Consider the following 144,179-nt stretch of genomic DNA (forward strand, 5'->3'; position numbering starts at 1 on the left):
GGAGGCTATCTTAGAAGGTAGCTATGTGAACAGTGGAGCTCACAAACAGGTTTACAATGTGAATACTGAACACAAGAGCTTTTTGAATGCTTCCATATGATATGGGGTTCCCCTCAAGTTGTATAGGACATCTTGATTTAAGCCAAAACATAGGATGTTCCAGGTAATACAGGGCAGTTGAAAAATAAAAATACAGCTAAAGCTGGCCTTCCATTCTGACCAGATGAAAATTGGCCAAAACCCCCCATGAAACCAGACAACTAAACATGCCGGAAGACCAGTTAAGACTAGCTTAGACTGGTTTTAGCTATTAAAAAAAAAATATATATATGCTTTTTTTCTCCCCAATTTGGCATGCCCAATTCCCACTTCTTAATATTTCCTCGTTTGCACGGTTACTCACCTCAATGGAGGTGGACAAGTCTCAGTTGCCTACGCTTCTGAGATAGTCAATCCGTGCATCTTATCACGTGGCTTGCTGTGCATGACACCACGAAGACTCACAGCATGTGGAGGCTCATGCTATTCTCCACGATCCATGCACAACTTACCACATGCCCCATTGAGAGCAAGAATCACTAATCAAATCAAATCAAATCAAATCACTTTATTGTCACACTACCATGTACACAAGTGCAAGAGTAGGTGAAATTCTTGTGTGCAGTTCCGAGCAACATAGCAGTCATGACAGTGACGAGACATATACCAATTACAATAAACAACATACTTAGACAACACAATTTACATATCAAATGTACACATACTTACACAACACGATAATTATATACAATACACACAATATAGAATACACAATATACAATATAAGGAGTATATGAAATATATATATATATATATATGTATATGAAGTAGTATATTGAGGAGAATATGTTGACAGTCCAGTGTGAGATTATAGATTAATAAAGTGCAGTGCTAATTATTGATCCTGATAGATCAAGTGTTCAACAGTCTGATTGCTTGGGGAAAGAAGCTGTCATGTAGTCGGTTGGTGCGGGTCCTGATGCTGCGATACCGCCTGCCTGATGGTAGCAGTGAGAACAGACCATGACTCGGGTGGCTGGAGTCTCTGATGATCCTCCAAGCTTTTTTCACACACCGCCTGGTATATATGTCCTGGAGGGAGGGAAGCTCACCTCCGATGATGTTCCTGGCAGTTCGCACCACCCTTTGCAGGGCTTTGCAGATGTGCGCGGTGCTATTGCCGTACCAGGCGGTGATGCAGCCAGTCAGGATGCTCTCTACAGTGCTGGTGTAGAACCGTGTGAGGATGTGGTGGTTCATTCCAAACTTCCTCAGCCGTCTCAAGAAGAAGAGGCACTGGTGAGCCTTCTTCACAACGGCCTCAGTGTGGACGGACCATGTGAGTTCCTCAGTAATGTGGACACCGAGGAACTTGAAGCTGCTGACTCTCTCCACCGGTGCTCCATTGATGGTGATGGGGCAGTGTTCTCCGTCTTTCTTCCTGAAGTCCACAACAAGCTCCTTGATTTTACTGACGTTGAGGGAGAGGTTGTGCTCTTGATACCAGCGTGTCAGAGTGTGCACCTCCTCTCTGTAGGCTCTTTCATCATTGTCAGTGATCAGACCTACCACCGTCGTATCGTCAGCAAACTTAATGATGGCATTGGAGCTATGTGATGCCACACAGTCATGTGTGTACAGGGAATACAGGAGTGGGCTGAGAACACAGCCCTGCGGGGCTCCAGTGTTGAGGGTCAGTGATGAGGAGGTGTTGCTGCCCATTCTAACCACCTGACGTCTGCCTGACAGGAAATACAGGATCCAGCTGCACAGCGAGCTGTTTAAGCCCAGAGCCCGGAGTTTCTAATCAAGCTTGGAGGGCACTATGGTGTTGAATGCTGCGCTGTAGTCAACAAACAGCATTCTCACATATGTGTAATCACGACCACGAGGAGGTTACCCCATGTGACTCTAACCTCCCTAGCAACCGGGCCAATTTGGTTGCTTAGGAGACCTGACTGGAGTCACTCAGCACACCCTGGATTCAAACTTGGGTGGTAGTCAGCGTCAATATTTGCTGAGCTACCTAGGCCCACAGTTTTAGCTATTTTCTTTTTAAGAATGGTAGGTTTTGGAAAATAGTTATTGTCATGTACATTCCTCTCACACAATTTATTATTTCAACTACATAAAATATACAGAAAAATAAATGAAAAATGTTAGGGCTTTTACGCTGAAAAGGCTTATTAAGTAGAGTGATCAAATCTCTTGTGTCTGAACACAACTGGGCTAAGAAAAGTGAGCATTCGAGCGTGTTTGCAGGGCAGTTTGTTTCTGACCATTCTGTCTCCGTGAAGCCTGTGAATCCATTTCCCAGAACCGTGAACAGACTTTTACTGAGAGATTTAAGTATGCATGGTCTAGCATCTTCTCTTATGGCTGATTTTATACACCACATTTTATTCAGGTTAATATTGCACACTGCAACACCAATGAAAACCAACAACCTTCAGCTTTCTCTCTCTCTCTCTCTCTGTCTCCTACCCCCCTTTCCATTAGGCCTCTGTTTTCTTATTTAAAACTGTAAGTGTAAAAGCATGACAGTTTTACACCTAAAATGTGTTTTATGAGAATGAATAGTGCATCTATTGATGTCAACTGCTCTGTCACATTATCTATTTAAGAAAATGCCTCAGATTTTGATGCTACTTTCATCATAAAGCACCAACAATTTTTTGCAACTCCACATGTGAAATGCTCCTAAAAGGGTAAAAATGGACAGAAGGATAGAATTCTAAATTCATTATAAAGAAGCTGTTATTCACAAAAGAATCCCCTCCACTGTAGCACTGAAATCTAATTTGCAAAGGGAGTGGTGGTGGCATAGTGGGCTAAGCGCATAACTTGTAATCAGAAGGTCGCTGGTTCGATCCCCACAGCCACCACCATTGTGTCCTTGAGCAAGGCACTTAACTCCAGGTTGCTCCGGGGGGATTGTCCCTGTAATAAGGGCTCTGTAAGTCGCTTTGGATAAAAGCATCTGCCAAATGCATAAATTTAAATGCAATCCATATTTGCTTTACATATTCAAACTTGGTATGACCTGATTGATTACGACATACTGTATGAGACAAACAATGGCATTTTATTTTAATAATAATAATAATTTTGGGGTGAACTGTTCTTTTAATAAATGATCTAGTCAAACTCCAATATGTGCAAAAATTTGATGGAGGAAGAGTGTTTTTTTATTTATTTTTTAAATGTGCCAATTGCAAACAACAGAAATGTGTTTACTTGTATAGGCAACTGAACTTCCCAAGGTTGAACACTATTGCGATACACTCGTCAGTGACCAGGGCTGTTTAAACCAAACATGAATTTAACTATTTTTTCTTATTATTGCACCCATTTTGGTACTGATTTTATGTTTAGAGAGAACATCAATGGATCAATGGATCAAAACATCAATCTTCCAAATAACATCTTTATATATCTTTATATTATCTACTCAGTATTGTGCAGGATAGATTCTAAACTGTCCAATTTCTTACATGAATAAAAGTCTGCCAGCATGAAAACTTCAAATGACTCTTACCATAAGTGTTTATAGTCAACTGACCTGTCTTGGCCCAGACAGTTAACTGTGTTCTATAGTTATGCAGGTATGTAATAATGCATACCTAAACTGGTTCTGCTCTAGTGATGACATGTAATTTTTATAATATCCACACATTTACACATGACTGAATTTCACCCAGTCTGTAAACAGCAGCAACTGACGCCTTATTGCTTTAGGTGGTCTGGTCAATAAATGTCAGGTGGGAGATGACTTAAAATGTTAAATGGCTGGTTAAATGGCTGGAGGTAAAATATCGACTTAATTCTGTCCTGAAATGGCATTTTGATGGCTCGCAGCCTTGTAATGGTCCCAACCTGAGGAATGGTGGGACACACACACACAAAGCATGCATACATCCAGACATACCTAATGAGACAATCGCACACACCCGTTTTTGGATCCCATTTGAAGCAGGAAGGTTCTCGGCTGGTAATCCCAATAGTCAGTTGTCAGTAGCTTATTAAAAATGGGTGACCAGCCCTAGGGGCATGAGAATATATAAATACATTTATTACACCTGTGAGAGGCATTCATACAGTCAACTGATACAGTCTATTGATGTTATCAGAGGTGGAAGAAAAATAACAGAAACCAGCCAGGTAAAAATGTGTACTTCATGCCACCGCAAGGATTAGTGGAGGCAATATTCGTGCTACAACATGATGATATGCACAAATCGCTTTTGGGTGTCTCTGTGGACATTTTACCCCGGAGCTCACATGTGCCCATACATTCAAAATCACTTCTCGCTTTAGCCAATAGGGGCAGTTGTTTGCATTTCGGTAAGCACAGACTGAGTTTAGCTGAAGAAATGTTCACCTCCTGTTGCTGAATTCACAGTAAGACCAGTTTCCGTGCTATTTAGGGTTGGGCGCAACAAAAAAAAAAAAAAAATAGAGTGAGTGAGTGAGTGAGTGAGTGAGATTTTCTGATTATTGAGATCTTGATTTAAACGACCCTGATATCGATTCTTAAAATCACAAGATCGATCTTTATTCTAGACCAGGGTTGGTCATAGCATCCAAACATCTTGATGATCCAAAATAAAAAATAAAAATTTGTTTTTTTCCCTCATTTAAGTTCCATTGCACTGATTAGTTAGTATTTTGTTATGGTATTGAAATTGGTATTGAAAACCATCAAATTGTTTTCATTTGGATGCAAAATGGACCTAGTGCAATGGACATAAATGATACCCATAATTGTGTAGTTTGATGAGGATTGATGCTATTACTTTTCTAAGCAATCAAACATAAAAGGGTGAAAAGATCCCAGACTTAAATTAAAGGAGAGAAATTAATTATATACAAGAGACTTGTTGATGAGATCTTTTATTTTGGCCATTGAGCAATTACTCAGAACAGCCTGGAAACCATCTATAAACACCCCATTAAAGCACACAGAACACCTTAGAAACTACACAGCAACAACCTAGAAACCATTCAGAACACCTTAGCAATCACAACAACCACCCACATCACCCACAGCACCACTCACATTTTCTTATGAAAAATCTAGTAGTAAAAATCTAGTTATCTTATTCAAATTGAAATACCTTGTTAGTAGTCATAGTAATACTGATAGTGTAATAATCATTATGGAAAGAGAGAATAGTGGAAAACTAGAAAAAAATGGATATTGCACTAATGGAATTGCAGGGTTTCCTTATACCATCACACACGACACACATCTACTTAAATGCATCAGCATCACATAATGTGCTTAAAAGAGTGTCCAAAACCTATGAATATTTTTACCATTAAACCCTCAGCCTTACACGCAAATTAATACACACAAACACACACTAATCAGTGTTTACTCTCAGGCCAGCAAGTGAGCAGATCCACTCAATAGGATTTTGCTGGGCTCCAGGCATAAAATTTCATAAAACCCATCAGATGCCAAATTAGACTCATCCATTTGTCTGTGTAAGAGAGGACTTATTGCAGGGACACAAGTCAGTTGTCCCTCACACACACAAAAAATGTTTGTGCTCTCTGCATTATTGATGGACGTCAGTCAGTGTGTCTGACCACATTTAAGTGTTTCTACGGGGGGTCCAAAAGCAATCAAAACACACACATGCTTCTGCTGTTAGGGACAGATTATTATGGTGCCTCGTATCTATAATCTTTGTAGACTGTCTTCGTTTCACGTTATTTCTAAAGACAGTAATTACATTTACTAAAGAACTGCCTAGCGTAAAATCTCATTATCTAGCAATACAGAATGTCAAGGTTAAGGAAAGATTAGAATTGTTTTTGATGATCAAATTTAGCATGTCCATGAATACTGTATTTTACGAACTCATTTTGTTTCCAAGCAACCAATGTCATGGTGTACACGACATCCACAACAGTCGCTGTGACAAGCTACTTTGCACTACTCAAAGATTCAACTACATGAATATGAAGAATAGCTTTTTATTTATTTTATTTATTAATTTTTTCATTTACTGGTTTACACATAATCCACAACAATTGCTTTGCCAAGCTACTTTGCACTAAACGAATGAAGACGTAGATGTCGTACCAATGTTTACTCTAGATTTTTGCCTTTGCCGGTCTTTGTCTTCTTGATTCTGACCTTTTTACATTTTTCGACAGTACAGCTACCGAATCTCCTAGTATGTTCCATTGTGTTATTTTTGATCTTCGCATCAGCAAACAACACTGTCTGTTACGTAAGCATATCCAAGAGTAACTACATAGATGTCAGCCAATGAGCGCAAGGATTCTCTTCTTTGAATCCTTGAAACACAGTGGGTCATGTGATTTCAACATGTCGAAACACACTTGACCTGCACCATGTATAATAAAACACTTTTTATAGAAAACTGTTTTGAGTACAGTCTTCATCTCATGTGATTGCACACTATTCATATCACTCTTCACAAAAACACAATTCATTTGATAATGTGTAAAACTTCTTAAATTAGCTCCAAACTACTGGATGCACCTTTAATGCTGTAAGTTTAAAGATGTGTCCCAAATCGTACTATTCTATGCCATTTTGAAGAGTAAGTAGTGGAAGTAGTATGTTAACACTAAAAATGCAGCAAAAAGAATACTTTAAGTACCCTGATAATGCACTTTTTCAACCGGAGTGTGGAATGTTGGACACTACATGCATTCAGAGCATGCGGCTTGCTGTACATAGCAGAAGGGGCAGAGCTACCTGGTTGCGCTTTTGGTCTGACAAAACCATTGTATATAATGAAGAATGTAGCAGCTAGCAAAACATCAGTGGATACAACACCTTACAAATGTAAATTTAATGCTTTACCATCATCCCAAGCTATGTTAATATGTAATATGTTTAAGATACAAGTGTTTAACTGAGGTTAGCTAACACGTTAAAGTTAACGGCAACACGTCACATGTGCTTGAAACATCACTTCCGTCAGCTGTTAAATGGCAAACACTTCTGTGAGGTAAAACAAAAAGTTAAGTGTTCCATTTCAGATGATACTATACTTTGAAAATACATACACAAAATGGCTGAGTATATTTGGCATAGTATATTTTGTTAGTGCATAGTGTATAGTGTGTTGTTTGGACACTATGGCTATGTTCGGAATGGAATACTAGCATACTGCTTTCTGCATACAGTGCAGTATATACTAAATACTGCCTGATATTTGTTTTTTAAATAGTATGTGAAAGAGTACAAAACATGCAGCAATTCAAATGTTTCATAGTGTAGTAAGCTACATTGTGGTCACATGACATCATCACGTTGCATGTTTAATTAATTGGGTCATTCTGAGGACACATGAAAAAATTGCATACCTATGCCTCTTGGTGGATCTATAACTGTCAGGAATTATTATAATAACTATTAAAAGAGTTCTCATCAAAAAAATCTTCCACGTACAACAATGAAAGCTTTGCATATTTTTGGCATTCTAGCTGTCAGTTTGTCCAGATCCTCAGGTGACATTTCACCTCACACTTCCTGTAGCACTTGCCATAGATGTGGCTGTCTTGTCGGGCACTTCTCACACACCTTACAGTCTAGCTGATCCCATAAAAGCTCAATGGGGTTAAGATCCATAACACTCTAGTCTTTGCCCACTCTAACCTTTCTTTTGGTTTTTCTGTTTCAAAAGTGGCTTTTTCTTTGCTATTCTTCCTATAAGCCCTGCACCCCTGAGTCTTCTCTTTCCTGTTATACATGAAACTGGTGATGAGCGGGTAGAATTCAATGAAGCTGTCAGCTGAGGACATGTGAGACATCTATTTCTCAAACTAGAGAGTCTGATGTACAGTACTTATCCTCTTGTTTAGTTGTACATCTGGACCTCTACATCTCTTTCTGCCCTTGTTAGAGCCAGTTGCCCTTTGTCTTTGAAGACTATAGTGTACACCTTTGTGTGAAATCTTCACAAACAAATCGTCGTTTTTTGGCATTGTCAAGCCCTTCAGTCCTCAAAACAATGATTGACTGATGAGTGTCTAGAGAAATCTGTTTGGTCTTTTTTTGTAATTTTTGACCTAATATTGACCTTAAGGCATGCCAGTCTATTGCATACTGTGGCAACTAAAAAACAAGCTTTGCGTGTCTAGAAAGCCCAGGTGTCTGCACCCATCCAAATCTCAAAAACAACAGCCGTCGTACCCACAACAGCCCATGGCGGCTGTAACGTCAGCAAGTCATCGGTTATAAGTAAGGTAGCAATTATTGTATGTCTTACAGTGCCCAGAGCCTTACTGCGGCAGCTTAAACATTTCTTCTGTAGGTGCCTTGGCTTTGTGCCCTGCTCTCACCTGTAAACTGCCTAATCAGGTTCATCATTTATCGGTATGGGCCTTGCCAACAGAATGAGGCTTTGGATGCAGGCCAGTAATGTTGGAATGGGGTAAACAAGCATAATGGAATATGCTCTTGAGAATGAAGACAGTAGATCAGTTCCAAAAGTAAGTTGCCTAATGAGGCAGCTGTTTAAAAGAATCCCAGGTTCAATACAAGTTAGGTTTAATCGACAGCTTTTGTTGCATTACTGCAAAAAAATATATAATTACTGAGTATTTTTGAGAAAATTACTGAATATTTAAAGTGAATTAAGCCAATTTTTGGATGGCTAAAAGCTGAAATTTGAATTTCATATATATTTTATAAAAAATATTTACATACATTTCTGTTAAACTAGAGTATTATTCGAACTGTAAATTAATCATTTGCTTTTTAAGGTCGTACAACATTATATTGTCATGGCAAAAAAGTTGTAAAACTGGATATAACTTACACAGAAAAGGTTAGCAAGCAATTTTATAACACTATTATCATGTTAATACCAATAATATTTGCATCTTTTGTGTAAACTTATGAAACTGTTAGCAACATTTACGGATTGATTCCATTCACTTCCATTATAAATGCCTGATTGTAACCCAGATATTTGCTCAACATAGGAGCCAAAAGGTAGGCAGGATAATCATTGCAGACATAGATTATTAGTATACTTCAATATTGAAAAGTACTCGTAAAAATAGTTCAGCCAAAATAATAATAGACTATTTTATCCAAAATGTGTGTGTGCAGTGTATTTTTATGCTTATAAGGGCATTGGGCTCATTCCAGAAAGGATGCCAACCTTTTGGCACATGAATATGAGACACTTGAGCATTTTGAGAGCATCAGAATTGGACGTATCACTGTCCAACCAGGGGATGTTTTTGCCACTGCAATTTTGTTGTCCGATGGGAGGTGGGTGGCTGATCCCTCCATCATCTCACCACTACAATATGGTACAAGGTACCATTGGGTACCACATAATGGTGTCACATAGGGAAGGGTGCCAAAATATGGGAGTTTGCAAACCTACAAACAGAGAAATCATTAGCTTATCTACATGCTAATGACTCAATTAGAAAATTGTCAAGTCTCCCATGCGGAGTGTTGCTTGTGTGGAGCACAAAGTTGCTGTCTATGTAGAGCACACCAGATCAGTCACTCATGAGGTTCCCTCTCTGTTAGGATTCTGCCTTAGATGGCAGCTGCCTATTTCGGCAGTAGGCAGCAAGACAGCTCACTAGGTTTTGAAACAGATCCTTTACCACTGTTTTTGCAATGGCACAATGCTTGTGGTAAGCAATTATCTAGTCTCAGACATACCAGTGTTGCCTGTTATGTTGATGAAAGGGAAACAATTATAGCACGATGCAGCCTTGAGCAAAACATGGTGGGCTAGAACATGTCTTGCCCTGTGTTTTGTTAGGTCCAGGTTCATTCCCTTATGACGTCATTTACTAACAGAGTATGTCAATTAACAAACTGCGTGGCAAGCTCTAGCAAGCATGATTTGACTTCAATCTTCAAAATGCTTCCAACTCATAATTACTGCAACAATAAGCGTCAAAGTGTTACAGGGATACAATTACAATTGTCATTGATGAGAACAAACAACATGGAAAGTCATGAAAATGTGTGGGCCACAGACTCCTGGTTGTTTACAGTAGAGCATAAGTCTTTTGTCGCTGTCTCCGTTCCCTAGTATGCTGTGATCCTGGGAGAAAGGGAAAGCCACCCAAGGCTCGGTTTTGCTCTATTCCAGCCGAGGATCTCTAAGATCGGGTAACACCTCAGCCCCACAAGGAGTCCCCCAGGGAAAAAGAAAACTCTAAAGCACAGTCTTTGGTGATAGACTACATGAGATTTTTGGTTTGGATTTAACAATCTTTTATGCCGCTATGAATTTAGTGAAATTTATTTAGTTGATTTTGGACAGACTTCCTCTGATGTGGTGGTCTGATTCATGAGTGTTCGGCTTGAATAAACAGCCATAAATGTAATCTGATGTGGGTGGTTAAAATGTATCTGTAGATCACATTATTTCAAATCATAAAAAATCTAAATAACTTGCATTATGCTCTTTAATGAAATATTCCCCAACAACATCAGTAGAATTGGAGGGGTTACAATAATAATATTGTTTACATTTTATTGTATTTTTTTATTATTTTCTTATATTTTAAATAAATCTTTCTAAAAATAATAATAATAATAATAATAAATAAATAAAATGTGATTAATTAAAATGATGCTTTATACTTCGGTAGTAAACAAAATACTTGGGAAGTTGATATGTCCTGCATTGTGACATGGTATACGAAACTATTTTAAACAGCATTTTGGTAATTCTTTAATAATTATTGCATGCTTGCTTTTTATGAGCTCATATTAATTACAATACATAGAATATTTGTACATTTATACATTGTACATTTAATGCATTTATTTAGATCTTTTAATTAACTTTTAATCGTTGTGATTGAGCTGATACCTGTTTTTATGTCTGATTGTAGAGTATGCACAGACAACCGTCACATTGAGTTAACCAACAAAAAAGTTTTTAAAATATTGAAAGCAAAATGTTACATTTTGTAACTTTCAAAGGAAATGGTGACCAGTCTCAGGACCTAAGATATAGCTACACTTTCCCTTATACATTCATTTAAAATCTTGATGTTGATCAAAAATAAATCACATTGTGCATCAACTCTGCATTTACAAAAACACAGAATTATACAGAAATACCTTCTGTGACCTTCCAGTGATCCAGTTACCTGATACCTACATTTTTGTATTACTATATTCCATTATTCATACTTTTGAACTTTACAATTTGTTGCATACACTTTACCAGGGCAAACGTTTTGAGCAAAAAATAAAAAACATTGTTTGGGGCAACCTGCATAAACAGCAAACCAGAAAAAGAACGCTTGTACATCGTTGGGTGACCCATATAGGTCTCTGGCTTTAGTGCCTGTGGCAGATACTGCTCTGCCATCCTTTCTAACCCAGGTGAACTCACCTATCCCTGGAGACTACACTGCTCGAAAAAGAAGAACTGCAGTCTTTGTATGATACCCTGGTGGCTCTGACCTGCAGTAAACAAACATGTGAATCTTACCACAGGTAAATGGACAGAGAACTCCTTTAATTAGAGGGTTAGTGGGTTGGCTACATTAATGAGTCCATCCAGTGACTTCCTTCACAATATTTGAAGTGATATAGAGAAGTATGTTTTTTTCTGAGGAGCTGAACTAGATGAGCTAGCAGCCCAAATCCTTGTCTGATCCATGCAGTAACTACAAAGCCTATAGAGACAATGGCCAATAGGCTGCTACAGCTCAGAAAAAACAACTTATCTGAGCCTCTTGTGCTCATTATGAATAGTGATTGGCTCTGTGAATCATTGCAATTGCCTTAATCATCACATATGCATATTTACTAAAGGTAATACATTATAAGGAGCACAGCATCTAGAGAAACTGTGCTTTAAAATACTAAATACTACATTGTGGAAACCTACCTTTTATAACTAATATCTTTAAAGGTGCTGTGTGTAATTTCGGAGCCACTGTATCACCGAAGGGAAATCCTGAAGGATATGCAGGTCTAACAGAAAAGGTCAGAGAGATGCATCAATGTAAGGATAAGGGATTTTTGGCCACTACTAAGGTCAGATACAGGAAAACCAAAAGTCAGATCAGTTAGAAAAGACATAGCTCAGTAAGTTAGAACAGTCTGAAGAAGCGATGTATGATATATTTGTGGCTGATTTATTATTGGCAGATAACCAGGAAGATCAAAATATTATTATTGTGCCGATAATGTAATTGCTGCCAATATTTTCAGCAATAATTGTAATGGTATATTTACTTGCAGCTGCCACTGCCTGTGGCATCTTTCCTTCAGGCAGAGACTTGGGCAGTCTCAAGCTGACAGTGCTCGTGTGCATACATGTCGTGTTTGTGTGAGTGAGTGCCAAGTTTATCAGAATCAGAATGAGCTTTATTGCCAAGTATGTTTACACATACAAGGAATTTGTCTTGGTGACAGAAGCTTCCAGTGCACAAACAAAACAACAACAAGACAGAGACAATAAAAAAATGGTTCTGGTGCTCAGTGCTCTGTAGTGCTGGCCAGAAGGCAACAGTTTTAAAAGCTAGTGGGCTGGGTGAGTGGGGTCCAGAGTGATTTTTCCAGCCCTTTTCCTCATTATGGAAGTGTACAGTTCTTGAAGGGAGGGCAGGGGGCAAACAATAATCTGCTCTGCAGTCCGAACTGTTCTTTGTATTCATAGTCTTTGTGACTGACAGTTATTGAAGTGCAGAGGACAGACTCAATGACTGATGAGTAGAACTGTATCAGCTGCGCCTGTGGAATGTTGAACTTCCTCAACTGGCAAAGGAAGGACAACCTCTTCTGAGCCTTTTTCACAATGGAGTCAATATGTGTCTCCCACTTCAGGTCATGTTAGATGGTAGAGCCCAGGGACATGAATGACTCCACTGCTGCCACAGTGCTGTTCAGAATGGTTAGCAGGAACAATGTCGGGGTGTTCCTCCTGAAGTCCACACTCATCTCCACTTTTTTGAGCATGTTCAGCTCTAGGTTGTTTTGATTGCACCAGACAGCCAGCTGTTCAACCTCCCTTCTGTATGCAGACTCATCATCATCTTGGATATGCCATCTGCAAACTCTATGAGCTTGACATAGTGGTCCTTGGTGATGCAGTCATTTGTGTACAGGGAGAAGAGTATTAGGGACAGCACTCATCCCTGGTGGGGGTAGCACTGACAGATAGAGGTGGGAACAGAGAGTTGGTTTAATTTAGTCCAGAGACAAGCAAATTGAAGGGAATTTAGAAAGGGTCCAGTGATGTCCTTCAGGTGGGCCAACCTCAGTTTCTCAAATGACTTCACAACCACAGACGTCAGAGCTACGGGTCTCTAGTCATTAAGTCTTGTAATTTTAGGTTTCATTGGGACAGGGATGATGGTGGATCATTTGAAGCAGCAGGGAAATTCACACTGCCCCAGTGATGTGTTGAAGATCTGTGTAAAGATGGGTGGCAGCTGGTCAGCACAAGATTTTAGACCAGTGGGTGAAACATTGCCTGGGCCCTATGCTTTCCTTGTCTTTTGTTTCCGGAAGACCCAGCACACATCCTCTTCACAGATCTTAAATGCAGGTTGAGTAGCAGGAGGTGCAGGTGGGGGGTGGCAGGGGGTGTTGATGTTTGTGTGAAGTGAAGGTCAGAGCGGGTGTGGGCTGTGAGAATTGGCTTATCAAATCTACAGTATAACACATGCAGCTCATCAACCAGTTGTTGATTCCCTACAGTGTTGGGGGAGGGTGTCTTGTAGTTAGTAATGTCTTTCAGGCCTCTCCACACTGATGCAGGGTTGTTAGCTGAAAACTTGTTTTTCAGCTTCTCAGAGTAGCTTCCTTTAGCCTCTCTAATCTCTTTTGTCAGTGTGTTTCTGGCCTGATTGTACAAGATTTTATCCCCACTTCTGTAAGCATCCTCTTTTGCATGACAGCTGTATGCGTATTGCTGTAAACCTTGGTTTGTGCTTATGTTGCTTATGTTCTTATGTTGCTCTGTGAGGATTATTTCAACATCTCGGCACCTTGTCATGTTGTTTTGGGGCTGTAATTTGTCATTTGCTGTAACAACGGCATTTCACATTTTCTGTTTGTTTCATGAGGCAATAAACGAAACGCGTATGTATGTTACATGGGGGATATCGTTTTTGCTTATTATATTATGAAACAGACAGAATTTCTAAACAGAATGTGGAAAATAGCACATTGTTACTTACATTGCAGCACTGTTATTAAAACAAGTCCAAGCACAACCTAAAATGGCACATTTAGTTATACATAAGTTATACAGTGGAACTGTCACAGATAAGCGCTGTAGCAAGCGTCTGTGAATGAGACACGCTTAAGCACATATGCACACCCATTCATAACACACAAAACCACCACTGCACTCACAGTCCGGCTGCCGACATTAATAATATGCCATGTATACAGAGATTAGGGTTTGTTTTTTGCGTTTTGCTGTTTAATATTCTTTACATGCAGTTTATCACCTTATTTTGGTTTAATGCATTATTACAGCTGTTAGGAGTTCATTATTCTCTTTCTGTGAGTGAGTCAGCAGGATTACATGAACACTTATATTAATGGGCATACATCTGTAATATAGTCACATTTATGGTTCATGTTACTTCCATCAAATCTTAAATAGCAGTCCAAATTCCAAGCTTTTAAATGACAACTATTTTAAAATGAGATGCTTTTAATAAATTAGCAAGCAGTCCCAGGTTGAAGGATGACATTTATTTATTTATTTTTTTAAATATCAGTTATCGGCATCATCCACAATGAGCTGTGATTTATCGTATCGGCCCAGAAATTTAAAATCAGTGCATCCCTAGTCTGAAGGTCTTTAGCAGACGGAGCTCTCGGTGGAGTTACAATTGTAGATTTTGGCATTTGATTAGGGTTTTTGGTAAAAATCGGTGTTGCATGTATGGTTAGAAACACATTTGTCCTGGTGTTCCATCACTGGAGTCCAATTCCAAGTAAACTTCCTGTCACCTTTGAAGGAATGTAATGTTTATGTTGTACAAAGTAAAATTTATCTCTAACAACACTATCAAAGTGACTATCAGGCACAACAGCACTGCCATAACATGGGCTGTCATCTTGATTGTTTTGGTTGACTGGATCACATGACAGCATCACATGACAACAAATACATCATCATTTTCAGATATATCTGTTTTCCCAGTCCACTCTATAACGTGAAGACGTTAGTATGGATGGAAGGTCAATACGTATAGAAAAAGGTGTGTATTCAAACGAAAACACATTAATGTGGATGTGGCCTTGGTTTCACCACAGAGCCACATGTTTTACACTTTTTGGAGTAATCAGCCTACGAATGGCTCACTTCAAGTTGCATAAAAAGTTAACATTGAAATAAAAATTATAAACACAAATCACTTTTAAAGCATTAATGTAAGATTGTTTTTTTGGTTAACAATGAGCAAATTGCCATTATTGATTGAGAACATAAAAAAAATAAATCAATGTTCAAAACAATGTCTTTACCCCGATTCACAAAGGTACGCTTAAAATAATTATTTGTATTTTGAGCTGTCGGGTACGATTTGGCATGAAATAACTGACTTATGATGTACATCCTTGTGTTATTACATCATGTTCATGAACATAGGAAAGAAGAGCCAGCTGTCTCTTTCCCATGTAAACAGTAGATGACCGTAATGCACAGTTTTAGTTTGAGAGTAGCCCTTAAAATGAAGAAAGAAGTTAAGTTCAGTTACACAATTCTGGACCGCATCGCAACAATCTGGATGAATGTTTATCTATTACCCCTTTGGCAAAGTTGTTTACCTGCTTTAATGCTTGGATATGTTGTCTGGAAGGGTTGTTGAAGCTTATTTTGCTTGTCACACTTGTATAAATCGAACAAAACTTGTGTAATAACCGAACGCGTTGTATCTATGTTGTCGGGGGTAGTTACTGTGACATGTTTACTTATGACATCTGAAATTGACTGTTAACTGTTATATTGTATTTTAAGCATATTATTTTCATGTTTAATAAAGTATATTTTATCCCCATCATTATTCTATCCTCATTTTATGTTTTTAGTTTACTGTGTTATTGTTTGCATTCATAGACATATTATTTTAGTATTACTGTTCACTTGCATTATAAACTGAGACTGTACAATATAACATAAAAATAATAAAGTCTTCCATTGAACTTGTATCAGCCATATCATGCGTATCAAACATTATCATTATGTTTTATCTACTATTAATTACATTATATACAGGTAGAGATTGAGGTGATTGAGTCCTCTGTTCTTTATGTAAAAGTGCTTTTAGTGTAGTGTCAGAAAAGCGCTATAAGTGTAAAATTAATTCAGTCAAAATATGTGAATACGAGTGTTGTTTATCTTCATCAAAGCAAGTAATATTTCAGTTTTAAAGGTTTAATGGTTGAACATTATATCAAAATGGAAACAGCATGTTATGACTCTGAATATCTCCAGTCATGCAAGCACACACAGGCAATAAGCCCAAGTACTTTTCAATAACCTCAAATCATGAGATTCATCCGCCAGAGGAGCAGTGCCGAAACACGACTCACGTTTAGTGTTCTTCCACAAATTGCTTGCAATTTTAAGTTTCAACCACAGATGTTGCAAGAAAGCACAAAGTTATGTAGTGCAGCTTTATTAAATATTATTTCTCCAAAACAGTCTTATATAGCCTTTTATTATTATTCTATCAAGTCTTTCACGTCTACAATTTGTGATTGGTATGATTCGAGTAAAGACAGAATAAGTTAATTTCGTAAAATATATATTTTATTTTATTCATCATACAAAGCAAAAGTATGAATGTTATATATTTAATTATCTAGAAACGTCTGTTCCATTTAGCTCATTCAGGGTGTAAAATTAATCATTTTTGAAACCACAGAATACTTGGTTTACATGCATTCCTCATCATTTGTACATAAAGATCATTTCTAGTCTATTTATTGTGTTATACTTGGAGTAAGACAAATATTTATAACATCTGAATATCTCTTTGAGGTTGAATAAAACTCAACCATTAGACAGATGCATCAGCACACACTGCCTTACCTTGAGCAAAAATTAGAAACTTTGCACAGACCAAAGTTTGATGTATCAGAATCTATTTGCAGTTCACATATAATCAGAGGGGGTTGAAGGTTACGCATTTTACCCAAAAAATACCTGAGCAATAATGCTCCACTTTGAGTTATCATGGAATAGATGTTTCTGTTATATTGTACTCGTAAAATCTAAGGAGGCCCTATGGGCTAGCATTTGTTGAAAATTTGCTAGACCCTGTTTCACTGCCATGATCCAACTGATTTGCTTGCTTAAATGCAATTTGAATGCAAGAACAAAAAATTATGAGTTGATTACTGTTGGAGGAGAAAGTTCAAATTGTTTTTGTTTGTTTGTTTTTTTGGCCTCCCTGTAACATCTGATCATTTGATGAATTGAATAAAGAAGGAAAAATGCCCTGGGAAATTTCCCCCCACTTAGTTCAGACTTGAAGGCCAGCAAGATTAGTATGGCTGTCCTCACAGCTGATAAATATTATAATCTCCTCTCCAAATGAAAGAAAGTTGGCTTAGCATAGCACAGGACTGGTTTGAGGCACAGCATGTTCTAAAACAAAACAAAAACTAATGAGCTGATTCAGACCGCTATTCTGTTTTAGTTGGGTTTTTTTTTCTTTGTTTGCTTCCATCCAAAGCCATACAAACAGACAATCAATCCCCCCTCTGCATTTCATTTTCAGTATATTAAATAGGGGTGAGAGAAAGTGAAGCTTCAGTACTTTCGTAATGGTTCTTGTAAATCTCTCTGTGACATTACCCCTTTGAACTCTGGTCCAGGATCAGTTTCTCTCAGCCCAATGTTAAAGCTAAGCTGTAAATAGTGGCTCCTTTCACCCTTTACGGTATAGTTCACATCAAAACGATAAATTCTGTCATAATTTACTTACATCATTTACATCATGTTGCTTCCAAACCCATACAACTTTCTCTCTTTGGAACACAAAAGGAGATGCTAGACAGAATGTTTCTTAGTGAATGATGATTGAGTCTAACAATCTGGCTAACATCTTTTTTTTGTGTTTAATGGAAGAAAGCCATGTGATTTTGGAACAACATAAATTATTAAATAATTTTTATTTTATTTATTTTTGGTTAACTTTCCCTTTAAAGCCTCACACCTTATCCCAATACTGATCTATTTAGAGCTGATCCTGAATCAGGTGATCTGAGTGAACAGTAACCAGAGCTACACTAAGCCTGGTCATTTATCTTGCTTTTGAGACAGCAACCATATCAGCCATGTCATGGGATGAATATCACAGATTAAGAGCAACTGACTGTTTCTCCTTCTTGCATTATACATATTCAAGTAGAAAATCAAACAAAAGCACAAAGAGACTACATGGGGTAAAAAATATAACAATGAGCTTCTTAATGGAGGCTCGTAAGCTTGTTCAAATTTGGCAAGAATAGGAGAACTGAGATTTAATGAAAGATGTGTTTTGATCTGATGGAAAGGAAACAAGCACGTCAGGGTGTATTTACTAATATATGTCAGTAATGGCACAAGCACAGGGTTAAGCTTTTGATACTCTTCTTTGTAGAGATACAGTAGGAGTGAGATCTACCCACAATCTCTAGAGTGTTTCACATGCCATTTCCAACAAAAGGCTAATTCACACTGTCCCAAAAAAACAAAAACCAACACCAACTAAAAATTTATAGTTGGCTGTTGTATTTTAAGGATTAAAGGGCCGTTCAGCACAGAACACTTCCTTGTGTTAAAAAAAAAAGAGGCTAGATTGGGCAACCTAATGATCACTTTCATAAAGGCCCAACAAACACCAACATTTCATATACTGTATTCTAAAGTTGACTTTTGGATTTAGAGGATTTAAGGACCGTTCGCACAAAATGCATACTTTTTTGGGGCAGTGTGAATAAGTCTAAACTTTGTCGCTTTTAGCCAACCCAGTTCCTTTTTTTGAAAAGTTATTAAGACTACAACTTTGAACCTTTTAGACAGGGAAGTAGCTGAGCTTGTTGGCCATATCTTCCTCTAAAAGGGCGTTGAGGCTCGAGAAACCTAATCGATTTGTTCAGATGAGTTATGCGATTAGCATAATGTCGACATGCCCATTCATTACAGGAATCTGCAAGTGAAGGCCAGCAGTCAACTCTAAACATGAGTGACACTATAAGTAGCAATTAGGGCTATTGATCCACATGTTACTGAATAAAAGGGGGCACAGGATCAACTCTCTTGCTTATCAGTTGAACGTAGTTGGACTCGGGCCAATATGGAGTGTAATGAAACATGAAATGTTATCAAGAGAATACCTTTAGAGTGAAATATAGTCCATTATGCTCTGTCACAAAGATACATTTCTCTAAACATTCAGTATTGAAAAATTGAAAGAATTGCAAATGTCTGTCGCTATTAGTTTGTAAATGCACTATACCCGTAAAAGTGTTTGTGTTTTTTGTTTGTCAAACCATTTTCGAGTTCAGTATTTGTAATTGAAAGAATTTGGAAGCACCAATAATTCAACATGTTTAGAAATAACCATGGCAAATCAATGTGGAATGTTGGTGGCGAGACTACAATTGGGCCAGATGTTATGGACAATATGGTTAGGCAGCTTAGTGAATTAATTGCTTAGAAATTAAAAATAAATTATTATAAAATAGATTTCTGTACATTTCACATATATATAGCAATCATATCAATGTATTTTTGCCATAGCAAATACACAGAAAAAAGTGTCCTCCATTCACAGTTAATCCCAACCAAAATTATGCCCAGTCATCTGGTAGAACTTCATGTTGAACGGTCTGTAGAAGTCTCTAAGTCTCTGCACTATCTCAGGGTTAATGTTTGGGTGGGTCCTCCCTTTGGTTTTGCCCAGGCAATGGGGCTTGCTGCTACCCTCAGCCTTCTTGAGACAAGGGAAGCCCTTGGTCTGGTTGAAGTAGAAGTGTTTGTCTGTGATGATCCTCTTGAGCCCTAAGAAGTCCTGTACACGGCCCAGTTCTCCGGCCGGGTCGCTGATCAAACGTTCTCCACTCACAAATAGAATCTGACCCATGGGGAAGAACTGCAGCCAGTTGTCCAGGTGCTTGGCATAAATGCCGATCTGAACGGCGCTCCACGAGGTGTCTATCAACCCTGTAGTCCTGTTTTTGAATGTCAGGCTCTCAAAAGTGGGAATGTCAGGCTTCTTGGACAATGTTTGTGTATAATCAGAGATGGCTCGGGTGACGGGGTCCCGGACCACCACGATCAACTTGGTGTCACGAGACATGGCATAGATCCGAGCTGGAGCCTCACGGGTCACAAAGTAGCTTGGCGTTTTCTCCATTGTGATCTGACCCTCCAGGGTCTTAGGCATCAGGTCTCTGAGGAGGAAGCGAAAAGGGAAAATCGGGGTTAAAATGGAGGTCTAATGAAAACAAAACATTGCATAATGCAATCAAAGAGATGGAGCATGTGGTGCTGCTCAATCAATGATCCAATTCAAGACCATGATTTTGGGTCAAATACAATTGGCATTGGATGCCAAACAACGCATGCATTCAATTATCAGAGATGTACAAGCCACACTAAACGGCAGGTTTGATACTTGTAGTGATAGTTTTCTTATAAAATACAAAGTCCAGAAAGTAGACAACATGTTAAACACATCCAATATATCCATTAAATCTGTATTTTCTGTAAACAGCTTTCTAATAACCCTGTTAACTGTTAAGGCAATCGAGAGTTTGTAAGTTATTGTAAAATATCTACTCCCCATTTTAATTTTTTTTTTTTACTTTTACTTCTAGAAAGACACTGTTGTGCTCTATGTGGCTGAAAATTTAAATGAAGATAAATCTGGCAAACAAATGCATTAAGCTGCTTCCAAAGGCAACATGTTTGTGCTGTTGTATCATTAAACTGAGTGAACATAACTAAAGACCTCTACATGTGGATTTCAGTGTTTAATGAGTATGAAGTCACACTAAGATCTCAACAGGCCCAGAATGACCCTCCTTTGGGTATTAGTATATGCACAGATAAGGCCCTTGTTGGTCTGTTGTCTCTGTGGTATCGAGCTCTGTTGTTAGCACCTGGGCTAATTTACTGCTACAAAGTAAACTGCGATGTCAGCGTCTAGTGTAATTCTGCTTTGCATGTTTACACCCTGTTGAAATGGGACTACACTCGATTCAAGTGGCTGCAAACAATATGTTGGGAGATATCGTTTTCCCACACTTCAGAAGATCACAGTTTATTTTCTCTCCAAGGAGTCTTGGGTAAAAACTTCTCTATTTTTACAACTGGTGACAAGCCACTGTTCCCTAGTTAGAGGTAAGAACCACATAACCCCGGAGCAGAAAGAGATGTTATGATAAACAAAGCCTACAGACAGCGTTTCAGAATCAAAATCTCCAATTATGTGACCGTATTTACCAGGTGCAGCTCTTGACACAGATTGCACTGCTTTTTGCTGCATTCTGCAAAGTACCAGTACAAAACTCAATAAAGTATTTTCCTAGATCACATAGATGGAACAGCTAACTGTACCTCGCTATAGTGAAAAATTCCAATGTTGTAAGTGAAAATATTTACACACTATTGATCCAAAATGAAAAAACAGCCTGAAGCTGCAGGAGGCAATGTGTTGATATATTTGATGGGAAACTGTTGGCAGATTAGTGTTGTTAGATGACTTCTCTAAAGAGCTGGCCACAGATCCAATTATGATAATATCAGTTTGATTACTGCTCTGTCAGAACACTAGAGTGAGAGTTTGAGCGAAAGAACACAGACAAAAAACCTCATTAATCTCTGTGAAATGAAAACAGATTATGTTTGTGCCTTTTTTGCAATGACATACTCTAACAGTGTTTCTCAACCACTGTGCCATGGCACAATAGTGTGCCGTGAAAGATTGTCAGGTGTGCCATGGAAAATTATCAAATTCCACAAAATATAATAAATGCATGAAAAAATTTCAGGGATCCAAACTCCTCACCTTTCGGAGAAATTTGCCATTTTGAAACTATAATCGGTCACTTTTGTTATTGTGAAGAGCAATGATTAATGTGCAAAAGTGAGTGATATTTATAAGCATTAAGGGTCTTTCACATGACTCGCGTCAGCGCTGCAGAATACATTGAAGTCTATGACGTGACACCACTTCACACATGTTTTTGCTTCACCATTAATGTCTTTGAGAGTACTAAGCAACAAGAAACATTTAAAAACTGTCCAAATTTGCGAAGAGAAATTGAATGTTTTAATTAAATATTATCTTATCATTTACAAATATCAGCGACCCCAGTTATTGAACTAATTTAAATTCACCAAGAAAACAATTATACCTACATATAAACTAGTCATTTTATTACTTTCTGCTATCAAAGCAACTGCAAGTTTTTTTCCTCTCTTCCAAATACATGTTTTCAATGTTTATTGTGCACACCTCCCACTTTTTTACATGGCAAACTCGTAAAATCACCCCTCTGTGATGCTTTCTGCAACTCTTGTCATCTGGAGGGCGATGCGTTACTTGACGCTGAAGTTGAACGCAACGCTCCGTTGGCGCCTCAACTCAACTCATGTGAAATGCGCTTTACAATGATGAAAGAACATTATTGAAACTCAAAATGATTATTATTTGTCTATTATTGTGGTCTTTTCTGATAAAAGCCATGCTCAGCAGTTTAAATAGGCTACTGTAGGAAAATGATACCATAGATCTGCTTTGAGTTTATAATTCTTATACTGAAGTCAGTAGATTTGTAGCTATGAAAGTTTTAATAAAGGAGAAGGTAAGGATGTTATTGAAACTCACTACTGTTATACTATTGTTGTTGTTTTGAATGAAAAATAATGCTCAGACTGAAGGAAGACTGTAGATCTGCTTTGATGTTTTATGCTTAAACACTATAAAGTTTCTTGGTAGAGTTCTGTCATGAACTACTCAAAATGATTCACTGACTCACTCATAGCACATTAGACTCTCATTTGTCGCCACCTAGTGACATTTCCAGAAGGGGTCACTGAACGAATCAGTTCAAAACAAATTTGTGAAACAGAAGCAAGCCTCACCAACATACTCTTTATTTTGGAGCTAATTCTGCACAATTGTAAACTTGAATAAACTTGAATCACTAAAAAAAGCTGGAATTGGTGCTTTTAGCTAATTCTTTAAAAACAAATATCCTCAGAAAAAAATTTGTGGACCAGTGATTGTCTTTCCTTTTTCGCCCCTCATGAGTTTGCATCCCTGTAATTTGTTGTGGCATTGCGAGAACAAATCTACAAATTTGAAAAGAAGCAAATTTGTTGTTTTTTCATTATCCATTTAGCACTCTTGCCACCTGTAAACTCACACAGCGTAGCCTACCTATGTGACTTGATTTTTATTTTTTTTTGCATAGTTGAATTTCACACATTACAAGTAAACACGCTACTAAGACAGACAGAAAACATGAACAAGTTATTGAAAAGGAAAAATATTGACGATGGTTAGCCTATGTGGGATAGTGGTGTGCCATAGAATTGTTAAGCAGAAAAAAGTGTGCCGTGGCAGAAAAAGTTTGGGAAACACTGCTCTAACACACTCTACATGGTATAAGTGTGTTATTATTGTGGAGGAAATAAATGTGTTAATGCTTAGCATGTCCGCTTGTTTGCCGTTTATTCCACATGAGCAAACCAGCTATATGTGTCTGTGGTGCTAATGAAGTGAGAGAGAACACAGGAATGTAACTGTTAAATGAACCACCCACACCCACTGTGCCGGGGGAAAAATATAAATAAATGAAATAAAACATGTAAAAAATATGTTCCAATAAATATATTTTATACACTATTTAATTCTAATTTTAATCAGACACACATGAGTGGATTTTTGAGTGGTTTGAGTTATGGTAGTAAAAGCAAAGTGTCAAAAACCTGAATAAAAGAGTGAAACTTGCAGTCCATACAGTGGTGAACAACTGCAGTTAATGATGCAAACATACCACAGTTTGCTGGGGCAGAGTGGCAGAGGAGGTGGAATCGAACTTAAGTTTATATCAAGCAATCGAATCAAGGGTGAAAACAACCTTAATATTGTTTCTGGGGATATGGGGGAGGAAAGCAGAAAGTGGGGAAAATGAAATGTTCAAAAGGAACATACTAAAGACAAAAAAAAGCCTCCAACTATCTGATCACCTCTCTTATTTTAGGGAAAAAAGAAAGGGAGGGCAAAATGGGGTTGAGGAAGACAAGTAGGCAAGCTCTCAGAAGAACAATAGCCTTTCTTGGCTGTTTTGATTTATGAGGTGCTTCTTTTTAGAGATTCTGTCAGCAAACAGGCAATGCTTTGACACCCTTTTTCCCCTCTTTTCTTTGAAAACAGAGCATTGTCCTCCAATGATCTGAAAGAGCAAGGGCTGTGGAGAGGCCAGAGAGGATGGGGGAGGGTGACTCATTGTAAGCTGAGTGGAGAGCACTTCTCGATCTCTCTCCGGCACTCTCAGGGTCGGGTGAGAGGCAGTTGTGGAGAGCTCTCAAGTCCAACGTGTGCCTGAAGTGCTTTGCAGTCACATGGCACATGCTGCCACTAGAGAAGGTAAAGCTACGCTGTGTATTAATTATTAAAACACTGATTAGAAAGTGGATATGAGTTCTCTAAATCAGTGTTTCTCAACCAGGGGGCCGGGACCCACTAGGGGGCCTCACCACACTGCCAAGGGGGCCTCAAGTTGACTTAAAATGTATTTAAATTAATAAATATAAAAATCATTAAAATAATTCAACTTAATTAAAATGCTAAAAAAATACTTTAAGATGTATGGCTACAAATTATAAACAGACTCTCTGAAACTTCAAGAATAAAAAAATGATCCGTGATTAATTCTTTTAATCAGACACATCTAGTTTCGGGAGAGGGGGCCTTCAAATATTGTCTTGGACAGTGGGGGGGCCTTGGAGTCAAAAAGGTTGAGAACCACTGCACTAAACTATTCTTCTGATAAAAAGGGTAAATTATCTGAAGTGATGAGGTAAGGCCAGAGCGCTTCTGCCTTTTGGTTGAGGTTTTTTGCCTATGACTATCAGCAGATCAGGCGTCACGCAGAATTCTTATAGATATAAATATTAGATCTGCTGATAGTCATCTGCATTTTCAATGTATACATTTTGGCAGTGCATTGTCAAAGTCTTTTTCAAGCTGGAAGAGATGACAAAGAGGTGAGAATAAGACAAAAAGCAGGTTTTCTTTTACTAAAAATCAGCATCAATAAACTCCTGAGGGCCATGATGTAAGTTTTTTTTCTTCTTCTTCCTAACAGAGATAAATCAGCATGGGAAAGATAGAAGGGGAAACAAGAGACAAAGAGAAGAAAAGAGACACAGAAGGGAGTTTTTATAAATATGTTTTGTTCTTGTCACAGTAGCCCCCTAAAAAGCCCCTAAGAATTCTTTATCTATGATCTCTTATCTTTCAAGTGACAAGGGTTGTAGCGTATCTGTCTTTCAACTCTGTTATTGTTATGGTTATTTTTTGGTCTGCGTTTTTGTTCTTTTTCAGTTCGTTTTTTAACTTATGGGTATACAAACTGATATAGAGAAAAACATGTTTCAGATCTATACCTTTCAAGTTGGAAGGATCTGAGATGCACGGACATACCAGCAGCTTGGTTCTGAAGTGCAAGTCAAAACAGACAACCTCTGAACACCTGTGTGTGTGTGTGTGTGTGTGTGTGTGTGTGTGTGTGTGTGTGTGTGTGTGTGTGTGTGTGTGTGTGTGTGTGTGTTTGAAAGACATCTCTTAAAGATGAGTTTATCTATCAGTTTTTAGGGTGAACTATCCCTTGTGTGTAAGAACTTGCCACTGTTGTACAGAGCAAAAGCAGTGGCAGTAAGTGGAAGCTGCTCAAACAAGCTGCAGTGTAATAAAGTCTCAGCAGTCAAATAAACTCAAATTAATTGCCAATGAGTTTAACAGCTCAGCTGCTTGCACTTTGAAAGCCAGAAAGATAGTCGCGAGCCACTAAACACTTACGCTGATCTAAAATGGCAATCACCACACCAAAGTGGCAGTGTGAGAGAGTGTGCCTACCCAGAGAAAAATATTATTACTATCTATCTGTCAGTCTGTTTGCATGTCTGCCCATCTGTCTGTCTATATATCTATACAAATCTTTTTGAGACATTGCCAAGATCTGTACTGTTCTATACTGATTGTGGCTAGTTGACACTGTTACATTTTCTTTTTCCATAGTGGTGCTAAAAAACGTAGAACTGCAATGGTATGAATGAGCAAGTGACCGAGCACAAGTCCCTACGTCACTAAAGCCGTTCCATCAGAACGGTTCTCTATCCTGAGATGATAGTCTAGCTATGCTGAGAATCCTGGTCCTGCTCAATCATGCTCAAGTGGAAATGCTACTGAAACCATTACTCTCCATGCTCAGAACCATTCCGCCCAATAGTGGGAAAGTGCCCTATGAGAAACAAATGCTATATTAAAGAGATCTAATTTGTGTTTTTTCCACATACAGATCACAGTCTTAAAAAAAGTTCTCTGCATCTGCAGCTAGTGGTTCAAAAATGTCAGCCTCTACTTCATAATCAGTCTATTGATTACAGTGATCTAAACCCAAACTACTAGGGTCATGGAGATCTAAGCATTTAAGAGTGACACTTCAACCGATCAAAGACTCTTGCCCTGCCACTCTCACCCTTTGCACTTTAATCTATCAGAAGTGGAGGATGTAAAAAAAAAAACAGTTGTGAAATTCATGTATGAGCAGATGATTCCTATACTAGAATACTAGAACAAGTAAAAAAGGGCTTATTCAAGTGGGATGGCACTTACGCTTTATGAATCAATAATTCTCATGCAGCACAGTTTTATCACTCAATTGTGTTTTTGAACTTCTCAACGTGTGAGAAACTTGTTGGAAGTTTAAAGCAGCTACTTATGACATCAAGTAACCACCAGAACATAATTCTTTAAGATCAGGTTCACTTCTTTACCATGTCTGGAGAGCAACCAGGAAAAATGTATTCTGTTTATGAAGGAGGCCATATGGCTACATCTTGTAATCCAGGCACCTCCTAGCCTGCTCCATACAAACAATATTTTCTAGGTTTGTCGTCATAGAGACATGAGTGAGGCTGTAGTTTGAAAATACACCCCGCAGAGTCTGGAGCCTTGACATTATATTTAACCGCAGAGCAAAACTGCAGTAGTAAATCTATAGAGCAAAGCTGGGTTTTATAGCACAAAAACCAGGAGAACAATAACCGGGTGAAAGACAGAAATATAGTGTAGTACAGAGCCAGGGTGAGCATGTATGTAGCAGCACTTAGCTACCACTGTATTTTGAGATGTACGCAGCCACTTAGCCGGCCTATCCCGCCTGCTGACAGTTCATTTCCTGAGTGAGAATTGCCAGAGATCTCCTCTTAACCTGATGAAGCCAAGGAGCATTGATAGCACATGTGAGTGTGTTTTATGAATATTCCAGCTTCTGCATTTATAATGGCTAACATTAACTTTTCCTCAACTAACCCCCTCATTCTCTGTCTAACTCTTTCTCAGGTTTCTCCTCAGCCTCTGATCTATGCCATGTAACCCTGACATAAACATAAAGAGGTGTAAACGTCAGTCTTAGCCAGCCCCGTCTAAGGTGATGGTGTGTCTTAGCTTCAGCTTGACATCCTCGCTGACAGATCACGTCACTGGATCTGTATTAGAAAGACGGAGAAAGCCTCTCACGTGTAGTGACTGCTCTCGCAAATAAATAATGAAGGAACGGGGAACATTGCAGACACTTCTGACCCACCTCTTTCTGAGAATAGACACACTCTTCCTTTAGAGTCGTCTCTAAAGAGTGTTATACCTTAATGCTGAACTAGTTTCTCATTAAATTATTATATCTGTGCCAGCAGCTGGGCAGACTTTCTGAAAACTACTTTATTGTTGCTTTGCGGTAATAACATCAGCATAAAACAGACCTTGCTGAACCCAAATGGCCCCCCAACACTAAAAAAGAAATGAGTGCTGTTTAATCTAAATGTTTTCCTTCTTAGAGTACGGGGGATTTGGATTTTGGGCTGAGGACTGATCTACTTTAGAGTGTCAAGGGCAGAAAAATATATTAAAACCTCCCAGTAGTGCTGTATAAAGACATTTTCCAAAATGCGTGTATCGTGAGAGAGGGTATCTGCTCTTGAATCATATTGAAGTCTATGCTCTACTTTGCCAACCAAAATTCCGGCCCCATTCTCTTTTCTTTCTTTCTTTCTGTTACTCTCTCTCTCTCGCTCTCAAACACATTCTAAACCACAACAGCCTCCGAGAAGGGCAGAACACGCATAAATCACTGAGAGCTCAGGCTCTGTAAGTTGCAGTGTGCCCAGACTCAGTTTCAGCTTTATTTGCTGCCAATCAACACCTACCAAAATCTCTTTAAAACAAGAGTCGGGTGTGTTTCTGCTGTACAGGGCTGAACATTGAGTTACAGCTCTACAGTCATGCCAGCTGAGTGGAATTGCTGTGTATGAAGAGGCTGCCATCAGCTCTGAATAAAATATGGAGGCATGAGAGGAGGTAATAAAGTGCACTTCTCTTTTTCTCACTCAGCCATGCATTTTACAGAGCTATAGACTGAAGAGTGGAGCTGTTTGTAGGGCGTTGAACAGGGCAGGCCTCTTTTAACCATATTGGACAGGTGTTTCTGTAATTTTAGGGTCATACCTAAAAATGTCTGCGATATTAGGGCCATTACTAAAAACTTTTTTAGGAGGAACTGGTTTAGTATGTGTAGATCAATGTCTCTGCTGACTTGGCTAAAATAGTTTAACATGCAGTTAAAGTAAAATAACTACATAGTTTTACATTTTCTGAAGAAAACTTATGTGGTGCTCACCTATGGAAAACTTGTTAAGCGGTTGATAAGGTGTTCTGGATGGTTTATAAGTGGTTCCTTACTGGCCCAAGTCTAAAAAGCCCACCTTGATAAAAGAGCCCATATATGATTTTCTGTTCCCAAGATATTCCTCAGATACTTCCTTCAATGTAAGTTTATTTGATTTTTGGTCAAATTTATTGTCTGCAATGAAAAATAATAATAAAAGCAAATATAAAAAGCTCTTATCAACAAGGTTATATGATTTAGGGATCAACCATGTCCTTAGCACAAATATTTGATGAGTTACACACTGAATTTTTGCTCTATTTATTGCCCAGTTACTGACAAAATGAAAACAATCAGCATATTTTAATGCATGAAAACAGCTATTTGAAAACCGATGGATTTTTGTAATTATGCTTTTTTCTGTGTAATATAAAGGAATACCTAGAGCAAAATTTATTAAAAATCCAAAAAGCATGTTAAATTCATAGGCATATTATGACTTTGTAGTGTTTTTTTATAATATGTCACATTTTCTAAGATAATAGTTCTATTGTTTAGAAATGCTAAAGTGCAAAAAAGTACAAAATAACCTTTTTTTTGCCACATCAATTGTCATATCAGATTTTTATGTTTTTAATATTTTACTTATCTTTCATTGTGGCTCTCTTTAAATTTTGGCTAGCCAAATGATCAACAGATCCAATTTATGTTCAATGGAAATTTTTTAGAACCATAAAATAGCTTTTGTAAATGTTTTAAGCGTTATTGGCAAAATATCAGTATTGGCCAAAAGGTTTGTTAAAATCCATATCGGTGCATTCCTACTTGTTAAACGAAGTATGAACAATAGTAACAATAATGCATCAATAATTAATTTAATCATGGTTAAGGAAATATAGCATAAAATCTTTTAAATTTGGAAACTAGAAATCCTCAAAAAACAACACCACCACCTCTGCTAGCAAGACATAGTTTGATAAAAAAAAAGGCAGACCCAATTAACTGAACAACATCATTTAAATACAGACTGAATTTAAAAGACTTAATAAATAAATAAATCGACCGATTTTCAGAATTTTTTAATTATTGAATCGGCTGATATATTTTCCCATTTGGCCGATTTGTTTCTTGAGGGCGCTGAGAATTGCCTGCTTGCATATGAAGCGAGTCATGTATACGACCAGTCACGGTTCATTTTGTTGTTACGTGCCATCGTGTTACACAGTGTCATTTAAATGGTCCACATATCAGAGCCACAGCAGACAAGTTTGAGGGCATAAAGTTAAAGTGCTCGCCTGTTTCATTCTCCCTCTCTCTCCTCAACAGTTCCCTGTAACTTTTAACTGTCTTGTCAAATTATAAAAAGGCAAATATCAATAAAAATAATATCATATACCATATGCAAATATCTCGTTTAAACGGATGTAATAAACCAACCTCACACAACTTCAGCAGATCCAGCATCCTGTGGAATGCACATAAATCTTCCTCTGAAGCACGTATTCTAACAGTCTCTGCACACCAATGTTTATCTTGCTCTTGCTAATCCTTAGTGATAAGCTTGTTTACTTAGAGTGTTAGTAGAGGGTGTTAACAGACTCAGTCTCACACTTCATTTACATTCCCACTGAGTGGCACAAGTCTCTAGTCTATTGGCAGTGTTTGGTGTAACTAGTGGTGATGGGGTAGTAGCTTGTTTGCTAAAAATTAGCATTTGCACAGAGCTACATCGACAGTTGACAGATTTGCTTTGAAATTGTGAACACAGGATATAAATCCATTATGTTTTGTGACAGCTACATAACATTGTATTTAATAAGAATCTATAATGTGTCATACTTTATCTCTGTCATTTGTGTTAAATAACTTGCAGAAAAAAGACCTGTTAGCATGCCAAATAGTCTCAGTAGAAAATAAAATATCTCACTGAATTGTTGTAAAATTGGCACATAGACTTTCAAAGGCTTTTGTTTTTTTCAGGCTTAGACACAAGCACACACATGAATGCATCTATTACATCCTGTTTTTCTTGGCACATATCTACTCCAGCTATAGAGCTTTTGAAGACAGGTGAGCTTTAAAGTGCCGGGAATTTCCTCAAAATCTGTCAGCCAGTTACATCAGAGGCAGCACAGCTGCATTACTTTGATGCTGCAGTAATGGTTTACAAATTCCTCAAGACCAGTATTCTTCATCTCTAACCCGTAATTTGCCAAACTTTGTGGTAATAGCACCAGTGCATCCAATTAAAGTTCACGCATAAAACAAAAAGTCAAACAGGAGCATTCGTTTCTCTCCTAAGGCAACTCTAAAAATTTATTTTGGATGAAAGCCTAGTTATTGTCAGCTTTAGTATCTCAGCGGCCACTGAAGACAAGATTGCTGTGAAACACAGAGAGATCACTGTCAACTGTTTCTGCTGAAAGTAATCGGCCGTGCGGATGTCACAGGTGGAATTTGATTTCAGGGTTAGGCAGGGATGATGTTTTTCGTGAACGATGACAAATATTTTTGCTTTCCTTTCTCTCTGTTCCAGAAGCCCTTAATGGTTCCACAGGAAACACGATCTGGGCTCCCCAAAATAGGACCAAGCTGTTCAAAACCACATAATGCAGGTTTGAATAGAGAAATGGGCTTTGAAACAGAATAAAAAATAAAAAAATAAAAAATTATATCTGGCTCATTTTGGTTTGTATTGAATGATGAATAAATCGAAATTATGAATTGGTGTCTTGATTGGATGGGAATGAATCATTGTTGTAGCGCATGTTCGTTTCACCAGGAAACTGTCGTGATATGTGCAATGAGCCATTTAAAACAAAAATGTATGGTAACTCTTGTGACGAGGAGCAGGGTGGGGCCGGGCCGTGACTGCACACGGCTGGCCTCCAATCAGGCTAATCAGCTTAGGAGAGAGTTAAGGCCAAGCTGGTTGAGAGGGAGCTACACACAGCTGCCGTGTGTGTTTATGTTTGTGTCTTTTTAAGTTTTCATTAAACATGATTTTGATAGTTCGTCCGGTTCCTGCCTCCTCCTTGCCCATTTTAAACCCTGCTACATTGGTCCCGAAACCCTGGATGGAGGAGGGATGTGCTGACGTGGAGTCCTTGCCACTGCCGCCCGCCCAAAGGAGCAGCTGTGGCCGTCCGCCGGAGGACAGAGGAGTCTTTTCAAGTTTTCATTAAATGGTGGTTCCCGCCGCCTCATTACCCATTTTAAACCCTGGTTACCACGTTATTCAATGGGACCAGTTTTTTTCCTGTTAGTTTCCTATCAGTCTATATGAAATAAGCAGAAAATGACTTTGCACTCAGCACTGACAATGTGGAAGTAAAAAAACATGACACACAGAATTTGTGAGTTTATTTTCTAAGAGCTGGTTTTTTTCCTTGGAAAGAGAAAGAGAGAAAGAAAACTGTGAGAGGCTAAAGTAGAAAGTGTGATGGCAAAAGTGGTGACAGTTCCTGGGCTACAGGGAGACACAGGCTTTGTTGCCCTGGAGCTCAGTTCATGCTGTGCTCCTGTGGGCATATCAGCAGTGTGTGTTCCTTTAATTGTCTGCTCTTTTCTCGTCGAGGTTAATGGAAACCTCAGGTGGTCTCTACTTCCTGATTCTCTGCTTTTCACTTTCTTCATAGAGAGACAGACAGACACAAACAAGCACAGCACCTTTCAAAATCATCTACAGTACAGACACCATTTTCTATTAAATCACTTTGACAATTTGAGCCAAATTCCTTTTCTACACTAACCTCTTTCTCACATGTCACTTCTACTGCTAATAATCCTCCTTGGAGTATCAAACTTTTGAAAATGAGTTCTTATGATCACACACTTTGGAGGAGGCGAACCTGCTTGGAGACATAAGCCAACAATTACCAGACCATGCTGCGAACTGTACACGAAATGTATCAGTTGAGTGAGGTATTTAGTTCACTGCAGCTTAGAGGAGACAGGAGTATGACAAAAAATAAGGAAAGGAAGGAAGGGGTCATTTCCTCATGTTGTTGCAGACCCATATGACTATCTTTATTCCTTAGAACACGAGACATTTTGAAGAACATAGACGTGCTCTTCTTTTCCGTACAATGAAAGTGAATGGTAACTGATGCTATCAGTCCCTAAAATTCCGCCCAACTTCTCCTTTTGTGATCCATTGAAGAGAGACAATCATATGAGAAGAAAAAGTCATGTGGGATTAGAATGACATGAGGGTTAGTAAATTGTTACAAACATTTTCAATTTTGGGTGAAGTAACCCTTTAAAGAAGCTTGAGAGATGGGTTCCTGGGTAGAAGGATTGAAAGAGGAGCCAAGGCTAAACATGAAAGTAGAGTAATCCTTTGGTCTAAAGTATGCTGAGCAGTTTAGCCAACACTGAGGCATCTTTGGAGGCACACCTTTGAACGTCCTAAGTCAGCGCTGTTCTGGCTCTCAATGAGGATGTCAAACTGCTGAATGGATGACTGGTCAAGCTTCAGATCATCTGAGTGGAGGAAGTCTATTCTACCATGAGAGCTGCTCCTCAATCTTGAACTGGAAACAGTTTCTAGTTTGAATTTAGCATCCATCCATACAGCACATGAGTATGAGTGCCAAAATGGTCTCATGAGTCATAATGTTAGTACATGATGGCAAAATCAGAAGAAATCATAGAAGTTGGCTTGTATAAAAACATCTAACCTTTACTCCCATAGAGAAAACTAAATAAATCAACGGACAATGTTATCAGTATTTTTTCCCATGTTTAAGGCCTACCCCAAACCTTAATCTAACCATAAAGTCTAAGCCCTTACCCAAACCTGAAACCTAACCATGACTTTAATAAGAAAATAACTTTTGTGTACCATGCAAGAAAGAAAACATCACAGTTTTGAATGAGACGAGGGAAGCATATTAGATTAGATTATTGACATACATTAGTCATTAGCATTGCATAAATAAATATGGAATTAGCAAATTTGTTCACAGACATTTCCTTTCTTAATATAGTGTTGGATAGAGGGCTAGCTATAATTTGATGCTTGTATTGTATAAATTAGAAATAATTTTTTTGGGTTGGTCTCTATGTGACTAAATGTTGTTCCTTTTCATACGAGCCAAGTTGTACGATAACTTACAGTTTTTCCATCTCATAAAAATTCATATGACTTATCATGTGATTTTTTTGTTGTGTATTCAGGCAAATTCGGGGTTGATCGCGTCTCACCTGCAGTGCAGATGGTCTTTACAGAGGCAATGTTGCTCAACAGATTCTTAGATAACCCGAGCCACAAAGACCTTTAACCCAACATCAAACACAGTACCCAGCACAGCATAACCTAATCAATATATCTACTCCCACAGGGTCGGACTCAGCAATGGCGTGAGTCATTACTTTGTGCTTATCTGCGTGCATGTGAGTGTGTATGTTTCATCTTCTACAGCAGTCACCAACCATTGCTTCTGCTCTCTTATTGCAACAACAAAAATGTTGACTGCACGGTCCTCTAATTCACAACTACAAATTACTGTGTAATAACACACCCAGTATGCACAACCAAACTTTTGCTTGATCTCACCCGGTGCCACTTAGACAATACCACCCCTGCTTTGTAGAGGCAGGAAGAAGGGGGTCACTGGCCACAGCGTCTGTATGGGTCACCTACATAACGGTGTTAACACCCCTGGTGTGTGGGCACAAAAGCTGGGGCATCCATCCAGAACTGGCCATTCCACGGATGGAGTTCCTCAACTAGACATGGTGGCAGGGGGTCGTAGCACTCCATAGATAAGAACTTTCAAGTGACAGACTTCCGAGGCCATTCTGAGTCCGAAAACAGAATGGGATTTTCAGCAAAGCTATTCCCACTAGTGGAACAATGCTCCACTTGTCCCCTTTGTTAGACGACGGTAACGGACTATGTCTTTAAAGGGCTGCTATTCAGAAAACACACCCTTAATCACAGGATGGAAACAAAAGGATTGCACACTAAAGAGTTTGCACTAAAGAGTGAAGGCCAAGGAATAGCATTGTTCCCCAAGATATATATTTGTAGCAGAGGTAGGAAACCTGACCTTCAAAAACACACTATACAAGTTGCATAGATTAACTGGAAGGGTTGCTGTACTTTTAGCTGTGGTAATGGTTTTGTATAAAACTGCATGAAAAGTGAAGGTTTCTTGCATGTTGACTTCCCATTATTGGCAAGGAGGAGACGTTTGACTGCAAAAAAACTGCATTTGTAGATTTGTAAATTATGCAACACAATGTCATCCACAGCACCAGGGCCTCCACAAAATGTGTCAATCCAGCTGAGACTGTCTGCCTGGGTGGGTGGGATTTTTGAGAAGCCAACTAAACTGCATATTAAATCATTAGACCCTCCAGAAAAGAGAAGAAAATATATATATATAATAATGTGAAAGCAGCATAACCACCAGAGATTTTGCAAGACCTTACCAATCAAAAAGTAGTTGAAACTGCAAATCGTGAAAACAGAACTGCCTCAAATTTATTACACAACAATTCAAGCCACTCTGATTTGAGTTATTCACTGTAATATCTCTTACAAATAAACTGACAGTTGACATAACCTTGACACTGACCAGACATTTCTGGGAGAAACTCATAAAAAAATAAAATAAAAAAAAAACACAGATGAAATGTGATGTGACTGATGATAATTCTTGTTACTATACTGTAGATCTCCATGAGTCATACACAACAATTCTAAGATAAACAAAGGCAACAAGTGCACAGCTACCTTATTAAAGATGCGAGTTCGTGGCATGCTTTCCATGCACTTGGATTTCTTTAAAATACATAATTTCTGCACCATAAAACTCTTTTTAACTTCTCTTTTTGCACCATAAAACTTTTCCTTTACAGAGCAAATCTAAGCATTCACTATGCATGGGAATGCATTCCTGTTTCCTCAACACACGATTGATGTTTAGTCATGTGATATTAACACTACTAAGGAAGAAACCCTTTCTCCATTGCCACTCATCCTGCAACTCAATTTTAGACAGAGAAAACAAGTCTGCATTTGTTTGTGTGCTGTATCCTCAGCCCAAACTGCAGTGCCCAGATATAGAATTGCAATGTGGCATTGCATGTCCAACTTAAACCAGCTGCAATGGCATGCAAATCCAGTAATTTTGAGACAGAAAATCATTATATAAATAAAAATATGTGTGTGTGAAAATCAACCATTTTTTCATGTTTTGGACTTTTATATGCAATTAATCTGTTGTTTTACCCAAAAGATGCTTTTGAAAAGTTATTTCCAATTAACTTTGTAATTTGGTGAAGGCCCCACCACTGAATTTAGGGAATTTCTTAAAGACCTCAGAAGCATAAAAACGATTTTTTGAGGAAGAGCCTGTCAATTGACTGAGCGGTACATTTACTTTTCACATTTGGAGATTTAAAAAGGAATGTATCAAGGGTAAAAGTCTATGCCCTGGTGTTACTTGTTTTATTTTTTGCAGAAAAACTACATTTGCGACCCTATGACTGATTGTATATAGGTTCCTTAAATATTTCTGTATTTTAACTGAGCCTACTTTTTTGGTTTATTTATTTCTTCTTAGGTTGCACTTAACACTTTTGACCACTTTCCAGTCCTTTAATTTATCTGTAAACTTTGGGTTTTAAATGTTAATAGCATAATCTATGCAATCACTTAATCAAATTCAAAAAATCAAGGGCAGGTTCAGAGAATCTGAACATTTTCGGGACCCTCTTTAGTTATTGATTCTGCTGAAGCAGCTTGACAACAAATGTTTGGGATTCATTTGTATTAGACTGAAGTGAGGCCCCGAACATAAATAATTAATTAAATAAATCTTTTTTCCTCCTAAACATGCATCAATATAATTCCCTATTCATCGAAGATGGACTTCCAAGCATTCACTGCAACGCCCATTCTTTCATCCGTCCTGTTTTTTGTTACAGGGGCCCTGAAACGTCGCATATATTTAAAAGCACTGGGCTTTCACGTCCACATACACTCCACTACCAATCCCCAAACTTTTTGCAAATCCGTTTAGAGAGACAGGCATGCAGTTCAGGACTGTTTTATCAACTTTTCAAATGTGTTTCTTTTCCTTTGGGGTCCGGAGTATAAGCAGAGACAGACTCTGGGGCAAAACTCTTTCTCTCTACAGTTTAAATTGTATGCGATCTTTCTATTAATACCATTAGATTTTACTATAGAGCATTACATATTTTATCATTAGTGTGTGAATGTTAACATATCAAAATGTCATCACGTTTTAATAACTGCAGCATAAAAGTAACAGAAAATAAAACGATAAATTATGCACATTTTTTTTACCCTAAAGTTTATATATAAAAATATATATCAAAAAGGAATTTATGAGCTCTCCTAGTGTCTCTTGAAACTTTAGTCACTAAAATTAAATGGGCCGATTAATAATATCCCATAAATGCCCAATCAAGTAGACAGTACACGCCTAAACATACATTTATAAAAACAACACGAATTAATTAACATAACACAGCATTATAGAGTTTGTAAAACTGTGCGCAAAGAAAAACAGTTGCATTAAGATAAACTTCCATTCAAGACAGTGAATGGAAGTTCATAAACAATAGGCTACTACATAATTCATAAGGTATACATTTTATTGATACCGCCAATGTGACTATGCTTTTTTTTTTTTTGTTACTTTTTCCCCCCATATATTTCTATCAATTCAGGTTGCCATGAAAAATAATAATAAAAATAAAAAATTAAATAAAAAAACATTTCGCACACAAAAAATAAAGGCTTGTCCATTGCATTGAATCGAATCTCTCTAATTATGTTGCACCGGTATTTCGGAAATGGTAGCGTATGGTCAACTAGTCCGTTTCAAAAAATACAAAAGAAGATTTGAGAAGTTGTAAAAGTGAAAGGAAAAGTAGACGTCCGTTCACCTGCAATGATCCAGTGTGCCCAACAGAGACCACTGCGCAACATCTGCGGTCATTTACGCTTCGTCTCTCAATGTATTACAACCACTAAATCTGCAAGTACCGACCGTTCAAGAACTATTATGTTTTTTAAAATAATATCAGATTGAATTAATGTGCATTTAAAGGACCGTGTTCAACATTTCTGAGTTCAGTTCTCTAAAGTCACTGTGCAAAGCCGAATAGTTTGACAGAACAGAGTAAACGTTTAAATTATAATCTGAAAGCTACTGTCTGAAAAGCTTTGAGATCAAGTCACATGTAAACGGACTTTAAAAGTTTATTTTCAAATACAGGCAAAAAGGAAAACATACATTTCATCGAATATCATTACATTTGATATGAAATATGTATCCTATATAACAAAGGTATAACATGCAGTATAGCATAAATGTTGAATTTAGGTTCGAAGTTTACAATTAAAGCAGGATTAAAAAAATAAATATATATAAATAAATAATAGTCTAAAAATAATAGGATATTAATTCTATTTGATTCGATTCATGTTGTTAATTTCTAATAAAATAAATAAGTCAGCTTCACATGACCACAAGATAAACCTGAATTAAAAAAATCGAATGCTCTCGAATATCCAAATCTAACTGATGTTTTGCTGAACTCCTGTGTGTGTGTGTGTGTGTGTGTGTGTGTGTGTGTGTCTACTTGTGAGACATTTTCGAAAAATGTCGTTATCAAAGAAAAAGAAAAAATAACTGTAAAGAGAGTAACACAATACCAAATAATGCCTTATTTAAAAATGTATTAACTTAAATATGCCACAAGCTGCCTTGAAGAGTGTAGTGATTAGGCTATAATATGATTCACTGATGAATATTAGTCCTAGTCCTAAAAGTAAAGGTTTAAGTTTTCATATGTGCTTATAATTCATCTTACCTGTACCAGTCCAGTCCGTTGTCATAGTTACGGTCGAAGAAGTGAGGCTCCGCTCCGACCGCGCGAATATCGGGATGCACGCGCAGAAACTCCAGCAGCGCGCGCGTTCCGCCCTTCTTCACGCCGATGATGATCGCCTGAGGCAGCTTCTTACTGCCCGAGCCGTTGGAGAAACTTGACAGCGGAGAGATTCTCTGCTCTCCTCCTCGCCCGCCGTCCCAGTCCTCAGCTCTGTCCGCATCCACTTCATTTTTAGAGAAGCCTCGGGGAGCCCTCCTGACAGTAGGTTTATCATAATCTGATTCCAAGCCCGTCCAAGAGCTCTGCGGTCTGGTTAAGAGCTTGGACATCACGAGGTCCGCTCGGCCACTTTTCGCCTCAGCGTATTTCCCGAGGAAATCCGTGTCTCCATTATAATTACTATTGTCCACGACTAAACTTGGCGGCATGGTGGCACAGTAGCCCACGCAGGAGTAGAGCATGTAGACCCAAAGGAGCAGCATGATGAAGAGGAGCCCGAGTTTCTTCTTTACAGGACTGATGGAGACCGCGTAGAGATGGTGACAGAGCAGGCTATATTCCATAAGCCCTGTGCATGAAGACCATCACACTCCAGCTGGACATATTGACGGGTAGGTACAATTCTGTCCAGGTCCAGCCTCAGGAATACCTGTTGTCTTTACAAGCCATTAGTGCACAATAAAATCAACACCAGTCATTAAATAAATTACCCAAAAGTGGACGGAACATCTAGAAACGCGCTTTAAGTCAACTGTTGAGAAAACTGAAGCGAATGGCCGGTGCATTTGATTCCCTGCCCGAAACCCAGCTGTGCAACCTACTCCCGGTCGCATCCCCGTCCCGTCCTGCACTGTGGGAGTCTCTGAGCACATACGAGAAGCTGAGCGAAGTACTAGACCTTATTGAGCGCAGATGCGTGTGATTGACAGCACAGTCAGCCTACCAGTACGCAGCGATTTGAATAATGTTAGAGTTGTTGAAAGAAGATTGCCAATCAGAGAGGGGCATAGGCGGGGATTTGAGACAAGACGCTTGGTCGCTTAGCCGAATAAACGCATTTATTGGATAGAGAAACATTAGAACTGAAGCCTTTTATTCCAGCTATTTAGAGTTTGCAAAGTGCTATAGATGTTAAGCATCTGAACGGGTTAGAAAGGAAACCGGATTTTGTGACTTTTTTTTTTTTTTGTCTTTTGACTAAAATTAAATGAATTAGGCTACGCAACTGACAAAAAAATAAAAAATAAAAATACAAACAGGCTTGGATAAAAAAATAATAATAAAAAGGACACACAAAGGTTATTTTTAAGTTGTAACTAGTGTTTTTGCTTGCTTTTCAAAGTGTGTTCAGTTATTCTGACATCTTTGAGGCCAAACCACGGAGAGACAATTATTCAGATAGCTTGTACATTTACAACAAATTAATAAAAAAAAAAAAAAAAAAAATCTGTTCTTCATTTAATAGCCTACATTTAAATGTGAATTTGAGTCAGTCGATACATCTTCATCGGTGTAAAAATGAAAGTCACAAATTGCCAATTTTCCAAATTTCTTATATTTAAAGAATAATTAAGAATAATTGTATTCAATTTATCTTATTTAAAATAAGAATAATTTAAATTCCCCAAACAATCGATCCATGTTGCATTTGCGATAAAGTATCACAATTATGATTTAAAATCAGATAAAGTAAAACACAACTAAAATAAAAAAGGCCTAAAACGATAGTATGAAATAAAAACAAATATATATATATATATATATAGTACCCTAATTAAGCAGTTGAATACAACTTTAAATCCACATTTTACTAATTTTGGTAATTCGACTGTGTTAAAGGGCTTCTACAATATATACGCTATTGTGTTGTTTTTATCTAATTTGACGTTTTCTTTACAATAATCTCAGTAAAAACGTGTCACGAGCTGTATATGAGCTACAGCAGAGAGGACGACCTGTTGATGGATCTGACCATTTATGGTGGTTTTATTATCGTAAATCACGACTTTGAGCAAAATAAAGAGTGGCGCAATACTGTAGGTATCCTATGTCGTCATGAACCAAATTTGTAAACAAATGCATTTGTTCTTCAAGTTCGTTGTTAACTCCGTCAAACGTAAAGAAGGTCAGATATTGGACTTAAATTAAAAACTTTACACTTTAGATTAATTAAAATGCGAATTCAACTAAATATCATTTACCAGAACTCACCTATTGTGAAGTAATTATGATGTAAATAACAAATATTTTATAATCCTTAACATACATTCAAAATGAATATATATGCACATTTATTAATCAACGTTATTATAATAATAATAACAACTAAATAAAAAAACCTACCAATTTAAATTTATAAAAGTACAAAGTTCTCTAATGAATTAGGCCCTGTGTGTCTGTTTTATTAATAAAACATCAAATAAAAATTGCCACATCAGATTAAAGCTGAGGGCAATGGGTCAAGAAAATGAAATGTACCCTATCATTTTCATAGTTGTGAATCAGCACAAATGTTGTTTTAAATTTATATCAGATGGAACAATGAAAAAAAAAAGTGTAAGTGAAAACCAACATCTTAAAATCAGTGCAGCAAATTCGGTTTACTAATGTTTACTCTGGCAGAGACCTTAAACTCTTCTGTCGCATTTCACGACAATAATGTATGAACTAGACCACATTGCTAAGATTGATGTCACTATGCGGGTTACAGAACGAGTGACTCCCTTAAGATAAATATATCTTTGTGAGCTTTAAAGAAGTTTAGGGAATATTTTGCTCAAGAAACATTAGTCCACCCCATGACTAATTTCAAGCAAGTGGCGAGTAGGAATAAATCAATTACAAAAGCCTTTCGCTATACTGTTTTCCTTGCAAACTTTGTGCCAGGAATACTTTGCACTACAACCCAAAGTCTGCCAACAATGTTTGTCATCCTGCCTAACATGCTTAAAAGGCAGTTAAAGAGAATTTGAGAAAAAGGCAGTTTATAGATGTCACTTACAGTTTAAAGTTCAGAAAGACAAGTATTTTTAAGAATGGCAAGTAATTAATATTTCTAAACAAAGTAACATTTCTTTATTTATTCAACAAATTTAACTTAATTATGCATTTCAGTCTAAGATTTCAAAGCATTTCATTGCCTGTAAATGAAAAGAGAGGAAAAATCCACCTGTTACGTTCTAACAAATGAAGGTCTGGGAGGATGTTAAAACGGTAATGAGAATCCAAGCTGGACAAGAAAAACCACAGAGAGCGAAAGATCATTATGTGAAATGTGCTCACCTCCTCAGGGTTCATAGAGCTCATAATGAATGAATGCACTGTGAGAAACTCTCTCTATGACATATTCAGTCAACAATATTTTTCTTGAAAAGTGGATTATTCCAGTTATAATGCATTATATAGGTGATACAAATGATACCTATTCTGCATCCCAGTAAAAATGTGCAGGGCTTCTATTATGACGCTTTGGGTACTGGAAAGTCTAAGCTTCGTCCCACACAGGGTGTCCAACACGACAACCCTATAGAGCGGAAACTATACAATTATGGTGGGAGAGTCCACAGAGGGCTGAAACTACTATTTAATCTATTGACATGTTGAGAACAGCTGTTTCTCACTCAAACCCTCCCCCCAATCCCTTCTTTGCCTCTGATGTACAGTGGAATAGTGCTGGCTGCATCCAGACTGGACATTTACGAGGGGAAATTCCTCACCTCCCATCCTGATTAAATCTTTCTAGTTTGGAAGAGAGATGGGGAGCAGCATACAGTATGCAGACATATCATAGGGTGGTGATAGAAGTGGAACCATAGAAGACAACTGGGAAAGAAAAAGCAGAGGAGTATCAAGTGTTGCAGTCAGACAGGTGCAGAGGTTGATACTTAGGAGATTATATGGGCTGATATCTTAGCCAAATGTGTCCAGAGCAGCCAATCATTGTTTCCAGGCCTGTCTGGAGATACAGTGAGATACTTCTCTAATTCAGCCATGCATCCCATAGCATTGTTAACTGCAGTCAACAGACAACATGCCATGAATGCAAAATTAAATGTTTTGTTAATTGTAATAAGACAGCAGCCTTGCTGAATTACTGCAATCATTAAAGTCAAATATTTAAAGAATAATTAGGAAATGAAGACAGAAACAGTGCTTATATTGGCGTATGGATGTATGGATGTACAATGTGAACTCTAGGTCGTATGTCAGAGATTTCAGATTAAAACTCAAACACAAGACTGATTGCAAGACATTTATTAAAAAACAACTCTCGTTCTTGTGTGTCTTACAGAGGTCATTGATAAGGTGAGGTTGGATGATGGTAAACAGTGAAGGTGCTGAACAGTTATTCAAATTTGTGTGATTCTGGAAATGACTAAGCTGAGTGAGTTTATTTGTACTAAAAAACTTCAGTATTTTTGATGGACCAGACTCTTTAAATCTATCACTCAGCATTTATTTTCAAAGGGACGGAGTTTTAAATGAGGATGCAGAATAAAGCCGTCTGGGCTAACAGTGAAACAGTGTTTTCTTTACTAAATCAATCAAACAGACTTGGGAAACCAAGTATTTGTTTGAGAATAAACAAGAATGTATTGCCGATTACGCTATAAATTCCAAGGTGCGTTAAGTCTTTCTCCTTTTAGGCCATTAAAGCATAAAGACAAATATCCACAGTAATGACAGTAATGATATTAGACCCAAATACAGTATGACAATATTATTTGCACATTTTACACAAAATGCGGGTGATTCTCACAAAAAATTTCGAGAAAATGTCCTGGTTTTACTGTCAAGTAAAAATAAATAAGAAATTCAATTTTGCATATATATCAATTAAGGTTTCAGCTGAGGAAATGTGAGGCATCTATTTCTCAAACTAGTAACTCTGATGTACTATTCCTCTTGTTCAGTTGATCATTTGGCCTTCCACATCTTTTTCTGTCCTTGCTAGAGCCAGTTGTCCTTTGTCTTTGAAGACTGAAGTGTACACATTTGTATGAAATTTCAAGCATTGTTTAGCCTTCATTCCTCAAAACAACTATTGACTAATGAGTTTCTAGAGAAAGCGGTTTCTTTTTTGCCATTTGTGAGCTAATATTGACCGCCAATGTACTAATATATATATATATATATATATATATATATATATATATATATATATATATATATATATGGCATCTTCCTTGCTGAGCAGCCTTTCAGGTTATGTTGATATAGGACTCGTTTTACTGTGGATATAGATACTTGTCTACCCATTTCCTCCAGCTTTTTCACAAGGTCCTTTGCTGTTGCACTTTTCGCACCAAACGGCATTCATGTCTAGGGAATGGGTCTCCTTCCTGAGCGGTATGATGGCTGCGTGTTCACATTGTGTTTATACTTGCATACTATTGTTTGTACAGATGAATATGGTACCTTCAGGCATTTGGAAATTGCTCCAAGGATGAACCAGACTTGTGGACGTCCCACAATTTGGAAAATAAAAACATTTTTATTATATATAATAAAAATAAGCCTATATTTAAGGCAATTTATATTTTTCAGTTATGCACATTTTAACCCCCAATTCTCATTACTGTATTGCCAAAAATATAGTTATGATATTCTTATTACTGCAATGAGGAAAAAATTAATAGAAATTGTAAAGTATTTATACGCCTTATTTGCACTCATTTGGTAATGCTTTTAATTTAAATATTTTAATTTAACATAATTGTACACCATCATTTTACTGTAACAGTAAATAAAAAGACAGTTACAGTATTGAGAATCATCACTGAAAACAATCTGAATTGTAAAAGTAAAACATCCTAATGCATTGCATTAAGGATAATGGGGGGTGGGTTAGAAGTGGATAGAAAAGGGGGGTAAAAATGTGCTCAAGTCTCCTGACTTAATGTCACAATGCAAAAAAACTTAATGCCCACTAAATGTAGCCTTCATTTTTACATTGTGCATAAAAAAACTTTTGGCATTGGCAATTTTCTTGATAAGTTTAGTGAGAATCACCGATGTTGCATTATAGCTGTATATAGATATTCCATAAATTGTTAGGGGTCATTCTTTTTGTTTATTAATCAATACAATCACAGACATTGTGCTGATAGACATCAAAGGGGCAGTATCAAATAAATATATCATATATTTACACACACACAGCATTGGTTTGTGTATAAGCTACCTGAGTGAATTTAGGGATTTTTAAATATTTGTTGTGCAGTAGCACATGTATGTATTGACAATGTCATAATTTCTCTCTGACGAAAACCTCAACATAAATAAAGAGGTTATGGTTATCACAGTCAGGCATGTTCTCTATTTTGTCTCACTCTTTCAAAGGTGCATAATCTTTTCAACTCCAAGATGTTATTCACTTTGGGGCCAACAGCAATTAATTGCAGACAGCAAGTCAGGATATGAAAAACAATGGCAATGGCCAGAAGGGGATTGTGTTGACCCTACAGAGCCAGAGATGCCGTACTAGGGGCAACGGCTGCCTCGTCCTGTGTCACACGCCTCTTTTTGCAGGTGAGTGCTAGCAGCAGCAGCATTGGCAGATGCCAGAGACTACAGAAGAACAGCTTTCGGGCGTTCTGCCTGTCACCATGGCGATAGAACCTGAAGGCCAGGTAGCTGATGTAAAGGTTAATCGGCAGAGAGACTAGGGGAAAGGTCCAGGTCGTGACATCCAGCGCAGGGCCCAAGGCAGAGAGGCCAATCAGGCCTACACTGTGGCGGAGGGCCACACGCTTACAAAGGGCTGGATGAGTGACAGACATCATTCGGTACCCGCCACGGGAGTAGTCCTCTCTCAGGTTCCAGCTCAATGCATTAAAGTGAGGAAACTGCCAGGAGAACAGGAAACCTCCCAGCAAGAGTGCTCCTGGAGAAAGAGAGTGCAGAAGGAGTGAATAAACAAACAATGTCTCCAAAACGTTTTATCAGTCGAGGAAGTGTGTGTGCTGCACTTTCGCACTCTCATGTATTGCTTGAACACATGCACAGAGTAACTAAACAAAACACAAGTCAAAAGGAAAACGAGAGAACCAGTACATTTTAAATACTCCGTCCCATCACAGGAAAGATGCTTGTGGTCTTACACATTCTACTGGGGAGGAAATAAACAAACTTCACCTGAGATCAGACCCTAAAGGCAGAGAGGAAAGTTGACACCGCACAAACAGTGGCCCGTGCAAGTGCAGCAGAGCATGACGTGTAGAGCTCCCTTTGAGTGCATGATCTTGTAGCAAAATCCTCTGGGAAACAGGGCAGCATGACGGAGACCTGAAACACTTTTGTCATCTTTCCTGCCACTAAGACACTTGGCAATTAGCACTAGTGGACTGCTTTTATCCTCAAGTCAATGATGTCTTCTACACTGCAAGTGCACAATGTTGCGATGCTCGCAGTTTAGACACAAAAGTGCAACTTTTAGCATGCTATAACCATCTGATCTGTGAAAGATGACCATGACCCTTAACTGATACAGTGTTTCCTTTAGACCAACTGGTCAAAGAACCCACAAATTGTACATTTTGAAACCTATGTAGACTTACAAATACACACAGGCATGAAAAAGAGTACTGGATCTGTACTAATACATCAGACACATGTTTTCAGAGTACAGCGGAAAATTAAGTAAATATGTGCATACAAACTTAAGCCGTTTGTGCCTCAGAGAAAACAGATCTGACAGTTGCCACAACAACACAATTTTACAGTTTGCAAAATAGCACAGAGACCCCCTGCTGACTACCACAAACACTTGATTTTAGGCGAAAGGCATCCTCAAACAACACAGGATGCTGGGATGTGTGTAACTATAACACTCATAAGTGGACGTTGACCTCAGGTCAGGGACTGGAGTCAGAAAAAGTCAGAACTCCCATATGGGACATATACATCTTTTATACAGACTGTGTATAACAAAGGCTCACATCTGTGGAACTGCTACACAACCCTTAACTATGGGAGAAAGTGTGATAAAACTGTGCACAAGGAGGCCTTTTATGACCAAGGACACATTTTATTGTAAGCCAGATATGAAGTTCCTGTTGAAAACTATAACATTTTGTTTGGTGGCAACAGTGAAGATATTATATGATATTCATGCCCATAGTGCCATATACGGTGCTAAATGGCCCTACAAGAGGAACACTACAGCTTTAGAGTCTGGACCTTAAAGGGATAGTTCACCCAAATATGAACATTTTCTCATAATATACTCCAATTTATGCCATCTCAGATGTGTATGACTTTTATTCCTTTGCTGAACAAACACAATGATTTTTAGAAGAATATTTAAGCTCTGTTGGTCCTCACAATGCAATTTAATGGTGACCGGAACTCAGCAGGTCCACAAATGACAAAGTCAGCATTAAAGTAATCCATATCTTCAGAAGCGATATGATAGAAGTGGGAGAGAAACAGAGTCCTTAAATCAGAATCTATAAATCTACACTTTAACTTTAATTTCAACATTCTGGTTTAAAAGTGAAATGATCATACCAGGCTTCTACAATAAACACTTTTCAGGAAGTTTAAAGGTTTCCCAGTTAGGGTCATTAAAATATTTTGTTTGAACTTACTACCAAGTATATTAGATTTTCACAAACTATATATTCCGCTCTGTTGTCTGTCTGTAAAATAATCTGTACTGATTTACTTTATATTACTATATTTTTGTGTATTGTACTGTATATATACTGTGAGATACAGCTGTTTGCAGGCTGATACTAGAATTTAGTTTTTTCCATGCCAGTCTACTTTTGTGTTAAACTATTTATGATAAACCCACACCTAAAAGTAACATAAAAAAATAAATAAAATTCATCAGAGGGTCTCTTGTAGCCCTTTCCACCGAAATTGCGATGTTCTCGTGCCGTGCTTGTGCTCCGCTGGTTCACAGCCGGTGCTTTTCTACTAACCTGAGAGCTGAGTGGTGACGTAACAGGTTACTCTCTACGTGGTAGTTTCACATGACTACCACAAACATGGTGCATCACAGTGTGTTTGTACACAGCTTTTACTCTTGTTTTTGAGGACACATTTAAAACATACGGATTAATGCAATACATCGTCATTACTTTGCTCATCAAGATTGTCAGAGACGACATCTACGCTAAACACGACAGGTAATGTAATTCCATTATATTGTATTGTATGAACTATGGCTGAATTTGCTAAGTTCTTCATTTTTAACAATGGTGTAGCAGATGGTTGTATTTTGATTTTTGCCATAATATTATTGATTAAGAATCCCACAGTTTTACTTAACAGACAGCCACTATCTTCCAATCTTATTGCGTAGCTGGTCAAAAATCCTCTTACAGAACAAAACAATGCACAAAATAAGATGACAACAGTGTAAGAAAAGCTAACAAAGCCGGCAAATATAACAACTTACTGAGATCAGCTGCAGAGAACACTGGCGATTCACTGTTTATCAAAAGCATTAATGGCTGAATTCAATACCCCAGTTAGTTAGCATGCTGGTCGGTGTCCGAGTCCAAAACATCATTGCTCCATATGTCATTCTTATGGTCCCTGTACTCCCTTAAGTGTTTTTCAATTTGTTTATGATTTAGTCAGTTGTCCGTTTGAAGGCAGCGTGCATCAATTCGTGCTGCACCTTCATTCTTGTAGAGAATGTTTTTTTTTCTTTGCGATCTCTCTAGTTTATCTCGGAACGTTATAAATACCATATCGCAAGTAGAGCAATTGTTTCGTCATGTTATCTGAACGCTTTTGATGTCTGATCATTTTGTGGGTTTTTTTATTATCGTATATAGAATATAAGAAGTACTCCTTGCTGTAGACTCCTTACTGTTGTTGTTGTTTGCGAAAACGTTACCATGGTGACTAAAAATTATCCCGCCCGCCATCCCCTGATGTAATCAGTTCCTGCGTACAGACCAGCAAGCTTTTGGGCCTGGTGCGGAACCAGGCTTTCAAACCAGAATGGCCTTTTCTGCGGTGGAAATTAGTAGTTAGAAAATTCACACCGTCCCAGGAACCTGCACCCGAACCATGTTAGTGGAAAAGGCTATTGGAGTCTAAGTGGGCTGTTCTTGGCAAGAATAATCTGCAAAGTGGACCATACTTCAGAAGTCTGAAAATCAAAATCGAGACAACTGGAGAACAAGTCACTACTGCACTACTGATTCAAAGCACTGGAATTTCATAACCAATTAACATTTGTAGGATTTGACAGTATAATGTACAGTCCACAGACTTTGGTGTAGCAGCACACAAAGAGCACCGAAGATCTTGTTTGTGTGTAAGAGGATCTTGTACCTGGATCGAGAAAGCCAGTGGCTGCAGTCCAGCCCATAACAGGGGGGATGGCACCCACCACCGCGCCCACCCAGGTGTTGGTGATGCTGAGGCGTTTCAGAGGAGTGTAACAGCACGTGTACAGAAAGATGGTCAGGGCGCCCAGAAAGCCCGTCAGGGGATTCACGCCCAGGGTCAGCAGGGTTAAACCTGGGATCCCACATGCCAGCGCGAATGACACAGCATGGAGCGGGCTGAAAGAAACAGATAGTGTGTTTGAGGATAAAGGGAAGTTACATGGATGTGGAAATATTAAAACATAAATGTTTAAAGGTGAAGTGTAATTTCTGCACCACTAGGATCGCCAAAGTAATAGCATAAATAATGACACACCCCAATCTTCCAAAGGTCAAACAGAATGTCACGCCTTATACTCATGCCATTGGTTGTTTTGCTGTGCTCAAACAGAGCAATGTTTTGATAGCGCCATAGAGTTTTTTGTGGAATTAACCCATGAATGACTTACAGGAGAATGCATTTTAACATTGCAAAAATACACAATTTACCTTTAGAAAAAGAATGGACAACAATGAAAACGTAAATAGATACTCCAATGCACAGTTTGAAAGAAACTACAGCAAACATTGGCCCAAAACATGCAAAAGACATGTTGGATTTTAGATCTGAAACAAGAGCAAAAGAGGAGCACCATTTTAATGGAACCAAGATATTCTGTGCAACACTGTACTACACATAAAGAAACAATGTAGAAAGATACAGACCAGAAATGAATCATATGTAAAACCAGCTTTTAAACTACGCTTTCGTGTGGTTGTGTGTCACATCAAAACAAGGGGTTCTGACTCTCTGCTACAGATTAAACCTCTCTTGGCCACAGATGCTATTCTCTCTGCTTCCATCGGACAACCACTTCCTCTGACGTTTATTAAAAGCAGTCAATCCGATCCTACAGAGGTGCCTGGTTCAAATTCACAGCTAACTACTCTATAAATTAAAGGGGCATTGAGAGAGAGACCAAAGCAGAGGGCAAAAAATAGGGCAATTTTTCCACCCAACAGTGGGAGAGTCCATTTTAATGTTATTATCATTGTTTTTACTATTTTATGTGGTGGAGGGGTTTTAAGAATGTCCGATAACTTAAGGGGTAAGATCAGTTTGTTTGAGAGTTAAGGCTGTTAATGCTTGGAGCAAAGCCACTGGCATTCCATGAACTACAAGAATAAATGGGCTAATCAAACTTTGCCACAAACTAATAATTAAGTTATTGTTCATTCACACATTTAATTTATTTAGTGTTATAAAGGTTTTTGTTCATCTGATAAGCCTGTGCCACTCAAAACAAGCATGTGAATCTGTCTGCCTAGGTTGGAAACAGCTGTAAGGCCTTGATACTTCACTTTAGAAAAGCAGTCTAAAAAATGCAACGAATAAGACGTCATGGTCTCATTTGGCAGGTTTTCTCTCACTGAAAACCCTAATAAGTTGACTTTACTCAATTGATTGAGAAAACGTGTTTCCTCAATTTAATTGAGTAATGGTGTTTCAGAAACCTGTGTAACTGAGGTCACTTGACTTGGTGTTCATTAGCATGGACTTAACTATTTAAGTTCAGGTAACTAGATGCAAGTAGGCTTGTCTCAGTATTTCTCAGAACAATATGTAAATATTTTTGTTTCTAGTTTTTGACTTATCCATACAATAACACAGCTCAAATAAAGAATATTATAATTGATTCTAGGTCAATCATTGACCAAAACGTAATTATCCACAGAAATGCATAGACACCTGTATTTCAGTTGCACATGCACAAGCAGAACTGAGATTGTGTTAACAGACAATTATTTGACATTTCATTAAGTCAACTTGATTTTTCCAGAGATTACACCATTAGGGTTTATAGTGCAGGATGAGTCAAAACAGAGTTCTAGACTAGCCCTAAATCATCATGTCAATGGTGACTCTCAGTGAAATAAATAAATACAAATCTTTAACACTTTTTAGTCTAGTACTGAGCTTACAGAATGAGTTCATGATTTTATGCCATCATTTATTCAAACTCATGTTGTTCGAACCGGTTTTACCTTTTTTTTACCCATTATCATGAGAGGAAAAATTGGAAATTAGAGTTGAGCTATTCAATGACAATGGACAGTCATTCACACTGTCAAGCTCTAAAAAGGATAAAAAAAATTTTTTTGGGCATTAAATAACCATAAAGTGGCAAATTGTAATTAGTTATTCACTGAAAGTCTCCCCCTCAGCAAGGTCTCAAATTTTAAAATCTAGTTAAGCTTATAAACAAGCTAAAGTTAACTTAATGTTATGATGTGAAAGTGTAGAAGAAAATATAAAAAATAATTTCATACATACATGTATATATATTTTTTTTTATTTTTTATTTTCCATCTAGAGAATAAATGTTCTTCTGTCCCACATTATCAGTAGGTCCTGCTGCTTAAACACATCTGGAATTTGGTCAAGAGGATCTTCAAAGTTTATACTTCTCATTATTTAATATTACTTAATTTTTGCTTTTGACTAAGGTAGAAGACATCCTAAGCTTTCTTCAAATGAATAATGTTAGGTTGTGTCATTTGTATCACAATTCTGTGTCAAGAAAAGACACATTTCCAAAAGTGTCCCACTTTTCCCATATTCACCCTAGTATAACAAAAACTAAATCTAAAATGAATTTGAGATGATCTGTATTTTATTTTAGTTAGTTTTGGGGATATGAAAATGCATTTTAGTTTAGTTTCAGTTTTTTCCAATAATTTCAGTTTTTATAATTATTTTATTTCATATCATATGTGACCAAATTTTGTACAAAAATATGTATTTTATTAGCCACTAGCCAAAAATATTAAAATTTTACTTGCCAGAGCTTGAGTTGTGTAGTGACGAAGAAGAACTTGAGTGTTGCGATCCTTTTACTAAATAAGAAGCGGGATTCAGCCTCATCTTTTACAGCATGCATGTATGTATGTATGTATGTATGTATGTATGTATGTATGTATGTATATATATATATATATATATATATATATATATATATATATATATATAAACATAAACTCAGCAAAAAAGAAACGTCCTCTCAATTGCAACTGCTTTTATTCTCAGCAAACCTAACATGTGGAAATATTTGTATGAACAAAAAAAGATTCAACAACTAAGACATAAACTGAACAAGTTTCACAGACATGTGACTACCATAAATGGAATAATTTGTCTCTGAAAAAAATCAAAAGTAACCGTCAGTATCTGGTGTGGCCACCAGCTGCATTAAGTACTGCAGTGCATCTCCTCCTCATGGACTGCACCAGGTTTGCCAGTTCTTGCTGTGAGACGTTACCCCACTCTTCCACCAAGTTGTGTACTTGCAAGTTCCCGGACATTTCTGGGGGGAATGGCCCTAGCCCTCACCCTCCGATCCAACAGCCCCAGACGTGCTCAATGGGACTGAGATCCGGGCTCTTCAATGGCCATGGCAGAGCACTGACATTCCTGTCTTGCAGGAAATCACGCACAGAACAAGCAGTGCGGCTGGTGGCATTGTCATGCTGGAGGGCCATGTCAGGATGAGCCTGCAGGAAGGGTACCACATGAGGGAGGAGAATGTCTTCCCTGTAATGTACAGCATTGAGATTGCCTGCAATGACAACAAGCTTAGTCTGATGATGCTGTGAGACACCATCTCCAGCTCCAGATTACAGGCCTCTGTGTAATGCTCATACCTCTGACGATAAATGCGAGTCCGACCATCACCGCTGGTGAGACAAACCTATGACTCGTCAGTGAAGAGCACTTTTTGCCAGTCCTGTCTGGTCCAGCCAAATTGGATTTGTGCCCAAAGGCAACATTGTTGGCGGTGATGTCTGGTAAGGACATGCCTTACAGCAGGCCTATGAGCCCTCAGTCCAGCAATTTATTGCCCTGGCCAAATCAACAGTCCTCATGCCTACATGCTGCATGCCTAAGATGAGCAGGGACCCTGGGCATCTATCTTTTGGTGTTTTTCAGAGTTTTTATAACTGTGACCTTAACTGTCTGTAAAAGGTGTCTTAACGACCATTCCACAGATGCATGTTCATTAATTGTTTATGGTTCATTGAACAAGCATGGAAAACATTGTTTAAACCATTTACAATAAAGATAAGTAAAGTTATTTTGATTTTTACAAAATTATCTTTAAAATACAGTGTCCTGAAAAAGGGATGTTTCTTTTTTTGCTGAGTTATATATATATATATATATATATAAAATGATATGTTTTTTCATACATTACTGTTTGCATGCTGAGCATTTGTGTACAGGTCTTGAGTGTCTATACGGGTGTCAGGTAAAGATATGAAGTTATGACACAAAAACAACAACAGATTAAATCCTCAAGCCAATAACATAGTCTGGATCGGTGATGGTATGGTAAACATTCCAAAAATCTATTCCGTTATAGAAGTGAAAGATATGTGACAGAAAGAGTGCATGTATTATTGTTGGCAAATCAACTTTGTCTGCGTTCATATAAACGGTGCTCTAAATACACCTGCTTGGACTTTCTACAACTTAGATGAATTAGTGCCATGCTACCACAAGGTTAAATCATACAGTAATTAAGCATCTATGAGGAGTTATTTCCTTAAGTCAGAGGCTCCTTAGTGGAGTTTGAAATAGAGCAGCATTTATCTGCTCGCCTCTTTATCTTCTGCTCCAAAATGGTTTTAGAAAACAGGACGGGATTTAGCAGAGGTCTACAGGAGCACTCTAGGTCATTTCTTAAAATATCTTAAATAAATACGTTTTTTCTATGAATTAAATAGCCTAACCCATTATGGTACCTAAATATTTCCTTTAAAAATAGACAACCAAAAGACGAATCACACATTAGTGTCTGAAATTAGCACTCTTTTGAAATGGTTAACATGGCCAAAAGTGTGCACACCTTATGTACTTTGGAGCCATGCAGTGTCGCTTTTGAGCTCTTGTGATTGTGTCTGTGTTTGAGAGCCACACACCACAGTGGGATAAGCCAGGTTTTTAGTTTGGGCTGTTTGGATTACTGTGACTGCTCAAGTCATTTCTTATAACCTCACGTCAACAGATCTTCCCCTTTTGTTGTTAGAAAGTGACCCACAAGGGAAGGAGAGAGGTCAGGGGTGGGCTTTCAGTTAGATTTCACTAACACACCCAATTAGTAAGACGTAATGGCTGTCAAATGTAAGCACACACATGGGCGTGTAAACGTATGCTGGTGTTAGGAGTGGTATAGGGTTGGGCGATGTCCCCTAAATTGGCAGTTGACGATGTTGACAGTAAAACATCGCGATGGACGATGATATTGTCGATGGGGCGGGGCGGGGGATTATATAATTTTCAAAAATTATATGAAAAATTATAATTTCGTTATTTTACTAACCCAACAAATGACTCGTCGGCGCTTTATCAGTAGGTTGCACGACACGTGAAGCATTTTTTTTTTTTAGCTTTCACTTAAGAAGAGTTGTGCACTTTTTATTTTAATATATCTCTTTACATAAATACTATTTTCCACTTAAAAACTATAATTTCGTTATTTTACTCATTGATGAGCAAAAGGTCGAGGCAGAAATGACCATGTACCTGCAGGAAATGGCTATTGATGGGGAAGAGGACCCGCTGACTTGGTGGAAAACGAACGACAAGGTTTCCGTTCATGGCAAGATTAGCACGGAAATATCTGTGCATATGTGCTACCAGTACTCCATCAGAGCGGGTCTTCAGCACAGCGGGTAGTGTAGTTACTCCAATCCGCAGCTTATTAAAACCAGATAAAGTGAATACGTTGGTATTTCTGGCCAGAAACATCGAAATTTAAACATGGTCTATGGTGAAAGATATTAGACTTCTTTAAGCATTTTTCGCCATCCGTTGCGGAGCTATTCGATTTTGCATATTATTTTTTAAACGTTCATTTGTGTAGTTCATATGACCACTTTACAATATTTCAATAACAATTTATTTTGTAGCCTGTGCTGAAGTTAATTGTGCTCCTAATTATAAGTGAAATGTTAATGCCGAGTTTCGGTCTGAGTGTTGTTCCCGTTTTCTTGTTCTTTATTTGTTGTTCTTCTATGTTTTAATAAATGTGTGTTATTCATATTCACCTTGTTTCTTTCATTTGATTTGACATTATGGATTTATGGCCAAGGAAATTTTTCTTTAAAAGTATTAACCAGAAAAAAGTTATTTGACGTTCAGCTGGTCTGGGTTTATCTTAAACTGCCGCTTCAGTGTATACAAGAGCTATGTGACAATGAGCAAGATTTTCTGAGACACTACAACTACTAATAATTAATTAATAAAGGCTATTTTCTTGTAGCCTACAACATAAAATATTTTAATCTAAATGTACAGTGTAAGTAAGACATGTAAAAAAAGACAAGAAGCTAACAATGTCAAGATCAATATTTGTGTAGCCTGCCTGACACGGTATTTTCACAGACTAACACGTCACGTCTCTGGCATATACTACAGTATTTAAAATAGCATATATGCATTAGTTATATTCTCAATTTAATTTACAGAGCAATCCCTGCAAAGGTTTTAGGTTAACTATAGAAGAGACTAGGATTAGTGAGTCACACTAGCAAGACTCGCAAAAGGGGGCGTGGCATCACGATGGTGGCTCTACATCGTGATGTTGGTCAGCCATCACGATGGACGATGATATTGTCCATCGGCACAACCCTAGAGTGGTATAGCGCTCAAAAATGTGTAGTGACACTGAAGTTTCTTGATTTTTTAAATTTCATATTCTATTTCAACATGTTATGCTTCAGACATGTTGAGCTGTAGTGCTCATGTTTGTGATGCAGTCTGCAAGTCTACATGTCTAAATACCATTCCTCTTTATCTCCAATAAGTTCCTGTAACTGTCCACTGTAAATAAAACGATACTATTATTCCCCCAAAAAACTATTTTAGAGAAAATATTTTTGAGGGAAATATAATGAGTAATTGAATGTGAATGAAACTGCTGACTATAATAAAAAGAAACATACATTATAAATATGTATTTATAATAATTAACATTTTATTTTATTGCAAAAAAAAATCTATTTTAGAGAAAATACTGAAGAGGAAAATATAAAAAGCAATGGAATGTAGCTGTTGACTATAATAAAGAAAAACATGAAGAAAAATATTTTATGCCTTATATGCACAATAATAAATAAATAAAATCTTATTTTAATGCAAATAAATATATATTTTAGGGAATATTTAAAGGAAACAAAGAGTAAGTGTATAATATAAAATGCATTTCTAATGTAAAAATGTGTATATATTTAGTTTAGAATAATTATCAATTTAGTTTAAAATAATATTATGTTAAATAACCATCTCTATTTTAGAGTAAATATTCAGAGTGTCAGTAATGGAGTGTGACATAGGAGGAGAATGAGAGTGGTGGAAGAAACGAGAGAGCCATGCCTACACTCAACTGGATCAAATTACACAGGACAGGTGCGCAAGCGGCTGGCCAGCGCTACAGATATTAGACAATGGCGTATAGTTTCTAAACAGCAGAGCAGGCACAGCTATACACAAACACTTGAGCTGCTTTAGAACAATGTACAGATTAAATGACATCACATAGCAAGAGCAGGGAAGCTATTTTATTGGGTAATAGCGCTTTACAAATGACAACAACCAAGAACCTCAAAACCTAGTGAGCTGCCTACTAGGAATGTCACAAAATATCAATACATCGATTATTGATCAGCACATTATTTTCTAGGTACGTTTTTGAGTTATCACAATGTTAACATAAGCCGACATTTAAATCGGAAGCCTAAATTGAGTTCAACAAGTAACCCTATTTATATCTGGAAAATAATAAAAATATATTGGGATTATAAATGTGTGAAACATGCATCGATCCCAAGCCTACTGCCTACCTAGACAACATTTCTGGACATTATCGTACCCAAAACTGTTGTCCATGTAATCTTGTGATATTAAAATAAAGCCCGTGTCTATATTACCAAACCTCTAGAATCAAAGAGCTCAACAGAGGAAATAAGAGATAAAGAAGAGATAAATAAGAGAGAGAACCAAAATGTATAAGGTGGTTTTTAAAGTGCTTACCTGATTTGTCCTCTGACCAGAGGTCTGTTTTTGGTACGATTCATGTTTGAGTCGAAGGGCACCTCAAAGTACTGTTGAGGGAAAGATATATAATTAGTACATAACCACAAAAAATCATTCTCTAACACATACAAAAATCTTTCTCACTCAATGTCTGAAACTAAATACTGTAAACTCTACAGTACCCTAAACAGAAGTCTGTACACTAGCTATTTCAAAGTATTGAAATATTTTATAAAACATTAATGTTTCAATTCAAAACATTACATTTCTCCCAGCCAGAAGAGTTTTTTGTGTTACATTTTTCCTCATTAATAATTTAGGAGAAAAGACTGACCACCACTGGGACAGCCAGTGAAATGGCAAATGTACTGTGCCATTAGGTCACTGCACACTTTGATTATTTTGGACCAAAACCCAAACTCAAAACAGGCTAAAAAAAAAAGGGAAAATATACCAAAGGCTAATGGAGATGAATTAAAAGGTTACAATATCACAACACTGAATCCTTATTCCTTAAACAAAATATTACATTGTAAAACCGTGAGCAAGAAATCAACCCCTATTACACAGATAATACATGTCTTAAATCAAATAAGGCCTGAGGAACACATTCATCGCTTTTACCAGAGCATTCTGGGATAGCACTAGGAAATTCTAAAATGTTCTCCATTACCTTATGAGAGATCTGATGCAACAGTATCAAATTTGCCATCTAATAATGTAATATAATGTAGCAGTTTTTTTCTGACTGCTTTCAAGCAATCAATAGTGACAGTGGAGCATTGCTTGTAGCATGCTAAATTTCTTAGAGAAAAAAATAATAGGAAAAGTAGAGGAAGTTTCAGATGCTTTAAGTAACATCTGCTGACGAAATCCACAAATGCATGTAAATCAAAGCTTTAAATGCATCGATATGTATGCACGTGTTAGAAACAGAAAAACAGGGACGATTAAGGAGAAAAAAAAAGAAAACGTTCTTTTTTTTTGGTTTATGGGTCTGCACAAAACTCACCCTAGGGAATCCACACTGTGAGACTAAAACACAAACACATGTGGCATTTAAAGCCAGGAACCGGTTATTCAGTCTGTGAGAGACAGCACATGCACCTAATGAAGAAAACAGACAGCTCACTTTTCAAGCAAAGAATTTCAGGATCCATTTCTCCTAAAATATGAACCCCATAAAATAACTAATAAACAGATACTCCATTTTTCTTTTTCTCTCTTAATTACTGTCCATTTGACATTGGAAAAGGGTCCATACTTAAAAATGATCTTGTGGTGTGGCAATACATTTCACCCCAATTACATTTATATTTTGTTAGATACCTTGAAGAATGGGTCATACCACTTCACAAAAATAACAGGGGAGGAAATTCATATTATCTTTGATGGTGCATGTCTGTTTGACCTATCTCTGTGTCTCCTCTTGAGCTTTAAAAGAAATACGGCCTGTGCAATTTGCTACGATAAATCATAATATCCATTAGTTACATGATTCTTCACAGTACGCATTTCTACATAGAAAAAGGAGACAACAGAATATCCCAAAAGTCCACAAAAGATCCTTATGTCTAGGCTAATGTGCAACGGACAGGTCAATAAAACATCTCAGTGAGGTAAAAAACAAACTCGGTGACAAACGTGTCTAAAAGCTGTGACGGGAGATTGATGCTTTTTCATTTAGTTTCAGCAATTTTTGGCAACGTTTTCAGACTCTGACCAATGTCATCCAAAGTGATAAAGTAGCCTGATACAGTGCAGAGGAAGTCTAAGCCCAAAGTGTGTTGTATAAAAGTTGAGTGGAGGGTCTGTTGAGTCTCAAATTTATTCTCTCAGCCGTCAGTATTACTGCACTTGAGAGCCTGGACAGGGCAGGGCACAGATGTGGATGTGGCTGAGGCCCCTGCAGTTTTAGGGGCGAGGTGTTAATTCCATTTCCTGGGTCAGGAACCGTGTTGAGTTAATGTAATTGTGGTGATTTGGGCATGGCCGAGCAACGTCTGTGGAGAGCAAGTCCGGGAGAGGAAGAACTGTAAGGATTGACACCTGTGGGAAATGATCTCTAACAGCTGTTTTTGTTTGCTGTGAGCGCTGAGAGGGATAAAAGAGCAGTCCAGACCGCCGGAGGAGAGAAAGAGACACACAAAGCATTGTGTGTTCCTGTGTCTGTTACAGACTGCTGAAAAGCATTATTTGTGTGTGTAAAATTGAAAGTGTCTAATAAAAGACTCACATGGACTGTTACCCGTCTCCCACTTCCTCCTCCACAAGAAAGCCAGAAAATTGATACAGTAATCTAATTACATTTTGTGGTAACGCAGTAATGTAATGCTACTTTTAAAATGAAGTAATCTGATTACACGCTGTCTTTGTCAAGATGCTGTAATTTTGTTAATGTTTTCAGTCATTATTAAAGTACTAAAAGAGCTATTAGTCTCACTTTTGTATTTTTTGCAGGTTGATTAGTTTTAGAAAGTAACTTCAAAGTAATTACTAATCCGGTTACTTTTCTCATGAAGTAATCAGTAAAGTAATATGATTACAATTGTTTTAATAATTAGTAGTGGAATGCTTTTTTGAAAGTAACTTACCCAATACTGATCAGGAAGCACATCAGAGAGGGTCGACAAGAGAGCGGGGCTAGTCTCCGAAGTCTTATCCTGATGCTAACATGACCATTTAAGAGTAGGTCATGGCTACGACTGCACATTTATGAGGGTTCTGTGATTTATTTTTTTTTAATACCTGAAACAAGATTTTTAAAAATCATTTTGAATTGGACTGCTTCACAAATAAATCATAGGGAGATTAGTGAGCCATTTTGACCAATTAAATGAAATGAACCTACTCTTTTCAGAACACACATATATATATATATATATATATATTTTTTTTTTTACTGCAGACATTTCAATGCATTTTTTGATAATTTTGAAAAACCCTGATATTTCCAGGTTTTCCATGACCATGGGGATCCTTATTTCAAATTAGTATGGTTAGAAATGTCTTGTTAAACGGCAAACAGGACAAAGTTTACATGCAAAGAATTCCAAAAGCAAGGCAAAATATGGCCTTGGCCACATAACTAGCTAGCAAGCATACGAGCATGTGAACTCTGACAAAAATGAGACTTGTGTTGTTTAACACCCTCAGAAAGTAAATCAGGCTTTAAGCGTTCACAATGTTTTGGTGTCTGTCAGAACCTCAGACTGATACATCATCTGTTCATATCAACGCCTTGAGATATCTGCGATGTCTGCCTGTGAAGATCAGTGTTTAAAATAAATGGAAGACTTTGGAAGTGCAAATGAAATGTATGAAATGGATACATGATATTACTAACCATCAAATCTCCAAATCTAAGGTCATGTGTAATCAGATCCTTATATTACATCAGAGGACATGCGTTAATCATATTATGTTAACATTATTTCTTTAACAAAAAGATGTCTATGGTTATCATATTGAGTCAAAAGAAATAAGACACTGCAAGAGTAGATCCATTTTCAATTTCAGAAGCGCACACAGACTTCAGCTTTAACCTCATTGAAACAATCACAATTACTTACATTTCAGGTTGTTTCTCAACTAAATCTATTATTTGCCTTTGGAAGACTTGGAATATGATGCACAATTAACATTTAATGCTCTGATAATTTTGGGTCCTTTTTAAGCTTTAAAGTGAGGCAATATCCACTGCTATTGTACCAAAAATATGAGTCGAGACATCAATTTAAACATCTCCGTTTGTGTTCCACATATGAAAATCCAAAAGGTTTGGCACGACATGTGGGGCTGTTTCCCTCCCAAAACCCTATTCCCTACCCAAACTAAATTAGTTACTGGCTTGAATTTACAAATTGGAGGTAAAACAGCAAATGCATGGATGTGTTCGAGAAATTGCACACCTGAATGTTTCCAGAGGTGATCACTTCTGAGTGGACTGCGAGTCGGATACAAAAACAAATAGGCTGGAGTTGATTCATATTTTTGAATGCAGGTAACTTGGGATGTACAGCAAAAGTAAGTTTTTTGACCTTTTACTAGCTTGTTTCTCGTTCATCTGCATTGGACTTGCACAGCTCCAATCCTGTAGTGAGTAAAGACTGCGATGTACTGCTTACGATTGTGGGCTGGTTATGTATTGTTGTCAGTTAGATCATCTTTAGGTTCTATAAAAGTCTGAATCTGGCACAAGCAGCATGGTGGAAAGGGTGCATTTGTGTCGGTTTGTCAACTGCTAACTTGTATTTAGGTCTGCCTCCATTCCATTATGCAATGGCCACTTCTCACAACACAATCAACATTAAATGGATAAAATCAAGTCCAGCCTACATTTTCACTTCGAAATTGATTTGTATAGCGCTTTTCACAACAGGTGTTGTTTCAAAGATGTACATGAAATGATGCTATAACAGAAAATTCATGAAAATATAATGTCATATAATGCCAATATTAGTTATGTTTAGATCCATTAGTGGTTACAATTAGTAAAAACTAAGTAAGTTTTGTGGGTCAAATGGTTAAACAAATTTTGTATGAAGTTTTAGTGATAAAGTCCTTGAAGTCATCCCAAATTAACAGAGGAAATACATGTAGATCCATTGTCCTTTGATTTTGGCCGATAAATGCTTTGTTAGTGGTTAATTAATATTCTATGTAGGTATTTGTTGATTTAATTATTTTTTAAGAGAGTTGTCCATCCTTTGACCAAGTTGATAAAAGTATCATCAGTGAGGAGCATTGCAGTCCAGGAGGAAGCTTATGCCAGGTAATTTTGGTGAGCTCCATCCTGAGCCCATGCTTCTGAATGTGGCACATGAAGGCACATTGAGTTTGCATCAATTTATCCTCTGTGAAATCTGTCCTAGTAGACTGGAGTGAAGTCTGGATGGCACATGCTGCAGTTGATCATCATCACAGCAATACCGGAGATGGATCTGGAAGGCTCTAATAACCTCTGAATATATTGCCTAAGTAAAGTCTGTCACAATTTGGTCACAAAGTCTCAGTCGCAATTTCTGTTTCATGACGACTTATACAAATAAATTAATTGAAAATGTATTGCAAAGTGATGTGGTACTGCAATGTTACACCATGCTGAATTGAACATGAGCAGTGTAGAGCAACAGAACAAAATTACATTTCTCCAAATATGATCAACAGAGCGGTCTACAATTAAAGCGCCTGTTGTTGATTTGATCTGAGATTATGGAACATTGAGGTGACATGCAGATTAAACGCTTCCAGTGTAGACACGGTTCTATAGTGTATTAGGCATGTGTTTCAAGGAACCATTGTCTTTAATCCCATTTTTGTGTTTATGGACACCACAGAGTCTCAGAATATATAAATAGATATGCTATATCAGCACATACCGGAGCGACACAGCGGAGTTCATTGTACTTGTAGCGACAGAGCTCTGGGTTCACTCACAGGAATGAGGTAAGATACTGTAGCAACATGACGTACAAAGCAAACAAACGCTGGACTAAGGGACTTTACTAATAATTGGAGATCACACAATTTTAGTGTATCGAGCTCTCTCACCACTGCCAGCATTTAATGAACAAAAGTGCATTTGAGGGCAAACGCACAAAGACAAACATGCAAACAAACACAAAAAATTCAGTCCATCCACTCTGTATATTATCACAGAGAGAAATGTTCATGCATAGAGTCTATGTAAATATACATGTTTACAATGCAGCAGCTGTATATGAGTAGGACCACATCGGCATCAATCTCTTGAAATGGATATAAGTAAACACCACCTGCTCAAACATCTATGTAGCAACTTCAAGCGTTTTTTTGTCCACCACAAAAGAAAGGTCCAAACTTTCAATCAACACTGTTCACATTGTATGTACACAAATACAGTGATGATTCTTCATGATCTCAAAGTCCAGGTGTACAGACCAGAGCTCAAGAGTTGAGTAGGTAATATTCCATCCATTTTAACAAAATGCTATGCCAAATTTCTAAGTACAGCAGCTAAACATATCAGCTGTAATTCATCTCAAGCGTGTGCGGAAGAGGTTGAAACCAAATCCCTCTTTTGCAACAGTGCCCTCTGGAATCACTGCAGTTCAAGTTCAACCTGAGCTACGTGAGATTTGCTGAGGCCCAGTGCTGCAGGCCTGCAGGGTCTGTTCACCAAAGCACAGTGCTCATCACATACTACAAATTACATTGAATATCTGCACTATGATTACACTTTAAAGGTTTAGGACTGAATTGTAGAACTGGATCACTCGAGTTCAAATCAAGAACCACATTTTCCTGTGTTCTGTTCAATTTTGGGAAGAAGAAATAGTTGGTTGGCCTGCTTATTCTATTGTTCCTGCATTTTTGCTCTGAACAAATCTGCCCTACAAAGCCACAAGCACAGGACACCAACACTGAAAATGAGAACAATGGCTTCAAAGTTGTTTGATTGTGCACATAGCTGAGCCAAACCCATCATTTAACGGACAGATCATAGTCTAAGTGGCCCAAATCTCAAAACTCAATTTTGAAGAAAGGTGCAGTTACTGCTTTTTGGCTTTACAGAGCAGAAATATACATGAACTCCAAAAGAACTGCCTTCATTGATGATTACCAGTACATTTATTTGACAAGTTGCATAGCTGCTTAGTTGGACATTGTTGAACCTAACTGACACCTGAAGAGGAGAAATCAACAGATGAATCCTACAGACAGGGACTCAAATCTCATTCAGGCTTCGGGTCAGGCTTCTAAAGAAACACAATGTTTTGATTGTCTTTATCAAAAGCATGGGGAAGAACACCTTTACTGTATATCTCCAAACAACAGGTTTATTACACAACTCAGATGTACTGTATTTACTAAAGAGATTAACATGAGTACAAAGCTTTAGATTAAATCTTTCTTTGGAGTGTAGATCCTGCAGGGGCGCACAAAGCATCCACAGAGTAGACCTTATTCACCGTAGAGCCGTATTCCTTTTTTGACAGGAATCACAAAGCTGTATAAGGGTTCAACATAACATAATTTTTTACGAGTTTTTATTTTCTTATTTTTTTGTCTACTTGAACATCTTGCATTTACCATCTTCTCTGGGTACAAAACAGCCTTTGTGCTAATTTCAAATCACGGCAAAGTCAATTGTTGTCACTGTGGCCCCTCAACTGGTTAAGAGAGATCTTGGCAATTTAAGTTTGAAGTCAAGATGAAACGGCATTCGCAACCCACTTTACTGCAATAATGTGACACATTTTCAAGTGAAACAAGGCATCGACCAAGATAAAAATGGGAGAGAATTAATTGGATTGTGGAAAAAGTGGTTGGTGGGTATGGGAACACCATCTTAAAAGGAAAGCGGTTTCCGACGCTTTCGAAGTTATTTTCTGATGAAAGATTAAGAAGAAAAAACACTGTTGTTCTTTAGAATATGCTCAGATGAAATGCTCAGAATAAGACCAGGAATGCACAAAGAAGGTAAATATATTTGTATTTCATGTTGACCACATTTGGGTAAGAAATTCTTGAGTTTTGATTTTAAGGGGCATTTTATGTATTTAACATTACATATTTATTGTACCAAATCACGCACTTTGCACATGCACTTATAGTATACACTACACACTCAGCAATGTAGTGTATGCATTTTCAGTGTAGTATCGACCCAATGAAACACTACACGGAAACAATCACTGTTTAACAGCTGATGGAAGTGGCATTTCAAACGTATGTGATGTCTTGCCGCTAACTTTAGCACATTAGCCATCCTCAGTTCAACACTTGTATCCCAATTAACGTCCATTCACACAGTGTGGGGTGATGGTAAAGCATTCAACTTACATTTGTAAGGTGCTGTTTTCAAAATAGCTTTGCTAGTTATATTCTTTATCATTTACAAAATGATTTGTCAGACCAGCAAGACAGCCAGTTAACTCTGTCCCTTCCGCTACGTACGGCAAGCCACCATTGCAGAGTGCATGAAGTGTCCAATATTCCACATTTTGATGGTTAAAGAAGTGCATCATCCAGGTGCTTATACTACATTTCTTATTGTTGCATTTTCAGTGTAAACATACAACTTGCAAAATGGCATAGAATAGTGCACAACTATGCAGATTGGGATGCACCATATGTATACCTGGACAGAGGAATTCAATATAGGGACATTTTTTGCCTCCATATTATGAACATTAGAGGCATTTTTGTCACTTTAATTTCTGACCATGGTTTAAACCCAATTGGAGCTGGACACACTCTTTCGTGGTCATATGGAATTGAGTCTACAAATGCCAGTTTGGAGCATAAAGACTATCAGCAACTATCCAGATTCATTCTGGGCACCAATACTAACATCCCAACAAAAAAGCCAGGAGTTAATGTGGTCCCTCTTCCCCTCTTCTGGTATCCGAGCTGTGATCATTTTGCCTCTCCAGTCGAGAAAAACTGCAAGGAAGCTGGCAGTAGGTCAGCTGGCATAGCCACAGGTTTGATTAATGGCCGTGCAAAGCAGATTTGAGTGCGAAACTGTCCACATGCTAATCAGATAATTACGAACGTTTTGCTGTACAATAATGATGCCTCAGTGCAGCTCTGTTGTTAGCAGGCAAAAGAGGAGATGGGAGACTGGGAATGGTTAGCTTGAGAGCAATACGGATGTTGATACTTTGGGTTGAGTCTTAAAGAGGAAGGGGTAAAATGGCATGAGCAAATCTTTGATTCATCAGTTTAATTGAACTATAAAAAGGAGTTCACCTATACATTTTTATTCTGTCAGTTTATGCGCCTTTTCAGCATACACTGATCAGCCACATCATTAAAACCACCTGTCTAATATTGTGTAGGTCCCCCTCGTGCCACCAAAACAGCGCCAACCTGTAGATCAGAATAGCATTCTGAAACACTATTCTTCTCACTACAATTGTACAGAGCGTTTATCTGAGTTACCGTAGACTTTGTGAGTTCGAACCAGTCTGGCCATTCTCTGTTGACCTCTCTCGTCAACAAGGCCTTTCCGTCCGCAGAATTGCCACTCACTGGACGTTTTCTTGTTTTTTCGCACAATTCTAGTAAATTCTAGAGACTTTTGTGTGTGAAAATCCCAGGAGATCAGCAGATACAGGTCATGAGCTCCAATTAATGTTCACATCCAACCATCAGAATGGGGAATAAATGTGATCTCTGACCGATTTTGACCGTTGCATGATTGTTGGTGCCATATGGGATGGTTTATGTAACTGCTGATTTCCTGGGATTTTCACACACCGAAGTCTCTAGGATTTACTCCGAATGGTGCCAAAAACAAAAAAAAAAATCCAGTGAGAAGAAATGCAGTAAATGGCCAGACTGGTACAAACTGGTAAATCAGATAACCACTCTGTACAATTGTGGTGAGAAGAATAGCATGCTATTCTGAAATAGAAATGCTATTCTGAGCTGCATGTTGACGCTGTTTCAGCGGCATGAGGGGGACCTACACAATATTAGGCAGATAGTTTTAATGTTGTGGCTGACTGGTGTATAATGACAGTAAATGTAAAGGATAAAAAAAAAAAAAAAAATGTAATACACATAAAAGTAGACAATACTTGTAATATTTTCCAAGTCTACTGAAGCCATACAATCAATTAGCATGATGAACAGACCAAAACTCAAGTGGATATTCACTCTAAAATTATTGATCAACTCCTGCCTACAGCACCCAAAACCAAAAAATATAGTGACTACAACAATAATATTAAAGCCAACAGGTTCTTGCGTCATGATGTCATAACCAATGAGGTTTGATGTTACTGACATGATAGCCATATTTGATTTGGGTGCTGTATACTGTGGTACTGATACGCATCAGTGATTTGAGCACAATGGCACGTTCACGACAGAAGTCAGAAGCGAGTGCTTTGTACACAACAGAGGTCACAACACAAAACAACAACATGAACGTCATGTGAGAGTTAGTTCATTTCAAACAGAAATGCAGCACTGGGCAAAAGCAACAATTTAAAGTTAAAAACATTTTAATTATAAATTTGTTTCTTACACCAACCTATCGATTTGCTACAGAATACATGATTTGATTGACTGGAGTTGTGTGGATTACTTTTATGCTGCCTAAATAGGCCTTTTGGACAGTCAAACAGCCAGCAGACTGATGCTACCCATTTACGGACAAACATTTTATGGACAAACTGAGCTGAAATATGCTTATAAAAATCTTCACTTTGATTCAGCTGAAGAAGTCATACACACCTGGGATGGCTTAAAGGCAAGTATATTATGAGAGAATTTTCATTTTGGGGTAAACTAACCCTTTAAGTGTGAGTTAACTGATAACAGAATTTTCACTGTTGAGTGAACAATCCCTTTTTTGGTTGAGCCTTGTTAGCCACTTTTGTTGAATACGAGATCATTACACCTCACACCTAGGAAACAAGACAAAGGCATCGTGATCCCCACTGTGGTCCTTCTTTAAGTCTTCTTGGTTTTCTTCCAACTCTACAATTTGCAGATGTTTTTGCAATGCTTGTTCCAGTTATTAGGACGACATTAAAAAGTATTCATGGCGACGACATAAGATGGATGACTGCTGTCTAGGTCGGTTGGGAGTTGGAGACAGAGGCTAAGCTGGTGCTTCTAAAAGCAGAGAACCTCCTGTGGGAAAAGGGAGCTAGTTCATCATCTTTAGCCCAGTGTCAATCCACATAACCTAGGCCATCACTAAAGTGAGCTTGTACTTTGTCGTTTTTCAATCACGCCGATTCTACGGCATATCGCCTCCTACTGTGATGGGGTTTCAAGTTACATTTTCACAGGAAGAACCAGAATGTATGACGGCACATCATTGGCTGCGGTGAAATAAGACATCTGTGATTAACTGAAAATTAAACAATGTCATATTTGGTCATGTATTTTGAGTTACAACAAAAACAACCATATATTTCACCCCACTGTAAAAAATGAAGGTCATTATAATTTAATCAAGTAATTCGGAATATGACAACAGGGTTCCCATTCTTTTCAAGCCACAATTTTCCAGGACATTTTATGCACCCAACAAGGGTAATATTTAAGCAAAACATGCATCCATTTAAAAAGAGCTTTTATTTTGTCATTTCTGTTTTTGACAGTAGTTTCTCACCTCCACATAAGCAGTTTGCTCCATGGCCCAGTGTGATTATTAATCCCTGTAAAGCTGTGATTCAATTAAATAAATACATAGTCTGTATGTGCTGCACACTTCAGAATGCTCTCTGTCTGTCATCTAACGATCTTGATGAGGTATGTTCAGTGTATGAGTGGCCGGCGGCTCTACAAATTCATTTTGAAGCATGTATCACTTGCAGATCATTTATTTTCTCAATTAAATCAGATACTTTTTTAGTTTAATTATCACACTAGGACATATCACAATTTTAATTTGATTAATTGTACATTCATTTTCATCCAAATGCATCATATTCCATATTCCAGTTTTATTGCTAATGCCATTTTTATGACTAGATCCCATGTTTTCTGCATACTAAATGTGGTAACCACGGTATAAGCTGGCTCTAATAGTTGAAGTACTGAAATTAATTCACATGCCCAGGTATTAAGGCCAAATCACCAGTCTACTATACCAGTGTGAATTCATAAAAAAATTATTTAAAAAAATCAGTGGTCAGTCATTGTCTAAAATGTATACGTTTATGCAAACTCATGAGAGGCGGTAAAGTTGAGACAATCACTGATCCACGACCATGTTTTCTGGGGTTATTTTTTAAAGAAGTTAAAAGCACCAACTTAAGCTATTTTTTATGATTCAAGTATAGCACATTATTCTTCACAATTGTGTATAATTAGCTGCAAAAAAAAGGGTTGGTTGTTAGTGACCACTTCTTGAGATGCCACTAGATGGTGATAAATGAGCGTCTCGTACGAGTGAGTCACGGATTCATTTTGAGATGTTCACGACCGAAATCTGCCGAAATCTGCCATTTAAGCATTATAAGAACAAAGTCGATCTATAGTTTTCCTTCAGTTTGTGCACTGCCGAGCATGACTTTTCATCCAAAAAGGCAACAATAATAGTCTAATAATATTAATGAGTATCAATAACGTCCTCACCTTCACCTTTATTAAAATCTGCATGTCAAATCTACTGACTTCATTAGAACGTTTAAGCATTATAAGAACAAAGCAGATCTACTGTATCATTTACCTAAAGTATTTAAACTGCCGAGTATGACTTTTAGCAGAAAAGACAACAGTAATAGCCTAATAATAATTTTGAGCTTCAATAATGTCCTTTCATCATTGCATCAACACTCTGGTCAAGTGGCGTTTTGCCATTCTACATGACAAACGTTGCAGAAAGTCACGGTAGGGCAAATTTACGAACTTTCCATGCTAGAGAGGGGGAGTTGTGCACAATAAATATTGAAAACATGTATTAGGAAGAGAAAAAAATGGCAATTACTTTGATTGCAGAAAATAAAGAGGACTCAAGTTGTTTATGTTAAGGTCTTAGTGGTTTTTTGTGTGTGTGTGTGTGTGTGTGTGTGTGTGTGTGTGTGTGTGTGTGTGTGTGTGTGTGTGTGTGTGTGTGTGTGTGTGGATGTAATTACTGCAGTTCAATAACTGGGGTCTCTGGATACTTGGAAATGATAAGGTACTAATTAAAATAAATTATTAGACATTCAATATCTCTTAATAAATTTGGACAGTTTTACAATATTTCTTGTAGCTTTGTACTCTCAAAGAAATTTTGTGTGAGTCAAAAACGTGTGTGAAAAACATTTCGGTGTGAACTTGGAGTGGAGGATGCGCTGACGGCTTACTTCACATTCGGCAGCGCTGACACGAGTCATGTTCAAGCCCCTCAATGTGTATAAACATCAGTCACATTTATGCATTAATAGCTCTTACACCTTTTTCGCTCCATAATGAACAAGGTAGCTTGCATGCCAATGCTGAAGTAAACGAACAACATGCCCCTCTCATTCAATCTGTCAGTACATGTTCCAGGTCATTTAGTTTGTTTATGAATGAGAAGTTTCACGAGTGCTGCATCTGACTGTGCATGCGCTGCTGTAGCCAAGCACACGACTGGATGTACATTTAACCAATCAAGCGATCTGCCTCGGTTGGACCACGACTGCCAAGCACACAGTTAGCTGCTGCTGTAATCAATCACAAGGGTGTAAGCGTCCTTAACCGTTGACGTGGTTACACAATGCGCAGCCGACGACAGTGACAAAACAATAAGAATGTGTATTTGACTCCTATTCCGAGTCCTGATCGTTACCATGTTTTTGTGCATGTCGCGAAATCCTTGCTAGCAACAGTCGAACAGTTTTATTATAATAAAATATTTTCCAGACATATACAGATTTTTCAGGACATTTAGGTATTTTTATAATTTTCCATGACTTTTCCATAACTGTAAAACTGCATTGCAAAATTCGTGGGAACCCTGATGTTCAAACCTTTCTGCATGGTTGTAGATATACATTTTGGTTATGGCAGTTATAATGTCCATTTTGTTTAAATATGAAAGCAATTTGACAATTACTCAGTACACATTTCCATACCACAACAAAACACAACAAACTTTGTTTCTAGTTATCAAGTAATTACTCAAGACAAGTAAATGGTAAGTAATTAAGAAAGAACAAACAGGTTAAAGTACATTTTACCTTTAAGGTACCAATAGAATTCTCAACATAAAATCGCAATGATTTAGTTGACAATATACAATTAAGCAATGTTGTGAATATCGCAATGATTTTAATGTTCTTTTCATTTGGCCATTACGTTTCATTAAGAGCTCATCAGTAGACTAATATCACAATGACTCAGGGCTGCACAATTAAGTAAATATAGAAGCACTCTCATTGTGGAAAAAGTGGAGCTGGAGCTGCCACTCCACTTAAGTAAAACTTGCGTGTCGAGCATCTTTAAAGGAAACAGCCCATCTTTACATCTTTAATGCAGTTTGTGGGGGCGTGGTCGTGAATCTATCTGCAGGAGAGGAAGAGCAGTGAGGCTCGTCACCTGGGTTGTAATAATCTCGAACACCTGCCTCTTATAAATGCGGAGGGAGACCTGAAAAGGCGCACCAGCAAATCAGAAGCAGAGAGAGACCACAGAATGAGTTGGCTGCATGTGTCCGCCACATTATAGTGTGAAGCCTCAAAGACGCATTTGTGTGTGTTTGGCCATTAAGAGCCCTATTTGTTTAAGATGTGTGTGACACTGATAGAGTAATAAAAATACTCACATTGACCGTTCGCTGCCTCCCGACTCTATTGCCCTGAAAACATGAACCTGCCACACAGTTATATTTAATGCATTATAGCTTTAATAAAAAGTTAAAATAATATGGCAGCAGGTCATTTAAATAACTAAACTCCAAAACTGGCATTTCTCTGTCAGTCAGAGCCTCTTCTATGAGTTGTGCGAAGAGTACCAATCTGAGAGGGAGAAATTGAAACTGCATCCGGCCGATGCACACTCCGTCACGGGGACACTGGTCCCTTTTGTTTTGGCTTGTTTTCCAATATAAACACCTAAAACTCCTTTAAAACAACATACATTTCTTTAGCAGCTATACTGCAGAAGAAAAGATTGTTATCTGAGAATGCTGAATATCATATTAAAAATACAAATATCTAAAAATCCTTTAAAAAAAGATGCATTCACCTGAGAAGCAACATAAGATATTTAGACTTGCTTTTAGAGAACAGACCTTGAATATATATATATATATATATATATATATATATATATATATATATATATATATATATATATATATATTGAATATCATCAATAGGTTGAAAATACCAGTACTGCAACTCTGCGAGCACTTGCAGTCAAGTCACAGAGCATGCAGGTACTGCAAAAAGGAAACACAATTCACAATACTTGTGTAGTTTTCTACTTTCTTTTTCTTTTGACCTGTGAACAAGATCAATCAGTGGTTGAGTAAAAGAATAATCTTGTGATTTTAAGAATCAATGTTAGGTTCATATTAGATAAAGATTGAGATAAAAAAAATCCTCAGCCCTCAATAGGAACATTCAAAATAATTGGTCATCAAATTTAAACAGCCTGGTGATTTGAGCAACATTTAAGAATTAAGCAATGCTCCTCATTCTTGCTGTTTAATAAAGTAACTTGCCTGAAGTAAAAGCCATTTGCAGGCTATTTGTAAAACAGAGCTCTCCAGGAACCCTCATTAATCATGACCCTGATTATCACAGCACAGCTCAAGTCTCTGGCAAACTAAACAAGGAGACATTCAAGTGATACAAGTATGTCTGCTGAGGAGCCAAGCACATTCAAATCTCCTAAAAATGTAGACGGTCATCATTAACACAAATTGTTCCAAACCTGTAAAGAATTTCCATTATAGGAGATGGTATACAGAATGTAAGCCTCAGTTATCATTCCCTTTTTTTGTCTGGAGAGAGAAAAATAATAGTTTAAAACCAAAAAAATATCTGTGTTCACAGAAGAAAGTTATACAGAGTTGTGTAAATGATTACATACATTTGATTTTTAAATGTACTAATCCCTTTAAAGTTTCCAAGAGTGGTAGAAAAAGAGGACTGTTTGTGCAACTAGCAGAGTTGTCTTATAGCAACATTTTTTAATATGTCTTAAAGTGCTGGAGAAGAGGATGTTGAGTAAGCATGTGTGTTTATGCAAGAATGCTTGAGTGTGTGTTTAGATTATATCTGGTGCCTCCAGCTGTGTGTGACAGCATAAGGCTCATGAGGGCGGCTTTGCAAGTGCACTATCCTAAAAAACTTGCATTCAAAGTGTTTACATCCAGGCATACAGTTTATGTCTTCATAGACGCTAAACTCCATTCCCCAATGCTCCTATTCCATTGTGTTGAATTTGTTACCATCAACAATCTGTGGCAAAATGCACTTTTCCTCTAAACATTCTTGCCAACTGATGTCTAAGTTTACTTCCTTGAGGCTGGCTCACTTCAGACGAACACTGTTTGCTTGTCAGTTCAATGAACTTTCTGCATTTCACCTCAACATAAGTGGGACAAAAGTGACATCAAGCTAAACATTCTTCAAAAAGCCATCTTTCCAATGGAGACCTGAAAGAAGTGGTATGTTTATCAAAAGTTAATGTCAGCACCCACTTCATCTTCATGCACCATGACACAGAAATGTCAGATTTTGAGTAGAAGTGTTTTTGTGTGAGAAAGGGTGCATGATCAAGAGGTCAGATCATCTCATTTTGGACTACACAAAGAAAGTTGCCATTTTGCTCTATTCGTCTTTCAATCGTCTATTCAAAGACACAAACATTCAGGCATGACACGCAAAGCAAACCCCCAGATACACACATTCCCTGCACTATTTCACCTATAGAAACCCCTTTTCAATGTCTAATCTACTGGTTTTATTCTCTTGTCTTTATCTGCAGTTTGCGGTAAGCGCTTAGGCATGTCGGGACACGGGTCACAAGATTCTACTATCCGTTTTCTCTGTTGCAACTGCATCTTTGTCTGTGAAACCACAGATTCTGCCTTTAACACAGATATCCGAAACAGTGTTTGCATTCCATAATTAGGCCTCCTTTTCACAGCTCTACCCTTCTGTCTGCCTGAATGCCTTGGACTGCACACTAGGAAGGGATGATGAAGGGACGAGTTGATTGCAGGTAAGAAAATCTATCGGTAATTGTTAGTTGTTAAACTTGAGAGAATTTATTTTTGATTTTTAGCTAAGTTTTCCAAGGTTTCCAGCCCAGAGAATTTACAGCTTTGCTCAGAAGTTTGCATACCCCTATGGATAATCTTTAAGTTTAACAAAACAAAAACATGCCATAGAATTGTTGAATAACTGTAATAATAAATATCAAATAGCTAGGCAGTATGAAATAAATAAAATAAATGTTTAATGGAGATGCACCAATGTAACTGCAAACATCAGTAACATCAGTATTGTCTGACAAATTTGTGTGTAATATCTGGCATTGGTCGATTGTTCAAAAATAAAATATATTTGTTTGCAATTACTTTCAATTGGGTGACAATGACAGCAGTCGCAATTGGTAAGCTTTGCACTGCTAGAATGTCTCTAGGTGGAACCAGGGTCTAAATACTTTCTGAAAGCACTGCAAAAGAGCCAATCACCTTTAAGATACAGACATTGCCTGAGTCAACTTGAGCACATTTGAGCATTAGCTGAACTAGCCTGAAGAAATAGCGTTTCTTTAATGTGATCTGAGCTAAAGCAGCACATTTTATGATCCCAATGTTGTCAGATTGTACTGCTAGTTTGAAATATGTACTTTGATTGTAATCTTGACCAATCACATTTTGGAGATTTTGGACTTTCCCCATTCAAGTAGATAGGAGCTGTACCTGTATATCCATAGAAAATAGCTTCACAGGAGAGTTCTAAAGAGGACCGCCGAGTCAACTGACTTGCTTTGAAAGCAACTTCGGTGGATCTCGTTAAAAATTTTGACAATTAATTTAATTAACCTTAAAGCAAACCTCAAAACAGCAAACAATATGACCAGTTTGTTAAAGTGGCGGCTGCTTCAGCTAAAAAGTGACCAGTTTCATCATTCAGAAATCAGTTAATGTTGAGTTGAGAAAAAATAAAAAAAGTGAGCCTAGCAAGAGGCTATTCAGAAGATATGAAGAGTAAGAGAGAATAAAGTTACTATTTAAACTTATTTTGAAGTTGTACAATTAATTATGAGTAATTTGAAACAAGGTAGCATTAACTAGAAACACCACACTCTCTGTATTGATACCGGCAAATGTTGTTCTAAAATTTTATGGTCCTGCTTGTCAAAATCAGTCTCCTCCAGGTAAATATTAAGAAAGTGGAGGTCTGTCTGGACATGGTGGATTGTTGGGGGCTCAAACAAATTTTGGTTTGATCGACATTCTCTCCACCATTAAGTTGGAAATTACAAAGCAGACACTAATTGTGGTTTTTAAAATCCATAATACAGGGTGCCGTGCAGCAGCATCAATGGAAACCAAGCCTGTTATTAGCCTGAAGCTTTCTGACAGATGGGAAATGGATTGAGTTAAAGATGCACGTTTTGTTTTAATGGGGGGGGCTCAGATTAACCTCTGTAAAAAGGCTCTCTTCTACTTGGAACAATTCTGAAACCTTCAAGGCAACATGGGAGAAACTGTGAATTATTCATATATCAGGAACAGTGCTATCTACACCAACAGATGGAAGCAGGGTGGTTTTGATGAGCTTGTCTACGTGAAAAGAGTTCCTGTCCAGCTCTACCCTCTCTCTCTTCATGCCTCCGGCCCTAGAGATCCCTTTTGCTCTTCTTCTCATCCCCTATTCGGGCATGTCGAGAGCAATGTCAGGCTGTTAGCTCCTATGTCATGTCCTCAGAGGAAGTCGTCAACCATCTGTTGCGATTAAAAGAAGCAAAATGGTTCCTGTCAAAGAGAGAACCGGTAACGAGTGATGGCTGCACTTGAGAAAGATGCTGCCCTTGAGAAATATCAAAAGGAAAAGGGACAAGCTAGAAGATAGTACCCAAGAATAAAAAAAGATGAGAAAAAATGATTGCTGATGGGAACACAAATTAAATGCTTGCTTTAAATTCTACAAAACAAATTAAAATGTTCAATAGAACTAACACAAAAGCCTAACTTCAAAATACACTGAAACACTGTTGTGTTGGCTATTCTTAAGAATAACGCTAGCTAAGGATCGTGTACAAAAATGTATATAAAACTTGGACCCCACTTGTGATAAAACTTGAACCCCAAAGACAAAATCCAAATTGGTTATGCTAAACGGAAACGCTCATTTCTCCCACACATTCTGAGGTTAGCCACCTTTGAGGCTTATTTTGGGACTCAATTAAAGAGTCTGGTGGGTGAGGGACAGCAATTCATGCTCCATAAACTTCAAAAGCCCAACCACACACAGGATATGGCTAATCGGCATATAGAAAACAGAACAGACATCATATTCTCAGGAACAATAGTGGTATTCTCCAAAAAAAGAGCCAAAAAGAGACTTTATATGGATTTACTGATGGTTAGCACTCTAGAAATTGGCACCTTGACTCCAGCTTTGTAGCCAATGCATTCCCTGTATGCAATCTCAAGAAGTGATCTGGTTTTCATCAGACAGGCCTATTTCTATAAAATCATAATGTCTTGAAACCTTGCAGGATGTTTTGAAGAAATACCAGTGGTAAGATTTCAGATATATAAGAAAAAGCATTTGCAAGGCTGATCCCCTCAATGGCTAGAGAGACAGAAATCACATTCATCACCTGTCTGTAACGAGAACGGTGTCCTGAAACCAACGGCAGCTGACTGTTTGGTGCATTTGTGTTCCCTGTATTTAGTGCAACAACAGGTAAAAGACAGAAACGCCTTCAAAATGAGCAAATAAAAAAATTACTCAACACTATGAAGACCCTCAGTTATAGAAAAAAATCAACAAAGTTTTAGATCTCTTATGCATGAAATGGAAAAAAAAAGAATTATATATTATTTTGTGGTCCTCCGCGTCATCCGTGAATAAGAGGCAGACAAGTATGAATTTAATCGATTGATCCAGAATTAACAGGTCAGATTTGATAAAATCTAACAAAAATATGAACATGAACAGTAACTTCACATAAAAGACTACCGGTAATAAAACTTTGCATTTGGCAAATACACATCTCTGAAGAAGGCAAAGACATCTGAGTTTAAAATGTATTTGGGAAAAAGAAAACATTCCAGCAAATACAGTTAGATAAAGCCAATCCTGCCGATTGTCATGCTTTAATCCCAAAGACGCTTCATGGAGTCACATCTGCAAAGATCAGAGGATAGAATTGGTACAGCTGAGAGAGAGAGAGAGAGAGAGATCCAATGGCAGTTGGCAGCAAAAAATATCATCTCCTTTTAACTTCTTTTGCCAGATAATGTATGTTTTTATGACTCAAACACTACTTAAATGATTGGAAACTAAACTAAGAAATAAAGAGGCAGAATATTTGAAAGGTAAGACCTCTAAGAAACTTAAAGATCACAGTTGATCACAGTCTGGGCCTGCCTAAGGCAGTGGCATCTTCCAAGAAGATGATGAAAGAGATGATGATCCTAAGAGAGAACCCAGAGATGCTGTTGTCTGACTACAGTGGACCAGAACCCAACAGAGTCCGGTGTAACCTGCCCTTCACTGATCAGCCATCAGCCTGACAGTGCTCTCTGCACTGCCATTAACTGCAGCAGGTAAAGTGGCATCAGTATATGTAGACAACTCACTCTGGAAGGTGAATAACAGATAAAGCTGACTGTAATCTTGTATCACAACAGTACAGTCGGGGTCCAGGGGTCAGAACCCAGCCTTGATGAATTCCAGAAGAGTTTTGTGAACTTTAAAATGGAAGTTCAGAAGTTAAAGAAAGATCCTGAGGTGAAGAGCAGTGTAGAGGCCTGCACCACAATAGTCACAAACACAGCCCTCAATGTAGCACACAGACACCCTGTCTCACCTGCATCCCCAAAGATCAAGGCCTTGAGAGACAACATCACTGAGCTGGAGCAGGACTTCTTCCTGTTTAAAAGAGGAAACTATCAACAACATCTGCCAGCTTCAAAACCAGACAATCCACCTCAGCATACGACCAACTTCAACAGATCTGCTTTGCTGTCAGACAACCAGGAGCTGTGAGATGAGCTGAGGAGGGTGAGAGTACAGCTAATCAAGAGAGATCACCACAGCAATATGCTGTAGAAAAAACTTGAGATGAGACAACATCTACACACAAGCACTGAACACATCAGAAAAACAACACAACTCCAGAAAACCATCACACACCATCTCATTCCCTGCATCCCTGCAGCTTCTCAGAACTCCAAGAGAAAAGACATCAGCACCAGAAAAAGATATCCACAGACAACATAAATGACAACAACAACATCCAACAGAGAACAGAAGAGACAACACAGCATTATCATCCTCTGTGACTCTAACGGCAACCACCAGGACCCCGGGAGAACTATGAGGAAACTCTGGTGTCCCACCTCTCACTCTCCTTTGATGCTGCTGAGAGAGAATGATTTGGGAACACCATCACACAGCAAACTGAGATAAATGACCTCAGCACCAGAAGAGTGAATGTTGCCAAAGCTCTCATCAATGTGGTAAAAACAGCTACTGGAATCTACCCCAGTGCCAAAGTCATCAGCTCTACACTTCTGCCTCACAGAGACTTTAAAAAAAAACATCATCAATGCCATTAATGCAGAGTTAGCTGATGTGTGTGAACTCATGCTGAATGTACACATAGCAAATCCTCAGCGCATCACTCATTAGCATCTATATGACTGTCTCCACATTCATAGAGAGGGCATGAGAATATTTGCTAAAACAATCAAGGATGTAACACTAGAAAGCTCTGAGAACACCGCATGCCGGCCGGCTGACCAAAACAAGATAAATTACTTCACAGTGAAACCACAGTTACCTTTCTCAGACCACTGTCACATTGTCATTAGTCTTAACAAGTCAGCCAGTCTTCTACCATCTTCAGATTAGAAGTCTAAACTGTATCCCCTCCCAACCAGATTCTTCTGGGGAAAAGACAGTCCAGCCCAATATGAAACTGAACACCACAGCATTTATGCTGAGAACATGATGGATGTGTTTCTCTTCACAACATTTTGTGAAGATGAGAAAAGCAACAATATGGCAACAAAACAATTAAATAAAATTCTAACAGATAAAAGGATGGGCAAAGAGGAGGAGGGAACTGGCTGAAGAGTCAACAAAGTTTAATGTCAAAACTGAACTTAAAACAACATAAAAAAACCATGACGAACAAATATGCAGTGTGGCCGTGTGTCTCTCTCTCCCGCTCTCTAACTGGCGCTTCCTCCCCTATATCTCGCTCTCCCGCTGATCAGCCGAGGGGGTGGACTATGTTTAATTGTTATCAAATAAAAAAAACACAAAGACCCCACAAACCAACAAACACGTGCCACCTATCAACAAACTCTTGAAATCTTTTCACTGCTAAAAAGTACAAGAGCTGAACATATGACAACAAAGCTCAACAAGATTGAGGAAGCTGTTGATCAAAATTGATTCTGGTAATTATGGACCAATTTAAATAAGTCCAAAAAAGAATACTATATTCCTATCTGTGACCCAAACACTTGGACAGAACATTTTGAAAACCTTTATACACAAAGTGAACACAACCCCACCCAAAAAAATATTCCTGCCAACTACATCAACTAGACTACACAATAAAGGGCCAATTAATCATTTGAACACACCCATATCACTAAAGGAACTCAAAAATAAAACAATGTAGTGGATCAGAAGGAATTTGCAATGAGATGTTGAAATATGGCAGCCCCAAACTGAATGAGGCCATTCTCAAATTTGCTCTTAAAATCAGGACACTTTCCTGAGATTCGGAAAGAAAATCAAACCACCCAAATCTTCAAACAAAGAGACACATTTAACCCAAAAAAAACTATAGGGGCATTTCATTAAGCAGCAACCTTGACAAACTATTCTGTTGCATAATGAATGGCAGATTAGTCCACTATCAACAACAAAATACTTTAAACAACTGTCAAAGAGGACTCATGCCAACTGATGAGATCTACACACTTGAACATAAACATGTACACCAAACAAAACAAGGAAAAATATTTGGTTCCCTCATTGATTTAAAAATAGATTTTGATTCAGTTTGACATAATGGAGTCTTCCTAAAACAGATTCAGATTGGATTAGGAGGAAAGGTTTATTATTTAATTAAGGACTTGTACAAAGACAACAAAAGCTGCATTAAAAAAACACAACAAAAGAACTGAATATTTCAGCCAGGATAATGGAGCTATGCCCAACTTTATTTAATATTATATAAATGAATTGGCCACAATGCTTCAAAACACTTCTAGCCCTGGATTCAATCTAGAGAACAGAGAAATCAAATGTCTTCTAGATGCAGACGACCTATTGCTGCTCTCACCTACTGAAGAGGGATTACGTGAAACCCTATTCATTCTAGAAAATTACTGTAGGCCTTACCAATAAACACGTCTAAATTCAATAAATTTTCATACATTTTGTCAAAGACAAAAATATTTTTTACATTTGGGGAGAAATTCTTAGCCATGTTACATGTTACAATTATTTAGGTCTGACCATCTTGGCTTCTGGACAATTCGACTTGGCTATAAAGGACCTAACAGAAAAGGTGCATAGGGCATTTTACGGTGTAAGAAAAATTATATTCAAATTTAACCCCCCAATCAAACTGTGGCTGAAAATATTTGACAGTATCATCAAACCCATCCTTCTGTATAGCGGTGAAATCTGGGGACCCAAATATCAACTAAATTATGAATCCTGCGAAAAAAGTTCAACTGCTACTTTCCACCTTGAATCTTGTAAAAAATACCAAGGAAGTTCAAAGAAGTGCTTCTAACCTGGGCTGTAGTGCAGAACTGGGCAGATTCCCTCTATTTACTGGTATTCAAAAGAGAGCCAGTAAATTCTGGTTCCACCTATCAGACTCTTCCCCAGAAAATCACCATCACTGTGCATTTATACACAGAGCAGCATGCCTAGAGAGTGACCTTTTACAGTACTTAGTGAACCAGCACCAGTTAAATGTATCAATTCAGTTCAGGCAGACAAAATTAAAACAAATACTAAACACGACTCAAGAAGAATATATTCATCATTGGCAAAGATCAAATAATCAAATTATTTCCAAAAAATTAAGACAAATAATTTGGCATCATGTCTGACCAAAATTAAAGACTGCCATCGCTGGAAGCTTCTGATGAAATATCGTGAGAGTGAGCACAGTCTGGATGTAGAGATGGAGCTGGAGCCCCGGAGAGGACAGACTGTGTTCACACTGCACTCAAGGGGTCATAGAGGATGAACTTCACTTCCTCACTGAGTGTAGTAAATATGAGGCCATCAGACACACATATTTCATATGACAGATACTGCCTGAATTCAGCAGAGTGAGCAATGCAGAGAAACTTATTATGCATATGTTCTAGGAGAGAAGGCTGAAAGTATAGATTTAGCAGCAGTGTTCTCCTGTCACGATCTGAGGGAGAGACGGTGACACCTCACTAAATACTGAAAGAGTCCGTTTAATTTATTGTTACCAGTAGTTACTTTTTACATTTTGTGCATTACCTGTATGATTATTAACATTTTATTATTTGACTATGTAATACATGTTTTTTTGTTTTTGTTTTTCTGTTTGTTGGTTTTGTTTTTTGTTGATGAATGCTTTGGCAACACTGTAAATTGTATATGGTCATGCCAATAAAGCTAATATTAATTTAATTGAAAAAGAGAGAAAGAGAGCGAGAGAGAGAACACTTTCTAGCGAGGATTTCCTTTCAAATAGTAATATAGTCATTTTATCTTGATTGGAAAATATTGCTCTTTTACAGCAGGACCAAGATTTTGATATTTGAATTATACATATGAAGATCCCTATTAACTGGAAAAATTTACATGTTTACCCAGACCTGTATAAGATTCTGAAGTCCAAAACAGACAAGTTGAGAATTGGAGGCATACTTAATTATTAGTAAATAACGGAGCTTCCCGTTTGCTGTAAATTGAATAGGATAAACTTCCTTGTTCTGTTAAAAAGTTTTTTTCCTTCTCTAATAATAGTTCAGTGTGTCATCTAAGAAACAGGCTTTGACTCAGTGCTTGTTTGGAGTCACTAAGCATCAACACAAAAGACAGACCCGCAGGGGAGTCATGCACTGTTAAAAACACAGCCTACCAATGGCCTTTTCCGCTCTGAAACAACCATCCCTCCTTTTAAGCCACTTACACAGAGAGTAATCTACAATTATAGCATTCCAGTATGTCAAAACTGACAACGTTTCGTGACAAAACATAGTATAAAAAAGAAGAAGAAAAAAAAAGCCTACACAAAGATTCAAAATAAGCCATGCCCATGAAGGAGATATATGATTGAATCACATAACATCTGTTTTAGATCAATTAAGAAATTTAAACAAAGGAATGAAGCGAGAATTTTTTTAAATATTTATATTCTGAAAGTTTTGCTATAAGCAGAGTAACAAAATATTTAGGTGCTAAAACAGGGTCAAGATTTAACAAGAAGAGCTACTATTAGTTAAAAAGCAATGCTTTTGTAAAAGAGTGTGCTAAAGAGCATACCAGCAACAGTAACAGACAGCAACATGTGCAATTACATGCAAAATGAAAGCTTGCTTCTGTCTTATACTTATCCTTAAACAAACTCAAGAAACATTCAACCCCTAAGGTCCTGCTACAAAAAACTGTGTGAGCTCCTCATGCCATGGTTTGTCAGTGAATCTCAGTATGTGCAATGCTTCAAACTTAAAAAAAAAAAACTTTCATTTTGTTGTCTTATTGTAAAGCTATTGTAATGAGAGCCACAAGTTCTTAAGCAACAAAAATCCCTGGCTCAACCGCCCCTTATAGAGCGCAAGGCCAACCTGACATTCTTGGTCTTCATTTACTCTCATTTTGTAGCATTAGCAGTGCTGTATACAATTAGCATTCAACGTCCGCTTGCAGGCATGGTGCTAACAGGGCTGCTTTTGTAAATTAGTAGTGCATTTCAGTACTAAACACAGTGTTCCTATTACTGTTGGATGCTACATTCATCAGGGTTCAAACAAAAGCCGACTTGCAAAACATCTACATTTAACTATCAAAAATTTGGCAGAATAAACCGAAATTCCTGAAGGTCACGGGTTTATAAATTGAGCTGGAGATACCCATGAATAATGTACCTTACATAACTTAAATTATATATATATATATACAATTATGCATTGTATTTGCACCCTACAGAGTCTATGCTGCTGCTTTGCCCTTCTGTTGCATACATCACTTTTAAAATATTGTTTATTGGAAAAATCCATTGATAAGCTTCTCACAAAAAGAATATTACAATGTTGAAATCATAAAAACTCTACATGCAAACAATCAAGTGAACGGCTATGAGATTAGACATTATTCTTCAAAAATGAATGATGACACTACCATTAATTTGTACTTCCCACAATTCAATATTTTCTCTGACCACTATTACATTAAATTATTGTTGTTTTGGAGGCCAGTCTTCAAATAAACAATTTTTTTTCAAATTGGTTTGTTGAAAGAACATTGGCAACAGGCAAAAAATTACATAAATAGCAGCAGCTAATCTGGATATCTCCGATATCTGCTTCTATTCCAAGACACAGAGAGGATGTAGAGCACACCCAAAGATCAGTGTAAAATCTTCTGGAAATATAATGTTTTTCTGTTTTCATAGATCCAGAACTTGTCAGCTAGGTATACAAAGATGCCTAGATGAAAGATTATTCATGATGCAAAAAAAAAGTTTTTACCTGATCCTGAAAGCAGAAGTTTCAAAAGAACAGCACAAAGACTGACAAGAAAGCAGCAAAACTATCAACAATGAAGCAGCTTCTTAAGGCCCCAGCACACTTCCTACGATATCAAAGAACAAACATGTGTGATGTCATTTAGAACAAAATCTGGTCAAAAAGAAGGTGTTATTGAGTTTCTTTCGGTGGTTCGTAACAGCCTGCCATGGTGAACTTTCAGGAAAACAACTTACCAGATGCTAAAAACCTTACCAGCATTGGTCCACCTCATTGGTAGGTGTGACCTAAACCTTTACCTACAGCCATGGCCAAAAGTATTGGCAATATTTGTGTTTTCCGCTTCAGTTGTTGTGTTGTTGAATAACATTGTTTCTAGTTTACTGTGTAGTGTGATCAGATGCATTTTAAATAATTGCAAAAAGCTTCATTGGCCAAAAAAAATGAACTTCCAAATGTCACAGTTTTTTTGGCCCTGGCACAAAATGACCAGCTAACATAATTTCACGAATCATATCAGCAGCACCTGGGAAAGTGTGAACGAGTACTAGTCAGGAACAATCACAAGTCAAATCACTTTATCATTCTGATTGGATTGTAAGAGCAGACTGATTGCTATAAAAGGAGGGAAGAAGTGCTGCCAATCATTGTGTTCTTGTTAGCAATGGTTAACTCTAAAGAAAGATGTGCAGCCATCGCTTTGCATCAAAATGGCCTCACATGGCCTCAAGGAAATTGCTGCAAAGAATATTGCACCTGAAAGAACCCTTTACCGGATCATCAATAATTTCAAGGAGAGAGGTTCAACTGCTGTAAAGAAGGCTTCAGAACATCCCAGAATGTCCAATAAGCACCAGAACCTTCTCCTCCTGAGGAGTCAGCTACAGAATCGTGTCACCACCAGTGCAGAGCTTGCTCAATATTGGCAGCAGCTGGGTGTGAGTGCATCTGCACGCACAGTGAGCCGAAGACTTTTATACAATGGCCTGGTGTCAAGAAGGGCAGCAAAGAAGCCACTTTTCCCCACGAAAAACATCAAGGACAAACTGAAATTCTGCAGGAAGTACAAGGATTGGACAGCAGAAGACTGGTGCAAAGTTATTTTCTCTGACGAAAGCCCCCTTTTGACTATTTGGGACATCTGGAAAATCGATTGTCCGGAGAAGAAAAGGTGAACGCTACCATGAGTCCAGTGTCGTGCCAACAGGGAAGAATCCTGAGACCATCCATATGTGGGGTTGCTTTTCATCCAAGGGAGTGGGATCTCTCACAATTCTACCCAAAAACACTGCCATGATTAAAGAATGGTATCAAAACGTCCTGCAAGATCAACTTCTCCCAACAATCCAGGAGCAATTTGGTGATGATCCGTGCATTTTACAGAATTTATGGAGCACCGTGTCACAAGGCAAGAGTGATAATGAAGTGGCTCGGTGATCATTACATTTAAATTTTGGATCTGTGGCCAGGCAACTCCTCAAATCCTCAAAAGGCGAGTGAACAAGCAGAAGGCCACAAATTGTGATCAACTACGAGCACTAATATGGCAAGAATGGATCGCCATCACTCAGAATTTGGCCCAGAAGCTGATATCCCAGCATGCCAGAGCGAATTGTAGAGGTTATGAAGAACAAGGGTCAACACTGTAAATATTGACTCATGGCATATCGTCACCTTCCTAAAATAATATCCTACGTATTATTTTCAGAAAACCCAAACTTAACCAAATATCATGAGGAGATAATTTAGGCAAAAAAATATTTGGGACATTATTTTAGGTGATGATAAATTGAAAGTTTTTGCCAATAAAAGCCTTTAAAAGTTATGAAATAGGGCTGGTGCAAACTTAACTACATAAAAGTCAAAGTCATTTATAAACATTTTACTGTAATATTAGTTGATGTTTTACATGTAGTCTTGAACATCCATGTATTTAAATGTCACACTGCCGAGGAAGGCATTTAGTGGTACAAGTTTCTGAATGTTCGCAAACAGTATGTTGCTGATCAGCTGTTTCAAACGTATTTTTCACAATGAACAAAGTGTGCTGGGACCTTTACTGAGATAAATGGTCTTACCATGCAACACAGACAAATGTGCCATTAAAACAGAATTATTGCACTGCATTTTTCGCACAAAATTGTCAACGAAAGGGTGAAGGAAGCAAGTGAAGAGGGAGTCACCTAAAAATGTATGCATTATGAATAAGCATGCAATAACTTATGCCACAAATGTGCATAATGCATTAGTCTGGTGGATCAAGGATGGTCAAAGCACTCCATACAGTCAGGATGTAACCGTTCCTAATAAAGTGAGTTACCCATGGAACAAGATGTGCCTCTGAATTTGTGGTATTCTGCATTATGTGGGAGATTCCCTTGAACTGATTTGCTTCACTGAGTCTTGATTAATTGGTCAACAAAAGATCTTGCAATATCTGCACCATGTCTAGACTTGTAATCTCTGCTAATATGAACAATATCAACCTGTCAAGTGCTTCTCTGTGTTGACAAGTAGTCTTCAAAGAAGAATGAGGTAAATAAAGCGATGATAAAGTGATGAGAGTGGGGAAAGACACCTCGCATGCGAGTATGCCGTCGCTGTGTGAAAACACTTTTGATCAAACGCACTGACGACATACGGCTCCACCTCAAGGCGTGAATACCCTGGGGAAGGTTAGTTTCTTTTCCTTTGTCTGGTCTAATCCATTATGGTTTTGAGCCTACGTGTGTGGCTGGTCAAAACATCACAACAAACATCAGACATCGCAGTATACAAAAAGCCTTCATGGGCTTTAAGTTGAAGCCCATACCCAATACCCTATGACCCAAATGGTGCCGTCAAATTAAAGTCTGAACACAAAACCTCGCAGTCAATTTTTGCAATAGGCTGCATTTTATTCATGCAGCGAAAGAAACATTTGTAACAGTATAGTAACTGTATACACAAGACAGCCCCATTTTGGCATTCAACTGTTAAAAATAAAATTATATTAAATATTAAATTAAGCACATAGGTAGCTTATCATGCAGTTTCATATAAACATATAAACACACACACACACACAGTATCTCACAAAAGTGAGTACACCCCTCACATTTTTGTAAATATTTGATTATATCTTTTCATGTGACAACACTGAAGAAATGACACTTTGCTTCAATGTAAAGCAGTGAGTGTACAGCTTGTATATGTGTAAATCTGCTGTCCCCTCAAAATAACTCAACACACAAGCCATTAATGTCTAAACCGCTGGCAACAAAAGTGAGTACACCCCTAAGTGAAAATGTCCAAATTGGGCCCAAAGTGTTAATATTTTGTGTGGCCACCATTATTTTCCAGCACTGCTTTAACCCTCTTGGGTATGGAGTTCACCAGAGCTTCACAGGTTGCAACTTGAGTCCTCGACATCATGGAGCTGGTGGATGTTAGAGACCTTGTTAGATGTTAGATCCACCTTCCGTTTGAGGATCAACCAGTCACGGAAGTGACCCAATCTGAGTGGGAGTCGAGACCGGGAGAGATTTAAAATACCGCCGGCTGATGCGCAATCTAACACGGAAACGCTCGTCTCTCACCCCCGCTGTCTGCAGCTCGCAAACGTGTTGCATCATTGATAAGATCAATCTTATGTGAAAAATAACCCTAAATTGACAACTTCAATAAAATACATACATATATATATAGATTTTGAATAGACTAGATTGACAAATGATTATCAATAATACTCTTATGGCTAAAAATGCTTACAGTGTTCAGTGACTAAAATGTCAACAGTTTTCATTGACTAAAACTACATTAAAATGCCCAGAGACATTGCCAACTAAAACTTGACAATAAAAATAAAAAGGATATTTGACACCTAAGATTAAATTAAAAAACAGCTGACAAAATTAACACTAGTATTCCATTGCCAGGTCATGTTTTCAACATCACTTTTTTGATCAGTATGGTACCACCTCCGCCTTATTTAAAGCAAGGAAAGGCGCATATATATATATATATATATATATATATATAAAACAATTATTATTTTTTTATTATTATTATTACAATCCAGAACAGAAGTTGTACTTCAAAACTAAGTTATCCCTACAAACTAAACCATTAGAAAACTGAAAGAACAACCCTTGTATGGTTTTCTAATTTTAATATCCAAAAGAAAATGAAACCCAATCTAAATAGCAAACACATTACCGTATCACATTACCTCCATTAAACCGTGACAATACCATGTTTTGTGGCTGACATTTATTAGAACAATACCACAGCTAAAGCACTCAACTCCATACTGTGCCTGCAGCCATCATGTACAGTTTGACGTAGATTGACACCCTGTGGTTTACAGAGATGGAGGAAATTAACTATTAAATGACTCTGATTCAATTTTAAGTCTTATCCTGAACACCAGGAAAAATATCATTGAACAGCCCATGTGCCACCATACCATCTGATCAGAGATCACCCACTAATTAAGAGTCTGTCATTTCACGGCATCCCCCAAATAGGATTAAAAGCTCACAGCAGAAACGAAAGTGGAGGTGACATCACTATTGTTAAAAAAAGGTTTTAACAGGCTCTCGGATCACCTCAGTGTTAATTCCATCTTCAAGACTTACGCAGGCTTTCACCTCCGAAAAAAAGTGCTCTTGCTTTAAGCACTCATCATTAAGATGGTGAGAACACACTTTTAAGGAACCAGTCATATCATACAGTAGAACTAATGTGATTGATGACAGAAATAATAGATTTATAAATAATTGATAAAGTACAGCATGGACCCCTAAAGCGAACACCATTGGCAATTTTGGGCAGTCTTAGTTGTTACTATCATTTTGAGAGCTAAAAGGTATAATCCATCCCAAATTCTGAAAATGCTGTCATAATTTTCTCACCGTTATGTTTTGAACATCTAAAAGTCATCTGTCTGTATTTGGAAGTTGAGTAAATGACAGAATTTTCATTTTTAAGTCAACTATCCCTTTAAAGGAAAAAGAAAAAGGAAAAAAAAAAAGATGGATAATCTTGGTCTTTAAAGAACAACCTCTAGAGCCAGCCGGTCTGGCTTTGAGGATGCAGTGCCAGTAAAACTACAGACCACAATGCAGTCATGCCGGTGGAATTTTTGAGCCATTTGAAAACGTATCGCCTGTCGCGGCATCTCACAGGGGAACAGATAATACTGCAGGATGGGGCACTCTTGTGGTGCTTCAGAATGAAACAGAGTGGTGTGATGTCTTGAGGGGCATCTGGTTACAGCTTATGGTTCCTCCAGAGGTTCTTTGCAGCAGCAAGAGACTCCTTACATGATAAACGATGGTAACACAGGTCCAGAGGGAAAGAAAAACCTGTCAGGGATGCCAGAGCTTTAACAGATGGGCACAGATATGAAGGGATTACTGTTCAGGAGTGATAGAAAAGTCCAATATTTTAGACATGTGGAAAAAATTAAGATTTCAAAGCTAGTGTCTGCCAACATGAGACCAACTGTACAACTCTAAGTGAACTGTAACTGTTACAGGGTGAATCCCACAAAAAAAAAAAAAAAGTGTCAGGTCACATTCCAATTCAAATAAAAATCAGTATATTTTTCCATAATGAAAGCCTATTTGAAAGACCATTAAACAAATATTTTGGGTTCAATACAAGTTAATCTCAATCAACAGCATTTGTGGCATATTGCTGATTAGAACAAACCTTAATTTTGACTTAATTTTCTCCTTAAAAAAATGCAATAATCAAAAATATGGGTTACGGTGGGTCACTTAAAATGTAAGGCCAATTCTAATCAACATGCCACAAGTGCTTCTGATTGAACTTAACTTGATTTCCCCAACTAACGTTGTTGTGGTGTCTGAGAAAGTCACATTTTTGTTTTCAAAAATTATTTACAATTTTATACTAGATTTGTTTCTGAAAGGGTAATTCCACTATGCAAAATACTGTTAATACAAAAGCTGTTAGACCTTAATAATAGTCAGCAAAACATAAATGAGCAAAGCTGCTCATTCTTCTGGGAGATCATGTTTTATTTTCCAATTTTCTCTCTTGCTCTCACTCTGTTACAGTACATTGCTTCTGAAGCAGCTATACTAGGTATGCAAATATGGATTTAAAAATGCATGGAAGCCACAAGCAGGCTACAATCATTACCCTGTCTATGTCAGACAAGATTAAGGGTTAGATGCCTGCAGTCAGAAAGAGAAGCCTCATGGGATAGCGAGGGACTTCAATTCCCCTTATCTACAAAAACCCCCATGTGAAAAAACACTGTGCAGCCAGATATAAAGATCTGATTACTTGGTTTCTTTGTGATGGGTCCCATTCTTGTTGATCCACTGTTGTTAGATCATCCCCTAACCAGGACATTTTCTTTATAGATTAGGCATTCAAATTTCAGAGTATGCATCATTATAGAACACTGAATCAGTCTAAATGGATAAAATATACCTGTCATTCAAATGAAAGTCATGATTATAGATGGAAAAAGTTGGTTTCAAGCCAACTATCAATTAATTTGATGACATAAAATAAGCAGAAACAGATACTGTTGGTTAGGTACTTGCACAATGCTGATCAAATGCAGAACAAGCTATACATTTTCTTTAATAGTGCCATAAATTACTTCAAATAGTGATTTGATATAAGCTGCTTCTTGGAGTCACGCTTCTACATTTGCATCTGAATCTCTCTTGTACACTCCTCAAATGAAGCATAAGATGATGAACTTCCTGAGGGTTTATATCGTTTTATATTATTGGGGAATTTCCAAGATCATATGAATATGGTCTACCCACAATATGAATACCCCAAAATTAACCAAGAATGAATGTTTTAATATTATTGAGATGATTAATGCCATTCTAAAAAGTCATGATCAAAATTTTAACTATTCAGATGGGACAAACCCAAAAGATTAAACAATCAAGCATAATTACTCTCAAAATTAATTCCACTTACATCTTCAATGCTGTAATCGGTTCGACAAAATGATGAGATAAATTACAGTGTAGTTACTAGGGGGCTTGGGTAGCTCAGCGAGTTAAGACGCTGACTACCACCCCTGGAGTTGTGAGTTTGAATCCAGGGTGTGTGACTCCAGCCAGGTCTTCCAAGCAACCAAATTGGCCCGGTTGCTAGGGTGGGTAGAGTCACATGGGGTAACCTCCTCGTGGTCGCTATAATGTGTCTCTCCGGTAATGCGCTCAACAAGCCACTAGATAAGATGCACAGATTGACGTCTCGGACGCAGTTGCAGCTGAGATTCGTCCTCCACTACACGGATTTAGGCAAGTCACTACACCACCACAAGGCTTTAGAGAGCATTGGGAATTGGGCATTTCAAATTGGGTTACTGTAGTTTTCATATATATATTGTTTTTGACATGTAAATTCATAACATCTGAGAAAAGAAGAATAAAAGATAAAAAGAATACAGGAAGAATGAGAGGGAAAGAAGAATTGCCATTGCTTATGGTAAGCTTCACGAGATGGTGTTGTTCACATAGTCTCTCTTTGCGTCGGTATGTTACAGACGTAATATCAAATTCTTCTCTCAGTTGAGACATCCAGGATGAGCACACAAATGCACCATTGTGAGTAAACAAACAGATACCAATACAGATCTTTACCAAAACCAACGAAGCTTCTGTATAGCATTCCTCCTACTCATTTGTAAACAGCGCCGCTCTTTTGGGTGTCGTGCGTGTCAATTATCACGTGTCTCACAGCCAACATATGTAAGAATCAGAAACTCTTGTTATTAATGACAACTGTGGCCGTTAAGTGAAGTACCTGTTGCTCGTGCTCACGCTCATGCACACACTCCATAGGGAAGAGAGCAAGCGAGCATCGACGTCGCTTTTTTTTTGGCTTTATCTGTGTTTGTGTGCGAGTCGGTGTTGTGTTGGGAGCCGGCCGTTTGCTGGATTCCATCTCCAAGATAACATTACCTAGTGCTGCAGTTTGTTGTTGCTGTTGAATAGTGGAAGAGAAGCTATTACTGTCTGAGGCAAGGCTCTCGGGAGCGTGCATAAAGTTCACATCCTTGGGATTTTCCCAACAAAAGCATCCTGCTCCCTTTGCATGAAAATCAATCTAGGATTAGGATAAGCAACCTAGGAAGGGCTAATTTTTTAAGTTGCATTACAAGCCGTTCACACATTGGCAAAAAAAAAGGTGAATATTACATGAAAATTGTTACATACTGCACCTTTAATTAATTAAAATAAATTATGACAAGTTCTTTGAATGCAAGTCTGAGGTAAACATATCTCGCATATCGAGGGAAGCCGGGTTGACGTGCGTACTTGCATGCCCCAGTATACAGTAGTGGGATAGAGAAGAGCGTATCACATTCACGGTGGATAGCGCGACACGCACGTGATACCAGTCTTCAATCAGCCCGCGCACAATCACAGACCTCATGAGAAGCTTTGCCGAAAGCAAGATTAATATCATACAATTTGCTTCGGAGGCCCGGAATTTCGCATCTGCAACTGCCGAAAAATATTTAATGCAGGAAAAACCCTGCAATATTGTTCATACATAAAGCTTAAGTATGTAATTTCTGCACCACTAGCGTCATCAAATGGTTTTGCAAAAATAAGCATTGTTCTCAAACAGCTTCATCGAACACTCCCGCATCTGCCATTGATCAAAACTAAACTGTATTGAAACCCCTTAAATCGAAAAGTCACAAAATATGTAGCTTTATGTGACACATAAAGATAGAACTGAGCATTTTATCCTTCGCCGGAATGCAGTATCAACTTTGGCTAGCCATTGTTTGGGGACTCTGGGTTTTTACAGCATTCCTGACGGTTTCCAAACAAGGTTACTTTGAAATAAGAACCACAAAATTGCAATGTGACCTCAGGAAATACACCAAGGACCCAAAGACTAAAGGCTACAGCATCTGAATCCTAGGCCTGTCTCTCTCTTTTCTTTGCTTCAAGGTAAATCTCATCACAAGTAAACACCAACAGAGACAAACTTGACTGGCTCTTGAGATTCCCAAAATTGTTTGATCTTCAATCTGCAGAGCGCAAAGCTCAAGTGGGATCCACCTTTACTTTGTTTTGTCTGTCATTGTGTTAAGTGGTCTCTTCAAGCTTAAAAAGCTTGAATCTTCCACTTGTATCATGGCAAACCACACACAGGCGGTAGAGATGTTTTAAAAGAAAAAAGAAGAAAACAAAACAACTGGCACCACATCCAAGGATGTTGTTCTCTTCTTTTATTTTCCTCTCTGGAGTTATTAAAACCAAAAGGATGAGTTAAAAGTGGGGATCACTTTCCAACAGGTATGGGTGTTCCCAAGAGCTGTCACATTACAAAAGACGAGCCAGAACTGAGAAAATGAGATCAGAGAGTTACTATGGCGACCATACGGCTTGTGACTTTGGTGTTGTTCAACGCTCTATTTTAGTAAGAAGATTAGGATCTTCGCAAAAGAGGGCACTTTAATGGCTTAAAGCGGTAGTTTATTCTAAAACTAAATCTCTTATCATTTACTCAACCTCATGTCATTCCAAAACCGTATGACTTTCTTCCATGGAACACAAAAGAAGGTGTCATGCTCCATGTGCCTAATGTAAGTCTCCATTCTCTTTCATTGTATGAAAACAAACGATGCAATGAAAGTGACTGGTGAATGAGGCTGTCAGTCATTTGCATTCTGCTTAACACAAATTGCACAGGTTTGGAACAAAATAAGGGTGAGTAAATTATTATTTTTGGGCAAACCATCACTGTAAGCCAACACAATCAACATGTGTAATGAAAAACTGTCTGTGAGGTTTACACACAAGGAATTTGCCTTCATGTAGGCTGCTAGCAGATAAAATGACAATCACGTCACAGTATCTGTATGCACAAAGAAGTCTAATGCTTCAAAAAGCACTTAAGGCTCTGGGAGCAAAGAGACAAATCTCTGTTACGGTGTTGCACTGTATATGCAGTCTATTGTCTGCAGAGTTTTACAATGAAAACAAATCTTAAGTACTTGGTGTAATTTGCATCCAAAACGGTTTAAAAAAAACATTTTAAAACAATTAACTTTTTATCTTTGCACTTTTATGCAAAAGCCACCCACCGTGCATTTAAAGATAAACTTTTTTATTATGGATGATCCTGGGAATCGAACCCATGGATACGTTATATTAGTTGAGCTACAGGAACTGCGTACTTTAAATAAAACTAATACATTCTGAAAAATAAAAAAATCTTAATTTCTTCAAGAGGAATCAAAGTTTCCAAGATCTTAAAATAATAATAATAATAATATTATGAAAACATAACTTAACTTTTTAAATTCAAAAATTCCTACCCGGGAAAAAAACTAAGCTTGTGCTGTTATCATTAAATTTTATGACATAAGATACTTAAAACATTTACATAGGATTATCAACATTTCACCACACAAGTGCATGGCAGCAAAAAGCAGCCCACTTAATTCAAAGTAGGGCTGTCGCGATAATGATATTTGGCAGACAATTAATTGTCAAATTATGACGATTAATTGTTTGAGGGCTATGAAGATGAATTGCCCCTTTAGGGCTTTCATGATTAATTGTCATATAAATTGTCATATTTATTAAGGCGCAAGTGTGCTTAATACATCTATTTAAAATGTACATTTTAAACATGGGAATCCTGGGATTTTCACACACAAGTCTCTAGAGATTACTCAGAATGGTGCCAAAAACAAAAAACATCCAGTGAGCGGCAGTTGTGTGGACAGAAATGCCTTGTTGATGGGAGAGGTCAATAGAGAATAGCCAGACTGGTTCAAACTGACAATGTCTATGGTAACTCAGATAACTGCTCTGTACAATTGTGGTAAGAAGAAAAGCATCTCAGAATGCTCCACAAATTAATCAGAATCAAATCATATCAAATTTGGAATAGAAAGCTTGTGAATCGGAATTTAATCAAATCAGGCAATCTGTATTGATACCCTAACAAATTGTCTGACATGACCCCTGATACTTTCACTTTCTAGGTCTAGTTGTGACCTCAGGCTAATACGACATGCTACTACAGTTGTTTATGAGTGTATGCATACACTGAATGAAAACTATAAAAAAAAATTTTGGCCGCAGGGAGAAAGAAGGCCATACAAATGGAGTTGAAGAGTGAAGAGCCCCTGCAAATGCCAAGCACTCGCCACAAGAAAGCAAGTTCCACAGCCTATGGATTAATTGTCCTCTGAAGCCACAGAAAACATGTTAGTCTCAGGTAGGGTTAATAATAATAATAATAATAATAATAATAATAATAATAATAATAATAATAATAATAATAATACATTTTATTTGGCCGATGCCTTTCTAAATACCCAAGGACATCTTACATGTTTCGGAGGACTTAAAAATACAAATACATTTAAATTCATATTATGCTAATACATGTTACAAATATGACAAATCATCAAAATGCTAAGAACGCCCGAAGAAAGCACTATAAAGAGTGTCAGTAGGGTAACTATGGCAATATAGAAAAAATGTTTTAAAGATTAAAAGCTTTCTTAAAAAGATAGGTCTATAACAATTTTTTAAATGAATTGACTGTGTCTGCCTGTCGAACGTAAGAGGGAAGGGCATTCCAGAGTCTTGGAGCAGCGCAACTGAAGGCCCTGGCCCCCATGGTGGATAGACGGAATTTGGGGGTGACAAGTAGGCCAGTTGAGGAAGCGTGAAGGGAGCGTGTAGGAACATATCCTGATAGGAGGCCATAAATATAGCTGGGTGCAAGATTATGGAGTGCTTTGTAGGTGATGACGAGGATCTTAAAGTCAATACGGTAGTGCACAGGGAGCCAATGTAGAGTGATAAGGATAGGTGTGATATGATCAGATGGTCTGGAACCAGTGAGGATTCGAGCGGCAGAATTCTGAATAAGTTGAAGTCTATTTAACAGCTTTGAAGGAAGACCAATGAGTAGAGAGTTGCAAAAATCCAGACGAGACGTGACAAGTGCATGAATTAATGTTTCAGCGCTGGCTTGTGTCAATGAGGGTCTAAGCCTAGAGATATTTCGGAGATGAAAGAACGAAGGGTTGCATCGGTATCCCGGTTTCATGGTATACCACGGTATGAACATCGATGGTTATCATACCATGTACATTTGCTTATCTATGGTATTGTGAAATAAAATGTCACCTGCGTGTGTCACAATTTTACATGAGTAAAAGTTATATTTTGACAAAATGTCACAGTTTCATATTAAATAATCTAAAAGGTAAAATCAATTAGACCGCATTTTATATCAACAGTGACAGTTGTAGTAAAGGTTTCAAGATGTGTTTCAGCTAGTACTCATTTTTAATAAATACCACAATTTGTTATTATTATTACTATTATACAAGACTAGCTACACTGACAGAACCATGGTAATGAGGAGCCTTTCCTCCCGTGTAGTATGTTCTGTGTGAATTATCTTTGAAATTAGGAAACAAACAGGATAATAATGGGCTCATATAAGTAAATATGCTCTTCAATTTTTAAAAGGAGAGAGAGAAAACTTCCAGTTGCTTTTGTTGTTTGTACATGCTATTTTTTGATCATGTTTATAATTCGGTTTATTATTATAATTCTGTTAGCCTTCTTATTTATTCTATTTATTTTATTTTCAAAAGGGAGACTTTATTTTTATTTATTTTTTTACACATACTCAATTTAAAAAATGGTTTCAAGTTTCAATTATAATAAAGTGTTTGCACAAAAAAAAAAAAAAAAAATTCTCACTCATTTAAGGGTCATTGTAACTGATAATATTAATAATAATATTATAAATAATACCATATACCGTGACATTTTCTGAAACGGTTATCGTACCTTGAAAATATCATAATGTTGCAACCCTATTCTCATGTTGAACCTCCAGAAATACTTGAAGTCACAGGGCCATCTAGACAATACAGTCAGTACTCACAGCAAACTAACATATACATGTATATCAGAAATACAAAATCCCACTTAAATACTTTTGTGTACAAAAGTAATTTGCTCAAACTGATATAAATAAAACCAATCTTTTTTAGGCATGTAAAAGGCATGTGATTGTAAGGCCTATTTTTAGTACTCCATTCAACCTCACTGTTTCTGCTCAATTAGAACTTCAAAGACAGCACATCAAACGCAACAAATTTCCAGAGGGCCCATCTGACTGCCTTCACTCAAAGCGTATTCAACCATTACCTCAATCTCTTGTTTTCATTTCATTGTTAAAAAACTCTTAAAGCCCAGGTGAGCCCAGATTCTGAGCTGCGCAGAGATGTAAATTACAATGTAATCAGCATTTCCCACATCTTTAGGTTAATACCCCAAAATGTACTTGAGAAAAATGTGTTGCTTCTTCATTGTACAATTACTTGGAACTTTCTTTAATCTCAAAATTAATTTCTTTAATTATTATTATTTTTTTAAATAAACTACTAATTTACACACACAGAGCACTTTATTAGGATGACCTTTACACCTACATACAGAATTAATGCGATCACCAAAAATAATTGATTGTGACAATAATTTTAAATCTAGTCGCCACTGGCGAGAATCGGATTGTGTGCGTTCATATGCCATTTCGTCAGATATCATCTTGTGAGTTATCGAACACATCTGAACACATCACACGTGCGCACCATTGTGTTTTGCACCGCTTTCACATGTTCTGTTGTGATGAGCTAGCTACACGTCAAGCAACAACAAACTAAGCGTGAGAGAGTCGTCACCAAATTACTCTTTTTCATGAATCACCCGAAAAGAACTGAGGGCGTGAACTCAGGAGCTCAGTTTAGCAGTTTCAATCAAAGTCACTTTCTCAATTAATCATCGATCAGTGTGATCACAACTGGAAACGCAGACATTTCAAAATAGAAGTCCCGTGTGTATTTCGGCCGTCTTTATAATCAAAACTCCCGCACCACTTCATACATATAGGACAATTGAGGTACTCATACACAACTATTACACAAGGTGCAGACATTCATTGATGCTCAAGAAGGCAATACACTACTACAGTGCATCCAGAAAGTATTCACAGCGTTTCACTTTTTCCACATTTTGTTATGTTACAGCCTTATTCCAAAATGTATTAAATTCATTATTTTCCTCAAAATTCTACAAACAATACCCCATAATGACAACGTGAAAGAAGTTTGTTTGAAATCTTTGCAAATGTATTAAAAAATGAAAAAAATGGGTCTTCCTTTCCTTATGCCTTCTATCTTGTTTCTGAACAACTAATCTAAATCAAGCAATTATATGATTTGATGACAGAAAACAGCCATTTGGCCCCTTAATGTTTCAGTAAAGGAGCCAACGGCTCCCAAGTAATTTTATTAGTCTGGAGCACTGAGAATAGCATCTCAGAAAGCACAAGATGTCAAACCTTGAGGTGGATACTACAACAGCAGAAGACCATGTTGGGCACATTATTAGGACCATAGGGTTCCTAATGAAGTGCTCGGTGACTGTGGTATCAATGTACATATGTCATATGGCTTGATGGTTTGTAGTTTGTGCACACCCAGTTCCACATGAGCTGTATTTCAGTGATTTTATGCCATTGTTATTTTAGTCTTGATTTCTAATAACAGAAAAATTACATGTTCTATCAAGTGTTTACATTTTGCAGTTGCAAATCACAAAAATTATTTGTAGGGCATTAGGGCTTTTAGACTGAGTTGGTGAATATAACCTTTGACTGTTCAAATCAGAGAGCCACTAACAGATTATGAACATCCAGGCCTCTGGCAAAAAGCAGAACACCGTCTTTGCAAGTTTAGGACGTATCTCGGGCCTTTTAGCACTACATTCTACTCAATAATATGTTTCCCTGTTTCTTAGAAATACACATCTATGAAATTGTGGAATATTACAGAAAAGGGTTAGCAATAAGTCATAAGGCAATGGCCTATGAAAAAATCTGAATGGTTGATGTCATTCATGCCCAACCTGTGAGGCAAATATTTGCTCTTTCATTTCCACACCATCTAGGCAATCAATATGAAAGGCCACCAATGCAAAACACTGCAGGCAAAAGAGTAACAAACACAGTATTGAGTAGTGGCATTGCAGAGACACCATTTAGGGTCAAATGAGGGTGACTGACTTTTAAAAACAGGTCAGCAAGTGAGCTCACACCCATTAGGGCTTGAACCAGTGGTGTTATCATGACCTTCTACCAATTACAGGCCACACCTTCGTTTTGATGGAGTTCAAGACGTTGCAACCATAACTGCCATCCATTTGGATAATATGCTATTCATGAAGAATGATTTTGCAAAAAGCAAACTCTGCTTTGAGTAAAAGTCTGATTATGGCTTGAGTAAACCAGAAGGTATACAATGTACATCTCTTGCTCTGTTTTTTTCTCTGGCTTGGCAAATATTTCATCTGAAATACATCAAGAGCAAATCTGCCCTAATGTAATTTTTAGACACACAGCAGGATTGGAATGCAAAAGACTCCAAATGCATCCTACAAATGGCTCACTAAAGCACTGATTTTTTTTTCCCCTCTCTTGAAGAATGACAAAGTACACTGTGAGAGCCCTTATCGAGTGTTTGTGTCCATGTTTATGCAATGCACAATGGAACTCTGCTGGGCATTTGCAGGACTCACTGAAGTCAAGCCAACAGTGCAATGAGATTTCATCCATCTAGCTGTACACAAGCAAAACAATAGAAAAATCAACAGACCGTCAAGTAGGCAATTACTCTGGCTGGAATGCACTTGCAGAGTCAAGGTTAAGAAAAAAAACTAGCGGGTAATGGACTTCTAATTGCCTGCAATTGGATTTGTGTTGTTTGCTGCGGTACTGTAACATTAATTATATCGTCAACTCTGTGGTCATCTAATTTTTAAATGGCATATCTAAATTTGAATTTTTATAGTGATTATAAACCAAGTTAAATGCTACAATTACATTTGTTTCACTATAAATATAAACATCACTGCTAGTGCTCGACCCATATGGGTTTTATATTGGCTGAAACGATAATCATTTTTAGTGTGCCAATTCTAAAATGAAATTAACAGATATAAATTACACACTTTGTTAATATATTTTTACTCAAAATTAAGTACAAATGGATAAACAGAAATGGTTTATCATCAATTGACAAGGTTTCTGGTAGATTTTAGAACTGACATAAGCAGATAATCTCAAAATAAACATATATTGTGGAACTAATCAATAAGGCAGATTTCTCGTTTTATCACTAGTCACTGATTATGTAAAATTAACTTCAGACCTGAAGACACACACCATCAGACATGTGAATGTGCACTTTAAAAAAAATCATTCATAAACACAGAAAATGAAGTGGTCTCACACTGGCTGGCCTGATCCAGCTGGGTTTCAGACTGTCTGGCTCATTTGATGTGTTTGGTTCAGTTACATTGTGCTGAGTGTGCTGTTATTTTATGAAGTTACTTGGGGTGACTGACCTGATTGATGGAATTGGCTGTACAGGAAGAGAGACCCGTTCCGACTAAAGCCATCATAAAAGTGACGGGGTCAAAGGCCACTGGAGCCATGGCAAAGCCGGCAGCTGCCGTAGTAACCACTAGAGCTGCAGTCGAAAAGAGGTGATATTATAAAATGGGTTATTGATTGAGCTTTCTTTTTTTTATTTATTTTTTTATCCCAATTTGGAATGCCCAATTCCCAATGTGCTTTTAAGTCCTCATGGACGTGTAGTGATTCGCCTCAATCCAGGTGGTGGAGGACGAATCCCAGCTGCTTGTTGAGCGTGTTGCCATGGAGACGTAGCACATGTAGAGGCTTCACGCCATCCACTGCGGCATCCACACACAACTCATCACGCGCCCCACCGAGAACGAACCACATTATGGCAACCACGAGGAGGTTAACCCATATGACTCCACCCTCCCTAGCAACCGGGCCAATTTGGTTGCTTAGGACACCTGGCTGGAGTCACTCAGCACACCATGGTATTCGACCTAACGAACTCCAGGGGTGGTAGCCAGCGTTTTTACTACTGAGCTATTCAGGCCCCCGCTGAAACAGTTCCTTGATATACTTTAACTTAAATGACAAAAATGAATGAAAGAGTCCTAGAAGCAGAAAATGCAATGCATTGGTGAGAATATTGTCTTGTTTTCTTGTTAGAAATTTGGCGGCATATCACATAGAAAAAGATGGAAACTTCTCGGTTTCCCTTGCAGCTAAAAGCACAAAAGGTCGTTTTTTTTTTACTAGACAATGTCCTGCCTCTTTCATGTTAAAGGTTAGTTCACCCAAAAATGAAAAATCTCTCATTATTTACTCACCCCTATGCCATCCCAGAACTTTAAGACTTTCTTTCTTCTACTGAACACAAACAAAGATTTTTAGAATAAGATTTCAGCTCTGTAGGTCCAAAATCCAAAATCCACAAAAGAGCAACATAAAAGTACTCCAGACGAAATCCAGTTAGTGCTACATGATAATGGTGAAAGTTATAATCACGATTATTTTGCTCAAGATTTTAAAATCACACTATTCACAATTATTGTTATCTGAAAACTGTTTCTTAATTACAGGGCTGCACAATTAATAAATAAATACTGTTGCCACGGCTTAGATCTTGGTTCTAAAACAAATAAAAAAAACATAAAATTACATTAAAGAGTAGCTCTCACTTAAAACATGTTGTTAGAACTGGAAACTAGTAAATTATACCTTTTGACCAAAATTAAGGCATGTTTTGCCCAATCTTTACTGCTAATTGAAACAGGTTTTGAAACGGGTGTTTACACTTACATTCTCTTTTAAGATCCATTCTTTAAATTATTATTATTATTAATATATCCCCAATACCCTACACTAATATATATGCTAATAGTTATATATTTCTGTAACAACGGAGCATGCAGAATTGCTATACAGTCTCAAGCCTCCATTTTGCAAGAAGCCTAATTATTTTATCAAGACTTTTATTTTGAATGAAGACCAGCAGAGGTGACAGTGGTGTTTTGTGCTCCTTCGAAACATCTCTTCCTCGCTCCACACAACACTGGTGCCATGGGGTTACTTTAGATTTGTTACACACTTGTTATGACCAAATATATTTGGAATTAGGCAAATGTGCAATTAAGGTAAATGTGTGGTTCTTTAAAATAACCTGGTTGGCGCACATTAGCAACGTGCACGAACCGAACTCAGAGCACAGCTTTTCTGTATAAAACATACATTATCAAAGCACGAGATGGAATTAATTTAATGTGCATCAAGCACAGAACACCGTATCATTATCCTTGTGCACCACACATACGAGACTCGTAAACATCTGCAGTGCAGTTCTGTATTTCAGCACGTGCTCGAAAGAGAAACGCGAGTAGCGAACTTCTGAAGAGAGTGTGATTGGTCAGCTGAGGTGAAAACCTCAGCATCAGGGCCTTTTAAATTCAAGGCCCTGATGCTGGCATATAAAACAGTCACTGGGTCTGCTCCAGCATACCTAAAAACATTTATGCAGAGCTACGTTCCCACCAGAAGCCTGCGGTCGGCTAAGGAATGTCACCTTGTCATACCAAAACAAAGAGGCACCAAAACACTTTCCCGGACTTTCAGTTTCATCATACCACGGTGGTGGAATGACCTTCCCAACTCGATCCGGGAAGCTAACTCACTCTCTATCTTCAAAAAACGGCTAAAAACACATCTTTTCCAAAAGCACTTAACCGGTCAATAAAAAAAATAAATAAATAAATAAAATATTTACATTTCTTGTTGCACTTAAATCTGTTTTGTATACTATTCTGATGATAGTGAAACTTTGTAATATGGCACTTTTTGTACCACTGTCTCCCTAAGATGATTCGCTGATGTTCTTCCTCTTTTGTAAGTCGCTTTGGATAAAAGCGTCTGCCAAATGAATAAATGTAAATGTAAAACAAACTAGGAAATAGCTTGAGATTTGGTCTATCATCCGTAGACACAGCCTATAATGAAAATGAACAACAATTTGCAACTTTACCTGGCTGACACCTTCTGTTTGCTAGCTCACTAATATCGCAGACGATTATGCTTAATTAACCATTAGAGGCAGAATCGTGATCACGATTAAAATACGATTAATTGTGCAGCCCTATCTCCAGTGGTTACATCCATATATTCTGAAGCGATTTGATAGGTGCGAGTGAGAATTTGGCACCCATTCACTTGCATTGTATGGACATACGGAGCTGAAATATTCTTCAAAAATCTTTATTGGTGTTAACGGAGACCTATTATGCCCCTTTTTACAAGATGTAATATAAGTCTCAGGTGTCCCCAGAATGGGTCTGTGAAGTTTCAGCACAAAATCCCCACGGATCATGTATTATATCATGTTGTAAATGTCTCTTTTTGGATGGAATCAAAAACATGCTGATTTCGTGTGTCTCTTTAAATGAAAATGAGTTGACGCTCTCCGCCCCCTTTCAGAAAGAAGGCTGTGTCTTTACAGCTCGTGATTCAGATAATACAGCAACAACAAATCAGAACTAATATGAATGACAGCGTAAATACCAGAGTTCAGCCATATATGTATAGAGTCGAACACTGATGAAGGAGAGACTCCGGCAGAAGTCACAACAGTGAGAATGAACCAGGACGTTTCTGAATGGATAATTGACACAACACAGCTATGGTGAGTCAGTCTGGCAACAAACATCCCTCGTGGTACTGATATGTTGTGCAGATGTGCTGGCCTTTGCAAGTAAACATTCCACTTTTAGTACAACTCTCTTATGTTCACAGAAAACGTAGATAGTTTTCAAAAAGACGATCACCTTACTGTATTGTGCATAATAAATGTGCGGTTATGAAATATAAAGACAGTAAGCTAAAAATAACAACATAGCTCTGGTCTCCGTGAATACAATCAGAGACCATGGTAACTTTAGCTGGAACATGAACAATTGGTACTGATCCATGCTTGAGAATAAACTTTTTTGAAAATCTTGCTTTATATAGACACTCATTCACAAAGCAACCCGATGTAAAATGACTTGCACAAAAATACACGTGTTTTGGGGTACATTTCCTTAAAAAAAAAACTTGTGGGTCTGATGCCGGGAGTACATGAAGACTCTTATGTTCGCTTTTACAGCCAACAACAGAACACTTATGACGCTTACAAAGCTGAGACATTATTCTTCTCACTGCATTTGCTCCAGCGTGGAATTAAATGGCGGACTGTATGTAGATCACTCAGGGGAGGATCTATGATAATAGGGTGGAGTCCGCCACCAGTCGTGGGTGAGACCTGCTCTAATGTGACGTAACTTTAGAGCAGAAACGAAACCCATTCATTTTTAGACACACTGTTTTTGATTAATAGAAATATAAGAAAAAAGGACTGGTTGGACTTTTAACATTGTAAGGTGGTTGTGTACACACACTACTGACTCAAATTTATGTAAGAAACATGTAAAAGTGAATTTTGCATAATAAGTCCCCTTTAAGTCATACACATCTGGGTAGCCAGGACTTGGATTAAATCATGAGAGAATTTAAATCTTAGGGTGAACTATCCCTTTAATTGCATGCAAAAGTGCCCCCAGGTGATTCTGCTTCTTTCCAGGACATCTGTCAGCACTGCATTTTCAGAATGATTTCAGCTAGGTGTACATTTAGCTATTGCGCGAATTTAGGTGAAAATCTGTGAAATATATTTAGACATGTTGAACTGAGGTGAGAGTATACATTAATACAGAAATAATTGTGAAAAGAGACAGAATTCCTAAAACAATATATGTATGAGGTATCAGAATGAGTATCCACAAATATAAAAGGATGAAAATTTTGACATGAATAAATGAAAGAATTTTAATCCATATAAATATTAAGCATATTAACCTTTTATAAAATAATTAGACTAGTCAGTGCTTAATGTGCTTTTTAAACAGTAACATAACTTCCCAGAACTTTAGAATTTATTACAGCTATTGGAGTGGTGGTGGCGTAGTGGGCTAAAGCACATAACTGGTAAGCAGAAGGTTGCTGGTTCGATCCCCACAGCCAACACCATTGTGTACTTGAGCAAGGCACTTAACTGCAGGTTGCTCTGGGGGGATTGTCCCTGTAATAATGGCTCTGTAAGTCGCTTTGGATAAAAGCATCTGCCAAATGCATAAATGTAAATGTAAAAATAATATGCTCAACTAATAGTACACATCTTGTATTAGAATCTGATGGAAGTATAAAGTATAGCCTTGTTTGATTGCACCACTGCCATATCTTACCTGTTAGTCTGAGTTTGGAGAGTCGTGCGTAGATCCCCGGCAAATCACTGTACTCCACCCTTAACTCCTTCCACTGCCGGGTCTCCAAGCGTGCTGCCATGGCTGCCTCTGGTTCCTTCTGGATGTCCTGTGGGTCACATGGCGCAACCACAGTACTGGACTCAGGCTTAATGACTGGGATTTGCTGAACCTGTCCGTCAGCCAAATCATCGCGCTCAACCAGCATAGAAGTAACAGGCTCCTGCTTGGGTCTTGCTCTCTGACACAGATCATTGCTGCTCTTAACATACTGAAAGGACAATGACAGATGGTTAGAAAGCTGCAATTTTCAATGACTGCAAAGGAAAAACAAACAAATTTTATACATCAATGATAGTAACATATGTTTTTAGTTATTCTGAAAACTGACTGCATAATTGGTTATACTATGCAAAGGAGAATGTATGTAAAGGAGAAGTTTATTCTCACTCTGATGGGGTTTATTTCGCAAAAACGACCTGCTGACTATACATTATACCACTTAATACATGGTTGATTAACAAATAAATAGAGTTATTTTTATTTTATTTTTTCAACAATAAGTTTCAACAATATGGATAACGCCAATTTTAAGTCCAGTTAGAGGAAATGTCCCTCTCAGGTCAGTGGTGCGTTGTTATAAAGTGTTACATTTGTTGATCTTGTACATATGTTTTAATGCCTTGCAATTTAAATTTTTAGATTTTTTGAGATGTATTGAACATAGCTGTTGGAAGTTGTTGCCGATGTAGTTTAAACATAGTTGAGGTTTTCCCGAAATTGTAAGAATGACTTGTGATAGTCCTGCATACACACTATCAGCATTGTCCATACCTGTCTCTTCAGGAAGCAGAGGTGCTGGAATGTGATCCATTCTGCTTGATTCTTTCTGCAGAGCTGAATCAGACTCCTGGCACTCAGATGACAGCTAAATGCATTTGCAATGAGCTTCGGCTGCACGCTGACACCAACCAAACCTTCAATATGAGAAAACATCACTCAATAATGCACCAATAACAACATCAATGTGACAACATACCAAACAATATTTGACATGACATCACATATCCTGTTTTAATACATCTACAATATCCAAATCATGTAATTATTGCAGTTCAGTTCATCAAATAAAGTGATATTTCAAAACATGATCTTTAAATGTTCATGTATGTAGATAAAACCCATGTAACATCACACCAAAACACAATTTGACATGACATCACATAATATCATGTTTTAAGACGTTTAATAACACCAGTTTTGTTCATCGAAAAAAAATCTAGAAAACTATTTTAATTAGTTACTAATAATATGGCCTACAAATATATATATAACATATAATAAAACATCACATGGTGAGGAATATCAGTCGTGTGACGATTTGCATATCACACACCCACAAACAAAATGCACAGAGCAGTGAGCAGACATTTTTATATGACCACGTCTATGTAAGGAATTATTTAACGTTATTTAAAAAAAAAAAAATGGTTACAATAATGTGAAAAGTGTTGTTATTTTAAGGTCATTCTGCTGCAGTGGCTAGACATTCCTTCAAATATTTCACCACAGAAGCAATTAAAAATACAGACATTTAATTAACATAATATAATTATGAATACCATCGCGTGGTAGGTATTTCCAAACTCCCGTCAATCTGCTACATGGTGTTTTGAACATGTTCTTCAAGCGAACGACCGGTAACCGAGAAGTCCCCTTCACACGCTGCAGCGCGCCATCTTGACTTCACTTTCGTAAGAGAAGTAGTTCCGGTGATGTTTTTCCTGTTTCACAATGTACCACACCACGTGCACTTCAAAATCCACAAACACTTTTTTTCTTCAGCATTCCAAATATCCATAACATTACAATAAAAAACAATACATTCACTCTGACTTTCAGCGAAAACAGTATGAATAGTAAAACAAATAAATAGAATGGATCACAATATCACTAAGGCAGCTTTCCTGGCTTTCTTGTTTTTGAAAATGTCATATCAAAGTAAATAATAAAGGCTGTTTTGAAATGATAAAATTGATTTTTAAATCACTCCACTTACTCTGATTAATATAACATCTTCAAAATGACAAAATTGAATCAATATTTTATTATTATTATTATTATTATTATTATTATTATTATTATTTGCCATATTCATAAATGTGGAGGAAAAACTGTTGAGATATTCAGAAATTGTATATGTCCTTTTAAAGGTACATTAGAGCACTTGAATTCATCTTGATATAATTGTTTATGTTGTAATGGTGAAAAAGAATCTATATTTTCCATTTATTTCTTGAAAGTCCTTGTTCAACTTTTGGCATGAGATGTCGTGCACTACAAACATGTTAAATTCCTGGAAAACAACTACCTATCTAAACTGTTATTTATATTAATAATTCACCAAATGAAGTGTAACTCATACTTTAGTGTTTAGCAGCACGAAAAACAACAGTTTGGATATTAACGTTTTTTTTTTTTTTTTGCCAACAATGGCCTTGAATGACCTGATGCCCGTTATATGACCTACTCGGTAAGTATTTATTGAGCAGTTGTTTTTACTGCCTCAAACTGTCTTAAATTGAAATAGTTTTGTGAATTGTTCCCACCAAACAAAAATTTAAATGTTCTCAAGGCTCAACTATTTATTTATTTATTCCCCTGCTGCCTCGGTCAAGTCAGCAGTTTTGCCATACCAATATTTTAAATGGTCCAACCACAAATTAAAAAATTATTTTTAGCAACATACTTGTAGATGTGTAAATGTTAAGTGTTAGTTTTATTTTTACATAAAGTGTTTTATGTAATTCTGTGACCTATTATTAAAAAAAAAAATTAAATGTTTGCTGGAAAATAATGTCATTTGATGCAATTGCAGCAAAAACTCTCATATGTGTTAGCCAGAGAGTTAACTTTACCTTGATGGCACATTTAAAGAATTATTCAGCCAAAACAATGCAAGTCAATAGGGTTTAAAATGTTTAAGATCCAAAAAGAACATAAAGGCAGCATAAGGTTATCCATACGGCTTGAGGGGTTAAATTACTGTCTTTTGAAACAATATGAATAGCTGTCTCCTTATTGAGCCCTAAAAATATATTTGCAGCTTTTAGTTGAACATATGAACACAACAAAATCACGCTGGAAGGGTGTGACTGGCAAGGGTGTTTTAATTGTGAATTCCTATTTTAACAACTTATTATTGGGCATGTTGTCACAAAAGTAAACTTTAATTATATTTTTATAATTAATTTGTCACCCCCCCAAGAAATGTTCAATAGCTTTTTTGTAGTCAAGACCTGAGGAATGCGCCTAATGGGAGGAATATTGAGACAACTTGAGACATATTATGTGGATAATGCCCCCCCCCCTAATATTTATACCATGATCAATGGAAACATGTAGATGCTTCAAGACAAATCCACGCCCTTGCCAACAAATCTGTGCCACAGATGGGTTTAACTCTAAATTATCAACAAATTCTGTATCTGTCCTTTTGCCTCTCTGCCCTTCCCTATCCTCTGTGGAGCCTCTACACCTGCTCCGTTATTTATTTTTATGATCATGCTGATGGCCAGAGCTGACAATGTGCTTCTATCTCATTACAGCTCTCATGTCCGATTCATAACTAACCGATACATTAGCTTGCGATTTCTGATAACCCCATGTTAAAAGATAGTCCATCACAGGCATGTGGTGGTCCACTGCTGTGAAAGGAAACTAAAGCGTTCTTTCATTTTATTTTTACATGTAGAGAAAATATGTGAGTTGTAAATATCACATATGATACTGCTCATATTGGCTTTGTTGTGATTGGAAGCAAAAATCCTACATGGCAGTCACATATTACACAATGCACAGTAGCATTTACAGTTTTGTCTGAATTTGTCTCATTTCCATTCACATGTGGCATTAACTTTAAATATGTTATCGTCATCATCGGCGGTCACTCATTGCGAGTATGACGCTCCTCTTCGTTGGGTCGTCTACTTGTGGGTCTTCAAATGGCTGTAGAGGTCGATCTGCGATCCACATACTTTTGTGCAGCATGGGCAGGGGAGAGTGGTGGTTTTTGAGTCTTTTTTCTTTCTCCTTGCGAAGCTGTCACTTTGTCTCTGTGGCACAGTGGAGTTCTATTTCATGACGTGCAGCTCCTTCCAGAACGGATTTCTTCCAGTTCTTGCCTGTCCACTGCAGTGTGTTCCCAGTTGCTTGATGTGATGTGGAATTTCTTCAGAATGGTCTTGATATTTTCCTTGTATTGTTTCTTTTGCCCACCAGTGGTTCGCTGACCTTCCTTCAGCTGGGAGTACAGAATATATTTGGGGAGATGTGTGTTGGACATGCGGATGTCATGGCCTGTCTATCAGAGTTGGATATAATGTGATGGTGATACTTATCCTCCCTGGGGATTCTTGACAATGTCTTATCTAAGCAGGCATATAAGGTCTCTTTTACTTCCTCTTCAGAGTCTAAAGATACTCACAACTAGTGCCATTTGGTTGTTGGCATGCACCAGACGGACGGTCATGAGATGCTCACTGATCTCCACAGGAAGTTCAGACAAGTGATTGATGAGCTGGTTCCTAATGGCAAATACAACACCATGGATCCTGGGCTCATCAGCAGCTTTTGTTGTTGTCCTTCGTATTCCAGTCGGGTTTCAGAAAGGGCAGCTAGGTCAATCCAGTATCTCCTCAGTTCTCTAGCAATGATCGCAGTCCTCCTATCCGGTCTATCACTGGTTGCACTATCCATCAGTGTGCGCACATTCCAGGCTCCAAAGTTCATAGTTCTGTATTTCTGACCGCGAATGGTGATCCCTCTGGACGGAGTAATCCAGTCAGAAGCTTTGAGGCAGGCTATTTTTAGGGCACCTTTTCTAGCCCCTTCCTCAGGTGGGGAGAGCAGAGTGGATCCTAAGGAGGGCTGCTCAGTCATGGGTGCAGCTGCAGAAGGACTCTTTCTGCCTTGTTCCAAGAGCCCAGAGACTGAATCTAGCACCCACCGCCTAATGTGAGGGTTCATGACTAAGGGCTTCCGGATCTCACAATCCTGCCCCTGTCACCACTTGCTGGTCTCCATAGGACTTAAACCGGGATGTTAGTGTGGATTCCCTTTAAAGAGGATGCCAGTGAGTGATTTTGTTTAACATGGGTGACTAGTGCATGGACAGCCAACACACGGTCCTTGACAGATCTGGGTCATGATCCAGTGGCATGGAGTCCAAGACAACTGGGGGCCCTTTTCTGCTGCAGCCTTCATCCACCTTCCCAGCCGTTGTGATGCTCCCCTAAAGCCAGCCATCATCCTCTGCCTGTTCCACCATTGAGGTCTTTGTTGGATTGCTCTTTGTCAGGGACCTGCCCCTCGACCTTACCACAATGGGTGGCCGTACCAGGAGCTTAGCTCCAGGCGATATTGCTCTCGGGATCTCAGGACCACACAAGCCTCTCCACCATGACAGGGTGACAATCCCTGGAGAGGAAAAAAAAAAAGATAAATGGTGAATGACCTCATAAGATCAGCACCTCATCGAGATGTCATGATGGACACGATTAAAGACAACATTTTTAGTTTTCAATCCTTTTTTAACTCTCTTGATGTCATTGCAACGGCAACCAGTGGACAGTCAATCCAAATTATTGGATTAAAAATCAATCAGATTTTTGTGCTGCGTGAACAGATCTTTTTCCCCAAGATCTCAACTAAGTAGATACATTTATTTTTTTTATCAGTAAACAAGCAGTTCCTTGATGATTTTAGATATCTTCCTGGCCTGATGTTTCGAACCAGGCATTTAAATCCATTTCACTGATCCATCTCATTCATTATGGCTGCTTACTGGCCAGTGCCTCGCATCCTCTCCAAGCAGATTACATGATCTTATCTTACCCTCACATCCATATGCAGCCCTGTTGAATGTCAACTGTGCCCAGCATTACATTCTAACAGCCACAGATTTAAAGAGTTGTGCAACAATATGGGATTGCAGATTTGACCCAGTGAACTTTTTTGAGGATGGTGTGATTTAAGGTGCTGTTGTGGGGTTAGTTTGACTTCTACATTGTTTGATCTTATTTACTTATATGACTTTTTTTGTGTCTGCTACTTCATATTTATGATCATACAACCTGTTTATTTTATTTGCAATTGTGATCATGTGCATGTTTACATACACTATACTGTATTTGTGCTGCAACCTAGCATTTGTATCAATGTATGATCTCTTATGTTTGGGGTCCTGATAATTGGGATCAGGTGCAGACTGGGACTAAAATGTGGCCCTGTGCTTTCTGGCCCAGAGCCGCCCACCAAACCTGGCCCGCAACACACCACACCATAACACGATAAAACAATTGTGTTGAAAAAAAAAAAAATTCTATTGACTGCGCGTCATGACAACGGGCTCCACAGTGCACAAATTGTCATAATTTTAAAACATAGAAAACGACTGTAAATGTGATGAGTGGATTTTCTTTAGAGAAAGCACTAAAAATAAGCAATGTATAACTAAGACAAATAACATTTCTGCAATAATTTTTCCCAACATACAGATGTTAGGTTAAAATGTACATGAAAGTGCAAGATAAATTGTTTTATAGGTTGCTGTGTCAAGTCAGCATTTCTTCAAAGTTTTTAAAAATCATAGTGACCTTTCAACTTTTTTCTAGAAGTGAAAATAAACTATTGTCTTAGTTAATATGAGTTGGTGGAAACAACAAGTATAATAATAATATATTATATATGTATATATAGCTTTACAAAATCATAAAATGTTCTTTAAAATAGATGAAGAGCAGGACAAAGCAGGACACTGATGACAATGCTTAAAATTGCATGTCAATTACTCACATAAGTATGTGTAAATGTTTATTTAAATAAAAAACATAAATGAAAACAAAGTTGGCCAGAATATGTACATATATAAATATAAACATAAACAAATATAAATGTATGTAAAACAAAATAAAAATTCCTCTTAAAGATAGATCTTTGCCGATGTAACCAGTCCTGCTCGATTTTCTCTGAGCGGGATTCGAACTGGTGTTTCTGGTGTGGGAGGTGGGCCCACTAATAAGGAGGCTAAAGGAAACAGCCTCTAGGGTCAGTCGCTAGTCTGTTGAGGCCTGGGGAGTGAGGTTTACACACTTGCACAGCTACCTACCTGCTAGCTAGCTTTACACAGATATTTTGCAGATTAGTTGCTCATATTTTCACTCTAAATGAGTTTGTTGCATCTTTATTTCTGCAGTGTTTTAATTCCTTCCACAGATTATTCTTGAGAAAATGTGAAAACCCAATGCTTTGACAAGCACTGTTTCTGCTTTCCTATGAACAAACTAAGCCTCAAAGACTCAAATAGCCACAAAGTAATATTTTTCTGCATTTGTAGCAAGCCGCAATTCAGCTCTCTGTGGTATGAATAAATTAACTCAGTCAAATTAAATCAGTCAAATACTGAGGTCCACGCAATGTATTATAGCTGTTTACAGTAGTAGGTGTAAGTTCTTACAAAATAAAAGGCATTGTATTAGCTACATCATACAATGTGTTATGACTAATCTCTTTGTAATGGAGTCTATATGGGCATGTTGGAGCCCAAAGCTGCCTACATCGCCTGTGATACGGCCAGTATTTACACCAATGGACTGGGCCAAATTACCCAGTGGCCCTCTAGTAAAACGCCCATACCATTGACGGCTTGTCCACCCCTGATTGTAATTATCATTTATGTATTAGTTTGTTTTCATAATCTTTTATCAGAATGTAATAACTTCCTCCACCCATAAAAACACTTTAATTTTTGACTGACATTATGAATCCCTCTTAATTTTGAAACCCACCACATCAACCAGATGATCGTATGTAATCCATCAGAAAGATACTATACATGTTCCTGATGGATCAAAGTCCTCTAACTTTTTTTGTGGTTGTGAGCAGCATTTCATGTTCACTCAAAAAATGAGAATGATCTTATTTACTCACCCTCATGTCATTGCACACCATATTGACTCTCATTCATGAAACACAAAAGGAGATGTTAAGCAGATTGTGAGGAGCTGACAATCTCAGTCAACATTCACTTTTATTGTATGGAAAGAAAAAGAAGCAATTATAGTGAATGGATCTGATTCTGAACATTCTGCTAAACATGTCCTTTTGCATTCGGAATAACATTAGGGTGAGTAAATTATGTCATAATTAATATTTGTGGGTGATTTATCCCTATAAGCTGAGAAGTCATTACCCTAATGTCTTAAATTAATTTGAGATCATTTTATTACTCCATCCATCCATCTTCAACTGCTTATCCGAAGTCGGGTCGCGGGGGCAGCCGCTCCAGCAGGGGGCCCTAAACTTCCCTATCCCGAGCCACATTAACCAGCCCTGACTAGGGGACCCCGAGGCGTTCCCAGGCCAGTGTGGAGATGTAATCTCTCCACCTACTCCTGGGTCTTCCCCGAGGCCTCCTCCCAGCTGGACGTGCCTGAAACACCTGCCTAGGGAGGCGGCCAGGGGGCATCCTTACCAGATGCCCAAACCACCTCAACTGACTCCTTTCGACGCAAAGGAGCAGCGGCTCTACTCCGAGCTCCTCACGGATGACTGAGCTCCTCACCCTATCTCTAAGGGAGAAGCCCGCCACCCTTCTGAGGAAGCCCATTTCGGCCGCTTGTACTCACGACCTAGTTCTTTCGGTCATGACCCAGCCTTCATGACCATAGGTGAGGGTAGGAACAAAAATTGACCGGTAGATCAAGAGCTTTGCCTTCCGGCTCAGCTCTCTTTTCGTGACAACGGTGCAATAGAGCGAGTGCAATACTGCCCCCGCAGCCCGATTCTCCGGCCAACCTCCCGCTCCATTGTCCCCTCACTCATGAACAAGACCCCGAGGTACTTGAACTCCTTCACTTGGGGCAATACATCCTTCCCGTTCCTGCTGAGAACCATGGCCTGGAATTTTATTACTCATTCAAATTAAATAAAACAACAAAAATAATAATTTAAAATGAATTCACATCTGATAAATGCCCCAGTGCTAGACTTGTCTGACCTTTCTTGATGAAAGACAGAAGAGTCTCAGTATCACTAAGCCAGGTTGATTGTTGTTTTGCCCCATTGTTTACAGCAATTCATCTAATCTGATTCTCCAAGAATAACTTAATATGTGTGCTTATTGATAATAAATCTAATAGAAAAGTGAGGATGAGAAAATTAGATCAGTAAATTATTTAGTGAATATAAAAGAATTCCACTGTTTGGAGGATGACACATATTCAGAAAGGCATATTCATCGTGCATAAGAAGAGATGGTGTAATTATTGTTAAAAAAAAATGTAATTTTATAATATTTTAAACAAGAATTTGAATTTCCATTAAACAAAATAGCTACACCAGAGAGTATGGTACATTTGTGGTAATGGTTCTCTATGTGTCCTAAATTGTCATCTTGTAACCAAGGATGCAAATCAAGAATGTGCATGCCCTTTTGTTCTATTAGAGTTTTCATAAAGGCTGCCCTCAGTCTACACAATAGACACCTATAGTGACAATTGTAATATATATGCATGCAATAATTGAATTAGATGCTCCACAGGATAAAGACTAAAGATATGGAGTGGTCATAAAGCTAGACATGCCTCCACATCCTGCTCACCACAAGGTTTTCAGTATTGAACAATCTGAGAGCCAGATGGTCTAAAAGGCTTCAGAACAATGTTGCTTGATGAGGTGGATCTGCTTAACACACACTGCTTTTCAGAACATGCAAACAGAGGTCTCATCCTCTGTGGTGGTCTTTTATCATGTCAGAATTGGAGCATCTTGAGATAGACTGTAAGCATTCTTTCAGGACAAGGGGTGGAAAGGAGAGAGAAAAGAAGATGGATGAACAAAAGGATTGTGACTTAGATATACTGTAGGGAGGAACAAGGAATAGGAATGGATATGCCATATAATGTAATACATATGTTCTTACAGACAGACAGACAGACAGACAGACAGACAGACAGACAGACAGACAGACAGACAGACAGACAGACAGACAGACAGACAGACAGATAGATAGATAGATAGATAGATAGATAGATAGATAGATAGATAGATAGATAGAAGGATGGATGGATGGATGGATGGATGGATTGTTGGATGGATGGTTGGATGGAATATTTAACTAATTTACTCACCATCATGTCGATCCAAACTCATATGACTTTCTTCAACAAAAGGAGAGGGTTTAAAGAATGTTAACACAGCTGTTTCTTTGAATAAAAATTAAAGGAAGCAGGTGCTGTTGAGCTCCAAAAATGTCAAAAACCACTATAAAAGTACTAGATAATTAGTTCATACTTCGCATTCAAACTAAAGAACTTACAACATGTCACACCAGGTTTCTCGTCCATGACAAGACACATGAAAACCTTTGAAAAATCTTAGACTTGAAAATTTCCAACTTTAAAGTGTGAAAATTTCTCAACAAAATGTCCTTTGTATTCCTTTAAGAAATTAGTCATATGGGTTTGGAACGTCATCCAGACATTTGGTGAGAAAATGATGATAGATGATTATGTTTTTGGGTGAACTATCCCTTAAAATGTGAAGAAAAAAATTATAATTAAAAAAAAATATCCTGTCTGATTAGGATAAACAATAGGGTTTTATTTCAGGGTCACTTTGAAATCAGTGTTGTGTATGTCTGAACTGAACTTACTCTGTCTTGTTATTACTAACACAGGACATTGCCATTTGATGGTGCAATGGAATGGTGACATGCTGAAACAATTGTGAATAATGCCATGTGACCCAGGTTGTGTAAGCCGAACCCTAAAAGGCCATTAGAGGACTTTAAAGAATGGGAAACCCTAACTCCCCTTTAAGCCAGTCAAAGTAATTTTTTATGATTGTTTACATGTTCGGTACAGGAGGCGCTGCAAAGTAAATGCAATGAAAAATACCCCAACTGCTCCCATAAACTGGTCATCCCAATAAGCAGCGGGTGCCAAGACCTGTCGTCACTCTAGCTCACCCATTCATGATTTATAAACTCTGTCCTCTGGTTTTAAAACTAGCACTAATCCTTCTAGGATGGCCGTTTGAACTGCTGTTGAAGCTGCCCGAAGAAAGGGAGGATAAAACCGAAATCCAAGACAGACAGCCGAACAAAATGCGAGCAGAAACAGATGCAGGGAAGCTCCTGTGTTTATAATTGATTTTCAAGGGCAGCGTCTTGTTGTCAGAGTTTGTCTAACAAGCTTTTGCCTGGCGCCCTGGAGCTCATTAGAGTACTTCATTCAGAATCGAACCACAGTGGTTGTGCTGTATGTTTCTTTCTGTAGATTCAAAAGAACCGGCTCATTCGAATAATTTTTTCAGGAATCGGATTACAAGCTGAAGATTAATTGGCGGGGAAACACTGTAAGAGTATTTTATATTCTCTTTATATTCATCATCAGAAAATGTAATATTCGGAAACCGTTAAAAAAGAATTGAAAGTCATAAAAATAAATTAAAAATGGAATAGTTTCTGAACAAAAACTGGTTCTCAAATCACAATTCTAATCATATGGCTTTAAAAGACTTGAAATGCTTTGCACAAATCACTTGAACTATTTTTATGATACATCAGTGATGACGTTATGTCCTTTTTGAAGCAAAAAAGCCTAAATTCCCATTCATTGCAAATGCATGAAAGAAAAAAACATATAACATTTTTCAAAATGTCTCCTTTTCTGTTAACAGAAGAAAGAAAGTCAAACAAGCTTGGAACAAAACAATATAACAACATACTGATGGATTTTCAGTTTTTGAGTCAAAGATTTCCTCTAAGACTTGGAATGGTTGAAATATTAAACCTCAATGGTAAAATATATGATACACCATCCAGATTTTTCAGTAGAAGACCCACACAGGTATTCCCAGCCCCCATGTCTCTATCCTGTGTGTTTACATCCGAGCCTCAGCTTTCTTTGTGAGAATCAGGGGCTAAGCCAGTAATTGGCCATGGACCATCAATCTTACAAAGCTGCCCCTTTCACCCAAAGTTGTGAGAAGACATATGAAAGTGAGTCACCTCATAGTTGCCAGTAAGCAGGCCATGGGTGGAGTGATCAAATGGGCTTATGGTCCGTGAGAAACCACAATGTCCTACTGAAGAGTCCATCTGGTTTATGTCATATAAGCAGTTCTTTATTTAAAATGCATATGAGATACTTCATGTCCCTTTGATGATGTATGTCAAGCAGACAGGCAGACACATTGTTTGTGTAGGGCTGGGTGAAACGCATACATATTCCAAGACCTGTCCCAATCATCAAAAGAGTTTCTCCCTCCTTATATCACACAAATGTGTTTTGGTTTATATTTCGTGCACAAAATTGAAAATGTTTTGAGAATTTTCACGTCAAGAAAAATTACTTGCCGTCTGTCCTCAATCCAGTCCACATTTATGGTTTCCACTCAGTGTTTCTGGCTGATTTATTGACTGAGTTAGACAGTGCTGCCTTTCATTTTTCTTTCTTGTTGTTGATGTTGGTAAAAAAAGGAAGGAATCTCATTTGTTGGGAGCCGATGATTATAGATGCTGTGAAACATACTTACAGTGCAATTCTATTAAGTCCAGTTTGAGGTCAATCGAATCTTGTCATTCTTTTTCAGAGTGTTTTTGGAATTGGATGAACTCTGGATGTCCACGATTTGGCCTCCACAGAACACACAGAAAAACTCACAAATTAAAAAAAAACAAGAGAGATGGAGTCAAGTGACTCCAACAGCAAGTGTGGTTTCTGGGGTCACAAAAATGTCTCTGCATTTCTCTTCCACACAGATACAGTATGGCTTTCCCATCAGTCTGCATATGATATTTATTGACCAACTTTTTTGGCCTGTGTGTGTCCATAAGCAAACCCATAAGGATGGAGGCCCAAATCTAAGCCCAGAGACACAACACTGCTCATCATAGTCCAGTCCACTACTTAAAGATGGAAAGGGGTGAAGAAAAAAAACGGTGTCCATTTCTCCTTAGTGTCCGAAAGTAATCAGCGGTCTCATTGCACTCGTAAATCTCCCATCCAGAGGTGGCTCTACCAGATGGGAACACATCCCTCTATACAGTAAATCATGAAACATCCTTGTAGAATCACAGTTCAGCTCTATATTTCTCAAAGTGAGGGGCGGGTGGATCCACAAATACTGCAGAACTGCAGCCTTCTAAGTCAATTTGCAAAGTGGGCCACATTTATATTCTTGAGCAGAGATAAAAGTACATTTTCTCCCACTTAGTCTCTCTCTATTTCTCACTCTTGCTTTTAAAGCAATGCAGCATTTTAAAGCACTGAGTGCACCTTTTTGCAACTCAAAGTGAAATTCAATTTTGATTAATCCTGTTTATGTTATAGTAAAGTGGCTTTTTCCTGCTCCTCATCCTGGGAATTGACCTGTTGTTGGAAATATAGGAGACATCGCACGACAGACAGTGAAAACAGAAATATCACACACATACATAGGCAGGAAAACATACTGTTATCATAGTGTATTAAGTTACAGGCATGTAAGTGCATTGAAAAACAGAGTCTTTCTTTTTAATTTGTTTTCAAATACAGCTCTAAACCTCTTTTTACGTTTATTGCTTTGCAAAAATAAAAAAAAGAATTTCCTACCAATAAAATATCAGTAAAGCAAATTAATCTTATCTCAATCTGGTGGACTGAGACATCTGTTTTCATCTTTGTAACTGTATTTTAGATCTTCTATGACCAGGCATCTGAAATACTTTATACTGATTTAGGATGTAAACTCAAGTTGATTGTAAAGACTTTGAGGTTTTTTTTATTGTTTTGATAATTTTTTTGTTTTTTTGCCTAAGAATTTCAATATCAAAAACCAAGCAGATGTTGCAGGTCTGTGCGCCAGATTAAAAGCAGCACAGCTCATATGGTGAACAAATTCACTAATGTGACATTTTTGCACTGTTAGTTCAAGAAACATGAAAACACTATTGCATCACAGTTATAGAGTATCCAATTAGCAAGCTATAGATGCTCAAAAGGATAGTTCACCCAAAAATGAAAATTCTGTCATTTACTCACCCTTGTGTCCTTCTAAACCTGTTTAACTGTATTTCTTCTGTTAAACAAAAAAGGAAATGCTGGGCAGAATATTAGGCTCTGTCATCATTTGCTTTCATTGGTTGGAGAGAAAAAAACGAAGAAGAAAAAAGTTGACTGAGTTGACATAATGCCCAAAATCTCTGTGTTCCACTGGAGAAAGAAAGTGATCTAGGTTTGGAACAATATGAGGAGAAGTAAATGATGACAGAATTTTAATTTATAGTTAAAGTATCCATATAATTTCATGTCACTGTCCCTGGTGTTCTTAAGAACCAGTTTGGCTGCAGTATAAACTGAACAAGAGGACCACAACAGGACGGTTCATCATAGCACACACTGACAGCACTGCACAAAGATACTAATGAGACACCAAGTTCACTGTCTGTCGTGTGTGAGGAGTGATTCTCTGCAGCTGTGATACAATAAAGATGTGGTGTCTTACAGCATTGGTTAGCAGGCATATTAAATAGGATGGGTATATACCAAATTTAACTCCTTTATCGCTATAAATCTGGACATCAGCACTCTCCAAGGCGATCAGCATGTCAAGCTCGATTACACTTCCTAGAGCCATCTAGTGCTAAGCACATGCATCAAGCATTTGGAAGTGTAATCGAGCTTGAAATCATGATCGTGCCTAGAAACTGCAATGACAAGATGTACAGTGAAAAGGGGGCTACATTTTGGTCTGTTCTCTCCCAAAACTCTTCCAATATGTGCAAGTGTTGTGCACATGCCTGTATATATTTCAACGTCAAAAGCAGAAAGTAACCTGGTGATTAAAATCTCATCGAAGCATGATTTTCATACATTGTGTGAATTTTTTTTATACGCTGATTTTTAACCTGTTGATACGCATCCCCTTTTTGAGCACAAACCATGAAAATGACATACCTGAACTTAAATGGTTGTATTTACTGAACCCTTTGGAGTATGAATACAGTTGTATTTTTGAAAAAAGACACGTCTTTCATATTCAGAATTAATATATGTTGTTATTTTGTAAAGTTAGAGAAGCTGAAGTTTATAGTAATGGAAATATTTTATGCTGAACATGTTTTTATAATCTAAAAATAAAAGAGCCAAGACAACCCAGAAATACAATGTTCTCAAAGCTACAAGTCTAAAGAAGTTATGTTACAAATTTGAAGATGATCGAAAAAAAATGAGGTTCCTGCAAGCTTTTTTTCTCTGTAAAATCACTGGAAGTGTACAGAGTTAAATTAAGGCTCCGCCTTTCAAGACGACACAAAATCTGACTGCACTGCTTGGCTATTATGAAGAAAACTACGCTGCATTTTTAAAAAAAGACTTTTGAGACAGGCTCCTTTTGTTTATGAGACTCTATATAAGATAATATATAGTTTTACAACATGAATGCTGCTCAGATTGCATAGTTTGTTGAAGAACGATGACAAGATCTCATGTAAATAGATTTATCACTTTTATGGACAAAAAGTACTATTGGATGTTTTTTAATGAACACTTGTCATGGACAATTGACCCAAGTGTGGCGAAGTGGATTCATCTGGCGATCGTGTTTTCATAACAAAGGTATGAAGTCCCGTTTTGATATTGCATGCTTTAATTTGTAATCCTGGCACAAATAACTAAATTGCTGTTTCTGGAGCATTGCTATCATGAAACAGAGATCGGATATCAATGTTGAACCCTTAGACCCATTTATAGATGGTAAATTATATAGTGGAGTGGTGGTGGCGTAGTGGGCTAAAACACTGAACTGGTAAGCAGAAGGTTGTAAGTTTGATCCCCACAGCCACCACCATTGTGTCCTTGAGCAAGGCACTTAACTCCAGGTTGCTCTGGGGGGATTGTCTCTGTAATAATTGCACTGTAAGTTGCTTTGGATAAAAGCATCTGCCAAATGCATAAATGTAAATATATTAAATGTAAGCAGAGTGATGTCACTACTGTGTGTGGTGGAATTGCATATCAACATGTTAATAGTTATCAAAGTATTGGTTTTCATGTTAATGAACTTGTTCTTGTCAACCTATCATCTCCCTCTAATTTGCTGAGTAGGTTGGGTTATAGGGATAGATATAAGGTTTTGCTAGTGAAAGATAGGAATGTTGTTCAAGGACCAACAAAGGATGTTGACCTAGGGACATGTCCGACTTGACGGGCTCATACAATCATAGAAAACCTGGAAATATAAGATAATTTAAAATTGTGTTTTCCAAGCCTGGAAAAGACATGGAAATGTCTGTAGTAAATTTACAAAAAGTAGTAAAATTAAACAATGTTTAAACGAGATATTGCTCTTAGGCTTGTGCATAGTAAATCTTGCTAGCAAGACATAGTGATATTCTGTTTGTGAGTGAATTGTTATTTTGAGTTGTTCGTTTTCTTTTTTAATGAATTTGTCTATAATATATTTCACAAATCTAAAAGTCTGAATGATTCATTAGCCAATCTTTCTGAATGGAATTTTAGAAATGCATTGAAAGGTCATAAAAAAGTCCTGGAAATGAATTGCTCAAAATGGGTGGAAACCCTGTACTTAGCTAAGTAACATTGTTCCTAACACCATGTTCTGACAGGTGACTGTGATTGTCACGATTCCCTTGTTGTCTGCCCTGGGTTTCACTTGTCATTGTTAAATGTACTACACTTCCCAGAATCCACCTGCCTTCACCACTGCCATTTTGTTCATTGTTCTCACCTGTGTCTAATTCAGTCATCACTCCCTGGTTATTTAAGCCCTGCTTTTTGTTCACTCATGGTCGTTTGTTGAATGTTGTCAAGCCTGATCTGTGTTTCCCTGCCTGAGTTCTTCGTTTGTGTTTGTGTTTGTGTTTGTTTGTTTGTTTGTTTGTTTGTTTGTTTGTTTGTTTGTTTAATAAATAAAGAAGCCTGCATTTAGATCCTCGCTCATTCCTAACAGTGATTTTGCCATTCAGAAGACAATCCTGGAACAACATTCTTGTTGAATGCCCCTTATGATTTACATGGAGAAGATGGCATTAACCACTTTATCCCAACGCACCTGGTTAAGAACAGGTGCTTATACCTTATATCTTAAGCTTATACCTAACCACAAAACAAACACACCTTTATCCCATTATCTCAACTATCTCAAGCTCCACACAAACACAAAAAAAAACTTGCCTGAAATGTCTGTCTAAATGTAATCACAGACAGAGCTTGTCTGAACCAAGAGTAAAACAATTCCCATTTATCAAGAAACTGGCCAGCGTTGGTGGTCTTTGTTATTTACTGTGCTTTTTTCTATAGACCTGTGATCATTTTTCCAGTTTATCTCCTTAACCCCCTTCCCTGTCTAAAAAGTGCCAAAATGACAGAGTGCAATAAAGGAGCACGGTGGCACAGAACGCACCAATCCCATCAGTGCATGACTTTAATTACCAGGCCAGCGGTTAGGCATAATGGGGAAAGGGTGGATTTATAATTCATCCAACTTTTTCTCATTTAAACTTCTCTCCCTCCTTTTTGTTCTCACCTCATTTCTTAGAAGTGTGCCCTATAATTTCCTTTTAACAAAAAACATTTGCATAACCAAAATTATCTGCACACAGCGTGTCATACAAAAAGAATGTGCTTAGCACAGAAGCACAGGTGGCTGAAATCAGTCTTTATGGCTTATAGTCTTCCTCTAAGTTGCTTTCTCTCCCTTTTATGTTTCTCTCATGTGCTAACAATTTGTTGTTGACTACAATGGATATAAGTGTGGCAGCATGCTTCTCCCTAGTGTTCTTAACCAAGCTGTTGTGGTGTCATCTCTTTGAAGAATGAGAAATTCTATGGGCCAGATTTCATCCATCTAGAAGACGATGCCGCTATGACTTGGTTGCAGCTACCCATTATATTAAGCTCTAATGTGATATACTTCAGTAGTCCATATGTTTGCATGGCAAGACACCTCCAAATTCCAAATTCTACGGACAATTACAATCTTTGATAAGCTATAAGTAAACTGTGAGAGAACGTTGTCATCTTGCCATTACTTTGAGATGTTAAAACATCAGTCAGACATGCCAGCAGCACTTGTCAATCATCTACTGGTTGTCTTCTCTCTTAAATGCTCCACTCATTGAGCCATGGCTTCAGTTGACCTTATTTATAGAGTATATTGTAAAATCCTTCAATAGACTGCATTTCAGCACTTGTTAAAATAAACACAGGATGTCAGGAAAGTAGCCTTTCAGAGGAGTCAAACAGCCCATATGTGGCTCTAATGGCTACACTTTTACATGGCATGGTCTACGTCTTCGTTGGAGTGAGAGAGAGAAGGTTAAAGGTCAGCATTTGAAACTTAACCTGGGAGCCGTAAGGATCCTCATAAAGGATCTTTTTCATATGTCTGTCTGTTTGTTCGGAATGAGGCGTTACTTTCTCAAGCTGAGTGAAAAGATTCCTTATGCCAAGTGTTTATCTACAACTTAAGAATATTAAACAAGCCTGCCGAGTGTGTATGAGTGTGTGAATGCAGAAGTTGTGTTGGAATGAATAGATGCCCCACTTATAAGGTTGGAAATTGGTCCCTGGCCCAAAAACTAGCTTCTGCTGATTGAAATAAACATTATCTCTGGTTAAGGAGGCAAAGATCATGATTACATTTTTTTATTTATTCAACTATTAAACAATGAAAAACAAAACACACACACACACACACACACACACACACACACACACACACACACATAAAGATATATATATATATATATATATATATATATATATATATATATAAACACACACATCCACTACACCTCTCTCTCCACATTCCCTCCCCGAGAGCCCTCTAAAAAAGACAGATACTTGCCCCATTTCTCCACAAACAGGTCTAAACTCCCAAATCTTCTGGACACCCTGGCCATCTCCAAACACCACTCCTGAAATGTTGGCACTCCAGCCGACTTCCAACCCCTTAAAATTATCTATCTGGCAATCATAATACTAGTTAGGACCCAGATTTTAATGTGCTAATTCTCAAAATTAATGACCGCCCCATCTCCTAAAATACAGTACAGAGCAGGTGGCGCAGCTGTAAATACTTACAGAACTGAGATCTGGGAATCCCAAAAAGTTTAACCAAATTTTGAAAGGATCTCAACACTCCACTCTCATACAAGTCACAGAGTGTAGTAAACCCGCTCACAATCCACTCTGACCAGCAAAAAGGGGATACATAATTTGGCTCTCTCGGGTGGAAGAGACCAGTGAGGCAAATATCTGAGACTGAATACATAATAATAAAACAAATTCTTGGGTAGACATAGCCCACCTTTGTCAATCGCCCCATGTAACTTATTGAAATATAATCTAGAATGCTTACCATTCCAAATGAAGGACTTTGCTATGCTATCAAATTGTTTGAAATAAGAGAGGCATCTATATGGAGAGATTGTAGCAGGTAATTTAATTTTGGAATACAATTAATTTTAATAACATTAACCTTCATTAATCATATATTTAATGAAGCCCACCTGTTCACATCGCTCATTAAACTTTTTGGGGTCAAAACTAACTCAAACTAAATCACACACATTTGCTTGGAAAAAAAATCCCCAAATACTTAATGCCTTGTTTGGGCCACTGAAAGCCACCTGGCTGAAAAGCCGTTATTGGGCAGTACACTGTCAGAGCCAAAACTTTGGATTTACACCAATTGACTCTGTATCCACAGAACTTAGAAAAGGTATTAACAATTCCCTTTAGGCTAGGCATAGATCTAGTGGGGTTGGAGACAAATAATAAAATATCATCAGTGTAAAGCAAAAGCTTATGCACCACACCTCCCGCCACCACCCCTGGAAAATCATCTTCCCTTCTTATCGCGGCTGTTAATGGTTCCAGGGCAAGACAAAACAATAATTAGGAAAGAGGGCAAACCTGTCGGGTGCCCCTATCCATATTAAAATAATCTGAAATTAATGTAATTATCTATAACGTATCTTAATCCATCCAATATAAGTATTCCCGAACCAGCATATTTCCATTAAAAAGATAATTCCAATCTACAATATCAAAAATCTTTTTGGCATCAAGTGGCAACTTGTTTGCACTGCGACCAGAGTCTGATCATTCCACATGATATTGATGAAATACCTAATGTTATCAGAAGAGCTATGGCCCCGAATAAACCCCAACTGATCTATATTTATAAGAGATGTCATAACTATAATTTTTTACAATATTTTAACGTCTTGCTTGATCAGTGAAATTGGACTGTAACTTTTACACTCGCTTGGATCTTTATCCTTTTTAAGTATCAGACTGATCCGGGCTTGTGTCATGGTTGGTGGAAGCTTTCCATTCTTTAATGATTCCATATAAACTTTTAGCAAAAGTGGAGCCAATTCTGTAGCATAAGATCTAAAAAATTCAGCAGCAAAGCCATTTGGCCCCAGAGCCTTGCCTGTAGGCAGGGCCTTAATTACCTCGTCAAGCTCCTCAGGTTATCTCTGAATAAAGAGAATGTTTTTGCTCAGTCATCAGTTTAGGGAGTTCTAATGGTTCCACAAAGTTTCTAATATCTTCATTAGTAGACGAAGATGTGGAACTATAAAGATCAAGATAGAATAAGGAGGCAAAGATTGATGTTTGATGGTGCTTCAGTCTTCAAACTACTCAAGAGTGCTTTGGAGTCAAATAAAGGAGTGTGACATGATGAGTCCAAATAATATTTTCATATCCTTAAAAGCCATTTACCATCACGGCAGCTTTGCTATGCTGGCCCCAGACATTTTTGGCAGACATTGATAACTATAAGTAAAATACTTCAGCCACAAAAACGGTTGAATTCCAAGGCTGTACAATGGTAACACCAAAAGATAGATTTTGAATGAGAGGAATGATTGTTGGAGAAAGCACTTCTTTGAATTGATATAGCACATTCTGGCATCAATAGTAGTCTTGAGGATTGAGGTCAGCATTAGCATCTTTCATTCTTCTGACTCTCTCTCTTTGTCTTAATCTCCACGCCATCTAAAATAATTTAGAGGTGTTCCCGTTTTCCCACTTAGACTCTCCCAGAAGAATATTTTATCACTCAGATGTTGCACTTTCATAGCTCAGGAGACTTAATGAAGTTTGCAGATGTTTAATTTGAGTACAGTTATCTCAGATGTTTATCCTAAAAATCCTTAGGTGTTGGCATACAGTTAAAGTATATAGCTATAAAAAATGTATGTGGATATTGTCACGACTGGGGTGGAAGCAGGACAAGACAGACAAGAGGTGCGGATCCAAACACGGTTTTTATTAAATGATAATAGGAGAAACACAAAACACTGGAACAAAAACAAACGGTCCATGATGGGAAAATTAAATCAACACACAAACACGAAACATCCACGAACTATCAAACATGAGCACAAGAGCAGGCATAAAACACTGGAAACATGGAACATCACATACAACAATTGACAAAGACTGAACAAAGAACCAGGTTTAAATACAGGAGGGAACAAACAAGGGAATGAGGGACACCTGGAGGAAACAATCAGGTTTCAAAATGACAGTACAAAATACAACAGGGAACATGACAGATATCATAGCTCAGATAATTTGGTATTGGAAATTTTTTTAACAATTAGTTTAATTCATATTAGAATCTCTTAATCTGATTGCAAACTTTGGTACCTTGGTAAATCTTAGCACAATTTGAGCCATTTTTGAGATCTCTCTTAAAAGTCTAGAGATACATGTTACATTCAATTATTAGGAGCTTTATTCTGGAGAAAAATCCAACATAGTCTCATAATAACTCATGATAATGTGTACAAGATGGCAAAACTGTAAGATACTGTACAACTCAAGGTATGACCTTAATTCCCATACAGACCAACCAATCATCAAATAAACAGATTTTCAAATTACAGTCATCAAATATTAGCTAACTTCCTGTTCAACACTTTATTTTTAAGGAAGGAAAGGAAAGGTTTTTCATTTATTAATTAATACAATTGTAGCCGGTAGGCTGTAAATAAACACACTGGACACAAAAAAATATATATTTTTGGGGATTTCTTCTGATGACTGTTTATTATAAAGACAGCAGTTGATGAGTGCATATTGAAAAAGATAATACAAAAATATATAAAATGTGTTTTCTTACTTATTTGAAGAATGAAAAAATGGTAGAATGAAACACAGTAATGAAATACGGTAAAGGCTAATGTCAAAAGAAAATACAAACAGGGCATTAGCTTAACCATCTGCTTCAGCATACATCACCTCAATACATGCTTATAACATTCACAGCATTTTACATTCTTAAATAACTCCACGTATTTTATGCTTTTTTTAACCAGTTTTAAGGACATGTATGACAGTTTAAAACAATAGAATTCTCATTTTGTTTTTCCCACATATAACACATATTACACTTATTTGGAAAACAAATCATTGCATAATATATGATGTATACTAAATTTACATACATCACATGTGTGCACAAAACGTGGTCAAACTCCAGACATGCAATCCATATGCATCCTTCAAAAATGATCCATAACAAACACTCAATTTTAACAAATGACCCTTGTGAACACGTTTAATGCAATTTAACAACATTTTGTATACAGTTTTAAATTTACCCAAATAATTCTCAACTGATGATCTAAACCAGGAGCTCTCTTACACAATGCATGCTTTGACACTTCTAACAAGAGAGTGCTTGAAAGTGGACATCGCAGAACTCCTGTCTTAAAGGGGCCATGTCCAATTTATGACTACAGTTAAATTTCATTAAATTTCTCCACTTGGCTACACAATACAAATGACTGATGTATGTCAACAATTTGCAATGTGCTTCCATTTCCAATGCGCAGTTACAGAAATACTCAAACCAGCCAGTCTGGCACCACCAATCATCCATGCGATTATATAATTAGCCACTCGCGTGTCAGCAGTGCAGTGCAAAAAAATCATGCAGATACAGGGCAGGAGCTTCAGTTAATGTTCACATCAACCATCAGAATGGGGAACTCTTTTTGAAAATTTTATCTCAGTAAAATTTTTCAGAAATTTTATCTTTTATTTGGACCGTGGCATTATTGTTAGTGCCAGATGGGCTAGTTTGAGTATTTCTGTAACTGCTGATCTCCTGAGATTTTCACACACATCAGTCTCTAGAATTTACTCTGAATGGTGCCAAAAACAAAAAACATCCAGTGAGCGGCAGTTCTGTGAATGGAAATGCCTTGTTGATGAGAGAGGTCGATCGAGAATGGCCAGACTCAGTACCGCCACTCACAATAAGCAGACTACGCAGTCTTCGTAGGGCACCAACTCCATAGGGTAAGACATGGACTTTCTGATGCCCTCCTAGGGTAAGATGATGCCCCCATCTTACCCTAGGAGGGCATCAGAAAGTCCACCAGGTGCCCTTACGCACACGTTATATGTTATTCAAGGACCTGAAAGCAGTTGCGGAACACAGATGATCGCTTTGCGCTCATATTACGGGCCAGACTGGTCTACGGTAACACAGATGACCGCAATGCTAGTCTGATATGCGTGTTGGCACTGTTTTGGCAGCATGAGGGGGACCTACACAATATTAAGCAGGTGGTTTTAATGTTGTGGCTGATCCGTGTATCCCTTATTCATGTTTTTTTTATTGTCTGAATATTCTTACACAGTCATTCACTTTAAGTGTAAAATGCAACTTTCGAAGTCAGTAATCTGCAAGAATATATTCCCTTCACTTATTAGCAGTCTGTGTGGTCCACACATCTCTGGGATGTGTGTTAAATCACTCTCCAAGGGCTGCGTCTATGCTGTCTCTCCAGTCCCAGATGACAGGGTTGCACGCAAGGCATGTTGAAGACGTTTTGTGCATTTTTCATGCCTCCAATTCAACATTCTGTCTGTCATCTGTCTGTCTTCCTATTTGAGATAGGAATGCAGGAATGCAGTTCTCACGCTACCAGTTTGTATTCATTGTTTTTGCCCTGATTGATAGTATAAGTCATTCCCAGATAAATACTTGCCACTTACAGTAACTGAAAAGCCGCAGACTTCTTCACCCGAGGCTTCAGTTTCCAGTTGCTCACTTTGGAGTGGTAGACACATACCTGTTGATCAAAATGTAAACAAACAAATGTTTGTCACCGTAACGTGAAGGGAATATATGGCGTGAACTCACAGAGTTTAATGTTGCATGCTTTACTACTTTATTTTATGGATTATGAATCACATCTTTGAAAACATAGTGTACATACATCATGCAAATAGTTATTCTTGAATATTTGATACTTATTCCTATAGGGGGATCAGATAATCCTGGACCAACCACATCAGGGCCAAATTTTAACTTATTTAACCTATTTACAGTGCCCCCAGAAAGTATATGGAGACTTAAGCTACACACAAATGTATTGATGTAATGACGTTAGAGATTTTCTCAGAACTATCTTCACTTAATCATTTTTGCAATGACTTTAACCAACTGGTCTCAAGCGAAATCAGTTTTCTTCAAGTTCACACTGATGTAGAACATCTGGTGTAGTTCACAAATGTTTGGCAAGCAGAAAGTGTCCAAGTACTGTCACGGTATTTAATCCTATGTCTCTTCCTTGTCTCGTGCCTTGTTCTTAGTGTGTGTTGTGTGGGTGCGTGAATGTGTGGGCGTGTTGTTTGTACCATGATTAGCGCTCTGCCGCAATCACTCCTCTCACCAGCTGTTACTCATTCCCATTCCCTTTAAATTCTCACCACTCTCTCATCTCCTTGTCAGATCGTTGTTTGTGATGTCCGGTGTTGTTCGCTCTTCAGAGTTCCAGTCCAGTTCTCTCGTTGTCCCTGTTTCGTGTCCTGTTTGCTGTTACCCGGATTCGCCGTGTCTGTTCAACACTTCTCTTCACTCTTCTCACCACGATCATCTGACCATTGGAGACTCTGCGCCACTAGACCATCACCCCGGACTTTTCCCCTATCTTCTCAATTTGACTGTCAATAAACTATTGTCAACTTGCAACTTGCTTCCTAGCTTCATTACGTCACAAGTACATTTTGCATTCATTATGTGCAGTATATAATTTGCTTTAAAAAGCTAATGTTTTTAAACATTTTCTTTACAATGCCACTGGTTTTAAAAGTTTGTTTTCTAATGCAATAGCATTCATACATTTTTCAATTGTGTCTTAAATTCTTTTTGGTCCATAGTGCATACATTTATACTCATACTTACCCATATGTTTCGTCTCAGCTGTCTTGCTGCTTGGAGTTGTCTATTGTGACCCAATATTGTGGTGGTTTCTTGTACGCAATTAGAAATCAGAGTATCTAAGACTTCCATTACATTTGTACAATTATCAAAAAAGTACTTTAGTCTGTTAATCTATGAATAGCTGTCTTTGGTTAAAAAACCTGAGCCATTTTAATATGTTATGCAACCAATAGCGCCCCTCAAGAAGTCCTGCCTACTACTTTAAATTGATCCAAGCAGAGCTAATTAGAAGGTCAACATTTTGCTAGTGAAGCGGAAAGAGAGAACAGGCTTATGGGTGGACCTTACATTGCTGGTTCAGAATCATAGCGGAAACCCTCCACACTGGCATCTGAACCCGTCCTCCAAAGACGAGCTGGAATCCTCCAAGTATTGTACAGGCAAGCTCTCTTCCAAACCGGCTTCCTTTTTCTTAAAAGCTTTTCAAGAGGATGGGAGAATGAATGAATAACATTGATGGCGTGCACATCTTTTTTTAAGACAGAGACTGAGAGTGTGGCAGGGTGCCTAAGCAAACCCTTAAGCAGTATGCCCCATTTCAATCCATCCTGTCACTATGCATCATTTAATCAAATTCCTTTTCTGAAGTCTCGAAAACAATGTCTTTCTTTGAGTACAATCAAACTTGCCGTGAAAGAGCTGTAGTTCCCAATGGCATTGCTATGGTTGAAGGTGTACAGAGGTGATTCCCTCCTTATGTTGAGAATCTTTACACAGAAACTGGAGACTACACGCATCTGGCAGAGTTTGTATGTTTAAAAAAATATAAAATCTGTCTATTCTTCTCTCTGCCTGTTTGACAAGTGTGAATTTTAGGCCTTGAGCTGATATCAGAGGAGGCTCCTGTTCTGGGGGGCTGTGCAAGACCTATTGTGGAGAGTGAGGGTGGATTTCTGTTGACAGCACCATGCAAGACACTCATCTGTGCCGCAGATACATTATAAGATTTTAATATTTAGGCCTCTGACAGCTAGAGTTCCCATGGAAGTCCTAGAGAGGCCTCAGGGAAGATCAATGTCATCTTCTTCTCAGGATATCACTAATTCATTGCCTCAACCGCTGTCAGAATCAATACCATCTTTGCTACACAAAATTAAAAAAACATGTTAAACTAAATATTCATGTATTTATATTTATAAAAACCCAGGTGAAAAGACCAGGCTATAGTCACTTAGATATGTTGTGTTTTGGATGCTGGTCTCCAGCATGCAATGCTGGTAAGATGCCTAACCACCAAGACTTCCTTGATCCACCAGCTTCTCCAGAAACACCATGGCTATTCTGGTCAATCAGCAAGACCAGCACCAAACCAACGTAAATTAGCCTGGACCAGCATACAAGTTCATGGTAGCTTAAACTGGTATTTTCATCCTTTGAAAAGTCAACACGAAACAGCTTTTGCAACCCATTTAACTGTCGAAATATGACATATTTCTGATTGAAACGTCACAATATTCAATTTAGGTGGGATTTTATCCAACTGGAATTTATTGGATTGTGAAAATTGGGCATTACAAACCAGAAAATATCCAGGTGTTTGGAGGAAGAATGTTGAAAAACAAGATGGATTGGTGACGTCAGCCAAAGGAAAAGTCATTTCAGAGGCGAAACAAGTTATTATAAATTTTAATGAAAGATTACAAAGACCTACTTATTTTTGAATAACGCTCATTGATCATCTGATCTTATTGTGAATTCGGAAACAGTAGGTTGACATTTAAATGAACTAAACTCAAAGTCTGTGGTTACTGAAATGCAAAGCACTGCCCTCAGTGGCTGAAGCGGGAACATATGCGTAATATAAGCAAGTAGTAATGGGAGTTGTTTTTAGCAGTACGTGTTGCAGTACAGTGAGGAGGAATGCATATTTTATTAACTCTACACTTAAACCCAAACCCCAACTCCAACCCTAAACCAGTGGAGTAAAATTGCAATCTTAGATGTAAAATGGAACCTCTAAATTGTGCTAGCTATTGATTATGCAAAAGCTATTACCTCCTGTATTCAAAGCAGGACAAGAACTCAGGTTTCCAACACTGCTAAAGTCTAGTTAATAATAATTGGTGGATAGTCACTGAAAGATGTAGTTAATGTGCAGATATTGTTCTGCTTATTTGGGCCTGTACCTCAAGCAGGGTTGGGAAGTAACGGAATACATGTAATGGGAATACGTATTTAAAATACAAAATGTAAGTAAATGTATTCCACTGCAGTTACAATTTAAATTGGAAATTAGAATACATTTAGAATTACATTCAAAAAGCATTTTGATTACTGAAGAGATTCATTTGCATTTATTGTAATTTGTTTAATTTAATATTTAGTTTTTTCAGATGGAAAACATTTATACATATAAATAATGAGATCCAAAGTGCATTTGAACAGCAGTGAAACACGTTCTTATGATGTGTTACATTCATACGAGCATACAGAGCAGTAAGCTTGAAGTAAGTTTGGAGCAGAAGAAATAGAAATAAACCTGTTGCCAATTGAATGGAGACAGGCAGATAAGGACATGAAATCCATGTTACCCACAATCAAAATGGAAATAGTTCAATGTGTTAGTAAAGGCACAGTGAATTCAATATTAAATATGTGATCTTGAGACTATGTGAGTGTCAATAATTATAATAATCCATACATATTTTTAATATACACCTTTTCATGTAGGACCTGTCTAAATTAAAAGGTGTCATGAACCATTTACTGTATTTATTTATTTTTGAGGGGGAACCAGTGGCAATCCTGGCCCATGTGTTGCCCTATGTGAGATAAGATAAGACTAAAGAAACTATGTAAAATTGCTAATGAACATGTCATCCAGGGATCAACATGCATTTTCCTGGTAAGGAAAATAGCGTCTTTGCCATTTTGATAATAATGGCTTGTGTGTTCTATTGGAAAAAAGTCATATAAGTTCCGACTGACATGAGTCTCTACCTGAGGCTATGATGAACAGAGGGATATGTCCAAATACAGGCAGATCAAGCAGTCTTAATTCCATGATTGATTTAGAGGGAAGAATCCGAATGACATTATTTCCTTCAAACTGACTAATTGACAACTTTCCCGTGGTGTACACAATTGTAATGTATTGCCATGTCAAGGAAACTTTGTCATTTACATTTATTAATTTGGCAGATGCTTTTATCCAAAGCGACATCCAAAAGAGGAATACATTATAAGGAGACAGTGGTATGAAAAGTGCCATATTACAAGTTTCACTAGCATTAGAATAGCATTAGACAGATTTTTTTTTTTTAGTGACTGGTTAAGTGCTCATGGAAACAATGTGTTTTTTGAAGACTTAAAGTGAGTCAGCTTCATGGATGGAGTTGGGAAGGTCATTCCAACAACATGGTACGATGAAGCTGAAAGTCAGGGGAAGTGTTTTGGTGCCTCTTTGTGTTGGTACAACAAAGCAATGTTCCTTAGCCGTCCACATGCTTCTTGTGGGAACGTAGCTCTACAGAAATTATTTTAGGTATGCTGGAGCAGACCCAGTGATTGTTCTGTATGCCAGCATCAGAGTCTTGAATTTGATACGTGCAGCAACCGGCAGCCAGTGAAGGGAGACAAGGAGTGGTGTAACATGTGCTCTCTTTTGTTCATTAAAGACCAGACGTGCTATTGCATTTTGGATAATTTGCAGGGGTCTAAATGTACATGCAATAATATGCAATGAGAGCATTACAGTAGTCCAGTCTAGTTATGACAAGTGACTGAACAAGAAGTCGTGTGTTCAGAGAGTAAAGGTCTTATCTATTACATGATTGTGCTGTCTTTGAGATGTGGTCTGTTAAATTGAGTTGGTTATCAATGGTTACCCCTAGATTTCTGACCGTTTTGGAAGGCGTTACTATAGTTGAATCCAGCTGCACAGTGATGTTATGTTAAAAAAAGACAAGTTTGGTCTTGGCTGGGTTAAGTTGCAGGTGGTGTTCCTTCATCCAGGCTGAGATGTCTGCCAAATAGGCAGCGATTCGAGCAGTCACTGTGGTGTCGTTGGGCTGGAAAGACAAGTACAACTGTGTGTCATCGCCGTAGCAGGGGTAAGAGAAACCATATGCCTGAATGATGGGTACCAGTGATGTTGTGTATATAGAGTAGAGAAGTGGCACAAGCACTGAACCCTGAGGTACCCCAGTAAGTAGCTGAAGTGACTTGGACACCTCACCTCTCCAGGCTACCTTGAAGGACCTACCTGAGAGATAGGACTTAAACCAGTCAAGCACAGTTCCTGTGATACCCAGAGAAGAGAGGGTGGAGAGTAGGATCTGATGGTTGACTGTGTCAAAATCTGCAGAACGGTCCAGGACGGATGATCTGGATCCAGCTTTTGCCTCTCTCAGCGACTTAGTAACAGACAGCAGGGCAGTCTCGGTGGAGTGTCCACTTTTGAAGTCTGACTGATTGTCATCCAGCAGCTTGTTCTGTAAGAGATAGGCAGAGATTCTGCCCTTTTAAGTGTTTTCGACATGAATGGGATGAGAGAGACTGGTCTGTAGTGTTCTACTTGTGTGGGGTTAAGTGCAGGCTTTTTCAGCAGCAGGGTTACTCAAGCCTGTTTAAATGTAGTGGGAAAAGTGCCTGTAAGTAGAGTTAATTATGTGTGTGAGTGCAGGCAGAATGGACGGAGAGATGGCCTGGAGAAGGCAGGAAGGAATGGGTCAAGGGAACAGGTAGTGGGGTGGTTGGAGTGGAGGAGTTTAGAGACCTCAGAGTCTATCAGAGGGGAGAACATAGAGACAGAAGAGCTGCATACAGGAATTGTGTGTTTGACAGGATGTGGTGCTGAGACTGACTTGCTGATGGCTGTAACCTTCTTAGTAAAAAATGTTGCGAAAACATCTGCTGTCAGTGATGTGTCAGGCCATGGAGGGGGAGGACAGAGAAGTGTGTTGAATGTTCTACACAAGCTTCGAGATTTACGTTATCTGAAAACGTTTCAAGCAGAGACTGATACTTACCCAGATCTGCTGGATCTTTAGATTTCCACCATCTCCTCTCAGCTGCCCTGAGGTCAGTCCGATGTTCACGAAGGACATCAGAAAGCCAGGGGCTGGGTAGTGTAATACGTGCTGGCCTAGAGGACAGATGCTGTCTAGACAGGTTGTTAAAGTCGTTGTCAAAGAAACTTTGTTGAAGGGGTACCCAGTTTGTGCATGTCACTGTCATCTGAACATCTCAACTCATCCAACTCAAATCCCAAAGACTCTCTCTCTCTCTAGCTCTCTCTCTCTCTCTCTCTCTCTCACATTCTTAGCCTTTTCCATTTACCCTTTTTTCTGTAATTAATTCATCAATCTCAATTGTTCATAATGGGGCTCTAGTGTGCAGTCTAGGTGGTTTAAAGAGAAACAATAAGCCCCCCCCCCCCCCTCCCTTTTTTTGGTCAAATTGCCAACGCTCAGTACACACTCATATGCACATAAACAGACTTGCACACACAAACACTAAATGCATTACTCACTAAAACAATAAAGAGATAACATTATGAAAGATGCTTTGTGAAACAAAGAACAATTATACAGTGCAGGAAATGCTGTGCAGTTCATTAAAAGGTGATTGATTATTTGAGAGCTGGTTGACATGTGCTAAATGGGAGGATGATTATCAGCTGAAAAAAATTAAACACCTCTTGTCCTTGAAACGGTTACGCTTTCCTCCCATGGTTTTGTCTGTTTAAATCCTCCCGGGTGATAAAACCGTGTTTATTCTATCTCATTACAGACATCAGAGGCTGGGGTATGGACAAAGGAATTCAAATAACTGTGAAGTTTCTCCTTGCAAATGCACTTTGTCATTTTGTCTGTTTTATTACAGACATTTTATATTTTGTGTATAAACATAAAATGTTATGATTACTACCATGCTGTAGAAATTGTTAAATTATGTTATGTCCTTGATGTTGCAACTTTATGAAATGTTCCATACATTTTCAGGGGGTGCAACATGAGTCCAAAATCACCATTTTAAGGAGGGATAGAAACATTTAACACGTTTAAACTAGCTACTGTATTTTCAATGCAGCGTTAGTGTGTTAATGTTACTATGTTTTGTAAAGTAAAGGAATATTTCAACCAAAAATGAAATTTCTCTCATCATTTACTCACTCTCATGCCATCGCAGATGTGTATGATTGTCTTTCTTCAGCAGAACACAAATGAAGCTTTTTGGAAGAATCTCTCAGTTCTGTAGGTCCATAAAATGCAAGTGAATGGGTACCACATTGTTTAAGCTCCATAATTCACATATAGCCATCATAAAAGTAATCCATATGACTCCAGTGGATTAATAAATGTCTTCTTAAATGAAACGCTAGGTCACTCTAATTACTCTAAAAAACATAGGATTTGGGCTCTTATTGCTTTAAAAAAATTATGCAACACCAATTTGTACTCTATTCATGGAAAAGGCCTAAATATAAATTAGAAGATGTTTCAGCACATTTTGAAACATTAATGATATTCTTGCATAGTAATATAATTCATAAAGTACACTGAACAAAACTGGCTTCTTGTTTGTTTTTGTTTTTTTAGGTAGCCTACATTCTCATTGCCAAAAAGACAAGTTTTAAGCCTGAAATATACAACATACCTTTATTTACTGTATATCGCTGAGCCTTCTTAAAATCTCTGTTTATATTTTGGAGAAGGATTTAAACTCCAAGACTTTGTCAGTGCTATTTGTTCTGCCTGTGAAAAGGATGAACTTAGATTAATCAGAGTGCCACTTGTCTGTTTGATGTTAATGATTTATCATCAACTTGCCCTTCAGCTGACTGTAACTGACAGACAGACAGATTTTGACAGGAAATTGCTTTTAGCTGACTGTCTCTCCGGTGTCCTCTCTGTGTTTGACCATCATTTTTCATTCTGTCCCCTCTGCAAATTAAATTGGAAGACAAAGAGAGAGGGAAACAAAGGATAATAAAAAATATGGAATGAAGGAGAAATAAGATACAGCAGAAAGGAAGAATAACACCTCAAAAATGACATGACACATTTTAAAGAAAGTTATCGATGAAAAATATATCTCTTTATTTATCTTTATTATTTTTGGGCTGGACATTTGCTGATGTTTCTTCTCTTAACATATTTTAAATGACATACTGTAAATTGGTCACAGACTCAGTCTAATTTTCATCCTGCTAATGGAATTTTTTTTAAGCTTGACAGACCATAGAGGAACTATGCTTTCCTATTAAATGATCTACAGCAAATGACAAGCCTAAACATTCCTTTGTCCTGGAATTTGAGTTCTGATTGGATTCAAGCAGTGATTGCATTCACATTATTTTGCTGGAACAAAAAATACATTTTGGATTGGATCATTTGATATTTTCACTGATAATGTTCACCTCAAGGTGATGTCTCATAGTGATTACTGTATGGTGGTCTACACGCTGGAGGAAGCGGGATGTATCACTAGTCCCAAGTTGACACATTGAACCTGAGTGAGAGACGAAAATGATCTGGAGAAGAAATATTTGCACAGCATATTTCATTTGATGATGAGATAAGATTCATATTAGCATAACAAATACAATCCATTGGCTCCTTCTCACAGACTGTCAGTAATCATAGAACTGACAAAGTTCAAAGTACATTGTGTCAAATTCTTTTGCATGCTCTTGAACAATGCAGCTCTCCCCAGAAACTCAACCATTACAATAAGCTGTCATCTGTCTGTCTTCAGTAATCTCTAAAAATAACACATATCTTGGAGTTCATCCCTTAAACGTGCAACACGTTCTCCAGCATCCCTTCAGATGCTTCTTCAATAGCTCCTAATAAGCTGTTTTTTGAATTGGTGGACACCATCACAGACACTCACTACTTAGGTGTTTTTGCATCTATCTGTGCTGTTTTCCAATTGTTTTTCTATGTAAACACATGCTAAATGGACTTTTGACCATTGCACAGAATCTCATGCAGGAGCAACACGTTTTTCAGATGCTGTGTCAGGCTAAAATTAACTTAAACTATTATATATATATATATATATATATATATATATATATATATATATATATATATATATTAAAACAATTTTTGGTTATATTATCTCTGTACATAATGACTTTCTACTTATGAAATTAAAATGCCTGTCCCCCATTAATTCACCCCTTTCCAACCAGTTCCCAGTGTATAATTCATTGTACATGGTTCAGTTATCTATTTATAGGTCTGTTCTTGAGTTGAGCAGAGAACCTGATGTCATCCTGTGGAATTTAAGCATGAAAATGACTGTGAATGAGAAATGTCAAACAATGTGAGAAAAGGTCTGTGGAAAAAAGCAAGTCATTGTGACAAATGTGAAGGTCATAAATCATATTTGCCCAGAAGAACAGAGAAATGGTGGATGTTGCAAGTCAAAAATAAGCTGAAATGTACAGTACATTGCTGCATTTATTGCTGTTCTATTGCTCAAGGGTTGCTCTTTTATAGCTCAGAGAACTTAATGGATTTGTCAGCTGTTGTTTTTTTATTTTATAACTTAGAAAAAAACATTTTGTCTTTGATGTTTCTCCTAAAATTCCATAGGAGAAATAAAAATACACAAGTGAGGCAACTGTTGACATATAGAGGTATAAAATGTGGTTAGCATAGCTCAGATAATTTGGTCTTGAAAAAATGTTCATATTAAAATCTCTGACTTTCATTTGGAGACTTTGGTATCTTGGCAGATCTGAGCAGTTTGTGACATCTCTTGCTCTTTTGAGATACAACTTAAATACTAAAGAGATCTAATTTGTGATTTGTCTTCCCTATGTAGTTAAATGTAGTTGAAATCATTTCTAAAGCAACCAAGCGTTGCAGTCTGTTGAATGTCAAACATTTTATGAAACGCAAATGTCTTTGAATGTCCCCAGAACATCTGACTAATTCTGTGTTTTTCAACCAACACATTACACTGACATTCATGGACAGACTCCTGGTGCATTCAAAACTCAACTCAACTCAATTTTATTTATAGAGCACTATCAAAAACCGTACTGGGTACCAAAGTGCTGTACATGGAGTTAAAAAAAATAAAATCACATACACACAGCTTAAGAATGCAACAAGCATTTAAAACTGACAAAGTCAGGATAAGATATATTTACATAGTACAATTTATAATGCAATTAATTAAAAGCTATTGAATATAAATATGTTTTTAAGGCCCCCTGGAAAGACACTAGAGACGGAGATGATTTCATGACCAACGGAAGCTCGTTCCAAAGTCTAGGGGCTGCCACCGCATAATCTCTATCCCCGTAAGTTTTAAGGCGAGATCGAGATAAAATACATCTAATAACCTTCATTTCCTAAGCAGGATTCAATATTTCATATATTATTTGGGTGTTTATTCATAGCTTATTCTATTTACATTTACGCATTTGGCAGACGCTTTTATCCAAAGCAACTTACAGTGGAATTATTACAGGAGCAACCTGGAGTTAAGTGCCTTGCTCAAGGACACAATGGTGGTGGCTGTGGGGTTCGAACCAGCAACCTTGCTGATTAACCTCTCATTAAGCCCATCCTCTCATTTCTTTCCTTTCCCCATCAATAAAAAACAGTGTCTCTGAACGAGCCATTCAGGTTTGCAGCCCCTTATGATGTCAAAAGGGGAAAGGTACCACCCACGGAGTAGCTTAGATCTGCCCTCATTAAAACTTGAGTGAGCAGTCCAGCATATTTATCTCCTCTCTTGGGGGCGGCTGTGGCTCAGTTGGTAGAGTGGGTTGGCCATTAATTGCAGGATTGGTGGTTTGAATCCCGGCCCACATGACTCCACAAGCTGAAGTGTCTTTGGGCAAGACACTGAACCCCAAGTTGCTCCAAATGGCAGGCTAGTGCCTTGCATGGCAGCTCTGCCACCATTGGTGTATGAATGTGTCACAGTGTAAAGTGCTTTGAATACCGTTAAGGTTAAAAAGGCGCTATATAAGTGCAGACCATTTACCATCTTGAAGAGCCGCTTGTGCAAACTAGGACTGCTTCATCAAGGATGGGCTCGATTAGCTTTAAAGCAAGTATCAAGGATGGATCGATACCAACTTTTCGTGACCCATCTTCAGATATGCAAGTCGTAAGTTTCGCAATTTTACTTGTTTAATGTTTGCAATTTGGCTTTCTGAATTTGCATTTGAATCCACCATAAAAATCTAAATAATTTTATGGTGCTTCTGTTAAACCTTTGGCTAATGTGTCGATTCTCATGCTCTACAGAACTCATTGTAATTGTAGTTGGTTAAGTAATACAAATTTTAAAATGTATCACATTCTCATGCACTACTGTAAAAGTGTTTTGATGTCATAAGATAGCATTGTGTGTGGAACAGGGTGAAAAATAAGTATTTATGAAGTGATAATCCGCTGTTTTACTCGTCATTTTAGTGAAAGTGAATGTAGATCATTGTTTTAGCGGCTCTAGTGTTTAATTCACCAGGTTACTGCCATGATATAAAAATAAGCCACATAAAAATCCTTTTGTAAAATAGTAACATGATTCCATGAGGCCAGGCTGTGAGTTTTGGTTTGCAATTTTAGTGTGTACTGTCTTACTTCATACTTAAAGCTGAAAGATGTATTTTTTTAGTGCCAACAGCCTCAACAAATGGAAATTGCAAAACTGATGAATATTTTCAAACAGGTGTCTCGAACCCTGCCACAGGTTGGACAAACATAATCTCTCTCAAACTGACTATATTTGTTGAGCTAATGTTGCTGTGTCCAGCTGGTCACGATGCTCAAACAAACAGAGCAATGTTTTGATGGTGTCGCAGAGCCACAGTGTTTGCACATTCTGTAAAAATCAGCCTATGTATGGCTTATTGATATTAGTCTCTACATTTAATGCTAGAATATCCTTAAGAGTTTAAATAAAATAATAATATTGAAAAACTGTCACACTGCAGCTTTAAAAGTATGTTCTTTACCATCACATCAGCAAAGTATGCATTTTCCTACTTACTAAAACTATTCAGCCATAGATTTGAAAACAGATGTCCTTCTTTATTGTCACATTAAGATTCTTCTGCTCATATCCATCTCATAACCCCACCCTTCTCCTCACACTAGGTGGCATCGTATAGTATAAAGCAGTTTCAGTGCTGGCTCAACATGGGTAACATTGGCACAACATGGGTGCGGCTCTCATGGCACTGGCACGTGGCACAGAGCCTAATAGAGACATCGCAGAGGCCATTAGCACAGATGGTTGTCTGCAAGTGTATGCAAATAAGGTGCACACTGAATCAGGCATCCCCATCAACACCACCTGTCCGCCTTTAACACACAAACTGGTCCCACGCCTTCCTTCCAAAACCCAGCCCTAGAACAAGATTGTACCTCCCTGTTCCTTATCAGCTAGTGCATATTAATTAAAGCAAACACATTAATCTTCATTCGTTGCTTTTGAAGAGCAAAGTGTTAGAGCTGGTATAGACTGAATGGGATACGCATAAAGATGAAGGGAGAAGACGTTTTAGTATTTTTGAAGATGTTTCCTTGGGAAGACGTTTTACACAGGTTCTTGTGGTCAAGGAGGACAGCTCTGTCTTTGTGTATTTGACAGTGCTGGCAAATGTCCCAGCACAGATGGGGGTTTAAAATGTCCCCAGTGGGTATTTGCATGTCTGCTTCACCACATTTACCTCCGGGAAGGAGAGCTGTTGACCATAGTCTTAAATGGGAAGAGTTAATGCCTGTCACTAACAAACATTCGCACACACATATGCACTTTTATTTCTCTACAACAGACATTTGCATAGACATTTACACTCTTCCTCTCTTTTATACATCAAGCAATTAATTTAGTTAATCCCAAAGGGGACGATTGTTTTCATAGCACCATTTAACCACTGAAAAAATCTGTCAGTTAGGTATTATAAACAGACACTTGTGTATCGTATTTAAAGTGCGCACATAGAGAAAATGTGTTTTATAGAGAAAACACAGTTTGTCCTTTATTTATTTTTTATAATTTCTGCAAGGTTTTTTTTTTTTTTATATTTTTGCAGATGACCTGTCTCTTGTGCTCCAGACTGGCATTTGTGGTAAAACTCAGAAAGCAGGAATTCTGTTTTGACCAACCAAAGTAAAATGGCATTATCTAAAAATAAAGTGCGAGGAGACTTTGATTCTCACTGGTGTTTTGCTTAATTTCCTCTTTTTGCCATGGGTAGGTTGTCACAATATGAGATAATTAAGTTTGAGGTGGCAGGAATGTGCTGTGCTATCAAGAATAACAGGAATGAAAATGGGTGTAGAGAGCAGAATGTATAATTCTTACCCTTGGGCTGATCTTTCTTGCACAATTTAATTTGTTTGCATTTATAACTATTTGAAAAGGCTTTTTAGGTAATTTAGCTAGAAGAATGTCTGGATTGACATTTAAACTGGTGGCCAAAAGTTTGGAACAATGTACAGATTTTGCTCTTATAGAAAGTAATTTGTACTTTTATTCATCAAAGTGGCATTCAACAGATCACAATGTATAGTCAGGACATTAATAATGTGAAAAATTGAAAAAACTACTTCAGAGGTCTCATCAAAAAATCCTCCACATGCAGCAATGACAGCTTTGCAGATCCTTGGCATTCTAGTTGTCAGTTTGTCCAGATATTCACTCCACGCTTCCTGTAGCACTTGCCAAAGATTTTGCCATATATTGTCTCGTCGGCCACTTCTCAACGCACTACAGTCTAGCTGATCCCACAAATGCTCAATGGGGTTAAGATCCATAACACTCTTTCCCAATTATCTGTTGTCCAATGTCTGTGTTTCTTTGTCCACTCTAACCTTTTCTTTTAGTTTTTCTGTTTCAAAAGTGTCTTTTTCTTTGCAATTCTTCCTATAAGACCTGCACCCCTGAGTCTTCTCTTTACTGTTGTACATGAAACTGGTGTTGAGCGGGTAGAATTCAATGAAGCTGTCAGCTGAGGACATGTGAGGGGTCTATTTCTCAAACTAGAGACTCTGGTGAACTTATCCTCTTGTCTACATTTGGCCTTCCACATCTTTTTCTGTCCTTGCTAGAGCCAGTTGTCCTTTGTCTTTGAAGACTGTAGTGTACACTTTGTATGAAATCTTCAGGTTGTTTTTGTTAATTTCAAGCATTGTATAGCCATCATTCATCAAAACAATGATTGTCTGATGAGTTTCTAGAGAAAGCTGTTTCTTTTTTGCAATTTTTGACCTAATATTGACCTTAACACATGCCAGTTTATTGCATACTGTGTCAACTCAAAAACAAACACAAAGACAATGTTAAGCTTAATTAAAAAAACAAATAGCCTTCAACTGTGTTTGATATAATAGCAAGTGAATTTCTAGTACCAAATTAGCAATTTAGCATGATTACTCCAGGATAAGGTGTTGGAGTGATGGCTGCTGGAAATGGGGCTTTTCAAATAGTGATGGTGCTGTTTTTTTACATCAGTAATGTCCTGACTGTACTTTATAATCAGCTGAATGACTCTTTAGTTTTCCTTCCGAAACATCAACATCTGTACATTATTCCAAACGTTTGGCTGCCAGTATATAATTGTACCACAGCAGTACTACAAAAAATTATTGAGGTTAAACCACAACCCGTTTATTCTCAGAGGGGACAAGATGTTGCATTGATACACATCTGACTTATTAGAGGTCAATTACTCCTTGACCCCCGCTTTGCATTATTGACAAGTGCATAAATGCCGTTGTTCTCTAGTGCTGTAAACAAAATGCCCTGTCTTTTAGGAGAGCTGGGAACAGATGGCATCCTTATTTAAATAGTAAAGTGTGGTGTCACTTTCTCTACTATTACTAGGTTAAAATAAAATTAGTAAAATTAACTGACATATAACTGATTGAATTATTGTTGCACTCAACCAGGATCCCAAATTGTATAACACTGTAAGACAGTTTAAAGCACTGTTGCTGACTAATCAAACTGCAAGTAGATAGGCAGC

The 144,179-nt window shown here is 37.8% G+C and overlaps 2 protein-coding genes across 2 annotated transcripts; both read right to left on the bottom strand.

The window, feature by feature from the left end:
* Positions 1 to 16,856: 16,856 nt before the first annotated feature.
* Positions 16,857 to 39,677, bottom strand: hs3st3b1b (heparan sulfate (glucosamine) 3-O-sulfotransferase 3B1b). Its single transcript, XM_052112499.1, has 2 exons — positions 38,804 to 39,677; positions 16,857 to 20,440 (listed from the first exon to the last, which is right to left on the bottom strand). The coding sequence occupies exons 1-2, from the start codon at positions 39,385 to 39,387 to the stop codon at positions 19,822 to 19,824; spliced, it is 1,203 nt and encodes a 400-aa protein (XP_051968459.1). The 5' UTR covers positions 39,388 to 39,677; the 3' UTR covers positions 16,857 to 19,821.
* Positions 39,678 to 43,069: 3,392 nt separating this feature from the next.
* On the bottom strand, positions 43,070 to 106,654 carry LOC127633424 (protoheme IX farnesyltransferase, mitochondrial). Its single transcript, XM_052112502.1, has 7 exons — positions 106,522 to 106,654; positions 105,734 to 105,876; positions 104,882 to 105,170; positions 100,097 to 100,221; positions 57,251 to 57,321; positions 49,124 to 49,356; positions 43,070 to 45,710 (listed from the first exon to the last, which is right to left on the bottom strand). The coding sequence occupies exons 1-7, from the start codon at positions 106,577 to 106,579 to the stop codon at positions 45,286 to 45,288; spliced, it is 1,344 nt and encodes a 447-aa protein (XP_051968462.1). The 5' UTR covers positions 106,580 to 106,654; the 3' UTR covers positions 43,070 to 45,285.
* Between the last annotated feature and the right edge of the window lie 37,525 nt (positions 106,655 to 144,179).

The sequence above is a fragment of the Xyrauchen texanus genome, chromosome 40 (genome assembly GCF_025860055.1).
Source record: "Xyrauchen texanus isolate HMW12.3.18 chromosome 40, RBS_HiC_50CHRs, whole genome shotgun sequence".
Classification (NCBI taxonomy): domain Eukaryota; kingdom Metazoa; phylum Chordata; class Actinopteri; order Cypriniformes; family Catostomidae; genus Xyrauchen; species Xyrauchen texanus.

What these genes read in the sequence shown, in the direction of transcription:
- hs3st3b1b (XM_052112499.1), bottom strand. Translation starts at nt 39,387, where the DNA reads ATGGAATATAGCCTGCTCTGTCACCATCTCTACGCGGTCTCCATCAGT. An exon ending in AACGGACTGGACTGGTACAG is followed by an intron (nt 20,441 to 38,803) that starts GTAAGATGAATT and finishes CTTCCTCCTCAG; the next exon opens with AGACCTGATGCCTAAGACCC.
- LOC127633424 (XM_052112502.1), bottom strand. Translation starts at nt 106,579, where the DNA reads ATGTTCAAAACACCATGTAGCAGATTGACGGGAGTTTGGAAATACCTA. An exon ending in CTGGTCAGAGGACAAATCAG is followed by an intron (nt 49,357 to 57,250) that starts GTAAGCACTTTA and finishes TGTTTCTTTCAG; the next exon opens with CCCGCTCCATGCTGTGTCAT. An exon ending in CACTGGCTTTCTCGATCCAG is followed by an intron (nt 45,711 to 49,123) that starts GTACAAGATCCT and finishes CTCTTTCTCCAG; the next exon opens with GAGCACTCTTGCTGGGAGGT.